We start from the raw sequence: 126,938 nt of genomic DNA, 5'->3' as shown, positions 1-126,938 counted from the left end.
CATATGAGGTTTGTGGTAAAGGAAGAACGACCACATCATGTTGTTCTTCTTGTGGATTAGTGTGGAACGGAAATATATGTTCATGAAAGACAACATCTCGGGAAGAAAAGAATTTATTAGTTTCAAGATCATAAAACCGATAACCCTTTTGACCAAGAGGATAACCAACAAATATGCAACAACGAGCTCTTTGATCAAATTTATGTGTGGGTAAGAAATTGGTGGCATAACAAAGACATCCAAAAGTTCATAGATGATGATATGAAGGTAGCTTATTATAGAGAAGTTGGTATGACGATTGGTGAGAAAGAAAGAGTGTAGGTAAGCGATTGATTAAATAGCAAGCCGTTTGAATACTTTCCCCCCAAAATTTTAACGGCAAGTTTGCTTGAAAACGAAAAGCTCTTCCCACATTTAAAAGATGACGATGTTTCCTCTCAACCACCCCATTTTGTTGGGGGGTGTAAGCACATGAATGATGGTAATTGATCCCCTTAGTATCCAAATACTGTTTCATAGAGGAAATTTCAGTCCCATTATCGGTTCAAAGGGTTTTAATGCAACGATTAAATTGGGCTTCCACCCAAGAAATGAATGATTGCAATATCCCTTGTGTTTCAGATTTAAAACTCATGAGATGTATCCAAGTATATCGAGTATGATCATCAACAATTGTTAGGAAATAACGAGCCCCAGAGTGAGAATTGATTCGATGTGGTCCCCAAATATCACAATATATCAAATCAAAAGGTGCGTGAGAAGAAATGAAACTAAATGGAAAGGAAAAACGAGTTTGTTTGGCTAAAGGGCAAATATCACAAACATGCTTGGAATCAAAATAAATTTCAGGATTAACTTTAGCAAGAACTTGAAGAGGACCGGATGATGGGTGCCCAAGACGTTGATGCCAAAGATCAGAATGTTTGTGAATGGCGTAAGCCAAGGCTGGATTTTGGTCTTGTGCGAGGTAGTAGAGGCCATTATGTTGCTTGCCCAGACCAATCGTCTTTCTCGTAGTAGCGTCCTGCACAACACAAAAATCGGAAAAGAAAATCACTATACATTGTAATGCCTGCGTTAGTTTACTAACTGATAGTAAATTAACTTGAAATTGTGGAACTTTGAGTACGTCATCAAGTTTAATGTGGGGGGTAACATGCAATGAACCAATTGACTCAATATGTGCTTGACCACCATCTGGCAAACTAATGGTAGTGGTTTTGGGCAAATTTTTCGGATCTAATAATTCAGCTGAGGAAGTCACATGATCCGTGGCTCCACTATCAATAATCCAACACATATTTGAGTGTGGGCAATTCGGAATAATTTTGGATGATGGCATATTTATACCTGTGGCATTTGCAAAATGTTGTGAATTACCACCATTGTTTTTCCGAATCATAGCCATTAATTGGTTATATTCCTCAGTTGTGAGCCTTGGTCCATCATTTGTTGGAAGAAGTTTTGCTTCTGTCTCCACAGCCTTATTTGTTTCCACTTTCACATTGTTTGCATTTGAGTGATGTTGATTGGGAGGCTTCACGTTCTTCCCATGGAGCTTGTGGCCAATCGGAAAGCCATGTAGGTAGTAACACTTCTCAATGCTGTGATAATCACGGTCACAATAAGAGCAGTGCAGTAGAGTCTTTTGCTTTTGAACCTAGTGTGCTGAAGTCGCCTTATTGTCCCGATCTACAAGCATGGCATAATGGTTCTTGTTCCCATTATTGAGAGAAACTTCAACCTGTTTTTCTTGTTGAAGGACAAGTGAGTAAACTCGGCGTGTATCGGGTAGAGGTTGCATCAATAAGATTTGTCCACGAATGGCAGCATAACTATCATTCAATCCCATGAGAAATTGCATAACTCTCTCTTTTTCATCCATTTCCTTAAGTTTCTCTAATCCTCCACAAGAGCAGGATAACACTTCATGATAGGATGAAAGTTCATCCCAAAAAGCTTTAAGCTTTGTGTAATAAACCGAAATTGATTGTTGCCCTTGCCTATGCTCCACAATGTCTCGCTTGATTTGATAAATTCTTGAATCGTTTCCTTGCGAAAAACGTTCTCGCAGATCTGCCCAGATTTCTGATGTTGTTTCGGCATAAATCACACTGCTGGCTATGTCTGGATGAATGGAATTCAATAGCCATGAGATCACCATATCATTGCAACGTTGCCAAGAAGGAAAACTATCATCAGTCGAAGAGGGTGGCTTAATGGAACCTGTGACGAATCCAATTTTGTCTTTAGCACTCAAACTGATCCTCATAGCCTGACTCCATGTGCTGTAGTTATCTCCTTCAAGTACTTTGGAGACAAGTACCATACCCGGGTGGTATAGAGAGAAGGGATCTAAAGCTTCTGTGGTAGCCTTAGATGATGTCAATCCCGTTTTGTTGATGTCCATGGCAGCAGCTGTAACGAGGAAATAAGTTGTGGAAGCGCTTGGAAGAATTCAGAGTCACCAGGTTTGGTGCTCTAATACCATGTAAGAAAACAGAGTGTTTTGGAAATCTAGAAATCTGGTGTATATTCCATTCATCAACTTAAAAGGAAGAAGATGCATATATACAAAGTATTGGTTAGCCTATTCTAGGAATCTATGAGCAAACGTATCAGTTACAATCAATCAAAATAATCTTCTATATGCAATCAAATATCATCCTCAAATTACGGGATCCTTGATTCCTTTCCCATAATAGTAGAGGTGGTGCTTTTTGGGTGCTAGCTGGAGATATTTTGAGAGAGGGGGGGTTTGGTTTGAGGGGAGAAAGTTTTGACAGAGGAAAGTGTGGGTATCTTTTCTAAGGGAGAAAAACAAATGAAAGACAGAGGAAATGAGGAGAGGTGAGGAGATTCTTTTTGGGAGGGATTCTTTTGCTGGAGCAAGGAAGGACCTAGAGAGCAGGGGAACGTATTATGTAGAGGGTTATATAGAGGTTTTGAGAGTGAAGCTTGGAGAAGGAGATAACAGAGAAAGAGAGTGGTTGCAGGCGAACTTGAGGTGAATTTCTTGCTTACTTTGATACTTATACTTCTCATCTCCTTCCCATTTGTTTGTCGATTTGGGTGTGGATGATAAGGGTTACACGCTTAACTTCGTTGATTTCTGGATCATGCTCCTACTTTGTTGCTGTTGACCTCATTTCCATTCTTGTGGTTTAATTTGGGGTTCGTATGACTCTGCTTTATATACACTGTGCTAACCCAGTTTCAGGAATCCCACCTGTTTTGAGCCTCCTAAAATGAGGCCCTATACATTTGTGTGTTGTATGTTATCCTACTAGTTCTATCCTCAGCATTCACTCTAACTTATGTTCTTGCTTTCATCCCTATATTCTCACTGTGATGGGTGGATTATTTGATCTGGGGTTTGAATAAAACAAGTCGAGCCGTACTTGTGGTTTTGGCTTTCCTGTTGATAGTTTGTGGCTCAAAAGGAAGAGGAGGAGCAAGATGTAAGCAGATGGGGGTTTTTGGAGCGTTAATGACATTGCCGTGATTGAAAAAATGGAGAATATTGGCTCATTAAAGAAGTTGAAGGAGATCATGGATTTGTGCCTTGACATGATTAGAAAGCTTGCTGACAATTGTATTGGGGTTCCAAGGGTTCCTTGTCTTTCATGATGTCGATAATGGAACTGGCTCAGTTTTTAGACCTTTGCTTCTGGAGTGTTTTCATGTGGCTTATGGGTAGAATTTGAGACTAGGTTTCACTGTTTTCCCATTCCACCACCTCATCTATTTAAACCCATTTCCTACGCCAGGCAAAAGCCACCATAAGCCCTTCTTAAATCCATACATCACAGTTCCCTTTCCATCATATCTGAATCCCAAACCGAGTCATTATACTATTCATTTCAACCACACGCTGAACATACTCATCATGCGTGCACCTATGGCCATATTTCAATGGCCATTCAACCTCACGCCACCATGCCCATGACCCAACACATAACCATATCCATTCATACCCTTTCTCCCTCACTTGCCCTACTTCCACTACTTTTCAATCCCTCATGTTTCCCCGACCTCTGTGGCTACGTGAAGTTGAAATGGAGGATCAAGATCTCTGAATAAAAAAGGTAGTTATTGGAATCTTTATACTTCCAATGAGCATGTGGTTGAAGCACCTTTATCAAAATGACATAACATACCCTTAACAATATCTCTATGAATGGAGTTTGTGTTCTGAATGCGACCGTGGGTCCGAATGAGCCACTGGCAGCTTTGCTTTGCTTTACTTACCTCAAGTCGTGCTTGTTTCGCTGAGAAAGTCCTGAGGAAACAAGAACCCCATGAGACATCAACTTCAGCATCCACTCGACGTGGCCTCAATCCCCATTTTGGGATCAGAGCAGTAAAAGAATAAATGAACCATATTGTTAAGTCTTGATGCTGCCTTATAGAAAAATTGCCACATATTGAGCCCAGAAAGGCTTTGTGTTGTTGACTACCCCACTGTGACTTGGATTGGGTTCGGAGCCTCCAAGACCCAGCGTCCCCTGATGTCATGGAGTATAGCAAGCCATGTTTGTTGGTGGGATTGGAATGGATAGAGAGTTTGATTGCATGCCTGGCAAAAATCTTTTACGAAAATCCAATTGCACGGGAATGACTGTGCATAATGTTGAGCCATTGACCAAATGGATTTCAATGGAGGCATGCAATCTCAGAATACAAGAAATGGTTTTCTACTTTGTGGCTCTTTAAGATATAGTGTACCTAGCATAGGTAGGGGCCACCTAACAGATACATGAGTCCAGGGAACTCTCCAACGCTGTCAACCTAGAAAGCGTTACAGCCTTTTGATGCTTGCAGTTTTGAGATAGCATTGCCGAAGCTCCTCATCTGCAAGTTCTCTGTCCACGCTAACGGCGGTGGTGAGGTTACCTATTTGGTTAGGCCATTATGCAGAGTCTATATTTGGGCAGCAGTAGTGACGAAACCTTTTATCTGAGCTCTCAACCTTTTTCGGTCATGATGACGTCCATCGGAGAGGCGAACGCCGCCATTTTCAGGGATCCCGGGTTTCAAACTCAAATACAAAATTTGATTCATAGTTTTGAAGCGTTCTAGCCTTGGACTATTCTTCCTGCAACAGCCTCATGCTCAGTACCCCCTGCTTCCGTGGATATGGAAGACGTAATGGAGAAGGAAGGTGGAAGACCGTTCGTGGGTACATTGTCATGCTAAGACCTTTTTTGTTATGAACTTGGTTATAGTGAGGAAGGGTTAGAACGATCTTCCTAGGTTGACCGACATAGAGAAACCTAGGGTGAGGGGTAATGATGAGGATGACTTTCATGGCAGAGGTTATGATGTAGCAGCTCTGTCCAATAATCTAAGCCAGGTTTTTAGTTACAAAATGTATGGGAATAAAGATGATGAAGATGATCATGGAACTCTTAATTGAGATGATGAGGATGTTTTGATGAAGAATCTGCTGAAGTAATGATCTTATCCATGAGACTTGGTGATGACCAAGGGAGCTTGTTCACAAATTCCAACTGGTCTGCATTCTAAGATAACGAAATTGATGAAACACCCATAAGCACCTTGCCCGTAGAGATGATGGATGCAGTTAACTTGAATGGGATTACAAATGGTGGTAATGGAAATAGTGATGATGAGGTATTGGTTGGAAATGATGAGGAGTTGGCTGAAAGCAAAGATTTAATCAATGGCACCACATGTCGCTGCATTACTGCTAGGTGCCGCTGTCCCAGGAGAACTGCCAGGTGTTCCTTAGACGGTGCCAGGAAGGATTCAAAGCATGTTTCCTTTTGGGGCAACACAATTGGGTTCTTTTCCTCCTATTCCTAAAAACAATACAATTGTTGTTCATGCTTAGTGGAGGTCTGTTTTTGTGGCTGCTGGAGATTCTTGTGCATATTTATGCTACGTAAAGTGGAATAAAATAAAAATGGTCTTTAAGAGACCTTTAAACTGTTTGCCTCGTGTCTTTGCTAGTAACACCAATACTCATATCATAACTAGTTCGGAGGGAGACCCTTTCACGTAACAGATATTGTAATTGGTTGGGACGGAAAACAAGTTATATTCGAATCATGTTCATGCACAACCTATGCATCCGATTCACATTTGAAGAATTGGAACATGGCAGTGGTCTTCCCAACACCCAATACGCCAAAGAAATGAAGAAGGTTTTATTCAGTGTAATGCATCATCTCATGCCTAGACGTCAAATCTTTTCCATGCATTCTAACTGCAACGCGTACTAAGGATGGAAATGTTGCCCTTTTGGTGGAGTTGTCAGGCATTGAAGATGGTAGGGTTTAGTCTCGATCGTCTCAGTATTGTATTTGGCGTGTTCACTGGTCCCGCTGTGGTGATGTTTCAGTCTAATTGGTCAGAATACCAATATCGTTGTTGGGGATGCCAATATGTCTCTATGGGCTTGAGGTTCTCTCCGATGAAGATTTAAAGATAGCGAAGAATGTTGGAATTATATTGCTTTAGCGAGTGTATTTTCAAATCCGTTCCTGGACCTATCAGAGGACAGCAAAATTGATGTTATCGACGCGGATCTAGGACACAACAACTATAGTGTTGCATCAGACGGTGCTATTGGTAGCAGCTGTATGGGAGGTGTATATTTTAATATCCAAATCATTGGTGATGATCAGCAGCAGTTCGCTAATGGTGGTGAGGCTTTCCAGGATATGGAAGAAGGTGTAGCATAGCCATTCCACTGTATCTAGGTGAAAGGATATTATAATAAAGCGTTCCGTGAGGCTCCACGTTGGAAGGATGGGTAACAGGAATCATTCTATGTCTCATTCCTTTGCTTGTGAGAGACTTTGGGCTAATGTTCACGAAGAGATGTTTGAAAGGAGTGAGTGACAAAGTGGCTAAGATGTTGTTGCTCAACTTGGAAGCGCAAGGTTGGATATTGTGCATGTTGCTTTCATCCAGATGTTTAGTATCCCCATCAAGATCAATAAGGGTGTCGTGGTGGCAATTGTCTCTATATAGTTTGTTTAGAAGGGTGACAAAGTTGAGACCCAGTTTACAACCTCAAGGTACTTGACCCTGCATGAGAGGATCTCATTAAGAAGTTTGCAGTTGACTTCTATGTTTACCTCATTTGCACTGATCATCTCATGCCCAACTTCGGTACTCACACCCTGGACCCACTCTGCAAGTTTCTTGTTTACATGGTGTGCCATGCGCTTGGTCACCTTTTGAACCACGTGTCATCTTCTATTTCTTTCCTTGATTTTGAAAATGTTTTTCTCTACCTCCATTTTGTAAATATTTTTCTGATCTTGGTTTTGCAAACAATTCATTTCTTTGTTCTTTTCACTCCTTATAGTTTTAGGTTTCAAAAACCCGTTTTTCAATAAAATTTTGTTGTCATCTTCCTTTATGGCGAGCAATTCTCACATCTTCTATGTTTTTAAAATATTTTTAAAATAAGCATGAACTTAATCCCATAATTTCAAATAATGGAGTTACTGGATTGATTCATGCAAAATAAAATGGGCTTTAGTGGGGGCCCAATATTAAATGAATTTTCTTTTAAATAAAATTGAAATTGAATGAAACGCCATGCATGCTATTGGTACTTCTTTATCTTGTTTAGTGATATGAGTGACATATTTTATGTTCATTACTGTGCTCTAACCTCATTTCTTGATAACGCATTATGGATCGTTATCCAGGTACGTATCTATTCGCATCCTGATCATTCTCTCTGCATGTTCTGATTCCTATATGTGCATGATCGATTTGAGTATCCATTAATTTTCTTATTGACTGCCACGTCAACTTCATCTCATTAGTAGAGACCCGACTTTAGGGACTTAGAGGGGTGCTACGGTTTTTATCGTACTTTCCCTATAGGTAACCTGACCCCCGAACCTGATTCGATTTTTCACAGACCACCTTTTCCAAAATAAGGAGTCATACTTAGGGTTTTCTTTATTATTTTGTTTACCTTTTAAAAATAAAACAAAAATAAGTGGCGACTCCAAGTTATTTTTCAAACAATAAATCATTTTTCAAATAAAAATCGAGCTTGCCATCGAGTGGAAGCGCATGAGCACGAAATGCGGGGTCCATAAAATGGCAACTCCGCTGGGGATCGTTTAGAGGGTCAAACTTGAACTTAAGATGAAACAAACATGACATTTGATTGGTCGATTAGTGGATGTCCATCTCTTTATTGCACATTGAGAGTTTTGATGCATGCTTGGATATTGTATTCATTTGGGACATTGATATGTTGATTATCTTGATTTGGGCTTCGAATGTTGATTTTTATGTGCTTCATTGTTATATTAGTTTGGTACACTGACATGCCGATTATCATCGATTGCTCATATTGTTTTGCTTGGCATAGCGATTCTGATTTTTCCATTATTATTCTGCTTACTTCACATGCATAGACTCACTATTGTACATTGTTGGACTTGCTGTGTTGTTTTCTCTGGCTTGTATATTATCCTGATTGCCTTTGAGTATGATGTTTGTATCACTATTCATCCTGATCGTCATAGCTTGTGTGTGTGCATGAGTGATATATTCTGTCCACTGCTTGACCGCATGTCGCATGACTGCCATTTTTCTACTTGATTACATGTCGTTTGTCCGTGTGGGCCACACATCTATCCCCTTACCTCCAACTCTCTTGGTCTCGGTCATTCCCTTCATTCTGGTCCTCACTATTGCAAGTGTGAGGCCTTTTATGTGCTTGTTCTTTGACTGAGCCAAAGATTAGGAGTAGGGTCTAGCGACGACTATATCGATGTACGGGAGCATTCTGGAGGAGAACGACACTTTGATGTCGATTGGAGTTAGATCATTGAAGACCTGTATAACCCGGAGCTAGGTTTCATGGATATTTGTGTGGCCAGAGTGTTTCCTCTTCTGTTTTAGCTTTCTAAGGTTTTCGGTTGCACCCACACCATTCACTATGCACTCTAGTCGACCATGGAGCGTTGAAATTTTTGAGAGGTTTCACCATAGGAAACCCCCTAGGATGTCAAGGTAGTGCATGTGTGAAGGTGATGACCACCTTGCATGGAAGCGTCCCGTCTCTTCGGAGGCGTGTAGAGGGTTGCATACCTTCGGAGGGTATGATCGCTTCTGCTAGGGATCTTTTAAAGTCCACCCATATCCATTTAGAGCCACCTTGACCTCGTAGGTCGAGTCGTAGATCCTTTGATTAGGACTCCCTCCCTACACGTGGGTGCAACTGAGGGCTTTCAGAGCCTCTATGGTCATAGTTCAGATTCGACATTCCCCATTTTAGTCTCCAGTTAAGAGTGCATAGAGATCAATGCAAGTTTGAGTATGGTCGGACAGTCCGTCTTCGTCTTGGATGCCTTGCTCGTTTTAGTTCAGATTATCATTTCTTCCGTATTTTCCCTGTATCATATCCTCATTCCGTTTCTCATCTTCTTAGGATCGGATCTTCGTTCACAGTTTGGATACGCCTTCTTGGGTCAGAGTAGAGAGGAGATTAGTCTAGTATTCAGAGATAGAGTATGGATCAACAGGTTGTTACAGTGGATCAGTTTACGACCGCCATGGCTTCTATCCAAGAGGCTTTGGCTAGCCTTAGACAAGAGATTAGTGGTCAGCAGAGTAGACCACCAACAATTCAGGATGAGACGTCGTATGACTCGCATCCACCTTCACCACCACCACCCGTTCCTTCAATGCCTCAGGCCTCACCCTATATGTTACATGGACATTCTGAGATTGTTCCACCCGCTGTAGTTCAGACCACAGTCATTGATGACGCTCATGCGTGTAGTTTTATCCCCAAATTCCTTTTCACTTAATTATTCTTCGTCCTCTACACTAAACTCTCCAACTTTGTGTCCTATTCCACAAGTTTCTCCCTTACGATTAACACAAACAACAACAATACCTAGTTATTTCCACATGTATCATGTTGGTATTCTTCTTCCTATAAGAAACATTCCTTCATTTAACTTGGCATTGGTAAAAATAATAGGTATTAGTTATCTTTTATTTGATGTACTTTTATATGATAAATCGTCACCCAAACATCATGCCTTCACCATTTCTCTTTCAATTGAAAGAAAACCAACATCCTTTACACAAGCAATTTGTGATCCTAAATGGTGTCTTATTACGCAACAAGAGTTGTTACTTTAAAGGCTAATGGCACACGGTCTTTTCAGGCACTACCTTTAAGAAAGAAATCATCTGGATGCAAATGGATATACAAAATCAAATTCAAACCTAATAGCACCATCAAACGTTATATAAAGTCATATTGATAGCAAAAGGGTACAATCAAGTCGAACGATTATATTATTGTGAAACTTCTACTCTCATTACAAAGCTTGTGATTGTTCACTTCCTTCTTGCTATTGCCTTGATTGTAATATTGACACCTTCATCAACTCAATGTCAATAATGTTTTCTTACATGGTGATCTTAATGAAGATGTCTACGTGTCGTTTCTTCATAGTTTCAAACGAAGGGGAAAGCACAAGTTTGCAAGTTTCACAAAATCGTTGTATGGTCTCAAACAAGCATTTTATCAATGGTTTATTAAACTTTCCATTGTTCTCAAATGAACCAACTACAAGCAATCAAATGACGACTAATTCTTGTTCATCTAATCCCAAGATGGCAGATTCATTTCTCTTCTCATTTATGTAGATGATGTCATTTTGGCATAAAACAATCTACAAGACAATGGAGACACCAAGTCATTTCTAAAATATCAATTTAAATTGAAGGACCTTCTAGGTATTGAGACTACTTGATCCAACAAAGACATTACCCTTTCATAAAGAAAATATGCTATTGAAATTCTTAAAGATATTGGATGTCTAAGTGCAAAACCAACCTCATTTCCTATGGAAATGAACTTGTCTCTCAATAAGTTTGATGGTAATCATATTAGTGATCCCTCTTCATATTGAAGACTTGTTGGGAAACTAATTTATTTGACTATCACATGATCCGACTTGGTGTATGTAGTCCATGTTCTTAGCCAATTTATGGGCAAACCATGAGTTCCACATTTAGAAGCAACTCATCATGTATTACGTTATGTAAAAAAACACCTGATCAATGAATTTTTCTCCCTACAACTATTTTAATTCAATTAAATGCTTTCTATATCGCAAATTGGGCTAGTGTCATAATACTCGACGATCTATTACTAGGTACTGCATATTTCTTAGGAATTCATTAATTTCCTAAAAACCCAAGAAGCAAACTAAAGTATCATGATCAAGTGTAGAAGCAAAATACTGATCTATAGTTGCAAATTAATGTGAAATTACTTCGTTGAAAATATAATCGACAAGATTTGGGCATGAACCATTCACATCTTGCTAATCTATATTGTGACAATCAAGCATCATGCCTTCTTGCTTAAAATCCAGTTTTCATAAGCAAACAAAGTATAAAGAAATTGATTGACATCTTATATGCGAAAAGGTCCAAGAAGAAATGATAAAAATGGCTCACATATCAACATTGCAATAGTTAGGTGATATTTTCACAAAGCCATTAGCTACTCACAATTCTCAAAATTGCTTGGCAAGCTAAGTAATGTCATCATACCTTCCAAACTCAAGAAGAAGTGTTAAGAATTGTGAAGGTTGTCAAGTGCCCATGATATACGAGATCTTAGTTTTAAATATGGATAGTCAACCAATTTCCGTAATTCTCATTGATTTGTTTTCTACATATATAGAAATTTAAATAGGAAATAGCATATTTATTTTCTATGTATATATGACTATTCCCTCTTTACTTTCCTATATACATAAAAAGTAAATATGTTATTTTGTATTTACTTTCTTACATACATAGAAAACAAATGCAGGAATGTAAATAGGAAATAACATATTTATTTTTTATGTATATAGGAAAGTAAATAGGGAATAGTTATATATATATATATATTTCATTTTCATTGAATAGATACATGGAAGAAATATTTTCAAGTGTAAAGAAATAAATGACAAATAAGAGTGTAAAAAAGAAAAGAGTGATTCTCAAAGAGAAATTTAATTCAACTGCAATAATTGAAATAAATGAAATTTGTTTAAATTTACTATGATTTTGTATAAATGATAAGTTGAATGTAAGTTGATTTAATTATTAAATTCAGTTTTCTTTATATAAATAATTAAGGGAGAATTACTCAATAGGGTAGGTTGGAAAGAATAATTACTGGGAAGACTCACCCATCTCAAGGATTGTTAGAAGACAATTTTACCCTTTAATATGTTTTCTATATTATTTATAAATAAATTTGAAATTATCAATTATGTGGGGCTTATACATGATGATAAGTACAGGTAATCAATTGTACATTTCTCAGGCTCGAAAAAATTGTTATTCACTTTTGAACAATCAAGTGATTTTTTAAAATTTGCTATTTTTTTTTTTCAAAAAAATTGAGATTTTTTAAAGAACCTTGTAAAAAAAATAATTTTCAATATCTCATAAATAAAAACCATATCCTAATGTTATTATATCGTTTTATATATGGAACATACAATTAAAAACTTTGTTACCATAATAGAAAGAATAATTATTTTTTACAAGCACTCATCAATTTAATAATATATAAATATTCAATTGATTAACATACACCTATTAAGTGAAATAATTCACAATTATTCATTGGGTAATATAGCACGTAAAAAAATTAAACAAAAATAAATTAAATTATGTTGTAGTATATTGTAATGATGATATGTTTATATTGTAAGTATAATGCATTTATGTCGTACCTATATTTCATTATAAAAGTGATAATTCTAAAAATGTTTATTCATACCCTATTGGCATTAACACATCGTATCAATATATTAACAATATTCATTTAATGCATTAAAATTATTTAATAATTTTTGTATATATAAAAAAAAACTACGAGTATCGTGAATTCAAATTAGTATTTCATTTGGTTTCAGATATTATTTATGATATAGGCATGTTGTGAAATATGGTATGATCATACAAAATTATCATTTTTATAAAAAATTTCAAAATTTTCCTAATTAGGTTTTATTGTAATGTAAGTGTATTTATATTATAATTATAACATATTTTTGTTGTAGGTGTATTTTATAATAAAAGTAATAATCTTGAATATCACTTTTTATACTTTATTAATATTCAACATATCAAATATATTAACATCATTCACTCGATGCATTGAAAAAAAAGTTTATATATGAAAATTAAAAAAAAAAAACACTATGCAAAGGAAAAAAATTATATATATTTTTTAAAATTATTTTATTATAAAAATAAAAAAATGATTAAACATTCTCCATCATTTTCTTATTATTTTTAAATAATTTGAATGAAAAATCAAACATTTTATCTTCTTTGAATTTAATACAAAAACATAATTTATCAATTTAAAATTAATATATATATATATATATATATATATATATATATATATGAAAAAATCATCATTTTTATTATATAATTATAAAACTTATTTTTTTCTTAATAAAATTAAAAATTAGAATAAAAAAAATGTAAAAAAAAAAAAACAATAAATGATATTTTGAAAATATTTTTTTGTTTTAAATAGTAAATTTAAATAAAAAATTATATATAATTGTAAAGGTTAAATCAAAATTTTGATTTAAAATTTGAATATCAATAATTACAATAAATGTGAGACCCACGCATCATAAATGTCTTTACAAATCAAGTGAAATGTTTTAAATGTTTTAAATTTTAAAAATTTTAGTTGAATGATGATTTTGGTATTTAAGTAGTCATCTCTAAGAATTATTAGAAGAGATCAGCATTTTCAGTAATTATTCCAGTCTAGCCCATCCTATTGGGTAATTCTCCCAATAATTAAAAATAGCTTTGATTTAAAGTTTTTAGTGCAACAAGGAATATAATTAAAAATTCTCAAATTGAAAGAGGCCTTTATAATTATTAAAAATCAAACCAATTTGATTATTTATTTATTTATTTATTAATTTGAATCGAGTTTATGGATTTTTTGGTTTTCGCTTGCATAGATAAAACGTTCATGATTTGAGAGGTCAAATTTCAAAATGGGCCAAACTCAACTTCCCTATGTGTTGGACGTAAGCATGACCCAAAAGCAGGCCCACTGAAACGAAATGGACCCAAAAGCAGGACAAACTCGGAGATCACTCTATCCATACGATTCATCGGAATGCGTGAAACTTGGGAAGTATCGCCCACCTCACAACCTCATCCACTTCTTCAAAGACAAAATTACTCTACGCTCACCTTCAGCTTCGTGCGATGCTGATGCACTATCAACCTCATCCACTTTTCGACATGCACATTGTATGAAGTCCATGGACAACGTCCGCTCCTCTGATTGGCCCTTGAGTGCAGGGACACACCAACACCACGCAGAGCACAGGATTGCTGTGCTTTCCTTCTAGAATGTCATGGAAGGCCCCTAATGTTCCGACGGGTATGCGACTGCTGTGAGATTGAAAATTTCGAACATAAATATGAACAAATGTGAAAATAATCCGTCACGCTCCGAATTGTGCCGATTTACGGATAAATTATAAACATCACTCTTATATTATAATTTATACTCAACTATCAATGTGTAAAAAAAATTAATGAAAAAACTATACATATTTTTTTGAAAAAACCTATATATATTTACATGAGTTTTTATATGATGTGTTTGATTGTATTTATGGATCATAAAAATATAAAAACCTCTCCATAATTTTTTTAATATTTCATTAACCTATTGTTTTTAAAAAAATTTAAAGAGTAAATTAAGATATGGATGATATGCGCATTATTATTGTTCAAACTATGAGGAGGTGAAATATCTCGAGTCTTTATTATGGGTTAGCTTCCAAATGCATCCAACGTCACATTGATCAGTCGGACACGACTCCCCATTCCTTCAATTAATAAATATACCCTACAATCCCATCTCCCTATACTCCATTTTCACAAGCTCTTGCAGCAGAAAGAGGCTCACAGAGATTTGAGGAATTGAGAAAGAAGAGCAATGGGTAGGACTCCCAAGGGAAGAACAGTGATGGAGGTTGGAGCTGATGGGGTTGCTCTCATCACCCTTATCAACCCTCCTGTCAATTCCCTCTCTTTTGATGGTACTCCTCTTTAATCCCTCGCCCTTATCAGATCTCATTCATCTCTTCAATTTTTCCACCTCCACTTCACATCACACCTCAATTTTATGCTTGCCTGTTCGTCACACAGGCTTTGATTTTGCCCAAATTGTTGCAAGTTTTTGAATTGTAACTGTGGAACGCTAGAATTGTGGGTAATTGTGAACTGGGTTTGGGTGTAATATTAACTTCATCAATTGGCAAAGCAAGTATTAAATGCTAAAAGTGCCTAGAAGCTTTCTATTGGGGGACTCTGATCTGCATACGATTTTGTGTATGGGGATGGGGTTTTTCTTCAAAGTGGGATTTATTCATGGTTTGACTTGTAGTGACTTGAAGATCAATCCATAATTGGTATTTTCACAGACTTGATCGATGTATTCTTTTCTTCGCGTATCTAAATTTGTTTTTGCACATTCATGCTAAGAAAATAATAGACTGGTTGGTGTTTTCGGTGAATTGGGTTGTTATCCCACCCTGATCAGAAAGGTCAATGCTATTGGATGTTTTGCTTTCGATGGGAAGAGTGTTCCCTAAGGTTAAGATTTGAAGTGCTGCTGTCTTTTAGCAGGAAATGGGAAGAGTTCATATTTTTATTGGATGCTCTAAAGCGGTTCAAATGACATTTGTACAAAGATAACTTTGCGCTTTCTTCCACAAGAAATCTATCACTTTCCCAAATATTTTGGGCAAAACTTGTTGGAAAAAAATTTTCTGATTAAATTTTTATTACCATTTTGTTTGTTTTGGGAAAAAAAAATTACGGGGCAAAATATTTTGTGGATTTGGTAAAATTCCAAACTAAATAAACTGACTCTTTAGAATTGTCTGTTTAACAAAATTCATCAGAAGAGTTGACTTCTAGAAAAAAAGGACTTCCGGTAAAATTACATCTGCCAGGTAAACTCAAAGGGAAAGTTTCAATTTGTGATCATCTTTTGGAGTAAGTTTGCCATCTTATTTACCGGTTCATATTGTCCGGGATGGCATCATCTGTTGAACTCAGGCCACCGGGTTTTCTTTCACTATCTCTAACACATCCCATTTTCATTATCATCATCTAGCTTTCAATTTACATCATGTAATTCCTTCTCATTGTTCTTTGTTGGACATGATCAATTTGTGTGTTCTTTAACCAACTCAGTAGCCAATAGACATTCTTTTGTCTCGCTATGTATTCGTACAGCCTCCTGTATTCGTGGTGGCATCCTTGTGTATCTCTATTTTCCTCTTCTCCTCATTCACGTCTAACTGAGAATTGCGATCTATAACCAAATTTTGAGAACTTGCAGACAGTTCAAATCTGTTTTAATGAACAGAAATGTCATATTATTATGAATAAATAATATAATATATATATATATATATATATATATATTTCTTTTTTCAGTGCTAAACAGCTTAAAAGAGAGTTATGAGGAAGCCTTACGTAGAGATGATGTTAAGGCAATTGTTATTACAGGTAAATATGAAGAGCTTAGGTCTTATCCATTTTTTTGAGCAGTGGTTACCATTGAGGTATCAAGCTAATATCTGAGTTATTGGAGCAGGTGCAAAAGGAAAGTTTTCTGGTGGTTTTGATATCACAGCTTTTGGTGGAATCCAAGCTGGAGGTATGTGTACTGCTTTATAGGTCTTATATTCTAGTGAAATCACATCAAATCTTTGCTAAGTCAGTTGTATTTTTCACAGGTGAAGTTTCAAAGCCTGGTTTTGTATCAGTAGAAATTCTCACCGACACTGTAGAAGGTACATGCTTGAGTTTTATCTTCTTCCTTCACGATTTAAAGCTTCCCACAGAAATGTGTTATTTTACATGATCTAATGATTAGTTTGTTTATTAGCTGCAAGGAAACCTTCAGTTGCTGCTATTGATGGCCTTGCCTTGGGTGGAGGATTAGAGGTTGCAATGGTATGTATTTCTATTTCTTTTCGACAAAAAGATTTCCTATCAAATTTGGTAAAGATGACCATTAAATTGGCTCTGCCAGGGCTGCCATGCACGAATATCTACTCCTAATGCTCAACTAGGCCTTCCTGAACTTCAGCTTGGAATAATTCCAGGATTTGGAGGTACGTATGTATCTTGACATGCACAAATACTATTAGACTACCCATAACTCTGGTAAATTTAGAAATCATGTGCACTAAATTTACCTAGCTTAATTGAGATTTTTGAAATTGATCTCTACCAAGAGACTAAATGAAAGAATTGAAGATGCATGCATTTTGGAGATTGTACTGGCAAAGAGTGATTTGGTTTAGGTGGAAGGCACCATTAGTTATTGATACTTGTAACAGTACAAATTATTCCAGATTGGTTAATTTCTTTGAAGCTTTTACTCACAATTGGAGAGCAGAGATTTTCTGGAACTAAGGCTTATTGGATGACAGAAAAATAACTGACATAAGATTTGACGAATTATTGCTCTGTAAATGATCTAATTGGATGATCTTGGACTGTGGTTAGAACCCTTGTATGGGCATAATAGTTTGGAGAAATGGAAAATATGAATTTCAAATCCAACTGCTTGTGTTTTGTCAAAAAGTAGAATATGCTTATATCAGATTGGTATTTAGTAATGAACTTATATGCTGTTTTATTATCAAAGATAACTAAGGGTTCTATTTCCTTTACCTTTTGTGAAACTCACACGCAACTTGCTCAGGAACCCAGCGACTTCCACGCCTTGTTGGCCTCTCAAAAGCCCTTGAAATGATGTTGGTATGTAATGGCTTCTTTTTCACATATAGTTTCAACAAGATACTTTAACCTCTCTCTCTCACACACACTCCCTTCGCAAATAGATGTCAAAGCCAGTTAAAGGAGTGGACGCTCATAGTTTGGGCCTTGTGGATGCTGTAGTTGCTCCAGATCAGTTAGTAAAGACTGCTCGCCAATGGGCCCTAGATATTTTAGAGTGTAGAAGACCATGGGTTCATAGTCTTTACAAGACCGACAAGTTGGAGCCCCTAGGGGAAGCAAGGGAGATACTCAAGTTTGCAAGAACTCAGGCACAGAAACAGGCTCCGAATTTGAAGCACCCATTACTTTGCATTGATGTTATTGAAGCGGGTATAGTTTCTGGTCCTGTTGCTGGACTTTGGAAGGTCAGTATCTGCTACTCTCTTTTGCTTTCTTTACAGATTACTGCTAACATGTGACTGGGTAATGGATGTTTGGTATTTGCAGGAGGCTGAGGCTTTTCAAGAACTTCTACACTCTGACATTTGCAAGTCCTTGGTCCACATCTTCTTCGCTCAACGAGGAACCTCAAAGGTTCAGATGAAACTGAAATTGCTACATATGTTGGTTATTCTTCTCTAGTTTAAGAATAAAATAACCCACTATATTAGCAGGAAAATAAACTTCCTAGTCCTTCCATCAATTTTTTTTTTCAAGGTTTAATTGTTCAGTTTTTCCCTGAAATTTGGATACACAAATTCATGGACATGTGTTGAATTTAAGGAATCTTGACTCCTAAAAACATATAGTTTTGCTATAGAAGGTTTTCTAAACCCTGGCTCAAGTCAATTTTTGTCACCCTGGAAGTAGAATTGACATTGTAGTTCATGGGAGTTAAAAATATAAAATCATGCATTGGCATTTAAGTAAAATTCCAGCCTTGGTGCTACACTGACCTGCTTATGGTTGATTATCAGTAGTCGAATTTGATTGAAATTGAGAATATGAACTTTTAACTTCAGTTTGCATTCTGTAACATTGCTGACAACTGAATCAAAAGTCCGAGGCTGAATTAGGCTGTCGGAATAAACCTAATCATCTTGGTCAGTCATTAGTTTTTTTCATGAAACCTTAGTGTAAGATTTGTTCTGATGGAGAAAGTGACAAAAGAGCAGCATTTTTTTTTTCTTTGTTTTCACATTTTTTATCAAGTTCAGGCCCATGTCCTAGTAAAAATGAAGTGTCAACTACAATGTTGAAGATGCGATCTTGATTCAGCCCTACCCGTCTTGACTAGATTATATTTTTTCCATTTAACTCCACTGATGCTTTATACTTTTACAGGTTCCTGGGATCGCTGATCTGGGTTTGGTACCAAGACGAATAAACAAAGTTGCTATTCTTGGTGGAGGATTGATGGGATCTGGAATTGCAACAGCATTGATGCTTAGTAATTATCCTGTGATCCTGAAGGAAGTAAATGAAAAGTTCTTACAGGCTGGGATTGGTAGAGTCCGAGGTGAGGCTAAAATCCTATTTTAAGATTAGAGCTTGTATCTTAGTATCTTTTATATTTCATATCTCTTTCTGTTATGAGGTATGGTTGATTATCTGGTATTCCTTTTATTCAGCTAATTTGCAAAGCCGTGTCAAGAAAGGGGCAATGACTCAAGAGAAATTCGAAAAAACCTTCTCTCTTCTCAAGGGTGTCCTTGATTACGAGAGCTTTAAAGATGTAGACATGGTCATAGAGGTAGTTTAAAAACAAGTTAATTCATTTTACTATTATGTTTTGTTTGTTCTAAAATTTTGGAGAAAAGTGAGTTTGATTAGTTTTGGCTTTCTTGCACCAGGCGGTCATTGAGAATGTCTCTCTAAAGCAACAAATTTTTGCGGATCTTGAAAAATTTTGCCCACCACATTGCATTCTTGCAAGTAACACTTCGACAATTGACTTAAACCTGATTGGTGAAAAGACCAGGTCCCATGACCGGATTGTTGGAGCCCATTTCTTTAGGTAATGTCTGGGGTATATATGTCTGTTATTATTATTAGTTTTTTTAATGTGTCATTCAACAGTCGTCCTATGCTTCTGATGCAGTCCTGCTCATGTGATGCCACTGTTGGAAATTGTTCGCACTCAGAGAACATCTCCCCAAGTAATTGTTGATTTACTAGATATCGGAAAGAAGATAAAGAAAACCCCTGTTGTGGTTGGCAATTGCACCGGTTTTGCTGTCAACAGGATGTTTTCTCCTTACACACAGGCTGCTCTTTTGCTCGTTGAACATGGTGCAGATGTCTATCAGATTGATAGGGCAATTACCAAATTTGGAATGCCAATGGGCCCATTCAGGTACTTAAAGGAACTAGAATATTGCTGGTTAGCATCTTGATCTCTCTGTTGCTTCTTAAAAATTAAGATAGTCCAAACTGAACTACTTTCAACATTTTATCCATTCATGCAGATTGGTTGACTTAGTTGGTTTTGGTGTGGCAATTGCAACTGGCGGACAGTTTGTTCAGAATTTTCCTGAGCGAACCTATAAATCAATGCTAATCCCAATCATGCAAGAGGATAAGAGAGCAGGTGGAGTTTGTTGTTCAAAACTTTATTGGGCTATTCACTAACCCTATTACTAACATATATTAGAACTTAGGTGCAGATCTTTATAATTTCTTTAATCCACTGTGGCACTTTTTTCAGGTGAAACTACTCGCAAAGGGTTCTATGTATATGATGATAAACGTAAAGCAAGCCCAGATCCTGAACTGAAGAAGTATGTTGAAAAGGCAAGGGGCATTTCTGGTGTTGCCATTGACCCTAAGGTCTCTCTCTCTATCCGTGTGTGGCTTTAATGCCATCTAATTCTGACCACAGTATATTATAGCTGTGGACAACAAAAATTTGTTTTTGTTCTCAGAGCTCTCTTTAATTCTAGTTGAAACACACACTCTCTCTCTCTCTCTCTCTCTCTCTCTCTCTCTCTCTTTCCTGAATTTTGTGAGATTGAACTTGGTCACAGCTAATGAAATTATCTGATAAAGACATTGTGGAGATGATATTCTTCCCTGTGGTGAATGAGGCATGCCGAGTCTATGCTGAGGGTATTGCAGTCAAAGCAGCAGACCTTGACATTGCTGGTGTTATGGGCATGGGTTTCCCTCCTTACAGGTTCGTAGTTTAATTCATTGAAGAGTACTTCCAAATTAGTACTCACACTAATCTCACACTAATCTTTGGTGCACTTGTTGCTTAGGGGAGGAATCATGTTCTGGGCCGATTCTCTTGGATCCAAGTACATCTATTCAAGGTTGGAGGCATGGTCAAATCTGTATGGTGGCTTCTTCAAGCCTTGTGCATACTTGGCCGAAAGAGCTGCCAAGGGAGCTCCTCTGGTGAGAAATCTGAAACTGGTGTTTGTGCATCATATAAACACGTGATCTATGAAAAATAGGTGATACATCATAAGACCTGATGCATCATAAGTCCCAGATTACCAAAAGCATCATCATCCCTGTGGCATCATTCATGCCTGTGGAACGTATTTTCCAAAACAGTTTTTGAGAATTGTTTTTGAAAATAATTGTTTTTTTGATCTTTTGTAGAATAAAAATCTATTTGAGGACTTGAAATGTTTTTAACACCTTCATTATGTTTTTAAATATGTTTTATTTTTAATCATTTGTGATATTTGTATAATTATTTGTTAAAACAGTAAAAAAAAACAAAGTGAAAAGGACTAAAAGCAAATACCCTTTTTTTTTTAGTTTGATTGTCAAAATATATTTTTCTCTGTTTCTGTTCTGAAAATTAAAAAAACTGTTTTCGATCCGAGCTAGTGTTTGATGTAAATTCATCATGTTTCTGGCACCTTACTTAAAAAGGTTCTGCATGACACATCCATAAAGGTGACTGTTGAATGCCAATGTATGGATCCTGACCCCAAGGGTAGATCAGTGCATTAGCTGTAGCTTGCTTGATCCCTATGACTGATGCCTTGCTATAATTGCTTCTCTAATAATGTTTTGGCCTGCTCCTTGCAGAGTTCCCCACTGGAGCGAGCAAAACCTCGACTGTAAGATGAATTTGCACCCACTTGTTTCTTCTTCCCTGGTGTTAGAAAAAAGCTGGATTTGAGCTAAATAATGTACTTGGATGGAGAGTTGATTAAGGCAGGATGATTATTAACAAGTGAGAACTCAGGAAATAATAATTAATAATATCTTCTTAAACGAAGTTGGTTACGGGTTCTCTCTTTGCAATGCCTATTATTTGTAATTTTTCTAATTTTGGATTGACTGCAATCGAAATTCATGCATCATCGTCCCAAAGCTCCTCCACGGACTTGTAAGGCCCATTAGGATGGACAAACCAATGTCCTGAAAAACCCCTGCGCTGCGGAATATTCTCAATCTTGGTCAGCTCATCATCATTGAGTTCCCAATCGAAGATTTGAAGATTTTCTTTCATCCTCTCCTTGCTGAAGCTTTTAACTAGAATGCTAACCCTTTGCTGGTGCAACCATCTCAAAGCAACCTGCATATGTCCAAAGGTTGATTTATTGGGCAATCTTCAACTTTTTGGACTAAGAAAATAGCTGATAAGGGCTTAGGTTAGACATCGCTTCAAAACTCCTTTTGAGGAGCAATAATTCACTCCCACACAATAAGTGGCGTGCCCAAGTAGATTTTTTCTTCTTTTTGGATTAGACATTAGGCACATGTTTCACGTCAGGCTACTGAAACAAAACATGTGGACGAGTATTTCTCTTAATTTTTGGTAAGCTTCTTAGGAGAGAGTTAAGAGGTACGAAAACACACGTCTGAATTTTTAAATTTTTACGAAAATTTTTATGATTTTGCCATCATGATTTTAGAAAGAGATTGTAAGTACCTGCGCCAAGCTTCTCCCTTTTGCAGCAGAGATTTCTTTCAAGATTGGACTCTCCACCACTGCAAGGGAGCCCCAGAAAGCTCCGTTTGCTCCCAGGGGAGACCATGCACTCACATGAATCCCCTTCTCCCTGCAAAACTCTCTCAGTTTCGCCTGTTGCCATGCTGCGTTCATTTCCACCTGAAACACGCGTTCAATTTCATCATCAACTCATGAACTAGCTCTGCCTATTATGCCTCGGCACACCCCCTGTTTTAATACCTGATTAACGGCAGGAGGGATGGCAGCATACTGGAGAAGCTGGGAGAGCTTCTTGCAACTGAAGTTGCTGACTCCAATAGATTTGGCTAAGCCCAATCTGCAGCACTCTTCCATGGCCTCCCATGTCCCTTTCATGTCCCATGGAAGAACTTCCTCCCCCCTGAAATCCTTGTCTGGAGCTTCCTTCTTCAACCTCACCGGCCAATGCACCAGATAAAATTCCACATACTCCATTCCCAGCTTCCTTCATTTATAAATTATATATTCAGAAAACAAAAAGCAATACATATAAGTGAATAACAAACTCGAATTCAACTACTAATTTCAATAAATTCAGCTGAAATGTTAATAGTGGATTACTGGAGTGTTTTGTTGATGGCTGGAAGAACGAGGTCAGGGTGGTTGTCCTTTCACCATAGCTTTGAAGTGATGAACACTTCACTTCGACCCTTGATGAGACCTCTCGCCACAGCCTCTGCCACAGCTCGGCCTAGAGGCTCTTCGGAAGCATAGTGAGCAGCAGTGTCAAAATGGCGGTAGCCCACCTCAATGGCATCCACAAGGATGGAGGTGAGGTGGTGAGGTTGTGGCCAGGGAGAAGTTGCTGTTCCCATGCCTACCAAAGGCATTTCCTGGCCGGAGCTCAGCAACACTCCTGGGATTTGGTTTCTCGGCTCCATCCTTGTGGGCCAAAGATATAGATAGAAGAAGAGCAGAGGGTGGGTCTTTGACTCTCTGTTACTGATTTTCCCAGTATAAATAACTTACGAGTTACGATGATGCTTTTTCTGTACGGCACTGAGTGGATAAGCCAATGCTATACTGCCATGTGTATACGAAATCAGAAAGAATCACCCCTGGGGCTTCATGCATGGAGGGCCTAAGACCCACAGTTGATCTGGTGTTCCATCATCCATGAGGAACTCCGATCAAAGGTACTAGTGTTCCACTGTTGGGCCAATGTACTGGTTAATGAGCTAGGTGATGGGATAAACGCAAACGATGCACAACCAGATTTTATCCCCTCTTGTGAGAACCTAATAGGAATCAATTTAATAGAGTAACAACAATTCACCAAAAGCAACAAGAATATGAACATCAACAATTTTTAGCGTGGAAAACCTTACCAAATGTGAGAAGTAAAAACCACGAGACCCTTAGGTCACTTAAACCCTCCACTAATATAATCAATGGGTTACACAATTCTCTCTAGATGAAATTAGAGGTTTACATCAGTCATATCTCAAGACAATTAGTCTTGGCAAAAACAAAACAACTTGCATAAAATAATGGAGAGATCTCACCAAAACAGAGTGACTGTTCCTAGACACAAATCACCACTATTCCAAACTCCAAATCCAATCTCCACCGTTCAAAATGAAGATCAATGAGTTAAGAACATGCTAACAAAAAATAATCTCGATCAGACCATGGATTAATCTCGATCAAAGCTGAAGATTAGAACTGCCCAGGTGAGAAGAAATTCAACAACAAAGACGCACTGTTCACGGACTAAAACAACAACCTTCTGGAACTCCAAATCCGATCTCTACCGTCCAGCTTAGAGATCAATGAGTTGAAAATCTCTCCTTCAAATTTCAGGTCGATCGGACCACACACGAAGCGGGATCGGCCATTTGATGAAATCTGGACAGTAAAGAGAAGAAAAGAAATCAACGTTTTTCTTCTCTCTAACTTCAAAAATTCAGTGGCTCTTTTTCTTTTTCTCTCTAACTTTCTCTTCCTTTTTCTTCTTACTCTCCTCCTAGAGCTGCAAAGATGAAGAAGAAGAAGAGAAAACGATTTCTTCTTCCCTTTTATACATTAAGGCCTAAGAAGCCTTAAATGTTTGGGCTTTGGGCTTTGGGCTTTCCTCCACAAGAAGGAAATAACCCAACCCAACCCAACACTAGGCCATACTTTATGGAGTTAGGAAAGCATGGGGTTGATGTAGGGACATTCAACATCCGTCTGCCACCTTTATTCAAAGCTTGAGCATGTTAGTTAGCATTATGGCATATGGAAAAAAGTAGCTCTGCTGATGTTATTCATGCATTGACTCTGGCCTACCTGACCCTGTAAGGCTGTAACTGATGCCTTGCTATTATTGCTTCTCTACTCATGTTTCTGACCTCTCCCTTGCAGACTTCTCCAATTCCACCAAAATGATTTGAGGATGGAGAGTTAATGGAGGGAAGGCACAAGTACTGAGAGCTATGAAGACAATACTTGGGTTAATAACATCAATTCAGATGTACTTGATTATGGGTTGTGGTAGGAAGAGTGTAAATAATTTTTATTTTTATTTTATTTTTGGGAAGAATCCTATTGGGAATTATTTTATTTTATTTTATTTTGTTTTATTCTATTAGTCTTATATTTTTTTGGAAGAGTCCTATTAGGATTGTGTTAGTGGAGTCTCATTCCTTTTATAAGTAGAATCTCCTTTTGTTTTGAGTCATATTCTGATTACGAGTAAAGTCCCATTAGGACTGTATTAATGGCCTATAAAAACAGGTCATCCCTCATTTTTTAAAGACGAATACCAATTTTTCAGATAAATTTTCAGGGAGTTTTTCAAAGAGTCTTTTCATACATTTATTTGGAGGAATTTTTTTTAAACCCAAGTTGTACACATCTTGCTTATAGAGTGCATCTAATATGAGATATGACTGTTGAATCCTGGAGGTAGACCATTGGTATCCTAGTGCACCTAGTTCGTCTTCAAGGAGAATGAATCTATTTCAAGGACAGTATTTATCACATCTTAGCCGATAAGTTTTTCTTTTTATTAATTATGTTCTTTGTTTGTCTTTTGGGCTAGTCAATTGTTTCCATACCCTTAAAACCAACAATCTTGAAATATATTCCAATGAAAGCTTCCCTAGTTTACACCCGTCCTGACACCTCTAAATTTGATGCCTTCAATGGGACATTCTTTAAGAGATGACAGGAAAGGGTTTTCTTTGCAATTGATGTAGTGAACTTGGAACACATTTTGACTAACCCAAAACCAAAAAATGGTTCTCATATGTTACCAACCTGTGAAACTGGAAATAAACAAGTTAGGCATGCTATTTTGAGTATCATTTCTAATGAACTTTTTGATATTTATTGTCAATTAAAAGTTGCAAAAGAAATTTGGGATGCAATAAATAAAAAATATATTTTGGAAGATGCAGGAACTCAGAAATATGCCATAGGGAATTTTAGAAATTTCCAAATGACCAAGGATGGAGATGTATCATCTCAAATCCATGATTACCACTTGTTGATTAATGACTTAGCTATTAAAGACATTAAATTACTCGAAACTTTTGTAGCTGGTTATTTAGTAGAGACTCTTCTAGAGTCTTGGAAAAAAATACAAAAATAACATGAAATATAAAAGGAAACAAATGTCCCAAGAGGATGTCATAATCCATATTAGGATTGAAGAACAAAACCGAAATAGGGACAATGTTGAGAAAACTAAGGAATTGTTTTCTAAGGCTAATGTAATAGAAGAAAAACCTAAACCCAAAAATAATAAGTCCAAGAAACAAAACTCTAGGACCAAGCCCAATGCATCAAACGAGGTCCAGAACTCAACTATTAAAAAATAGGATAATTACTTTGTTTGTGGCAAGTCTGGACACCATGCAGCTCAATGTCGCCACAGGAAGAGAACTAATAAGTCCAATTCAAAGGCAAATATGACAGAGGCAAAGGTAATCACAGTAGTAATCTTCTCTGAGGTGAGCATGGTCACCAATATGAAAGAATGGGTGGTAGACTCTAGGGCTACCAGACACATATGTGGGAATAGAAGTGCATTTACTTCCCATACCATTGTAAAGGAAGGAGATAAACAAGTGTTTATGGGTGATTCTAGATCTACTCCAGTGATTGGCAAAGGGAAAGTTCTCTTCAAGCTAACCTCTGAAAAAGTGCTTGCCCTCAGTGATGTTCTTCATGTGCCAGATATCCGCTAGAACTTGGTGTCGATATCTTTGCTTGGAAAAGCAGGAGTGAGGATCTTGTTTGACTCTGATAAAATAGTTTTAACAAAGAATCATGCATTTATGGGAAAAAGTTATTGTAATCAGGGTTTATTTATGTTGAATGTTCATGATATTATCAATAATAATGCATCTTCTTCTTCTGCTTACATAGTTTATTCTTATGATATTTGACATGGTAGACTAGGACAAGCAAACTTTTCATATATGAAGAAAATGGTTGAATTGAGTTTCATCCCTAAACTGTCCTTAGAAAATGTGAATCTTGTGTAGAATCTAAAATTATAAAGAAATCTTGCAAATAAGTTAAAAGAGAATCAAATCTACTAAGTTTAATACACAGTGACTTAGGAGACCTAAAAAATACAATGACTAGAGGTGGTAAACGATTCTACATAACTTTCATAGATGAATACTCAAGGTATAAGGGTATATCTTTTGAGAAACAAAGATGAAGCAAGAGATGCTTTCATCAAGTACAAAAATGAAGTGAAAAATCAACTAAGTAAGAAAATTAAAAGACTTAGAATTGATAAGGGAGGAGAGTATGAGTCCAACCCCTTTAATTCTTTTTGTGAAGATCATGAGATCATTTAGAAAACTACTCCTCCTTATTCCCCTGAGTCTAATGGAGTAGTAGAAAAGAAAAATAGGACCTTAAAAGAAATAATGAATGCAATGTTGGTAAGTTCAGGAACACCCTTAAACTTGTGGGGGGAAGCTATCTTATCTGCATGTCATATTCAAAATAGAATACCTTACAAGAAAATTGGTAAAACTCCTTATGAGTTGTGGAAGGGTTATGCACCTAATATAGCATACCTGGAAGTGTGAGGGTGTTTAGCTAAAGTTTTTCTCCCTGAACCTAAAAAACGAAAACTAGGTCCTAAAACCTTTGATGTAATGTTATACTGAGAATGGTGCGGCATATAGGTTTCTTGTTACTAAGTCATAAAATAGTCCTATAGATGTCAATACTATAATAGAAACAAAGAATGCAGATTTCTTTGAAAACATATTTCCTATGAAACTAAATGGTGAACAACAAGTTCAAAAAACAAGTAAAGACAAGTCTATTGAACCTTCTGAATTTGAACCTAGAAGGAGTAAAAAAGATAGGAAATAAACAAACTTTGGAGATGGTTTCTACACATTCCTAATAGATGAGGACCCTAGATCCTACAAAGAAGCTATAACTTCTCCTGATGCACCATTATGAATGAGAGTTGGTAGATTTACCTCCTGGTGCAAAGACTATTGGTTGTAAGTGGATATTTAAAAGAAAGTTAAAACAAGATGGGTCCATAGAGAAGTATAAAGCTCGCTTAGTTGCCAAATGCTTTAAACAAATGAATGATGTAGATTACTTTGACATCTTTGCCCCTGTGACTAGAATAACATCAATTAAAGTATTGATCGCTCTAGCTTCCATTCATAATTTGGTGATACACCAAATGGATGTCAAGACTACATTCTTGAATGGGGATTTGGAAGAAGAAATTTATATGGATCAACTTGAGGGTTGTGTAGCTCCAAATAAGGAGAAAAAAGTGTATAAGTTAGTTAAATCACTATATGGGTTAAAACAAGTTCCCAAGTAGTGGCACAACAAGCTTGATCATGTGTTAGTAACTAATGGATATTCCATTAATGATGCCGATAAGTGTATCTACAACAAGTATGAGGATAACACATGTGTAGTCATCTACCTTTATGTTGATGACATGTTGATCTTTGGAACTAGCCTAGAGGTTGTGTGTGAGACTAAAAGATTCCTAGGTTCTAAGTTTGATATGAAAGACCTAGGAGAGACAAAGGTGATTCTAGGAATTAAAATAACTAGAACACCTAATGGGCTTAAACTCTCTCAAGAGCACTATGTTGAAAAAATCCTAAGGAAGTTTGAACACTTTGAATATAAACCGGCGTCAACTCCTTATGATCCTAGCTCACAATTGAAGAAAAATAGAGAATATAGTGTTGCCCAAATAGAATATGCTCAGATCATAGGAAGCCTGATGTACTTAATGAACCACACCAGACCTGCCATTGCTTATGTAGTAAGTAGATTGAGTCGGTACACCCAAAGTCCTAATTAGGACCATTGGATTGTTGTTCGTAAAGTCCTTAAGTATTTGAGAGGCACCATTAACTATGGTTTGTGCTTTAGTGGATTTCCAAATGTCCTTGAAGGATTTAGTGATGCAAATTGGATCTTAGATTCAGATGAGATGGAATCCACTAGTGGATATGTTTTCATCCTTTGTGGAAGTGCAGTTTCTTGGAAGTCTGCCAAGCAAACTAGCATTACTTAGTCTACTATGGAGGCTAAGTTTATTGCCTTAGAAAAGACAAGTTCTGAGGCTGAGTAACTTAGAAACCTCTTAACATGTATCCTTTTATGGACAAGACTAGCCCCGTCTATGTCTATGTGTTGTGATAGCCAAATTGCAATTGCTAAGACTAAGAGTAAAATATTTAATGGGAAGAACAGACGTATAAGCCTAAGGCACAATATTGCGCGACAGCTTCTTGAATCAGGGGTTATATCCCTAGAATTTGTGAGATTAGAGTTGAATTTGGTCGATCATTTGACCAAACCACTAAATAAGAAACTAGTGGAAGAAACATCGAATGGGATGGGGCTTATGCCTATTACAAAAGTCAAGAGTGGTGGTAATCCAACATATTAGAATGGAAATTCCATGAAGTAGGTTGATATGGGTAATAACAAATCACTTCTTGACTTGAGGTGCTCTATCAACTCTAATTGTATGAGAGTCTATCCTTATAGTGTGGATAGAGCGTATTCTGCATTGATTAAGGTTGAGTGTTTACTCTTAATGAATACCATATTCCTTATGGACGGTATGTTTAATGCAAAACATACTTGATGGATTCACCTATATGAAAGTGGAGGTGGGGTCGCTTCCTATGAGAACTTAGGCAGGTTTTCTAGAGCTCTCATGAATATCTAGGTAAAGTGCATGACTTATTTGTGTCAACCCGTTTTGTACAACTCGTAGTGTAGTTGAGAAAACCAATATGGATAAAAGTCCTTTGAGTTACATCAAGAAAAACTGGTTCATATTGGGAATTATTTTTATTTTATTTTATTCTATTAGTCTTATATTTTTGGGAAGAATCCTATTGGGATTGTGCTAGTGGAGTCCCATTTTTTTTGTAAGTAGAATCCCCTTCCACTTTGAGTCATATTCTAATTACAAGTAAAGTCCCATTGGGACTGTATTAGTGACCTATAAAAACAGGTCACCCCTCACTCTCTAAACGAATACCAATTTTTCAGAGAGTTTTTCAGATAGTCTTTTCATACATCTTGTAGAACCTCAAGCATTACCAACTCTTCTAAAAGCAATTGCTTGTAGGAAAGGCATATACCCTAACCTTATAGTGCATTCACCCAAGCGCCCACGACGAACACAAGGGGAGTTGATGGATGCGACCCCTAATGACACCCCTGGGGTTCGAACCCGTGACCTCGGCTCTAATACCACTTATAGGACCTCAGACGCTACCAACTCTCCTATAAGCAATTGCTTGTAGGAAAGACGCATACCCTAGCCTTATAGTGCATTTACCCAAGCGCCCACGACGAACACAAGGGGAGTTGATGGACGTGGCCAACCCTCCAATCTGCCAACACATCTATCTGGAGGAATTTTTTTTAAACCCGAGTTGTACACATCTCGCTTACAGAGTGCACCCAAGGCGAGATCTGACTATTGAATCCTGGAGATAGACCATTGGTACCTAGTGCACCAAGTTTGTCTTTGAGAATGGTGGATTTATTTCAAAAACAATGTTTGTCATGCCTCAGCCGATAAGTTTTTCTTCTTATTAATTATGTTCTTTATTTGTGTCTTTTAAGCTAGTCAATTGTTTCCATACCCTTAAAACCAATAGTTCTATCAAGGATGCCCAAAAAATCAATTGAATTCCCAATGATCAAATTTTTAAATTTCTTTTCATAATTTCGAATTTTTGAAATACCTAACATAAAACCGAAATAAATGGTTTGGTTTTACGATTTCTTATATTATCCATTTAGGAGATATTTTTTTTCACAATTGAATACATTTATATGATTGGACCACTTAGAGCCCGTTTGGTAGTAATTCTAAAAAACGCTTTTAATATTTTTAATACTTGAAAAAATTTATTATTCAAGTGTTAGAAATACTAAAAACATTTTCTAAAATTACTCTCAAATGCACTCTTAGTATCATTAATAGAAACAATAAGAGTCCATTTGACAGTGATCTTAGGAAACGCTTTTAATATTTCTAATACTTGAAATTTTTTATTATTCAAGTATTAGAAATGTTAAAAACAATTTTTAAAATCACTCTTAAATGAGCTCTAACAATAACTATTTATTTAATTGGATTATAGTAATATAATTTGAAATGGGGTTTAATATTTAAAGTTTTTTAATCTACAATATCCAATTATACTCCTTTTGTTTCGATTTTTGTTAAACTGAATTAAACTAAATCCATCAATTTCTTGTTTAACATCTATTAATTCAATTCTTAATGCATGAAAATTGATTAAATTGGTTCAATTTCATTTTAATATTCAAACCCAAACTGACCCAACCGTCAAACCTGTGGTTTTCGTTGTAACTTGTAAGATGGTGGTAGAAATCACAGGTCGGGTTTCTAGTTTCTATAACTTTCTACAAAAGATCATGATGATCTCCAAATAGACGAACGGATGACGAGAGTGCGTGGATAACCTGTTCTCATTTTCAGCACGTCATGCATCATCATTCCAAAGCTCCTCCAAGGATTTATAAGGGCCATCATGATGAACAAAAGATTGCCCAGAAAAACCCCTGCGCTGTGGGATCTGCCCAATCTTTGCGAGTTCATCATCACCGAGTTCCCAGTCAAAGATTTGAAGATTTTCCTTCATTCTCTCCTTATTGAAGCTCCTAACTACGATACTCACCCCTTGCTGGTGCAACCTTCATTTCTCCAACATTTGTTTGTGTAGAGATTGCCAACTATCAAGTGACAAGTGGCAAGGCTGTTGACTAAGCTCAACTAGCAAACAATAAAGCTGGCTGAGAAAATAACAGATAGGAGCATTTGTTAGTTAGTTAGAGGCTTGTGATTGATATAAAAGGGTGCAGTCTTGGAAAAACCAAAAAGGGGGTATTCAGTTGTATAGAACAGAGAGCAAGAAACAGAAAGAGAGAGCTTTGCAAATCCATAACCATAGGTCTGTTTAGGTTATCTTGAGATAGAAAGAAACAGAGGTGAGGAGGGTTCTTGGGAAAAGCTTGTAATTTCTTTGTTTTGATTCTTGTGTAATCTCTGGTTGGCACACTTGAATAAAAGCTTCAGGAAATCAGAGGTGGATGTAGATCAAGTTGATCGAACCACAATAAGTCTCTTGTGTTCTTGATCTTGGTTGATTACGTACCAGCTGTTTGATTTTAGTCCTAAGAGAAGTTCTTGCAAATTGGTTGTTTTTCCTTTTAGTTTCTGCTCTAACAGTCCCTAGTTCAAGGCTGGTTCTTCTTCAACAATTGGTATCAGAGCCTTTGGGTTATAATGGGGACTGCAAAGTTTGATGTAGAAAAGTTTACGGGCAAAAATGATTTCGGGTTATGGAGACTAAAGATGAGGGCATTGCTGGTTCAACAAGGGCTCCATGATGCCCTACTTGGAGAGAAAAACCTACCCAGTACCATGCAAGAAAAACAGAAAATAAAGCTATTGGAGAAAGCTCACAGTGCTATCATTCTTTCTTTAGGTGATACTGTGCTGAGAGAGGTGGCCAAAGCAAAGTCTACAGCTGAGGTGTGGCTCAAGCTTGAGAGCCTATACATGACCAAGTCATTAGCAAACCGATTACATAAGAAGATCAAGTTATATACTTTCAAGATGACCCCAGGTATGTCAATTGAAGAGCATCTTGATCACTTCAATAAGATAATCCTGGATTTGGAAAATATTGATATCACAATATCAGATGAAGATAAAACAATTCTATTACTGACTTCTTTAGATGCATTATACACTAACATGAAAAATGCCATAATGTATGGGAAAGACAACCTGACCTTTGATGAGGTGCAGTCCATTTTGCATGCTAGAGAATTACAGAGACAAGAAGAATCCAAGGAGGAATCGGGTGAGGGTTTAAACATCAGGGGCAGATCTGAAAAACGAGAAAAGAAGGGCAAGAATTCAAAGTCCAGATCAAAATCCAAGACCAAGAAGTTCAAGTGTTTTATCTGTCACAAGGAAGGGCACTTCAAGAAGGATTGCTCGGATAGGAGACAAAACACAGTCAAGAAAACCGTGAATGAAGGTGATGTTGCTGTGATTTTGGATGGATATGACAGTGCTGAGGTGCTGAATGTGGCAGAGGTGGACTCGGGTAAGGAGTGGATACTTGATTCAGGGTGTTCTTTTCACATGTGTCCTATCAAAGCTTGGTTTGAAGACTTTAAAGAAGTTGATGGAGGTTATGTTCTGCTAGGCAACAATAAACATTGCAAGATTCTAGGTACTGGTACTGTCAGGATCAAGCACTATGATGGCATTGAAAGAGTTCTTGAAGATGTTAGGTATATACCCAAGTTAAAAAGGAACCTTATCTCACTTGGAATGTTGGACAAGTCAGGATATACATTCAAGTCAGAACCTAACTCTTTGAGAGTGGCTAGAGGTTCACTTACTGTCATGAAACGGACAATAAAAAATGGGTTGTACACTCTTATAGGCCAAACTGTGACAGACAAAGCTTCTACTGTGCTGAAGGAGGATGTGGGGGCAACCAAGCTATGGCATCAGAGGCTTGGTCACATCAGCCACAAGGGACTACAAGAGCTGGAAAAGCAAGGAGTGTTGGGAAACTACAAGCTGACAGATTTGCCCTTTTGTGAACATTGTGTGTTTGGCAAGGCTACAAGGATGAAGTTTGCCAAAGCAATACATGAAACACAAAACCAGCTGGACTACATACACTCTGACTTGTGGGGACCATCACGGGTACCATCAATAGGTGGAGCAAGGTACTTCTTAACTCTTATTGATGATTACTCTAGGAAAGTGTGGATTTATTTTCTTAAAAATAAAAGTGAGACCTTCCTAGAGTTCAAAGAGTGGAAAATTCTGGTTGAAACTTAGACAAGTAGAAAAGTGAAGAAGTTGAGAACAGATAATGGGCTTGAATTCCTATCAAATGATTTTAATTCATTTTGTCAAAAGGAAGGCATAGCTACACATAGAACTGTTAGATATACACCTCAACAAAATGGCCTAGCTGAGCGCATGAATAGGACCATTTTGGAGAGGATGAGATGCATGCTGTCAAGTTCAGGGTTGTCAAAGGTTTTTTGGGAAGAGGCTGCAGACACAGCTGTCCATTTGATCAACAGGAGCCCATCATTAGCATTACAATTCAAAACCCCTCAAGAAAAGTGGACTGGGAAAGCTGCAAATTATCAACATCTCAAAGTTTTTGGATGCACAACTTATGTACACACCAAAACAGATAAGTTAGAACCACGGGCTATAAAGTATATTTTCTTGGGGTATCCGAAAGGAGTTAAAGGTTACAAGTTGTGGATAGAAACACAAGGCAAAGGGAAGTGTATAATTAGCAGAGATGTAACTTTTAATGAGCAAGATATGTCAAAACAAACTCCAGCCAAAGATGTGGAAGGGTCAGATCAGTTACAATTTGAGGTGGAGCATGAGACTTTGCAACCTGAAAAGTCTAAAGAGACTTCATCAAAGACAGCTCAAGAAGAAATTGTACATGAAAGACAAAATGAACTAACTCAAGGGCTGAAATCCTATAATCTGGTAAGAGACAGGCAGAAAAGACAAGTCAAACCTCCCAAGAGATATGACCAAGCTGAAATGACAACATTTGCATTGAGTGTAGCTGAAGAAATAGTGGATATGGAACCAAAAACATACCAAGAAGCCATCAATAGCAATGAGGTTGATCAGTGGGTAAAAGCTATACAAGAGGAGATGGATTCCTTAAGGAAAAATGAGACTTGGGAATTGGTCACTAAACCCAAGGACCGAAAGGTAGTAGGCTCCAAGTGGGTTTTCAAAAGAAAGCAAGGGACATTAGGGAATGAGGCTCCAAGGTACAAGGCAAGGCTGGTGGCCAAGGGGTTTTCACAAAAGGAGGGAGTTGACTACAATGAGATATTCTCTCCTGTAGTCAAACACAACTCAATCCGATTGCTGTTGGCTTTTGTAGCTCATGAAGACTTGGAGCTGGATCAACTAGATGTGAAAACAACATTCTTGCATGGAGAACTTGATGAGCTGATTTATATGCAACCACCTGAAGGCTTTGGGGAAGGAATCAAGGATGGTCAGGTATGTTTACTTAAGAAATCTCTTTATTACCTAAAGCAATCACCTAGGCAATGGTATAAGAGATTTGATAAGTAAATGCTGGATATTGGATTCAATCGGAGCAGCCATGATGGATGTGTATATTTTAAGCTAACTGAAGATAGCATGGTATATCTTTTACTATATGTAGATGACTGCTGGTGGCATGTAAGGAGAAAAGACACTTGGAGCAAGTCAAAGAGATGCTTAAGGCTGAATTTGAAATGAAAGATCTTGGTTCAGCCAAGAGGATTTTGGGAATGGAGATAGAAAGAGACAGGAGCAAGAAGGTACTTAGGCCTTCTCAAAATTCATACATCTCAAAGGTACTAAGCAGATTTGAGATGAATAATGTAAAGACAGTAAGTACTCCTCTAGGACAACATTTTAGACTTTCCATAACACAAGCACCTGAGACTCATGAAGAGAAAAGGTTTATGGAAAGGATACCTTATGCTAGCATGGTGGGTAGTGTGATGTACACTATGGTGTGTTCTCGGCCTGATCTTGCATATGTGGTTAGCATGATAAGTAGATACATGAGCTGCCCTAGAAAGCCACATTGGCAAGCAGTAAAGTGACTTTTTCAATACTTAGCTGGTACTAGAAGCTTGGGCCTGGTTTATGAAGGTAATAGTTAGTTGGGAACTCAGTTACAAGGGTTTGTAGATGCTGATTATGTTGGAAACATTGACACCAGAAAGTCTCTTACTGGATATGTATTCATAGTGTTTGGAGGAGCTGTGAGTTGGAAGGCCAACCTTCAATCAATGGTAGCTCTCTCAACCACTGAAGCTGAATACATGGCAATGACAGAGGCTGTGAAGGAGGCAATTTGGCTGAAGGATATTACAGAAGAATTGGCTATGAACAGAGGTAAAGTTGTTGTATATTGTGATAACCAAAGTGCAATCCATTTAGCCAAGAATCAATCCTTCCACGAAAGGTCCAAACACATTGATGTAAGATTGCACTTTGTGAGAGATATCATTGCTGCAGGAGAGATTGGAGTTGGAAAAGTTCCTACTAAAGACAATCCATTCGACATGTTGACTAAGTCTCTAAATGTGACTAAGTTCAAACACTGTTTGAATTTGATCAACATGGGAGATTGCTGAAGACTTCCCATTAGGGAAGGTACTGAGACCTGAAGGTAGTTCAGACACTTGTCAACTTAATAGGTTGTCAAGGTGGAGTTTTGTAGAGATTGCCAACTATCAAGTGATAAGTGGCAAGGTTGTTGACTAAGCTCAACTAGCAAATAATAAAGCTGGCTGAGAAAATAACAGATGAGAGCATTTGTTAGTCAGTTAGAGGCTTGTGATTGATATAAAAGGGCGCAGTCTCGAGAAAACCAAAAAGGGGGCATTCAGTTGTATAGAACAGAAAGCAAGAAACAGAAAGAGAGAGCTTTGCAAATCCATAACCATAGATCTGTTTAGGTTATCTTGAGATAGAAAGAAACAGAGGTGAGGAGGGTTCTTGGGAAAAGCTTGTAATTTCTTTGTTTTGATTCTTGTGTAATCTTTGGTTGGCACACTTGAATAAAAGCTTCAGGAAATCAGAGGTGGATGTAGATCAAGTTGATCGAACCACAATAAGTCTCTTGTGTTCTTGATCTTGGTTGATTGCGTACCAGCTGTTTGATTTTAGTCCTAAGAGAAGTTCTTGCAAACTGGTTGTTTTTCCTTTTAGTTTCTGCTCTAACAGTCCCTAGTTCAAGGCTGGTTCTTCTTCAACAGATTGTGTCAACAAATCCGAAAATAGGTTATTTTAAATAATAAATTTAAGGCATCATGGATGATTGCTATGAAAAATAATTAAAAGTTTTAGGTTTTGGAATGTATGTAATTAAATATATAATACTTTTTAAAAAACTACTTTTTAACATTTGAATTCACTATCACTTGGGATAAGGAAACTCACACACAACATGTGGACATCACAAAAAGCCATGGAATTCTCTAGTAGCATGTTTTTGCTCCGTGGACGTCATTCGGATCACTTGGGATAAGGAAACAGAATATGTGGATATCACAAAAGGTTCCATTGTTGGATGGAAGTGATACATCTATCTTCAGTCAAGTTTGATATAGACCTTTGGTCCTTTACTAAAAGAAATTGTAGTTATGCTATTTTAAAGGTTGAAAATCATTTTTTAATTTTTAAGATTTTTATTTGTACAAAAAAGGAGATGAAAATTCTTAGGAAATTAAGGTACTATGTACTTGTATATACTGAAAAAGTTTTTAACGAAGCTACTTCCACAGAAAACGAAAAAGCAATCAAAGTATTGCCTCCAGTACCGGTTCATGGTTTTAGAAAGAGGTGTATGTGTAGATTTGTAAGTACCTGTGCCAAGCTCTTCCCTTTTGCAGCAGAGATTTCTTTGAGAAGTGGATTCTCGACCACTGCAAGTGAGCCCCAGATGGCTCCATTTGCTCCCAATGGAGACCATGCACTCACATGAATCCCCTTCTCTCTGCAAAACTCTCTCAGTTTCACCTGTTGCCATGCTGCGTTCATTTCCACCTGAAACAACATTCAATTTCATCATCATCAAGCCATGGACTACCTCTCCCAATTATGCTACAGAACATGCCTGTTCGTAACCTGATTAACAGCAGGAGGGATAGTAGCATATTGGAGAAGCTGAGAGAGCTTTTTGCAACTGAAGTTGCTTACGCCAATAGACTTGGCTAGGCCCAATCTGCAGCACTCTTCCATGGCTTCCCATGTCCCTTTCATGTCCCAGCTGGGGAGGATATCCTCCTTTGCAAACTCAAAGCTTGCAACTTCTTTTTTCAACCTCAACGAAAAATGCATCAGATAAAGATCCACATACTCCATTCCCAGCTTCCTTCATATCCACAAAACAACAACCGATACGTGTAACAAACCTCATTTAACACTATCAATTTCAATATAATGCAACTGAAATGTCAGCAGTAATTACTGGAGTGCGTTGTTGAGGGCTGGGAGAACCAGGTCGTGGTGGTTGCAGTTGCACCATAGTTTTGAAGTGATGAACACTTCATCACGACTCTTGATAAGGCCTCTCTCTGAGCCATAGGCGGCAGCAGTGTCAAAACAACTGTATGTATTTATAGTGCCTATATTAGTTGAGCAATAAGAAAGCCATCAGCGAACCATACCACTTTGATTAAAAACTTTAATTAATTAATCAGTGAATCAGATGATAATGAGAATGAGACTAATAAAATAATTGAATCAAGCGTCATCTATGTAAATTTCACCATGTTTGGAGTTCAAAACTTTTTCAACAGAAAAGAGTTTAATTAAAGAAAAAATATTTATGAGACCTGAAATGAACCATATGTCTGGTTCAGTTTCTGTGGACAAAGACTTGTTGGGGCCATGGCAATCTCAATTTGCTCCTCTCACTGAAGTAGGTGCATTTCTGGCCTTACAATAGCACCATGTACCTGGGTTTTTGGATAACATGATGATCCACTTGGCTAAATTCAATATGTTCTATAGGATAAAAGAGAGTGAACAGAAAAAGTGAATTTTGGGGGGTGATTGGAGAGAGAATTAGTGGAACAGATAGAGAAAAGAATACGAAGAGATAATTTTGAAATGACAATGATAACCTTCGAAATGGTATTCACAAAGATCATTCAAATCTTTTAAAGCTATAAAGGACAATGATGGCCTCCAAATAGTATATGGCCAATTATGAATTACACAATATAAGAGCGTCCCCTTTGTTTATAGCCAGCACTTGATGAACAAGGTCTATTTATTGTCACCGTGCTATTGACTGCACTTGAAATTTTCAGGCATCATCGTCCCAAAGCTCCTCCAATGACTTATAAGGTCCATCATGATGAACGAAACTCTGTCCTGGGCAACCCCTGTGTTGCAGGATCTGCTTGATCTTGGCTAGTTCATTGTCCGTGAGTTCCCAATCAAAGATTTTAAGATTTTCCTTCATCCTCTCCTTATTGAAGCTCTTAACTACAATGCTAACTCCTTGCTGGTGCAACCATCTCAACGCAACCTGCACACATCCAGCATATATCTTATTCATAATTCCTTTTTAAGTTTTTGATAAGCTTCTTTGGAGGGACTTTTTAGTAACCATGTCTGAATATCTTTCATTTTAATAGAACTTGAACCCTGTTTGATTCATGTAAGAAAGAGAAACTCCTGTTAAAAGTTGAAGAAGCATCATGAGTTGGCCGGCCTCCTGGGAGGAATGGACATTGAGAATTGTTTGTCTTTGAGTTTTCTTGTGTTAAAACCAAACAACACTAGGACAAATTTATCTTAAATTAAGACATTCGACAGAAACACATTAATTTTAAAGACTAATCTCCAAGGGAATGAAACATTTGTATGGTAGGGCCTGCCATTTTGAAGTCATTCTTCCATACATAACCAAAAGCAATCAAAGTATTATGGTTTAACGAAGAGTAACATTCTACCTGTGCCAAGCTCTTCCCTTTTGCAGTAGAGATTTCTTTCAAAATTGGATTATCCACCACAGCAAGGGAACCCCAAAAGGCTCCATTTGCTCCCAGTGGAGACCATGCAGTCACATGAATCCCCTTCTCCTTGCAGAACCCCCTCAATTTCACATGATGCCATGCTGGGTTCATCTCCACCTGAGACATATATTCAGTTTCATCACCAACTGTAAGTGACCCAACTGTGGCAATGCATATATGCCATAGAACATCCCTGTTTGTGTACCTGATTAACAGCAGGAGGAATGGTAGCATGTTGGAGAAGCTGGGAGAGCTTTTTGGAACTGAAGTTGCTTACACCAATAGATCTGGCTAGGCCCAATCTGCAGCACTCTTCCATGGCTGCCCATGTTCCTTTCATGTCCCAGGGAATAACATCCTCCCCTGAAAACTCAAAGATTGGAGCTTCTTTCCTCAACCTCACAGGCCAATGCACCAGATAAAGATCTACATATTCCATTCCCAGCTTCCTTCATATGCAGAAAACAACCAATACAAATAACAAAAACTCAACACTATTAAAATTTCAATGAATTCAGCTGATAAATATGTATATATACACAAACACACAAGTGATGGATATCATAGTTAATTACTGGAGTGTGTTCTTGAGGGCTGGAAGAACGAGGTCAGGGTGGTTGTCAGTGCACCATAGCTTTGAAGTGATGAACAATTCACTTCGGCTCTTGATGAGACCTCGCTCTATAGCTTCAGTCACTGCTCGGCCAAGAGGCTCTTCAGAAGCATAGACAGCAGCACTGTCAAAGTGGCGGTAACCCACCTCGATGGCATCCACAAGGATGGAGGTGACTTGGTGAGGCGGTGGGAGGGGAAAGGTTGCTGTTCCCATGCCTAGCAGTGGCATTTTTTGGCCAGAGCTCAGTAATACTTCTGGGATTTCCATCTTTGTGAGGAGAACTTGGCGCAGAAATGTGAACACTACAAAGGGTCTCTCCATATATACTGCCTGCAGACTTGATTTTGCAATAAAAGAATTTATTGCATCACCAATCTAATATGATGTAAAAATTCCTTTTATAAATTTCCTTAATATACCCTTAGTTAGACCTTTAGTTTTATAACAATATATATACCTGATTAACTAAAGTTTCCTACAGGAATAGACTTACAACATAGGAAACTCCTTCTGTTCCCGTTAGGGTTCGAAGAAGCATCATGAGTTCCTTTTGCCGGCCCAAGTGGGCATGCAGCGAGAAATGGACATGATAATTGTTTTTATCGACGTCATAGGCGAATGCACCAGATAAAGATCCACGTACTCCATTCCCAGCTTCCTTCATATTCAGAAAACAACAAACCACACATATAACAAAAGCTTGGCACTATTAATTTCAGTCAATTCAGATGATAAATATGTACATATATACACAAGTGAAAGTTTTATAGTTAATTATTGGAGTGTGTTCTTGCGGGCTGAAAGAACGAGGTCAGGGTGGTTGTCTTTCCTCCATTCACATTTCATCGCATGAGGCCTCTCTCTCTGTAGCTTATGCCACAGCTTGGCCAAGAGGCTCTTCCGAACCATCGGGAGAAGCAGTGTCAAAATGGCTAAAAAGATGGAGGTAAGATGGTGAGGTTGTGGGAGTGGTCATGCCTATTAATGGCATCCTTTGGCCAGAACTCAGAGACACTTCTGGGATTTGTTCTCTTCCCACCTTTGTTGAGCTCCAACTTAGGGAAGACAAGTGATAATTGAGGATCAACCCCATTATACAGGGCCTACAATCAGAGAATTATTCCACATATATTAAAATTTTCAATTTGGTAACCAGTTTATCAAATCATTTTGCTCTTGCATTTCCATCATCTCATTTTCTAAAACAAGTTTAACATGTATTGGAAATTGAACAGGAAATTAACTTCTGAGTAATCGATCCCCTTGTACTATTTCTTTCAAATCTTAAAGCCAAGAATTGCTAGGTTTGCAACAAAACGATTGCTGAGAAATGATCGGGATGGTAAAAACTAAAATCAATGGAATAGGTGAAATCTCTTTCCATGTCAGGATCAGTAGTTCTGTACAAACATGATCAGAGTTTGGTGATGATTATTTACCTATGAGAGTTTCATTCTTATCGATAGGAAGTTATTTTGCAAGAAGAAAAAACTTGATTCCCAAACACTAGGATCTCGTAGATCGCAAGATTTTAGCGAGCCCCGAGAGGCTGACATTAGTGTTTGTAAGGGTCAAAATCAGGAAACAAAAGAAAAAGATAATTGGAGTATTGGCATAAATGAAAATTTGAGCAAAAGCCCCCCACAAATGGGATGGGTGTATGTTCCAGATATAAATCCAGGATAGTAAAACCCCAAAAAAGGTGTATGTTCAATGGTTAAAACCTATGGTAAGCCTTAATCAAATGAAACAGCCAAGCGCTAAAAAGATTAATTGAACATTTAAGTCTACTTCAAACTGGAGTTTGTGTGAAATTGTCTTAGAGCAACTTCTAAGAACCGTGCAGCTCCGCAGTGTGGTTCCTGGGCAAAATTCATTAACTCAGTAGATGCAGGAACTGGATTCTCAACTGTGAAAGTTGTGCACCAATAACTCTCTATGACATACATCCTTCAAATTTTTTCCCGAGCAGAAAGCCAAACAGCCAAATCTTAATATGTGACTTTGAAAGCTTTATAAAATAAAATAAAATAAAAAAATAAAAAAATAAAAAATTGACTTTGATCTCATAACCTCTTCGTTGAATAGTAATCAACACAGAATTTAAAGTAATAGCTGTTATATTTTAAAATTTTTAATTCAGAATCTCTGCAAATCCCTCTGACCACCAGTGTAACATAGGCAAATTCTTATTGTTACAAAACAAATTGCATTTGGTAGCCAAAATTTCTTTTCTTCAGGCCTTAAGAGACTGCAGATAAGGAATTCAAGGTCTTTCACTGTTTTCCATCAATAAAGAATATGAAAGTAACCCTTTTAGCTTATTCATTGATGGAGAGGGAAGTCTTCAATCTTGCAACAACATGTGGCAGTGTCTTGATGCTTTCTTGAATTGACTGATCAACACATGACTCCATATCCTTCATGGCATCAGTTCTGATCTGTTGGAGCTTGGCTGACTCAAACTTGTCCTGGCAGACCATCAATGATCTGTTCAACCTTTCCTACATCCATCAAACAAAATGTTTGAACAATCTGTATCTGTACTTGAGATTAACTTGAAATTAACTTGGGATTTGCTCAAGAAAGAATTGGGGGATGACGATGATGTGATTTGGTAAGAATCTAGATGCTTATATACGTTGGTGCATGTGCGTGGGGCAGAGGGAGAGGGGTGTGGATAGAGGGAGGAAATGAATTGTCACGCAAGACCTCAGTATTGTGCCAATACCAATGCTAAAAACTCTGTATGTGTTTACCCTTTTGAGTGTTAGGTGGAGGAAAACAATGCACCAGGAACAATCCCTTGGACTTTGTAAATACCAATGTCAGAACTTTATGGCTACATGAGATTGTCTAGAGGAGTGCCTGGTTTCAATGCTGTTTCTTAAGTCTTAGATATGGGTGATTGGTTGTTACTTTTTTATGTTTGTAATAAAATGTTATTATCGTTATTATAACAAATGTTTCCCACTTCATTGGCATGGAAGTCAACCAAGATTGTTTTAAGGGGGAAGACTTGTTCAGTATGGAATTCTGTTAAGGAGAGGATTCAACAGAGGTCCTCTTCCTTTTTTGTTTTTTTGTTTTTTTTTTTTTTAATGGGTAAAGTAAGAGAATGTTATGAAAAGAAATGCCAACAGTGCGCCCCAAAAGTACACAGGAAGTGTACATTGGACACTTAAAAATGCCACCAAAAGAAAAGAGGGGCAACAAAAAACAACCACCCCCTCAAAAAGAGCCCAACCATTCAACAAAATCTACTACTATAGGAGGACCTAAACTATAAACAACTTAGACCAAGCCCAAATATTACAAAGAAACGAGTGTTTTAGCCCTTGAGAAGAATGCTCCTCATTTTCAACAATCTATTGTTTCTTTCCTTCTAAATTGTCCAAAATAAGCACAAGGGAGCAGCCCACCACGCCTTTTTCTGTTTTTACCCACGAAAGAGTCATGTCATCCTAATAGCATCTTTCTGACCAAAGAGAGAAGCACCCATGACACACCATATAGAGAAAACGGTAAATGCAATAAAATAGGGAAAACAGAGGTTCCCTTCTTGAAAGAGACAATATCTCCCAAAGGGTGGAAGATTTAATCTTATTAAGAGCACTCTCTCTATTCAGCTTGCCCATCTATTTCATGATTTATTTATTTTTTTTGCTATCCCCACAATGGTGTGCTTAAAGTTGGAAAGAATACAGCATAACTTCTTGCGGGAAGATGGTTCTTTGGAAAGGAAGTACCACTTGGTTAATTAGGATATTATTAGTTTGAGTGAAGAGAATGGAATATTGGGGTTAAGAGAGTTTTCAATTTTGAATCAGCCCTTTTAGGGAAGTGGCTATAAAGATTTACCAAAGAGAGGGCGAGCCTGAAGATGGATTATTGTAGGCAAATTTGGGGAGTGAGCAGGGGATTGGTGCTCACAAAAGGGTAGGGAAAGCTATGGAGTTGGAGTGGGTCTCTAGAAAGCTATTAGAAGAAAGTAGGAAGACTTATCTTCTAGGATCAAGATTCAAGAGGGGGAAATTTGGGGAGTCAAAGGGGAAGTATTAGGTGAATTCAAGTGGCTATTAATAAGATTTATCAAAGAGAGGGAGTGTCTTTGAAAGTAGATTATTGTAAGGAAATTTGGAGAGTTGGATGTGGGGTTCGGTGCTTGAGATTTGGAAAGCTATTAGTAAAAGGTGTGAAGGCTTCTCTCCTAGTATCAAATTTCAAGTGGGTATTGATCCAAGAACTAAATTTTGGTTAGATCATTGGTGTGGTTACTCTCCTCTTAAAGACTCTTTCTCTCATGATCATTTCTCAAAGGGATGCTTTGATAGTAGATGTGTGGGATGACAAAGGTGGTTTTGGTGGGTGGAGTCCTGTTTTTTAGGGAATTTCCATGATTGGGAGTGACAAATGTTGAGGCTTTCATATATATTATGGAATTGGTAAGGCTCAATGGGCAATTCTAAGAATGATGTGATAATGTGTAAATAACAAGCCTTTTTTATTAAGCCCTATTGTAAACTTTCTGCCAAGAGAGGTTCCTTGATGTTTCCCGCAGAGAAGGTGTAGGGTTCAAGAGCTTGCTTAAAGGTAGCATTTTTTACTTTATTTGTTCTGGAAGCACTATGAGAGAAAATTCAAACAATGAAGCAGTTGATGAAGAGGGATTGCTCTCTAGTGAATCGGTGTTGTTTGCATAAAGGCAATAAGGAAACAACAAATGACCTTTTCATCCACTGTCGGAAAACTTAACTTTTATAGATTCTATTGTTTTGCCTTTTGAGGATTGCCTAGATAATGGCTCAGTCAGTTAAAGAGTTTTCACTGTGTTAGCATGGTAGATTGTGGGACACAGGTGTCTAAACTTTGGAGGATGGCATCACTTTGCTTGTCCTAATGCATTAAGAACCAATGTAATAGAACTTTTGAAAATCTTGAAAGCTCAAATTAGTAATTGAAAATTTTTATCTTCAATTTTTTGTTTGGTTGGTCTAAATGTTACGCGGGTTGCCAGAATATTTACTTGTTAAATTTTGGTGATTATATGGGGAGGGGCTAAGTCAAGTATGGGTATTCATTTGTGTGTTTTTTTTTATTTTTTTGATAAATAAGAGAATGTATTAAAGAGCACAACTAGCACAAGGACACAGGATGTATACAATGAGCACCAAAAGGCAAAACAAAAAATACTCCCTCCCCATCAAGAACCCAATCAATCTATACAATCGACCAAAGGCATAGCATCTCCATCTATATACACCTAATCCACAGAGATAGATTGTTAAGGAAATCACTTTTGAGTCTTTGATTTGACATTTCCCTACTTTCAAAATCTCTTTGGTTTCTTTCCTTCCAAATAGTCCAAAAAATACATAAAGAAGTGACTCTTCAAGCCTTCTTTTGCCTTCACCTACAAAAGAATCGTGCCACCCTAGGAGAGTCTCCCCAATCAATGCAGAGAAAACCCACTAAATACAGAATATAGAAATGTTGTGTGGGATGTGAGAATATTTCCTTATTGGAGACCACCAAAGGAAACTAGATGATCACCTGTAAAAAGAAAACTCTCTCATTTGAGAGCCAAAAAAGTCTCTAGATTATCTCCAGCAAGACATCAATCAAGTAATCATAATTTACTATCAGTACCTGAAGAAAACATTTATTCATCCAAATTTCTGTCTAAAATAGAGGTCATTTTCTAAATTGACACAATTAACAACCAAAACACTCATCAAATGCTAGCTTCTAGAAAGAGTCAACTGAATGTCATGTGGTTAGGCAGTTTTTCTCTAATGGGGAAAGACAGGAAGAGATACATAACGATTATAGCTAAGGTTCTTACAGACCGTTGGTGAATAATGATAGGTAGAATCTTCACAACTAAACAATTAAAAATTCCATTGAAAGCTAAACTAAGCAAACATCCTGATCACTGATATCTTGACACCTCAAAAGTGGATCATCTTTGTGAGGTATATTCAGTGTAATCCAAAGGCTGATTCAATCAATCATCTCTATCTGTTGGTCCTCCACTTATTCAATTTAGTCTCAGTTTCTCCATAGATTAGAATATCAAGAGTCAAACCAGGAGACATTTGCAAAACAGAGTGTTCCTCACTTTCCAAGGCTAAGATTTGTAAAAAAACTCAGGCACCTTTAAAGATCTGGAGAGGTTATGGCTGGAAGTGAGTTCCCATATTTATTAATCATCAGAAGGCCCGGGTTGAAAGAAGGCTGGGAACACATGCATGGAATGGAGACCAAGTAACTAAAAACTGAAGTCAAAGCGGAATTGAAGGCATTCACTGATCAGTCCATTCTGAAGAATAAAATGTTAAGGCCAAAGAACAGGACAGATTACCACCTTTACTTGTATGAAAAGAAACTGAGTTCTCTAGACATTTTCTTTTTAAACCAAAAGAGAACCAAGCAATTAGAGTTTACTACCATAACTCAAGTAGATTTCACCAATCCCAAGGGGATGGTGTTTGCTTTAACATCTCACATAGTAGAGAAACCCCAATGATTGGATGATTACCAACCACATATAATCACAGAAAACCTAGCATGCTTTTTTCTTCTAACAGGCACACAGTAGACCTTGACATTACTGGGCAAACACAACAACAATGGGGCTGATAGCAATAATCAGATTTCATTCGACAAATTTTACCTGGGATAACTTTTTTCAGAGGGTTAGTTTTAATCAAGATATCTAAAACTGGCTCGTAGGGCAGCCATGCAAACCAAAAATCTTTGTTTGATAGCCTGAGACTAGCACCTTGCTTAACCACGCCAAGGTGAATATTTTATCTAAAACAACATTAAATATAAGAATTCAAAACTTTATTTCATTTTCCTTGGTTTTCTTTGCACCCAAGCAAAGAGTAAACAGAGAACTTATACAAAAAAACAAAACAAAACAAACAAACAAACAAACAAAAGGCAGCTTACTTGAAATTTAGCCATCTCATTCTCAACCAGAGCTTGAGCATTAACAACTGGAACACTGCAATGTTCAACACAGTTGCTTATTTCTTCTTGCTTTCTTTTCCTATCGAAGCACTCGTATGCGCATTTGAAGTATGCTTGCTGCAAGCAGTCTCATTCAGATTTCAGACAAACTTATACACATGAAGAACAATATGGAATCACAAGAGACAATAACAAGTGGTCAAATATTCAAAAAGTAAAAGGAAGTTAATATTTTGGATATCACATTTTTCATTGTTTAAGACCCGAGAGTCTGAAACAATTATTTAAATCAGTTGAGTTTCAGTTTTTCATTTTTTTGGTAGACCAACAACAGAATTCAAAACACTCAGTTTGGTTGCCCATAAAACAGAGGAAAAGGAAAAAATTTCTAAAAAACCAAATACCCACCTCAATGAACCCAATGGGGTGGATCAGCAGGTTTCGGTTTACTCAGTTCAATTATGACTCAAATTCCAATTTTTTTTTTTTTTTTTTTCATTTTTCTAGATCTTCTCGGCAGTCAAACAGAGCCCAAATATCAACAACTTTTACTTCTTTTGCTTGACATTGGATTTCTCAGCAACCAAACAGAGGGGGAAAATGGGAATCAAAGAAACAATATATAAAGATAGAGAGACACCTGTAGAGTGAAATTGACATGATCTTGAACACCAGAGAGTTGGGCTTGAGCGGCTAAGTTAATTTCATTCAATTTTCGCCTCAATCTCTCCGAAACAAGTTGCTCTTCGGCAGCAGCTATGTGATTCATTTCTCTCTTTTCCTGGACTTAGGGTTTTAGGGCTTTCCCGGACTTAGGGTTTAAGGGTTTTCGGTGACCCTTACGATGCAGGTACCATTCATATTTAAACTCAAAACAGAAGGAACGTAAGGGGGTTAAACCCAATCCATTCTGTACCCAACCCAATTTTGAGTGGGTTGGGGTAGCCTCTTTTGTCATTTGGGTTGGGCTTGCCCAGAAAAAGAGCTAAACTGAATTGAATTTGGGTTATATATATATATATAAACCGATGAGCTAACTTCTTATTTATGAAAATTAACTAATTTTTTTTTTATAAATTCTTCTTACATTAGATTGGTAGATCTATGTTGATGAAATTAACGGATATAATTTATTACTCCTAAAATATAATTTTTCCATAGACAAACTTTATTTTGATTTATTAATATGTGATAAACATTTTATTGTTTTTGCCCCCTTAGGGGAACCCTAACGATCCCAAGCAACCTCAGTAGGCTAACTTGATTTTAACTCAAATTGGGGAAAAATGTTTGGATTAAGTTTGGACTAAACAACTTGGATTATAAGTCAGGTTATGTTGGGCTTTGAGTAGATGTGAATTATGATTTCTTCTTAGGTTGAACTTGTATTGGATACAAACACAAGAATTTTATGCTAATTTTACGCAAATGAAAAAAATTTAATTATCTAGTTACAGTTTTTTGTCCAATTCAATTCAAATTGGGAACAACAAAATGGACTAATATTTAAATTTCAAAAAATAATTACGGCATAAAAAGTATTTATAAATTCTTAAAATTTATCTGTATCTTATAAATAGATTTTATGGTATTAAAAAAATCTTTCATTCAAAAAAATAACTTTCACTTTTTTTTAAATTTGAAATATGGCCTTTAAAGAAATCACAAATTAGAATAACTTTCTATTTTTTGCTTTAACTAAAAGTTAAAGTTAAAACCAAAACCATAAATTTTAAAGGGTAATAATAGTATTAAAAAATTTAAAATGAAATTCTTAGAAAAAAAAAAAAACATTTTCCTAACTTTCATATTAAGTTATCTTTAAAGTCATAAACTCTTTTAACTAAATTTGTCATCTAAATATAAAAGCTCTTATTGAGCTTAAAACTTTTGACTTCTATGAAGTGATTCAAAATGGGCGTGAAAATAATTTTTTAAAAATGAGGTTTCTCTTTCCAAGTAAAAATTATTTTTGTTATGAAAAATTATTTTTGTTACTTTTGAGTCTTGACACAAATATTTCTAGAATTTAATTATGTAAAAAAAATAAACAAAATGAGTTATAAAAAATACGAGATAATGATAAAAGGATAAGACAAGAAGAAAAAAAAAACATTATAATTAGTAAAAAGGAATAAAAAAGGTAGATACATGTGTGTGTCTGTGTGCATGTGTGTGCGCGCACGTGTATAAATGATTTATCTCGGTTTTTGTGGGTGTTTAAGAACAAAATGTAAATTATTAAAGAAAAATAAAAAGCTTGAATGATATTTTAAAGAAATAGTTAATTGTAGCATAAGAATTTGCTTATTATCTAGGTCTAGAGCAAAAGCTTCCTTCACTTTGTATTTTTCATGGTACTAATTCAAGAATTTTAAAAAAGATGATGTAGACATAAAAAAAATTAGTGGATTAAATTATCACTATTTTGGTCTTCAAAATGATTATATTTAATATATATATATATATATATATATATATATATATATCCTCTCATGGATAAGTTTCCTTAATCTCCAACTATAAAAAGGATAATAATAATAATAAGAAAATTTTCTAAAATCAAGGAACTAAATCCTTGAATTAAGCAACTAAAATTCGAGAATTTGAAATTCAAATTCTCTATCTTTACCTATAAATAGAGGTGTTATAAGAAGGGAGGAAATTTAAAAATAAAAAAAAAATCCAGAAATGAAAATCCTAAGGAGAAAATCCAAAGGTAACTTCATACAGGAAAAAAGACTTCACAACAAAAGAAAGAACTTCATCAAATTTCATCAAATCTCCTTACAAGTTCGATAAACGGCAAAAGAACTGTCACACACATTCTTCACTATTAACAAGGTCATTCGGGAATAAGCCACTTGTAGCCCTCGATTGATCTTCGAAATCAAGAAAACGTCATCGTCGTCTTCCAAAGTGTGATCAAGGCAAAAGAATTAGAGGGAAAATATTATTTTGAAAATAATATTATTTTTTTGAGATTATACCCAAAATATATTTTTAACTTCAATAAATATTTTGTTCACATTATTATCTTATTTTGTTTTGCTAATATTTGCAAGACCAAAATTTACGAAATTATTTAAAACAGTTTTAAACTCAAGTAGCTTTCAAAATTAATGGAGAAGTAGAGGTTTATATTTGCGAACTACTTGGGAACCTCAAAATGTTGTTTTTTGAAAGATGATGACTTTAGTAGTTGACTTGTTGCCAACGCTAAAATTCTCTAGAAAAATGATGTTTTAGCAATGGTTACATCATATAAATTGAGAGAAGATCTAGCAATCGATTGAATGACCAACAAATTAGTTTGTTTGTCTTCTAATGGTTATTTGTAGGAACATTTATTACTAACAATTAGGTAAAGATCGATTAGTTCAATTGCAATTTCTATTTGATGATCAATTCATGCCCAATTTTAATATAAAAACCTTTTAATATTCATTTAATGAAAATCAATAGTGATTAGTATTAAATTCAACTTAATGTATTGATTGAAATACTTTTTGCATGTGCTATAATGATGTAGATTATTCTAGGGATTGATTTGAAGCTTGAGGTTATGGATTTAGCTCAGACTCTCCCACGTCATGTTACATCATTGTTTGCAATTTTTTTTTCTCTCTTTCTTTTATTTACTTGCTATTTAATTGTGATATTATTTTTATTAAATCTTACAATTGTCACATAATCTAACTTTTGGTGTGTGACCTTCTTGAGATTGGATTTGGTGATATTGAGGTTCCACAATATCGAATGGTGACTACTATGAGCCCTTTTAAGTATCTATAGGTTTGAAGGTGAGGGCTAGGAGGATCAACCAAAACCATGACCATGGTTCTTCTTGCACTTGTTTTCTTAGTTTATAGGATAGAATGTTTTTTTCTTGAATATGAGGCCTACTTTCATAGTTTATTCCTATCAAACTTTGATTGGTGGAGAAATAGGTCAACTTTTTTCTTGGGAAGTGGCAAATCAATAGGAAAAACTAATCAAACTTTCGAAACCTCACTAAGTTTGTCATTGGTTAGTCTTGTTGGATATTTTAGTGATTATGGGCCTACATATTAACACATTGTACATTAAGATATCTTATATTGGGGCCTAATTAAATATGATCAATTAAGTTAATAATGAGCCTTTAAAGCATCTCTATATATATAAACTGTATGAGTTTTGCAATGTGTAGAGGCTAATTTTATTTTATTTATTAATGATGGACCAATAAATAAAATAAAATAATAAGGGGTATGGTCCCCAATCTAAACAAGAGGACATAAAAAAAAAATTGTTAATTATTCACATCCTATCAATGAGTAATTTCAAGGTTGCAATACTCATTTTAGACGTGGAAGACAAAACTCAAGTACATAATTTCAATGAATTCGAGAATGTCTTCCAATATTATTATCCTATGGATTTAATATGAGATTTTGGTGTATGATTTGTAATTTTCTAACAAATGGTATCAGAGTCACTCTTGTTAAATCTATTAGGTTTTAATTAAAGTTGTTTCATGGTGGGTGAAGTTTTCTTTAATCTAATTTCATTCATTCATCCACCATTTTTTTTTTTTTTTTTTTTTTTGTGTTTGGTTGTAAGAAAAACTTTCTATAATCTAGATTCCCCAAATTTTTTGTTGAAAATAATTTTTATAAATTATTTTTCCAATAAATATCAATATTTTTATCAGAAAATATTTTCTCTCAGATTTTTTGCACATTTTTCGAGATAAAATATAAGTGTTTTTTTTTTTTTTTTAATCATTTTGGGGATAAAAATGAAGTGGTTGGGTGATAATGACCTTTTTTTCGTCATTATCTTGTTACTTTTTTTATAAGTCTTTTAATAAGGTCACTTGAACATTGGGCTTAAATCTTTTAATTCATAAGGTCATTTGGACATTGGACATAGACATAAGTCTTTTAATAAGGTCATTTGGACATTGGGTCTGAGTCATTATATTGGGTCATTTGGATTATTGGACTCAAGTTTATTTAAGTTGGGTCAAGTAATGGATATGGTCGGACCTTTTACTAACCTGTTTGACTGATCTAGTTGGATATTTGATTGACCCATTTGATCGACCCAATTGGACCTTTGACCAACCTGTTTGACCGATCTAGTGGACCATTGACTTTGATTGTTGACCGAAAAAAATTGCACGTTTAAAATCCAATATTTCAATATAAATTAAATTGAAATTATATGTCACGAAAGTGACCTCTATTATGTAAATTTATTCATCTTGAAGTATGTGGATTTTATTTTGGAATTCTATGTGTAGTATCTAAATCTATGGATAAAATAATTGGCCCAAAGGAAGGTTATTCTTGGCTAGATTTTAGACACTTGTGGTAGTAAATATGTGATATTTTGGTGATGTTCACACATGCAATAAGTCAATCCAAAGATAGGCATATTATTGGCAAGATTTGTTATTAGTATTTATTAACTACTTTTTATTTTTTTTATTTTTATAATAGTACCATTTACAAATTGTTATTTTTGTCTAAAGACTAAATATCAATGTTGTGTTAGGTATATTATAAGAGTCCTTATTGCTTTTATGTCATATGTATACATGTAGTTAATTCTTACATGCTTGAAGCAAATGACATTGTTATTTATTGTGAGCTTATTATTTTATTTTGCATATAGTTAATGTTTCAGTTATATCTGCCAACACAAACAACATTCTAGTGCTTAATGGCACTAACTTCGAAAAGTGGAAAGAACATATTACTATTTTACTTAGATGTATAGATTTAGACTATGCGATCCAGACTGAACAACCCCCTTCCTTTACTAATGATAGTACTGCAAAACAAAGGGCTAACTTTGAATAGTGGGAGCATTCTAACCTCATGAGTCTTATAATCATGAAGCACTCTATTCCAAATACCATCAGGGGTGTAATGCCTGAGGAGGAAAATGCTAAGAGTTTCCTAAGCCAAATAATAGACTGATTCGTTGGATATGAAAATGTCGAAACAAGCACTATTTTTTCTAAGCTTGTTTCAATGCGGTTCAAAGGCAAAGGGAACATAAGAAAGTACATTATGGAAATGTCTAATCTTGTTACTCGACTAAGAACACTACAGTTGGAGTTGTCTGATGACATCCTTGTGCATTTAGTCTTGATATTTCTCCCTACACAATTTAGTCCTTTTAAGATAAGTTATAATACTCAAAAGGAAAAATGGACTCTTAATGAGCTCATTGCTCAATGTGTGCAAAAAGAAGAGATATTGAAACAAGAAAAGATAGAAAGTGCTCACTTAACTACTACCTATCATGACAATGTTGCCAATAGGGAAAAAAAAAATAACAATAGCAGTAAAAGAAAAAGAGTTGCAGACAATGAGACCTTACAACCTAAGGTGCAATAGAAATATGATAAAGTCATCACTTGTTTCTTTTGCAAGAAAAGTGGACATGTGAAGAATAATTGTCCTAAGTATGTAAAATGACTCGTCAAAAAGAGTAAACTTCATAACTTTGTTTGCTTTGAATTTAATTGGGCTTTAATACCGAGTCACACTTGTGGATAGATACTTGTGCAACTACTCACATAAGTGTGACAATGCAAGGTTGTTTAATGAGTCGACTATCAATTGATGCTGAAAAATTCATCTATATGAGAAATGAAAACAAAGCTCTTGTTGAGACAATTGGTTTATTTAGATTGCAATTAGAATATGGTTGTTATTTGGATTTAGATGAGGCCTTTTATGTACTGTCATTTAGATGGAATTTGGTATTTGTTTCTCGTTTGGACAAATCTAGCTACTCTTATTCATTTGGAAATGGAAAAATGAGTCTTTTTCAATATTCAAATATAATTGGTACAGGTTCTTTGGTTAATAATCTATATAAATTGGATATTAATGTCTCACATATTTATGAATCCTTGCATGCAAGTAATTGTGGTTCAAAACGTAAATTAACCGATGAAAATTCTTCCATGTTATGGCACAAACGTTTAAGAGATATTTCTAAACAAATGATTTAAAGACTTATGTCAGAAGGAATTATTAATTCCCTTAACTTTTCAAATTTGAAAATATGCATTAAATTCATTAAGGAAACGCAAACAAACATTAGAAAAATTGGTGCCAACAAGAGTTTAGGTGTTTTGGAATTAGTTCATATTGATATTTATGGTTCATTCCCTATGGCTTATTGGAATGGTCAACAATATTTTATTACTTTCATAGATGATTATTCTCATTATGGGTACTTATACTTGATTCATGAGAAGTCTCAATCGTTTGAGGTTTTCAAATCTTATAAAGCTGAAGTTGAAAATCAACTTGGAAAGAAAATTAAAGTCGTTCAATCTATCTGTGGTGGTGTAGATATGATGGATCAAGTGAATAACGTCCAGGCCCTTTTACAAGATACTTATAGGAATGTGACATTGTTCCTCAATATACCATGCCAAGGATTCCAAGTCAAAACGGTGTAACCGAGAGACGAAACTGAACCTTGAAGGATATAGTGAGAAGTATGATAAATCATTCTTCTTTGTCACAATCACTTTGGAGAGAAGCCATAAAAACTGTAGTTTATATCCTTAATCGAGTTCCAAGCAAAACAGTAACTCAAACCCCATATGAGCTATGGACTGTAAAGAAGCTTAGTATTATGCATCTTCATGTTTGGGGTTATCCAGCTGAGGTAAGGCCATAAAAGCCTAATGAAAGAAAACTGGACCTAAGAACAGTAAGCTACTACTTTATTAGGTACTCAAAAAGGTCAAAGTGTTTTAAGTTTTATGATCTCTCAAGCATGGTTGAAAATGTCGGGTTTTTTCATCGAAATTTCGGTGAAATTTCGTGTTTCAGGGGTCGGCGAAACGAAATAAGGGGGCGAAATGTCGACGAAAGAAATATCCGTAAATTTCGCCAAAAATCAGAGAAATTTTAGTAAAAAGAGAAATATTGGCGATTTTTTGAAAAAATTGCCTCCAATTGGAAAATTTCGAAGAAATTTCCTTTTGTTACGATTTATTTCGGCGATTTTTTGTCGATTTTTTTAAAAAATTGGCGCCTTGCACCTACTGCTGATCCAATGGCTCCCAACTTCCCCACGTTGATCTGACGGTCCAGATTTGGTCCGAGCTCCAAAGGTTAATTTCATGTGCATCTAATGGTCCAAATTGAAACTGGATATGATCCAACGACCAGAATTGAATCCCAACGGCTATGCGATGATCCAATGGTCAGATTTCGATCAAATGGCCAATTTTGTTTTCCAACGGTAAAATGAGATTCCAATAGCTATTTTGGCCCAATTTTTTTTTCTCTATAAATAGCTCATTTTCACCAATTTCATCCACATTTCATATTTGATCTCTCATTGCTCCCAAGGTTACTCATTTTGTTTTTAAGGTATGTTTGTTTTAAATTTTTATTATTTTGTATTGAAGTGTAATTAATTAGTATATTATTTAAATCTTCAATTTTATTTATTTTCCTTTCATTTGTCATGAATTAGTACATCAATGTTTTTTCTTTTCATTTGTAATTAATTAGTACATTTTTTAAATCTTGAATGAATTAGTAGATTTTCATAGAATTAATTTAGTTTAGTTAATTTATTAACTCAATTAACAATATTAGTAGCTTCCCATTTTTTTCATTTTTTTTTATTTTCAATCGTAATTAATTAGTACATTTTTTAAATCTTGAATGAATTAGTAGATTTTCATAGAATTAATTTATTTAGTTAATTTATTAACTTAATTAACAATATTAGTAGCTTCCCAATTTTTTCAATTTTTTTATATTTTCAATCGTAATTAATTAGTACATTTGAATTAATTAATACATTTTTTAACTCTTGAATGAATTAATAGATTTTCATATAATTAATTTAGCTTAGTTAATTTATTAACTTAATTAACAATATTAGTAGCTTTCCCATTTTTTCAATTTTTTTTTTATATTTTCAATCGTAATTAATTAGTATATTTGAATTAATTAATAATTTTTTAACTCTTGAATGAATTAATAGATTTTCTTATAATTAATTTAGCTTAGTTAATTTATTAACTTAATTAACAATATTAATAGCTTCCCAATTTCTTTATTTTTTTTCTTTTCAATTGTAATTAATTAGTACATTTGCAATAAGTTTGATTAACATGATTACTATATTTGCAATAAGTTTATTTTTAATTACTTTTTTTAATTTAAATTTTTATTCAATTGTAATGAAATAGTATATGTTCAATAGATTTGCAATGGCTAGTGGAAGTGGAAGTGGAGGTGGAGGTAGAGGTAGATGTGGAGATGGAGGTGGTGGGAGTGGCACATTCGGCCGGATTTAGATTATAAGTATTGTTCACCATTAGAGGGAAACCGAAATGAGACAATTTGTAATTTTTGTGGGCTAGTGATGAAGAGTGGAGGCATTAGTTGATTCAAGTATCATTTAGCGCATAGAGACCCGAATAACAACACCAAAAAGTGTCTTTCAGTGCCACCTGAAGTGAAAGAAGAGATACGGTCACAGATAATAGGTCAACATTCGTGAAAGCAAGGAAGTTGTTGATGAAAAAGTTTAACTTATATTGGACCCCATGTGCGACACACTGCATTGACTTGATGTTTGAAGACATTGGGAAAAGACCTAGTACTGAAAAGGTAATACGCAATGGCCGCAAAATAACTAACTTCATTTACAATCATTGTTGGTTACTTGCAGAAATGAGAAAGTACTGTGGTGGAGACATTGTTCAACCAGGAGCTACAAGGTTTGCTACAAACTATATTGCTCTTGAAAGTCTTCTTTTAAAAAAATGGTTGATTTGAAGAAATTGTTTATGAGTGATGAATGGGCACTACACAAGTTTAGTCGGACAAACATTGGACGAGATATAGAGAAACTAATGTTTGATTATCCGTATTGGGATAGAGTGAAACATGTTGTTTCATACTTTGAGCCACTATACGTGGTGCTTTGAATCATGGATTCAAAAGTTGTTCCAACAATGTCGTTTGTGTACGAGCTTATGCAAGTGATGAAAGAAAACCTCAATCGTCAACAAGTTGGCGATTGGATCTTCAAAATACTTAAAGATCGTTGGAAGAAAACACTAAAACATCCACTTCATGCAGCAAGTACTTAATTTTCATCAATTGTTACTTTGATTTTATTTCATTTTCTCTTACACAATACTAAATCTACCTAATTTTATTGTAGCATACTTCTTGAATCCAAGGTTTCAATATAGGCGTGGAGTTAGTAGTGATCCAGATTTAATTCAAGAAGTCCATGAAGTATTTGCTAAATTAGACCCAAATGCTAAATCGATTGGTCAATTTGGAAATGAGGTAAATAAGAAACTCTTATTTTACTCAAATCTTTTATTTCATTCATCATTTTATTTGAACATTTACTAACAAATATGATATTAACAATTTAAATTATGAATACATAGTTTGTGCTTTTTCGAGATGCAAAGAGAGGATTCAGTTATCGAGTGGCGGTTGCATCAAAGTCAACCATGGTGCCCGATAAGTACTATTTCTTAATAGAAAAAAAATTGATTATCATTATTGTAAATTCATCACATAAGTATTTATATAATTATGAATTCTCTTGCAGCTAAATGGTGGTTCATGTATGGGAACCAAACACCTACATTGAGAAATTTGGCCATTAAAGTTCTCTCACACACTATGTCATCTTCTGCTTGTGAGAGAAATTGGAGCACATTTGCTTTAATCCACACAAAGCAACGCAATCGTTTGGCTTACTCCAGACTACAATAATTAGTTTTCTGTTACTACAATATGAAGCTAAAGTTACGTGATATAGAGGCAGAAAATGATCGAGTTGCTGAGAAATATTACCTTGATCTTCTTGACATTTCAACCGAGGTGGGTGAAGAATAAGAGAATCAGTTATTCCAATGGGTCAAGCCTATACACTTAGATGATAAAATTGGTAATCCTGATCCACGAATTGCTGCTCATGCTCGAGAATTTGGAGTTGATGTTGAACGTGTGTTGTCCGAAGAAGTTCAGAGTGAAAGTTTTAGCAAAGATACTAAGGATTCATTTTAAGGGGCATTGAATTCCCACCAAGAGGTTGACTCCACAAGTATTGGCCAAAGTAATAGACCTGGTACTATTGGTATTTCAACTTCTGGTTATGATAGTTCAAGAGGTGGAACTAATGATGGAAGTGATCACACAGGAGGAGATATTGGGGAACGCCAACAAAGTCAATATCCAATGAGTCAATTCACCTACGAAAATGATTTCACGCATTGCAGACAAGATGAAAACCATAGCTCTAGAAAGGTTGGTCCAGGTATACGAGCTATTGGGAAGCCATACAGAGGAAGAGAATGGATGATGACTCCATATAACAAGGAGTTATTTTCAGGGAGTTTTGAATCTATGAGTATAGGAACTCAATTTAGTGACTCCTCAAATGAGGCTAACGTTTACCCTCCTTATGTGATGGGTTATGGTCAATCTTCAAGTTCAACTGATGAAGAGTATGGTATGTTGAGCTACCCCTCTACTGCACAGATGTCATACCAAGTTCCATATAAAATGCAAGGAGGATTTGACATGAACACATGGGTCAATCTCGAGTATCCTATCCATGTAGAGGCAGTGGGCAGGACTCAAGAGATATATGCATGGCATATTAGAATTTTTAACCAATATTATCGAGGCTCAATGAGTTGGTACCAATATTGTCTCCAACAGCAAGACGAGGTTCCTTCATCTACCAATTTCATTGAACCACATCGATCCTCATTTTGGTACTAAAGGGTCATTGCAATGTAATATGTACAAATTATTGATATTTAATTAAATCAAGTCTTTCATGAAGCTTCATAATGAGTGTACATTTACAAAATTCACATTTCTTATCGACCGACATGATATAATTACATTTAATATCGCAAATTATATCATACATATATCAAATTCTTCAACAAAACAACTTTTAATTGTCTATTATATTTCTAATTACATTACTATGAGGGCATACCAATTTTTTTTTCCAAAATATCCGCCAATATTTTTGCGATATATTCGATATATCCGTAAAATCAAGTTACCGATATATCCGTAATTACCGATATTTTCATCATTGCTCTCAAGCAAATCCTTTTTTGAGACAAGCAATGCTAAATTAATTGAGGATGTTGAATATGGTAGGAGTACTAGACCGAGGAGCTTTGTCTTTGAAGATGAATATGTTATTATTCCTATAGTTACAATTGAAATTGATCAAGTAAGTTTTCTTGATTTTATTCAGGATGCAAATTCAGAAAATCTAGACATTCCTGAGTTGCCTTCTACTCATAATGAAGAACCATCTCTTATTCATGAGGAAGAACACTAACAACCTCAATTGGAAGTGTCATTAAGGAAATCCATTAGGGAGAGGAGAACAGTGATTCTAGATGATCATATTATGCATCTCCAAGAACATGAGTTTAATATGGGACTAGAAGATGATCTAATATCTTTCAGTCAAGCCAAACAAAGTGTAAACTCCTAGAAATAGATAGAACCATGAAATATGAGATGAAATCAATGAAAAACAATGATGTTTGGGATCTTGTCGAATTGCCTAAATGAGCAAAACTTATTAGTTGTAAATGGATTTATAAAACCAAGCAGGATTGAAAAGGCAATGTCAAAATATATAAGACACGTCTAGTCGCCAAAGGTTTCACTCAAAAGAAAGACATTGATTATAAAGAGACTTTCTCTCTATTTTCAACGAAAAACTTTTTTAGAATCATTATGGCACTTGTAGCTTATTATGATTTGGAGTTACATCATATGGATATGAAAATTGCATTTCTCAATGGTGACATTGAAGAAACCATATACATGGTGCAACTAGAGAATTTTGAATCCAAAGAGTCAAAACATCTAGTATGCAAATTAAAGAAATCCATTATAATTTAAAGCAAACATCTCGTTAATGGTATCGAAAGTTTGATCAAGTGATTACCTCTTTTGGTTTTAAGAAAAAACATTGATGATCAATGTATTTATCAAAAGATCAGTGAGAGTAAATTTATTATTTTGGTGTTATATGTCAACGATATTTTGCTAGCAAGCAATGATATAGGCTTGTTGCATGAAACTAAGAGATTTCTTTCAAATAATTTTGAAATGAAAGATCATGGTAAAGCATCATTTGTGTTGGGCATGCAGATTTATCGAGATCGCTCTCATGGTATTCTTGGCTTATCACAAAAGGCATATATTGATAAAGTGCTTAGTAGATTTGACATGAAGGATTGTGCACCAGAAGATAACCCCATTGATAAGGGTGATAAATTCAATTTAATTCAATTCCTAAAGAACAAAATTGAGAAAAAAAGATATGGAAAATATATGTTATACATCAGTAGTAGGGAGTTTCATGTATGTTCAAGTTTGTACGCGTTTGAATATTGCATACGTAGTTGGTATACTTGGAAGATATTTAAGTAACCTATAAATGATCCATTGGAAGGCAACAAAACAGGTCATGTAGTATCTATAGAGAACAAAAGATTTCATGCTCACATATCAGAGATCTGATCATTTAGATATCATAAGGTATTTCGACTCCGACTTTGTTGGCTACATTAATCGCAGAAGATCCACTTCTGACTATGTTTTTATATTAGTGTAAGGAGTTGTCTCTTGGAAGAGTGTTAAGTAATCACTCATAGCTACTTCCACCATGGAAGTAGAACTTATAGCTTGTTATGAGTCATCGAACCAAGCAATATGGCTATGGAATTTTATCATTGGATTGTGCATTGTTGATGACATTGAGATACCATTAAGGATAAACTATAATAACAATGCTACAAAATTATATTCCAAGAACAACATAAACTCATCAAAATCAAAGCATATTGACTTGAAGTTTTTGGTTGTTAAGAAGAGAGTTCAGAGTTTTCAGATGTCTATTGAACATACTAGTACAAACTTCATGATTGTAGATCCGCTTACCAAAGGTGTACCACCTAAAGTGTTTCATGAGCATGTGGCTCGTATGAGTGTGGTTCATTTTGGTGATGTGCTTGTGTAGTGGGAGTTTGTTGATTGATGTTCATTAATTAATGACATGTCTTTCTAATCAGACTTAAGTCTTATTCCTGTTTTGCTTATTGAAAACTCTTAAATAAAGTTATATTATTTCAATTGTAGTTTTGCATAAAGTTTGAAAGTGTGTTGAACTTTTTTAAGTTATAAAGTTGGACCAATTGGAAACAGGCATGATATGGATCACATTACATGAAATTTTCATGCTACACATCCATACTTGATCTATGTCGTTGTTTGTATTAATGTGGTAGTCATTGATGGGTCTAGTTATGAAACATGTAAAGAAGATTGTTTTGGTTCTATATTGGTATAATTGATGGACCAGATTGTTTTGAGATGCTTATAGTTAAAATAGCAAATATTGAGCTCATTTTTGTAATGTTCAATTATTTAATGACATATGTGGCCCAAGTGAGAGATTGTTGTATATTTTGGTAATTATGGGTCTACATATTAACACATTGTATATTAAGTTATCTTATTATTTGGGTTTAATTAAATGTGATCAATTAACTTAATGATGAGTCTTTAAAGCATCTCTATATATATGGACTATATGGATTTTGCAATGTGTAGAGACCAATTTTATTTTATTTATTAATGATGGACCAATAAATAAAATAAAATAATAAGGGGTATAAATAGGATTATGGTCCCTAATCTAAACGAGAGGAGATAGAAAATTTGTTAATTATTCATATCCCATTAGTGAGTGATTTTAAAGTTGCAATACTCGTTTTAGACGTAGAAGACAAAACCTAAGTATATAATTTTAATGGATTCAAGTATGTCTTCCGATATTATTATCCTATAGATTTAACATGAGATTTTGGCGTATGTTTAGATGATAAGATTTTGTAATCATTTTGTATGATTTGTGATTTTCCAACAAGTCTAACCAATGTTAGATAGCACGTGATAAACTCATAAGGATGTTTTATGCTAATGAAACAATTTTCTATCTTGGGTTTTGTTTCTCATATGTGCTCACGAGCATAATGATATTCGATTTTTGTGCCCCATGAGTTTGGTATCTGCTTGAGCGGTCTTGTCAAATGACTCTTGTCAACTTGTCTTGCAGATTGATTAGCTTAGGACTTGTCATTCAAGGCGGTTCGGGACGGGTCGCCCCCATCCCAACCCCGCCCCGTTTATTAAAAACAATTCTCATCCCCGTCCCGTTTAAAATATTAAACGGGGCGGGGCGGGTATGGGAAATTCTCATACTCGTCCTGCCCCGCCCCGTTTTGTTTTTTTCAACATACATCATTGGGAATCATATTGATGGTACAAATCATATTGATGGTACACCACGGCAATCTGAGCTGAGATTGTAGTGATGGTGAGCGGCTCTGTTCTGTACCAAAAGAACTGGTTTAGAAACGAGAGGAGCATGCACGAGACCATCCCAAGAACCCATATTCGGAAGGTGAGCACTGGCAGAGAAGGGTCATCTGTGGTAGGCACGGTCAAAGCCACATGTTTGATTGATGAGTTCTCTTCGTCTGGATCAGGTTTCAATGAAGAAGACGATGGCTCCAAGCTCGAATCATCGCCCTTCGATACTACAGAAAATAGAGAGATAGAGAATGTTAATTATCTTTTGCAAAGATGTGAAGAAGAAGAAGAAGAACAGAGGACTTACTAAGAGGGGAGGTGATTTCGTTTAATATACTTTAATATACCCAAAAGGAAGAAGAAACTAGGATTCGCTTGAGGTGAAGGATTTGGAAGGTTTGGACCGTTCTTCATTCCCTTTCTCCAAAAAACACATATGAAAAATGTCATTTTCGTAATTACATGTGAAAATTGGTGCCAATTATTCCCCCCGACACTTACAATGCAACTTGTCAACTTCTAATCACAACCCACCAAAGACTCCCAAACCCCAACTCACAGTCACCAATCACTCTAAAAACCCTAACCCCATCACCACAAACCATGCCACACTGCCCAAGTCTGGTTCTTCTCTCAATCTTTCTGAGTATCTTTCTCATTTTCATTTTTGAGATTGAATCATGAGCTGAGAATTTGATGGAATTGTTATGGTTCTGGGGTGGACTTATGCATTTTTTTTATCCTGGATCCTCATGTTCTTGGCTTGAAAAGTAGTTTTGGTTTCTGGGGTTTTGGTTTTCTTTGTTCCTGATCTTGTTTCATTTTTCAATTTGGGTGTTTTTGTTGTTGGTCTTCACTCCAATCCCTGCTTTTGTCATTTTGATGAAGTCCTGTTTGAGTTCATTGCTCAATCTATTATCTTTATGTTTATTTTTAATTTTTTTTTTCTATAATTTGATTATGGGTTGCTCTGAAAGCAGATGTATAGTTGAAGAATGGTACAAATCATATTGATGGTACACCATTGGGAATTTTATATGTAAACGGGGCAGGACGGGGTGGGATGGGGTAATACCCGAACCCGCCCCGAGTTTTAAAAAAAAATCTCATACCCGTCCCAAACTGTTTATTAAATTTAAACCCCGTCCCATTAGGGGCAAAGCGGAGCGGGGCGGGGCGGGTACCCGAAAAAACCCGCCCCGTTGCCATCCCTAATCGATAATACTTGAGTCTTAACCAATCACTATTATTTATCCATATATAAAAGCATTTGGCTTTGTGGGCGCTATGGAAATGTTTGGATTTGTCTTCGTAGGCTTAGAAGCACTATTAATCGATAACATATACTTTTTGAGTCTAATTATTCTAATGCTTTTACATCCGAATTAGGTTGCCCGATAAGTCTTGACCCAGTAACCCATACCCTACTATTGTTGGTACCTCCACTAACATTTTGGGAAAATTCACCACAACCCATTTGTCACTGTTTTTAAATGTGTATTTAGATTGGATTAATTTAATTTTGTATTGCATGGTAAAAAAATTAATTTTATTCACCTTCATTACTTATTTGAATTACTAATTAAAAATAAGGATATGAATAAAAAAATTATTTTCATTAAAATCAAAATCCATTCTCATTAATATTTAAATTTCTCATTTCCATGTAGTGTTTGGTTTACTATCATTCTTATTTCTATTTTCATTTTAAATAATAATGATAGGAAAAAGATAGAAAGACATCATTTTTTTTAAGCTTTTATTTTAGAAACCTCTATTATTTTTTAATATATTGATAACTTTGATAAATTGTCTTCAAGTTCCTCAAATTTTCTTCACTATAATAATAGTAATAATTTTTTTTTATTTTTTTATTTTTAAGTTCAAACATTAGAACAAAGCACGTCAATCAAGGGTTTTATGCAAAAGGCCTCCAAGCATCCAACCAAACGCGACCTAGACATTTGCAAATGAGGAATAGGTAACGCGGGCATTCATAAATCATAAGGTGGAATGAAGCATTGAAGACATTCAAGACTCTGTCTGAGGGGGGAGAGAGAGAGCGAGAGAGAGCGAAGATGGAAGAGGAAATATGCCGAGACCTCCCTCTTGTTCTCTCCTCTTTCGTTGACACGTTCGTTGACTTCTCTGTAAGCGGCCTTTTCTTACCCCAATCCTCTAACCCGAACCCTAACCCTAACCCTAACCCTAATTCTTCTTCTGATACCGATCCTCTGCCCTCATCCCCAAAGTTAGCTACCAGGTACCCTGCTCCCGATCGTCTCATCGCGGTGGGCGATCTTCATGGAGATCTTCAGAAGTCGAAGGAAGCCCTAAGGCTTGCTGCCCTTATCGACGCTTCTGATCGATGGACAGGCCGGACCGCCACAGTGGTCCAGATCGGGGACGTGCTCGATCGCGGCGGGGACGAGCTGAAGATTCTGTATTTTCTCGAGAAATTGAAGCGGGAGGCCGAGAAAAGCGGCGGAACTATCATTACTATGAACGGAAATCATGAGATCATGAACGTGGATGGCGATTTTAGGTTTGTTACCCAAGCGGGTCTGGATGAGTTTAGGGTTTGGGCTGATTGGTTTTGTATTGGCAATGCAATGAAGAGTCTCTGTGATGGGTTGGAAAAACCCAAAGACCCATTTTTTGGTATTCCTTTGAAGTTTCTTGGTGTTAAGGAAGAATTATATCATAGCATTCGATGTAGAATTGCCGCATTACGCCCAGAAGGTCCCATTTCGGTTCGGTTTTTATCGCAAAATCAGACAGTTGTGGTTGTGGGTGATTCGGTTTTCGTTCATGGAGGTTTGCTGCCTAAACATGTTTTCTACGGGTTGGAACGAATCAATGAAGAGGTGAGGGATTGGATTAATGGGTTGAAGGGGAGATTTTCACCTGGTTATCTCAGAGGCAAGCATTCAATGGTTTGGTTGAGGAAGTTTTCTCATGAATTGGCACAAAATTGTGACTGTTCAACTCTTGAGCATGTTCTTGCTACGATTCCAGGTGCAAAGAGGATGATCATGGGTCATACCATTCAAGAAACTGGAATTAATGGTGCTTGTGGTAACCGAGCCATTCGGATTGATGTGGGTATGTCCAAGGGGTGTATTAACGGACTGCCTGAAGTTTTAGAGATTATTGGGAATTCGGAGTTGCGGGTCCTGACATCGAATCCATCATACAGGGACAGACTAGAAGCTGATAGAAAGGGCGGGCTTGGTCTTCTGCTTCCTGAGCATGGACCGCGACAAGTGGAAGTGAAGGCGTAACATTGAAGAGAATTTGAACTCAAGGGAGCTCCTTTTCAAGGAACCGTTTGAGAATTTTATAGCTTGTTCATAGGAACTGATAATTCAATATTCATGGTGGAGTGGGTTCCAGAATTGTAAATCATTGCCAATCAAAATTTTTTTTTTTTATCAGTAAGTAATATGTGTTTTGCAAAAGAGGCACTAAAGAAGCGACTCAAATAGATAGAGTGTAGAACAACTCCCCCCCCCCTTACAAAAGAACCCAAGCCATTAAGAAAGCACAAAAAACCCTCTCCCTTAACGCATACACATCCATTCAATAAAATCTATTAAGGTCGAAGGACCATCTTTTATCCACAATTTCGTTTCCTACCAAAGTAAATAAACAAAAGAAATTTTCAGCTTTTGAATGGACAACACACCGTCCTCAAAAGCAATTGAATTCCTAGCCTTTCAAATAACCCAAAACAAGCATGACGGCCCCAAAAGTCATGCCACCTTCCTCTTCTTGCCCACAAAGGAGCATCTCCAACCTATGAGAGTTTCCTTAATCGAATGCGGAAATACCTAAGATACTCCAAAAAAAAAAGAGGAGCAAAGTTCACATCTCCCTTGTTCTTTCACAATGAAGAAGCAGGTGGTCAATCGACTTCCCACACTTTTGGCAAAGAAAACACCTATTTGCCAAAACCCAACCCTTTTTTTGTAAACGATCCAAAGTCAAAATTCTACCCCCACGAAGCCTCCCACACAAAGAAGCTAATCTTGGGCTGAGCACATGACCTCCAAATAATCTTTGAAGGGAACAAAGCAGAAGATACCGGCTGCAGTGGCTTATACAAGGACTTAACAGAAAAAACACCATCCTTTGATTTCACCCATCTCACCCTATCCTCCTCATCCACCCTCACCATCTTCCCTTCCAAATAACAAAGTAACCTTCTCACTTCTTCCATCTCACAATCATTAAACAGCCTATTGAAAGTAGGAGTCCAACTTCCCCTCCTATCCCCCTCGGTTGTCCAAACTTCATTTACCCAAGCCTCTTTTGACGTTGCTAAGGCAAATAGTGAAAGGAAAGCCTCGCTTAAAGGTTTGGTACCACACCACTTATCTTTCCAAAACCTCACATTCTTACCATCCCCCCCAACTCAAAGCCAAAAAAACATTAAACAAGAAAAGGTTTGGAAATGACACTCAGCTACTTACATTTATGGCTTGGAAATCTCCATCCTAACACGGGAGCTTCACATGGCATCCATTACTTCAAGAAACTAAAAGGTTTTAGCCTCTCATCCTTGGGGATTTCATCCTCCAAGGTTGTTTGGCTACTAAGAAAATGAGAAAGAAAAGAGAAAAGAAGCGTATGAACAAAAGTGCTCTTATAACTTATAAAGTTACAGGTTACAAGATGATCGTGTCTGAAGCTCTTCACCTCTATTTAAAGACAATAAAATACTAAATTACAAGAGCTATTACAAAAGCAACATTTTCATTGGTTGATTACAAGGGTAAAATAAGTATTTACAAAGCTAAAAGTCAAGCAAAATATCTTGGAGAACCGGCAGTGGAATATCATCAACAGCGTCTCAAAACAGGGGATTTTAAAGGCATTTCGCAAAGGGGGGAGATGAAAGGTCCAAATTTCGCAAGGTGAAAAGCCACCTTGCGAAATTTCGCAAGGTGTTTCTTCATGGTGCGAAATGGCCAAATTTCGCACCATGAGGAAAATCCCCTTGCGAAATTGGTCATTTGGCAAGGTGAATTGCCTCCCCTTGCAAAATGGTGTTCCCATTGCTTGTGCTCGTGTTTCCACTTGAAATTCAAGCTTGTAAACGTCCAAAATCCTTACTTAACTCGCCCAAGTAGCTCCTCCATCAATTGGCATGCTTGAATTGGTTCATAAGCTGATGAAAAACATGTAAACTTGCCACTAAAAATGGTTAGAACTAATTACTAAGGAGCTTAATGAATTAATTGGGTTAAATGAATATGATTACTACTCAAAGGTGCTTAAAACCCTTATAATTAGGTCTACAAAATAGCACTTTTCGGTAGTAATCACTTATTTATAGCTTTCCACAAACCAACTCCATATGCCTCCCTAATCTCTCAAGATCTCCATCCTCTAGTTTCCTCCCCGTACTTTCTTCTGATCACCTGATTCCAAAGGGCCCTTTTTTCGTTTGCAAAACGCCATGCCCATTTGCCCAAGAGAGCCTTATTGAACAAACCAAAGCTCTTAACCCCCAAACCTCCGTTACTTTTGTCTTCACACACAATCGGCCAGCTTACTAAGTGAGGTTTTTGCTCAAGAGAGCCACCTCCCCACAGAAAATCCTTTTGTATCTTTTCCAACCTCATCCTAACCACCTTAGGTAAATGGAAAATGGAGATAAAATAGATCGGTAGGTTGGACAGAGTACTCCGAATTAAAGTAATCCTTTCTCCTTTTGAGATGTATTATTGTTTCCACATTGCCAATCTCTTTCTGAATCTTTCCTCTATTCCATCCCATACACCAATAGATTTGAAAGGGACACCCAAAGGCATTCCTAGAACCCTGACAAAGCCTCAAACCACATTAACAGCTAGTACAAGTGTGTCAACTGATCCCTTTAGCTTCACAAAACACCAACGTGTCATCAGTAAACAATAAATGTGTAATCTGGACCCCTTCTTCCCCGAACCACACAAGGCGTCAAAAAACCTCCAGCAATTGCTCTTTTCATCAAAACACTAAAAGTCTCCATCACTATTACAAATAAATAGGGCGAGAGAGGGTCTCATTGTCTTAAGCCCCTTGAGCCCTGGAAAAAACCCGTTAGACTACCATTCACCAAGACTGAAAAACTGACAGTGGATAAACACCACTTTATCCAACTACACCACCTTCCTCCAAATCTCATTTTCCCCAATACCGATAATAGAAATGACCAATCCACATGGTCATAGGCTTTCTCGATATCTAATTTGCACAAAATTGCCCCTCTATTACTTTTTAGAATGGAATCTATTGCCTTATTTACAATCAAAATTGTGTCCATAATCTGCCGCCCCTCCACAAAAGCATTTTGAGACAAAGATATCACTTTGGCTAACATTCTTTTTAACCTGTTAGCCAACACCTTAGCTAACCATTTGTAAAGCCCTCCCACCAAACTTATTGGCCTAAAGTCCTTCAAGTCCTCAACCCCACCTTTCTTAGGAATCAAAACTAAGAAAGTTGCATTCAGACTTTTGACAAATCTCCTCGTCTCATGAAACTGTCTGAACAAATTCATAACTTCCTCCTTCACAAAATCCCACGCAAACTGCCAAAAAGCCATTGAGAAGTCATCCGGCCCTAGTGCTTTTTCTCCACAACAATCATTCAACGCTTCAAAAACAAAGGATTGAAAGTGTTGAGTATAGGAGGACCTCTCATGATGCTGGAGTTCAAAGATGAAGAAGAGGAAGAGAAAACACTAAAGAAGAGGACGCGATGATTTAAAAACAAAGTGTTGCATTTAAAGAGATAGAGCATGAAAGTAGGATGCTTAAAGGCATGAAACCAAACAAAAGATGTCTGGGTAAGAGTGGTAGGACTCCCTGATTGGAGCCAAAATATATGCTCTAATGGCACATATTCGATATGATTTGTGCACCAAAGGACATTCAAATCACCCAACTTGACCTAAATCAATGTTAAGGCCCTAGCCATGAGTTTAATCTATACTTTGGAGATTTATCTCAAGTTCAAGGGAAGAAAATTGTGCAAATTGAATAACTTTAGATTTTGAAAGATCAAGAAAGGGCTAAATGAGGAAATAAGTGAGTCAAGATTCATTGAATGTAAGGAAAGGCAAAACAAGGACATCATGAGGTTGGAGGATGATAAATGACCATTATGGAGTAAGAAAGAAGGCAAGGAAGCATGGGAAATGAGGCATGAAGCAAGATTTAGCTGCATGGAAATTTAGAACTCAAAAATCTGATGGCATTATATACTCTGACTTTGAGGACAAACTTGGAGCACTTTCTGGAGTCCATTATATACATACTATATATTGTTTTGAAGCTCGGGAAGTCAGGAGTCCAACACTGCAAACGGTTTGCAAATCAAAGCTGAAATGAAGAAGTTATGGCCATTTGAAGACAACTGCACCAAGTTGGAGGGTCATTTCGAAATGATTTCGAAATTCAACTTATGAATTCGAAATCCACTTCGAAATGACACCAATTTCGAATTCACCCACTGCCACTTTGATGTTCCGCCTCTTCTACCTCGGGAATTGCATCTAAAGCACTTCATCCGCCCTAGGTGGACCCCACACGACTAGAAATCACCATTTTATTATTTTTTAATCATTTTTAGGAAATTATTTTGTAATAAGTGGCCAATGAGAGTGTGCCACATGTTAGGTAATTGAGGATATTATATAAACTCTCTTAATTCTAGGTTTTAGGGATCTTGGATTTTTTTCTGGAGTTTTTGACATTGAAAGAGGAAGAAGACGAGAACTTTGGTTTGTTTTCTTTTTCTTCTTTATTGAATATATTGTTTTTAGTTTCTTTTGATTCAAATTATGGATTTTTACCCTACTATGGATTGTGTATGTGACATCACCCCCATGAGAGGCTAAGATCCAACTTGGGGCTTGAAGCATGAAAACCTAAGGTCTAGGAAACCTATAGGGACAATGGGTGAATTATTATAACAATGAGATTAATTATTGGTTAAGTGACAATTTATCAATTTTTTTTATCCTATCCTTGTGAGTTCGTTTAGGGAATGATACGGTAGGTTATTACTTGATACTAGTGATTCTTGGTAATTCTTGATCATTAGTTATCCTCATCTTACCTACCGTTATTTGCCCCTAAACAAAGCTATAAGGAGTAGGAATAGTTAAAAAGCCAAATCTTAAATTGATAATCAATCTCATTCATTCGATGGTTTTAGGAATCTGTTTTAAAAAGGAAAAATTAGGTTTCAGATGCAATTTTGAGTTATAGAACTCAACTTGATCGCGAGTGGTCAAGGATCCCAAAACCCTAAGATCATATTACTTAAAATACCCTTGTTTTCTATAATTTCTATACCCTAGGTTGGATTGTGGAAACCCCCAAACTTGAATCAATTGAATTTAAAATCAATATTCATTTTCTCTTATTAATTTAATCTCTTTTACTTAGTTTCACATTATTCACATATTGTTTTTCACTTAAGGATTTAAACAAAAACAATTCATTTATTCTAGTATTGACAATTTTCATAAGCCAATCCTTGAGAACGATACCCGGAATACTACAAAAGCCGTGGTGACTCTTTCTCTAGTTTTTCTTGACCAGAGTTACTACGTAAAAAGGCTAAGTATTTTGGTACAATAGAGAAATTTCGGTCAAGAAAATGGCGTCGCTGTCGGGGATTGGCAATCGTCATAACTAGGATATAGTACATTGCTTTGTTTTAGTTATTTTATTTTTTTTATCTTTATACATATTTTTCTTCTATTTTATGCTTGGTTGGGAAAGAGATATTTCAGGTAGACTTCAAAGAACAACTGAGGAATCTCAACCAAATATGGAGGACACTGAAGAATTCAACAGTAATAACAATAGGCCACGACCACCTGTGCAAGGCCAAAGAACTATGAGAGAGCTTCTAAATCCTCCCAGGTTGAGCACACCATCGTGTTTTATGCGACCTCTAAATCATGTTACCATTCGGCCTCAAGTGGTGTCTCAACTACCCATTTTTAGGGGGACAAAAAATGAAAATCCATACTCCCACATCAAGGAATTTGAGGACATCGTTTCAATTTTTCGAGAAACCAACACTCCTTTGGAGATCTTTCGCATGAAACTATTCCTCTTGTCATTGAAAGATAAAGCTAAGACTTGGTTAAATAGTCTTAGACCTTATAGTATCAGAAATTGGGGTGATCTACAATCAATGTTTTTGCATAAATTCTTTCCAACACATAGAACCAGTGCATTGAAAAAGGAGATCTCGAATTTCAAGGCTATGGAGGATGAGAAGTTTTTTGCATGTTGGGAAAGATTCAGGGAGATTGTTGCAGCTTGCCCCCATCACGGATTTGACAACTGGATGCTAGTTTCGTATTTCTATGAAGGTATGGCACCACCAATGAAACAACTTCTCGAGACTATGTGTGGAAGAGATTTCATGAATAAAAACCCTGATGAAGCATTTCAATTCCTTGATTATGTTGCTGAGGTATCTAGAAGTTGGGATGAACCAATTGCCAAGGAACCATCTAGAAATAGAACAATGAACAGGGCAAGAGCTAGTGGAGTGTATACCTTACCAGAGGGTTTAGATGTCCAAGCAAAGTTAGCAACTGTTATGAGAAGGTTGGATGATTTGGAAGCCAAGGGAGTTCAAGAGGTACAAATAGCCAATGATGGGGTAACTCAATTGTGCTTGATATGTAAGTCTACAGAACATAGTGTGCAATCTTGTCCCACTCTACCTGCAATGCAAGATATGTTTACGGAGCAAGCCAATGCCTTAGGGACATACAAGCAATATTCTAGCAATTCTCCATATTCCAACACTTATAATCCGGGTTGGAGGAATCATCCAAATCTATCATGGAGGGGAGGTAACAATGGCCAGTTTCAACAGCAAGGAAACCGATTTCAGGGTAATCAAACTAATGGGCAGCAAGGTTTTCAACCACAAGGTATGCCATCTCAGAATTTTCAACAGCAACATCAAGCCTCATCATCTAACTCAAGCCTGGAAGACATGATGAGAAAGTTTATACAGAAGCAAGACAAACGTAATGAAGATCAAAATAGGATAAATGCTAAAACATCTCAAGAACTAGTAGATATTCGAACCACTTTGAGCCAACTTGCTGCAAGTTTATCTCAAGAGAAAGGAAAATTCCCAGCTCAACCACAGAAAAATCCGAGAGGAGTAAATGAAGTTTCTAAAGTGCAAAAGGAAGATTGCAATGCCGTTATCACACTCAGAAATGGGAAAGAATACGAAGGGCCCAAGTTACCTGTAAGTGAAGATATTCCTGCTAGAGATGAACCAACCATGGAGAAAAATGTTAGAAATGAGAAAGCGTCTGAAAAATATGAGAAAGTCATTGTGAGCAAAAATAAAATGACTGTTTCCAATCATTTGCCTTTCCCTTTAGCTATGTAGAGACACAAAGTGGGGGATAAGACTTTAGAGATTTTAGAAGTTTTGAAGCAAGTGAAGATCAACATTCCACTCCTTGATATGATCAAGCAAGTTCCTGCTTATGCAAAGTTCCTCAAAGACTTATGCACTGTGAAGAGAATGATTAAATTAAGCAAGAAAGCATTCCTCACCGAGCAAGTCAGTGCCATCATTGAGAATAAAGCAATGGTGAAGTACAAAGATCCAGGTTGTCCTACCATCTCAGTCCAGATTGGAGATTCATTCGTGGAAAGGGCTTTGTTAGATTTGGGAACTAGTGTGAATTTGCTTCCATATTCAATCTATAAGCAATTGGGATTGGGAGAGCTTAAGGCTACTACCATTACACTCTCTTTAGCAGATCGTTCGATTAAAGTACCCAGAGGAGTAGTCGAAGATGTTTTGGTGCAAGTTGAAAAGTTCTACTACCCAGTGGACTTTGTGGTGTTAGATACAGAACCATTGAAAAAGGGTATGAATTCTGTTCCAATTATTCTTGGGAGACCCTTCCTTACTATAGCCAATGCTCTCATTAACTGTCGAAATGGATTGATGCAATTATCTTTTGGGAACATGACAGTGGAAATGAATGTCTTCAATTTATGCAAGCAACCAATGGACCATGATGATGTGGAAAATGAGGAAGCATGCCTTATAGAGGCTTTGGTGCAAGAACACACAGAAAAGTTAATGGAAGAAAATATAGATGAATTTTTCTCTACAGTCATTAAGGAAGAATGTGTTCAAGTTGCTACAGAATGGAAAGAAAAATATACGATTCAATCTTTGAACAGTGTTGAGAATGATGAAGAAAGCAAAAAGGAAGAGGTTGAGATTAGCAAACCAGAGTTAAAGCCCCTGCCACATGGTTTAAAGTATGTTTATTTAGAAAAAAAATGAAGAAAAACCTGTGGTAATTTCAGCTACATTAACTGAAGAGCAAGAAATGAAACTTTTGAAGGTGCTTAAAGAGAATAAAAGAGCGATTGGTTGGTCCATTTCCGATTTAAAAGGGATAAATCCCTTGATTTGCACGCATCATATTTATTTGGAAGAGAATGCCAAACCAGTAAGGCAGCCACAAAGAAGGCTAAATCCCCTTATGCAAGATGTAGTCAGAAATGAGGTATTGAAGCTTTTAGATGCAGGTATTATTTATCTTATCTCTGATAGTAGTTGGGTGAGCCCCACTCAAGTAGTACCTAAGAAAAGCGGGATAACTGTGATGAAAAATGATGAAGGAGAGCTCATTCCTACAAGATTGACTACAGGTTGGCGAGTATGCATTGATTTTAGGAAGTTGAATGCAGTCACCAAGAAATATCACTTTCCATTACCTTTCTTAGATCAGGTTTTGGAGAGGGTAGCTGGTCATGACTATTATTGCTTCTTAGATGGCTATTTAGGCTATTTTCAAATTGTCATTGCATTGGAGGATCAGGAGAAAACCACATTCACATGCCCATATGGCACCTATGCTTATAGGCGCATGCCTTTTGGTCTTTGTAATGCACCGGCCACATTTCAAAGGTGTATGCTTAGTATTTTCAATGACATGGTAGAGAGAATCATCGAAGTTTTCATGGATGATCTAACTGTTTATGGGAAGACCTTTGATGATTGTCTTTTAAATTTGAAAAAAGTTTTGAAAAGGTGCATTGAGAAGGATTTGGTTCTAAATTGGGAGAAATGTCACTTCATGGCAACCTCAGGGATAGTACTTGGTCATATCATCTCTAAAGAGGGCATTCAGGTAGATCCAGCAAAAATTGAGCTCATCTCAAAGCTACCTTCGCCTACTACTATTAAAGAGGTGAGACAATTTTTGGGACATGCAGGTTTTTATAGAAGGTTCATACAAGACTTCTCAAAAATCGCTCAACCTCTTTGTGCTTTACTACTTAAGGATGGAGAATTCATATGGACTAAAGCATGCCAAGAAGCTTTCAAGAGGCTAAAGTCACTCCTCACTACTGCACCAATTGTGAGATCTCCAAATTGGTCTCTCCCATTTGAGTTGATGTGTGATGCTAGTGACTATGCAGTGGGAGCCAAACTAGGTCAAAGAGAGGATGGAAAACCATATGTGGTGTACTATGCTAGTAAAACCCTCAATGATGCTCAGAAAAATTACACAACTACTGAAAAGGAGCTCCTTGTAGTGGTGTTCGCACTTGATAAATTCAGGAACTACCTTTTGGGAACTTCAATAGTATTTTTTACTGATCATTCGGCCTTGAAATATCTACTCAACAAAAAGGATGCCAAAGAAGGACTTATCAGATGGATCCTTCTCCTTCAAGAATTTAACATTCAAATCAAGGATAAGCAAGGGGTATAGAATGTGGTTGCTGATCATCTTTCTTGAGTTAAAGTAGAGTCACATTTCGAGGAAGCACAAATTAATGACGAGTTTCCAGATGATGCACTTTGTGCAGTGGAGAAGTTGTCTTGGTTCACAAATATAGTCAATTACTTGGCAACCGGAGAGCTTCCATCAGAATGGAACATGGAAACAAAGAAGTATTTTCTTTCGCGGGCAAAACACTATGCTTGGGATGATCCATATTTGTATAAGTTTTGCCCGGATCAAATTATGCGGAGATGTGTTTCAGAGGATGAACAACAAGACATATTGCGAATGTGCCATGAAGGAGCGTGTGGAGGTCATTTTGCTTCAAGGAAGACTTCAGCAAAAATTCTACAGAGTGGATTCTATTGGCCAACTATGTTCAAGGATTGTAACACTCACTGCAAAAGTTGTCCACAATGTCAACAACTGGGGAAAATCAACACAAGGTATCAAATGCCTCAAAATCATATTTGTGTTGTTGAGGTTTTTGATTGTTGGGGCCTAGACTTTATGGGACCATTCCCTCCTTCTTTTGGCAATCTCTACATTTTGGTGGGAATGGATTATGTCTCTAAATGGGTAGAAGCAGTGGCATGCAAGAGCAATGATCACAAAGTGGTGCTCAAATTTTTAAAGGAGAATATTTTCTCTAGGTTTGGCATTCCGAGAGCAATCATTAGTGATGGAGGTTCACACTTTTGTAATAAGCCCTTTTCCACTCTTTGCAGAAATATGGAGTGAGGCATAAAGTGTCCACCCCATATCACCCTCAAACGAATGGGCAAGCTGAGCTAGCAAATCAGGAAATTAAAAGAATCCTCACCAAAGTAGTCAATACTACAAAAAAAGATTGGTCTACCAAGTTGAGTGATGCACTTTGGGCATATAGGACAGCCTATAAGACTGTCCTTGGCATGTCACCGTACCGAATTATTTATGGTAAAGCATGTCATTTGCCTGTAAAACTCGAACATTGTGCATATTGGGTTGTAAAGAAGATGAACTTTGATTCGGATCAAGCTGGAGCTAAAAGGAAATATGATTTGAATGAACTTGAGGCATATCGAAATGAGAGCTATAAATACTTACGTAATGCAAGGGAAAAACACAAATTCTACCATGACAAGCTTATTTTACGAAGGGAGTTCAAGCAAGGTGAAAAGGTGTTGTTGTACGACTCCAAGCTTCACATTTTTCTAGGAAAGCTTAGGTCAAGGTGGAATGGCCCTTATGTGGTAAAGGAAGTCTTCCCTTATGGCACCGTGACCATTCAAAATCCAAGGACAGGTAATGAATTCAAAGTTAATGGTCAGCGCCTAAAGCATTTCATTGAAAGATTTGAGACACAAGAGGAGAATCTCCATTTTCTTGATGGGGATGTTCAAAAGGGTTTGAGCATTTTCTGAAAATCCAGTAGGTAAACTTTTATTTTGTTTTATTTTATTTATTTATTTTTCTTTATTTAGTTTTGCATTTTAAATTAGTCATTAGCAATATGGTTAGCATTTTTTATTTTATTTTTTATTTATTTTTAGTTTTTTTAACTTACTAATGAGTTTATGAGTTGTAGCAACTTAGCTTGCAAACATCCGAGTGATATAGGTAAATGCAAACTTCAAGGGAGTGAAAAGGTAAGCCTCACATGTGTTCAAGGTTGCAAAGCTCCTACAGGTATGTTGATCTATATTTAAGACCATTGGTGAACTTTGAATACAAAGAATGAAATACAAAACTGAGTAGCTCTTGGGAGAGAAATCCTAAATTTTTATGATGAAGGGTTAAATTCCTTTGTCTTTAAATTTGAAATCTTAAATGGAGATGACACTTTTGGAGACTAGTAATGGGTGATTTCAATATTATGATCTTTTCGAATTCAAATTTTTTGTTTTGGAATTGCAATTTTAAATCTACAGAAAGTGAATTCGAATTGAGATTGATTTCGAAATCACTAGTAAATGGAAAAATTGGTGTTTTCAACTCACAAACAATGAGTTCGAAATACAATGAATTTTGAGATGGATTTTGAATTTTGAAATGAGCAATTTTGATGCTTTACTATGGACTTCAACACTCACAGTGTGTTATTTCGAAATGAAGACAAATTCGAAATCCAACAAAGTTGCTATTTCGAAATAAAAGTGGGAATCAACAGTGAGTCAATTCGAAATGGAACTATTTTCGAAATCATTAAAGAAATTTCGAAATGTTTTTTTTTACACTGCATTGAGGCTACAGTTAGCAAATTCGAAATGGTGGGCTTTTCGAAATAGAAACTTTTGCTTTAGAATTGAGATTTTGTTGAATTTCAGAAGGTGACTTCGAAATTTACCCGATTTAGAAACGATTTTTATTCATTTCGAAATGAGGTGTTTGAATTTTTTTTTTTTTTTTTTTTTTTACAGTGAGTCGTTTCGAAATAAGATAGTTTTCGAATTCAATGGTCAGATTTTAAAATAGGCATTTTTTTACCATCAGTTAATGAATTCGAAATCAGGTTATTTTCGATTTCAAAAGTTAAATTTCGAAATGACTCTTCTTAACTGAAATCCAATTCAAAATACCTAATTTCTATTTCGAGCTCATTCCGAAATCATCCAAACGGTCGGTTCCACTTCCAAACCACTTCATCTCCTCTTCCCATTTTCTCCTTTTCCCTTGTTCGTCGTCCTAGCTTCCATTGAAGGCAATTTTAGGGTTTCATCGTGGGTTTGTCGCACTCCAGGCAAGGAGGAAAATGTCGCGATATTTCGGCGATATATCGCCGAAATATCGTGTGTCGGAGGGTATCGACACGATATTTCTTGGAGAAATATCGGTCCAGGGATATTTCGGCATTTATCGCGAGAAATCGGCGGTTTCTCGCGATATTTAGGTCATTTTGCGATAAATCGGCGATTTTTCTCCGATATATCGCGTGGTCAACGCGGGTCAACGAAGTCAGACCCGCTACAGTGCCCCGTCAACGTGCTACAGTGCTGCTACAGTGCCTCCCATTTTGCTTGCTGCTGAGAGGATTTGAACCCCAAACCAAAAGGTTTGGGGTTCACCCGCTTACCACCTAGGCTAAGTAGCCCTTTGATAAATAATATGCAACACTTATATATATACTTAAATTCATTATATAAAGAAAATATAAGAATATTTTAAAGAGCAAATTAATTATAATTATTTTATAATTAAATACAAAGTCTTTTAATTAATTACCAAAAATATAAAAATTATATAATTTTCTTCATAATGTTTTTAATATCATTAATAATTAATTAAATATTAAAAAATTATATATATATATATATATATATCATTATTTATTTTACATTGTTTAATACAATTGAATTAAATGGATCATATTTTAATACTAATATATATTTTAAAATTAGACATATTATAATCAAATATCATAATATTAGGTATAATTTAATAATAAATGTACACTTATAAAATTCATATTTTTATCGATGCATACAATATTATTATCAAATATGATAAATCATGTTATACATATATCAAAAATTTTAATAAAATAACTTTAAAATGTCTATTATACTTCTAATTATATTATTATGAGGTTTTCTTTACATTTTCATGAGTTTTTAACAATTTTAAGCACCAATATTTTTTTCCAAAATATCCGCCGATATATCTCCGATATATCCAAAAATATCTCCGATATATCCGATATATCCGTAAAATCGAAGTACCGATATATCCGTGATTACCGATATTTTCATCCTTGACTCCAGGTACGCATCACACTCATACTCGTTTCTTGTTTATTTTTCATGGATTTTTCTTGATTTTTTCGGTTTCATTGTGCGGTGGTTCTCCATATAAAATGTGGTGTTACCCAACTTTCATCAACATTATTTAGGGTTTCTATTGTTTCGGGTGGATAGATAAATCAAAGAGATTAAATATAATGAAAAAAAAAAATTTCCAGGGGGCGCTGCCCCCAACCCCCGCGAGCTGACCAGGCAGCTTGATCCTCGCGAGCTCAGCGAGGAGCTCAACCCTCGAAACCCCAAGCGGAGCGCAACAAGATTGATTTTGGTTTCATACAGTCCGTTTGGTTTGCTTGGAAATTCAGGGTGTTAGGATTTTTGGTTTATACTTGGAGAAAATGTTTGATTCTTTTTACATGACCCTTAGTGCTTGTTGAACATCCTAGAATACTTTGAGAGCCAAGTTCTTATTTTTTCCATGAGTTTTGCATAATTGTTGCCTAATCTATGTTTTATATGCTTTGGACCATTTTTAACTCTCTAGTTAGGTATTGTTTGGATTATATCTAAGGCTTCAAAGATTCATGTTTTCATCATTGTTGGACATCTTGAATGTTTTCCCGCATTTTAGGAATGGTCTACCACCGATTCACATGAATCCATAGATTTCATGAACATCTAATTTTTTTTAGATTGTTTTCTTAAACCTTATGAGTTTTTTTATTTTTTTATTTCCCTTCATTAAGTTTGGTTTGTTTTTTCAACATTTATTTCAGATGGCTAGAGATAAAAGGAAAGTTGTTATTCAAAGTGACAATGAGGCTAGGCATTCCCCAAGGCAAAAGTGTGTCCGACCTCTTATGCAAAGTCGAAGTGGTGTAGTGATTAGTGAGCCTACCAAGAGGCATGTCACTAGTCAAGCCAAGCATGTAGAGGCCAGGACAAAGGCCCGTTTTGATCACTCAACCACTCCTAAAACCACTAAGCTTACTACCACTCCTCCACATCCACGGACAGCTCCTCCTACTACGAGCCCAACATGTCCTCCATCTTTAGGAGTTTGTGATGATGCCCCTGGGGTGGACCTATCTCGTCGGGAGTTTGGTCAAGAGTTCTCTTATGACATACAGGCTTTTAGTACTTATGAGCCCACTACACAATCCATGCGTCTCCTTGATCGATACTATTTTCTCGCATTGATGGATCTTCCCCCATATTTTTATGCCGCTAGTGTACGAGAGTTCTTCTCTACCCTTGAGGATTGGAGAGGGAGGTATCGAGAGCTACATTTTTCTATTAGAGGACGAGCTGATATTATCTCCAGTGACACCATTGTTACAGCTTTTGGTTTACCATCATCTGCTCCTCCTGAAGCACGCTTTGCACCTCAATCACGACCAGTCTTTCCGAGGATTGCACGTATACTAGCACCTCAGGGTACTCATTGTCGTTCAGCCATCACTCGCCTTGAGATGTCACAGATCTTATGGTTTGTAGATCAGGTCATTAAGACCAATATTTTTTCATTTGGACACTCTACAGAGTGCTTTGGTTCAGTCTTATGGGGGTTATATCACATGTACACAGGCGAGTGGTGGAGTCCTGCTCAACTCATCATAGATACCATCATTTATTTTTTTCAGAAGGTGAAGGAGAAACAGTTAGCTTCAGCTCAAAGCTATCTCATTCCTTTGCCTCGGTTGCTCTCATACTACTTGCTCCGTCGTGGACACCAGTTACCCGAGTCTGATCGTCGTATGGCTTCTCACACTTATGTTATTAATCAGTGGGTTCGGGTGATTCATTCTGAGTCACAGCTGACTACCCATGGCACTAGACGAAAGAGAGATTTGCACGTTGTTCCACTCCCATCTACTACAGAGAGCCCACTCCCGTCTGCGCCTACTTTTGATACGAGCTTACCAGTGCTTCCTATTTCTCTTCCACCACCTCTTTCGGGTGCCCCCGAGCCTGCTGTTCCTATTTCTACACCAACAGTACCAGTCTTCGATCTTCCTAGACCTTCACAACCTCAGGTTGCTAATGCTACCTCGAGTACCTTATCGATCATGGCTCGTCTAGACACACTTCAGGAGTTATTTGTGTCTATGGACTCCCGCATTGATGCTCGCCTAAGTAAGCTGGAGACTCGGATGGATGACCTCACTTTTTTTGTACAGCAGCTCACTTCCTTGGTTATTCCATCTAGACAGAGAGAAGATTTTGTTACACCAGCTGATACCAGCCTAGAGGTTGATGGCGGCACAGAGGTGATTGGTTCTGGCTCTAACACTAGAGCACCGACAGTAGCCCATGAGACCATGCCTATTTTACAGACATCGGGTACTGCAGGACAGGTTGATGGTGAGATCTTCATTCGTGCGACTGACACTGGTATGGACATCATTATTCAGGATGACCCCCCTATGGTATGGGATCTTGGCGCGGCCATTACACCTATCGTGGAGATTACTGATCAGGCTACTACACCTATGTTAGAGGAGATAGCTGGCGTTGTCACTCCTATCATTGGCGCCTGATGATCATTTTTATATATACCTTATTCGATATGGTTGTATACACTATGGTATTTTTGGAGCATACTGATACCCTTATACTCTCTTTTAGATTCTCACCACTTATGTTTTTCTCTATGCATACTTTTGCTACTAATCTTGTTGCTTTTGTACAAGACTAGTTTATATGAAGTCCTCATAACAAACTTCTCATTCAATGATCTTAAGGTAATATCTTCCTTTTTCCTTTCTTTTGACCCATTATCCTACACATTGGGGACAATGTGTAATTTAGGTTGAGGAGGGAAGGCTTATTAGCCTATTAGCCCTAATTTTTTTTTTTCAAAAGTTTGCATGTCATCTTTGGTTAGCTAATGAGATTCTTGATTTGTCTTGGTAACTCATGGTTTATTTGGCATGAGAATGCTTTAAGTAGTATTATTTCTTTAGAATTTGAGAAAAAATGCAATTAGAGCAAGAGTATTAGTTCACTTACCTTATCTTTATATACCTTTAAGTGCAAAAATAGTTAGGTTGAATTCTTGGAATACCTTCAATTTTTCTTTGATGGTTATTTTCTATTTAAGACTCAAAGCACACACAAAGCACGTGTACCCTTATGGTATCTTGATTAAGATAATTTCTTTAGCTTAAAAAGAGTTATTCTTAAGCAATAAAATGAGGAAATGAAAAAAAAAAAATTGAAAATGACTGATTTAAGCTTGAGCAATTATCTGAGGGGGTAATGGCCTTGTGTCTTCAAGCCCTGGTGCCCAAAACCAACTGGTTAGGAGTCATCGGTATCTTGCTCGTTACATAAGCTAAACTCAGTTTAAGAAAAAAAAAAAAAGATAAATGAAAAATGAAAAAAAAAAAAAAAGTTTGGGAAATTTGACCTTGTTCTACCTTGAGCTAGGGTGATACCTTGGGTGAAAACTTGGGAGTTGCCGGTGGATCCCTATTAAGCCATATAAAAGGAGATTTCCTAAACTAAGAAAGAAAAATCAAAATAAATTTTCTTCCTCTTTAACTTAAAGAATGATGAAATTTGAATTTAAGAAAAAGTCTTAAGAAAAATACTATGAGGGGACACCAAAATTAAGCACATGAGGTTTAGGTGGAAAGAACCAATCAAGGAAAAATCAAGAGACACTAAGAGGAATGCTAAACATGGATGCACATTTATGTATACGAAGATAAGGTGAAAAAACTAAGAAATTACATATCTTGTGTCATCTTGCTCAATTCTAGGAAATTTGTCTACTTGGGTATGTTGTGTGTGAAATATGTTATGTTGAGTTAATATGGTTTCATGAATCTCATTACATATTTTTCATTCTTCTTTATTCTTTTCATTTGCTAGGGACTAGCAAAGTTTAGGTTAAGGGGGATGATTGGAGCCAAAATATGTGCTCTAATGGCACATATTCGATATGATTTGTGCACCAAAGGACATTTAAATCACCCAACTTGACCTAAATCAATGCTAAGGCCCTAGCCATGAGTTTAATCTATACTTTGGAGATTTATCTCAGGTTCAAGGGAAGAAAATTGTGCAAATTGAATTACTTTAGATTTTGAAAGATCAAGAAAGGGCTAAATGAGGAAATAAGTGAGTCAAGATTCATTGAATGTAAGGAAAGGCAAAACAAGGACATCGTGAGGTTGGAGGATGATAAATGACCATTATGGAGTAAGAAAGAAGGCAAGGAAGCATGGAAAATGAGGCATGAAGCAAGATTTAGCTGCATGGAAATTTAGAACTCAAAAATCTAATGGCATTATATACTCTGACTTTGAGGACAAACTTGGAGCACATTCTGGAGTCCATTATATACATACTATATATCGTTTCGAAGCTTGGGAAGTCAGGAGTCCAACACTACAAACGGTTTGCAAATCGAAGCTGAAATGAAGAAGTTATAGCCATTTGAAGACAACTGCACCAAGCTGGAGGGTCATTTCGAAATGATTTCGAAATTCAACTTATGAATTCGAAATGACACCAATTTCGAATTCACCCACTGCCACTTTGATGTTCCGCCTCTTCTACCTCGGGAATTGCATCTAAAGCACTCCATCCGCCCTAGGTGGACCCCACACGACTAGAAATCACCATTTTATTATTTTTTAATCATTTTTAGGAAATTATTTTGTAATAAGTGGCCAATGAGAGTGTGCCACATGTTAGGTAATTGAGGATATTATATAAACTCTCTCAATTCTAGGTTTTAGGGATCTTGGATTTTTTTCTGGAGTTTTTGACATTGAAGGAGGAAGAAGACGAGAACTTTGGTTTGTTTTCTTTTTCTTATTTATTGAATATATTGTTTTTAGTTTCTTTTGATTCAAATTATGGATTTTTACCCTACTATGGATTGTGAATGTGACATCACCCCCATGAGAGGCTAAGATCCAACTTGGGGCTTGAAGCATGAAAACCTAAGGTCTAGGAAACCTATAGGGACAATGGGTGAATTATTATAACAATGAGATTAATTATTGGTTAAGTGACAATTTATCAATTTTTTTTATCCTATCCTTGTGAGTTCGTTTAGGGAATGATACGGTAGGTTATTACTTGATACTAGTGATTCTTGGTAATTCTTGATCATTAGTTATCCTCATCTTACCTACCGTTATTTGCCCCTAAACAAAGCTATAAGGAGTAGGAATAGTTAAAAAGCCAAATCTTAAATTGATAATCAATCTCATTCATTTGATGGTTTTAGGAATCTGTTTTAAAAAGGAAAAATTAGGTTTCAGATGCAATTTTGAGTTATAAAACCCAACTTGATCGCGAGTGGCCAAGGATCCCAAAACCCTAAGATCATATTACTTAAAATACCCTTGTTTTCTATAATTTCTATACCCTAGGTTGGATTGTGGAAAACCCCAAACTTGAATCAATTGAATTTAAAATCAATATTCATTTTCTCTTATTAATTTAATTTCTTTTACTTAGTTTCACATTATTCACATATTGTTTTTCACTTAAGGATTTAAACAAAAACAATTCATTTATTCTAGTATTGACAATTTTCATAAGCCAATCCTTGAGAACGATACCCGGAATACTACAAAAGTCGTGGTGACTCTTTCTCTAGTTTTTCTTTACCAGAGTTACTACGTAAAAAGGCTAAGTATTTTGGTACAATAGAGAAATTTCGGTCACTCCCGCTTCATTGTTGAAGTGAAGAAATTTTTAAGAGAATAAGAGACTATTGTAGAGGCTTTGTTGAGGTGGATGGAGAAACAAAGAAATGTTCTTAGCTCCAGTGGGCCAGAATTTTGGTGAAGAACAAATGGAATTTTTTTCCGGGAACTATGCATTTAGTGGTTAATGATTATTGTTATGCATTACAGCTATGGTGGAAGAGGCTGCCATGGTTATCTAAGGTGGTGTCGATGAAGAAGAAGAAGGGGAGAGAGAAGGAGAAAACAAGGGAAGAAAGGGAAGTGGGCTCATGCGTGGAGAGTAGCAGTAGCAAAAGAAATAAAATATGGCGTGTTGTAGAGGTTGTGAGGGAAGATTCAATCAGAAAAACTGGGGGGGGGGGGGGGGAAAGAAAAGCTTGATGAAGACAGGACGTCTGGTACAGATGAACAGATGAAGCTTTTTCAGCTTTGGGGAAGAAGAATGGTGGTAAAAGGAGACGAGAGGTGGGCTTAAGTGAAAGGGTTAATAGGCTTGATCAGTGTAAGCTCACTATTGAAGTCTCTCAAGTCCATTTGGATTGGGCTTTAAAAGAGAAGGAGAAACTAAGTGGGCCGCGGGACTACTAGGAAGAGAGACAGTCCAACGGAGGGTCGGGGCGAGCCTATAGTTATGGCCATTCAAGCCCTCTTTGTTTTGGGCTGGACGGAGTGGAATGCAAGCCCAACTTGGGTTTTTTAGAGGGACAACCCATTGAAGCTTGGTGAGCTTGCCCTTCTTTTAAGCCCACAAAGGAAAGACATTTAAAAGAAGCTAGGGTTTCTTTTGGTCGGTCGCCCTCAGTGAACTGGTTCAAAGAACAGCTCCTGCCTGGCGAGAGTTTTGTTGCAGCGGAGAGAAGTGAGAATGGAAGGGCTTCCTTTGCAGACGAGTGGCTGATGGAGGAAAATGTCAAGTATTCTACTTTTAAGCCTTTAGCGGTTTGATTTTGGGGGGAAGGGGGTTGTGAATGCGTTGGAGGAGAGGTGTGGTATTGACGCTATGGTGAAGGAAAGTGAAGAGAAGTTAAAGTTTACTCCATTGAGAGTGTGTCTGGCGAAAGAAATGGACGATATGATGAGAGCGGGTATTTCTTTTTTGTTGGAAAAAGGGAGAGACAACAAGGCTGAGAAAGATGATGATGATGACGAGTCTTGGAGATATAGTTGTCTGGCAAGATTTTGCTAGTGCTTGGGAATGCCTACAGAGGGCTTTGAAAGAGAAATCTTGAAACTCCTCAACAGAATAAGGGAAAAAAATGATTGTTCTAAGATGGTCACCGATAAAAAGAAGAAAACTCAAGGACTTTTGAAATTTGATTGGGAGTTAAAGAAACTTGAGTGGTCGGTGAATTATGGTGGAATAGAAAGGGATCGGGGCCATCAAGAGGCTGTTAGATGAAGCTAAGAATTCTGTCGTGGAATGTAAGGGGGACAAACGATAGGGAAAAGAGAAAATTAATAAAGGATGTGATTAAATCACAGAAGGTCGACTTAGTGTGTCTCTAGGAAACAAAAATCCAGTAGATGTCGAATGGTTTGGTCAAAAGCCTTGGGGTTGGAAGATGCTTAGAATGGGGGGTTTCAAATTCTAGGAAGGCAATTGGGAGAGTTTTGCTGTTTTGGGATAACAGGGTATTGCAATTAGAGGAGATGGAGGTGGGAAAATTTACTATTTCTTACCGATTTAAGAATTGTGATGATGGTTTATGTTGGTGTTTCTGAGGAGTTTATGGGCCCACAGTGAAAGTTGAGAGAGAAGAATTTTGGAGTGAGTTGGGGGCAATTAGAGGGTTATGGAATGAACCATGGTGCGTAGCAGGAGATTTCAACATGATTAGATTCCCCTCTGAGGGGAACAGAAGAAGTCAATTGTCCTAGGCAATGAGGAGATTTTCAGAGGTGGTCGAGGAGTTAGATTTAAGGGACTTGCCTCTTCAAGGGGGGAGGGGGAGAGTGTTCACGTGGTGTGGAGGTCTCAATAATTGATCAAAGTCAAGAATTGATTGATTCCTTATTTATGAGGAATGGGAAGCTCATTTCCAGGGAGCGGTCCAAACTGTTTTGGCTAGGCCGGTTTCTAATCATGCCCTGATTCTTCTAGATGGGGGAGGAATGAGGAGAGGACCCATGCCTTTTAGATTTGAGAATATGTGGCTGAAAAGTAAGGGCTTTAAAGATATGCTAAAACAGTGGTGGGAAGGGATTCAAGTGAGCGGATTTGCTAGTTTCATCTTGATTGAAAAATTGAAGGCTTTAAAACCGTTGTTAAGAAGCTGGAATAAAGAGGTTTTTGGTCAAATTGACTACGAGAAGCAGAAAACGTGGATTTTAATAGAAAACTGGGATAAGGAAGAGATGGGTTGTTCTCTGTCAAGGAAAGAAGAAGAGGCTAGGAAGGATGCCTTATTGGAAGAAGTGTCATGAAAACAAAAGTCTATGGAAATATGGTTGAAAGAGGGGAACATAAACACCAAGTTTTTTCATAAAATGGCAAATGCTCACATAAAGAGGAATCAACTGAATAGAATAAAGGTAAATGAAAGGTGTTTAACTGAGGAAAGTGAAATCAAATAGGAGGTTGACAGAAATTTTCAAGAACTATTGACAGATCCTGGTGACTGGAAGCCTAGTATAGATGGCTTAAATTTTGAAAGGTTGGAAGTGGAGGATGTGGAGAGGCTGGAGAAGCTCTTTTCAGATGAGGAGTCTTATTTTCCAACTGTGCTCCCCCCATTTTCTAACCGACTGCAACTCCAACTCCCTCACTGACCCAGTATCTCATCTTCCAACAAGGCACCTGCCTAGTCCCTTCTCCCTATTCCTCAATCCTCTCCTTCCAACTTGAAGCCATAAAGCATCTCATTGCCTTCCAACCGGCTCCTTGGTCACATCCACAAAAGACTTCTTCTCACCCTCCATCTTCTTTCCATGGCAGCTTTCTTCCTTTTTTTCTATTATCACCATTTCAACTTTGACGCACCTCGTAGAGCTTCTTCCAACTTTACTTTCTCTTGCATTACTATCCCTAAATCCCTAAGTTTCTTAGCAAACAAGACCCAACCTCCTAGCAAACCCTTACCTTCGGGGACCACTAAACAAAACCTCTTTGACTCCACATCAATAATAGAACAGAGAATGTATCTTCCCGCCTCATTTTCGCGTATTTCCACTTTAAACTTTCTACCATCTTCCTCCCACACTTTAGCTAAACTTCATTTCCTTTCATCCCTACAACATTCTTCAAGACCTTCTAGAAACTTTCTCAAACTTATCACCCCAAATATGATCCAAGAAGATAAACCTCTACTCCTTTCCACAATGGTACCTCGTATCTTCCCTCTGACTTCCTCTACTGAAACCTCAAACGTCTTCGACTCAACCGCAAACCACTTCTTTCCCCCTCTCATCTCATCCTCTAGTCCACAAAAATATCTTCCTATCAACCATTGCCAATCAAATATTGATGGATTGGTCCTTGAGGCCTGGTTCAAGTGGTATAAAGGGATGGGAAGGGTTTGTGGGAGATTCTAGATTCAAGTCTCAATGGCGACAAAGAAATTACTCATCAAAAAGAAAAACAAAAATCAATACAAGGATTTCTCCAGCAATGTGAGTATTTACAGTTTCTATGGTTGTTTTCGTACTTATGCTGTTAAAGTTTATCCACAACAAACACCTAAAAACCTGGGTGCTTCCTCTTTTGCAGTTATGCTTGATCCATTTTGGTATATTATGCTAAATGATAAAAGCAAACCCCAATCCATGTACCGTTTATGTCTTTTCATTGTTGTCTATCTTGGTGCCTTCCTTTTGAACAATGTTTCTCCTTAGAGGAAGAAAATAATGCATGTTGCTGGTATAAACTGCTTCTATGTCAACTCTTATAATTGTCTGATATCTTATTTAATAATTAAGGTTCTGGAACTGCAATATAAACATTTCTTGGTAATGGGGCATAGGTTTTAGTATATGAAGAAGATTCCTTAAAGGTGTTCTACTGGTGATGAAGAGATTAATGGGAATTAAGAGTTGCAGTCTTGACCTTTAATCCATCATATATGAACAGATTTGGAGAAGCCTTGGTTTATCAGTCATGAACATGGATCAAAACCCGTTGAAATGAAGGTTTAGATTGGACAGAATTTGAAGGAACCCCTCGTGAATATTGTAGTTTTTTTCTCTAAGAATCCATAATTGAATCATCATTGTGGAGTGGTTCCATATGGTAATTAAGTCCATATTACTGTTAAATCTGATTCGTGCCTAATTGGTGTCTCAGCTGATTCGTGTCCAGCTAGTGCTCCTTGATTGAGGGAGTAATCAACAAAATTTATAACCTATTACACCATATACTAGGGTAGCAAAGACAAAGCTACTATAGCATAGTGGCTCTAGGATCGTTCACTGGGATGGGTTTTCACTTCACAAATGATATTAATTCAAAGCTGAATTAGTGCCTTTTCATTTCAAGGTTAGTTTTAAAAGAAAACATAAAGATGTTTGAATGAAAAAAGGTTTGGTTTTAAACTAACCAAAAATAGTAACTGATTTTACTTACAAAGAAAAGTGTTTCTTGGAGTTTCAAATCACTAGGCTCAAATTCCTCATATAAAAAGGGAGTTCCGGTCACTTGTTTCTTTTCCTCGCATTAGAGAATTAACATATAGTTCCTTCTCCAACCGGTGTGGTACAGATGCTTCCCTTTAATGGGTTCAAACATTAAATCTCTCTCACTGATGCATCTTGCAATGGCTCATACCTCTCACCTAGCACTTGCCATTCAAGGTGATCTTTAACCTTGGATTACCCGTCAAAAGCTCGTAAGAGATAACTAATGAATGTCTCCTTGGAGTCCAAAAGCTTACCAAGTGTTGGCTATTCTAGAAAATCCTACCTTCAAACCACCTCCCAAAGGCTCGCAAGGGGTAAACTAGTGCATCTCCATGGACGGAGATCACTTGCCTTACCAAGCGTTGGCCCAAGTGATTTAAAGGCGTTTTAAGTTAACTAAAAAGATAAAAACCATTAACAGGTTACATTTTCTCTTCATTAAAAACTAAAACAACAAAATTTCCAAATTATGCATGTAGAAACTTACCCGGCTTTCCTCACTCCAAGAGACAAAAAGCCTAGCCCCTCATCCTCTAAGGAAAAATCCTCAGAGTTTGATTGGCTAACGAGAAAACAAGAATATATATGAAAAACAGAGCAAGTGCTCTGTTCGTTGATTCTATATATGATATATCTATCTCCTTTTATATGATGGATCTCCTGGAACAAGCTCCTCCGAGAGTCCCCCAAGAGTCCCCTTTTTTAGTGTTTACAAGAGAGTTTATATAGGAAGGTAATTTACCCTTCCTTGGATACTTCCTAGCTAAGGAATTACATGAGTGGTTGAATACAAGGAGAAAATGAAAATTTAGACACAAAAATCTGAAGAAAAATATCTCAAAGTGTCGGTCTCAAATATCGGGAAGCACTAAGGACCATTTCGCAGGTGAAAACGAGGTCTGCGAAATTTCGCAGACGCACAAAAAGGGCTGCGAAATCACTTCGCAACAAAAGGTTATTCTCGCAAGGCTGCGAAGTTGGCTTTCATCTTGAGATTCTCAGCTTCCAACTTGTCACATATATCGGGCAACTTCAGGAGGAAATCCACCACACTGTACAAAAAGGCTGCGAAATCACTTCGCAAACAAAAGGGTGATTTCGCAACACTTTTGCAAAATGTTTTCTTCAGCTTAGAGTGATTGACTTGAAGTGGTTGTAACTTCTTCATTTCAACTCTAAATCACATACCGTTTGAAGCATTGAATTCTTGACTTCCTGAGCTTTGAAATGGTATATAGAATGTAGAAAATGGACTTCGGGAAGTGCTCCAAAAGTGCAAAAGAAGACTGCAGCTGCTGTCCTCTATTTTCTTCACTCTGTTTTTCCTCTCTCCTTTGTTCTTTCCTTGCATACTTTGAACGACTTTGGCAAAGGGCTATGGAGATCCAAACCTTGGTTCTTCATGAATTTGAGCTTCCAAAAGCTTTGCCATGAACTATATACAGCTCTCCCTCAATCTTGGATTGCTTTGGTGATCAAAAAGCTATCAAAACACCAAAACTTAACACAATTTGATTAGAATTGATTGCAAGGGTCCTTAACATGTTAATTGGGTTAAAAGACAATAACTACTACTCAAAAGTGTTTAAAAGAGTTAATTACAAGCTATCAAATAGCACTTTTTGAGTAGTAATCAAAATCAATAGGCTTTTTTTTTATATATATAGCTAAGTAAAGATGATATTATAAAGAAAAAACAAGAGAATATTCACGATGTATATAAAACAACCAGAAGACCTAAACAAATGGCGCAAAAGCATAAAAACCAACCACCACAACCTACATTGAGCCTAACCAATTCACAAAGTCTATCAAAGATTAGGACAATCCCAATAGGCACTCTGACTTAATCCTAAAAGACTGTTTAAATGTTTGGTCCATGATTTCACAATTAAAAACACTTTCCTATTTCTCTCTCTCCAAATGGTCTAAAACAAACATAGTGGAACAACCTTCCTAGCCTTTTTTTCTCTTCTTTTCTACAAAAAAACCCATGCGAACTCAAAAGAACATCCTTAACTGAAGAATGCATCACCCATTGCACACCAAAAAGAGTATAAATCAACTACAACAAAAAAACTTGCTTTCGAACGATAAATGAGAATATGGTAAATTATTTCTTCTACTTCTTTGCAAATGTAGTATTTGTGAGAAGTCTTGTAACCCCTCCTTTTGAGCTGATCTAGAGTTATAATCATGCTCTAAGTTGCTTCTGAAGCAAAGAAGCTAATTCTCGATAACACCCAAGTATTACATGCTATGCCATAAGAAAACAACTATGTCTTTCTATTTGACAAAAAAAGAATAGAAATACTTAACTGAGAAGCTACCATTCTTTGTAACCAATAACACCAAATTATCTTTAGTGTTTATACTAATGGAATGCTTATTCAACCTCTCACAAAAGGCTTTTACCTTCTCTAATTCATAGTCATGCAACTATCTTATAAACCTAAACCTAAGGCTCCAACTATCGTTATCCCATACATCAACCACCTAAGCATTTTTTGAAAAGGCTATAGAATAAAGTTATAGGAAAGACCCCCTCAAAGGCATGTCCCCAAGCCACTTATCCCACTAAAACTTCATACTGTTTTCGAGAAACCCACCTTAAAACCTGTTCTATCCTTGAAATCCTACTAACCACCCTTGATTGCCTACCACACCCCCACTCCATAACCCTACCTCGCCTCTCTAGTACACCATTCTCCTTCTTGTTGTACTTACCTATAGTTACTCATTTCGAAAGAGGATTCCTTTTAATTACAAATCTCTAACACTATTTTCCCATAAAAGCCTTATTAAGGATGGATAAATTTTTTATGCCTAAGTCATTTTTTTACTTTTTCATGCAAACAGTAAACCAATTCACCAAATGTGGCCTATGTTCCTAAGTTCTCCTTTAGAGAAAATCTCTTTGAATATTTTCTAGTCTAATAGTTATCCTCTCCGAGGTGATAAAAAGAGACATTAAATTAACCGACAAGTTGGCAAAGTGTTTTTTATCAAAGTTTACGTCTTGTCTCTTCCACAAAGGAAGCTTTTTCTAAAATCTTTCTTTCATCCTATCCTAAACCATAGAGGGCCTGAAAAGGGCTCTCAAAGGAAGGCCTAAAGAGGTGGTTGGGAGAAAGCTCACTTTACAACTTAAAATCCTAGTAAGATCCTCCATGTTTGGGACCACCCCAATAGGAATCAACTCATTTTTCTTTAGATTGATCTTTAGCCCTAATATTGCCTTAAACCACATAAAAACCCAATTCAAATACTCTAGGTCCTCCTTACTAGTATTGTAAAGAATGAAGGTATCATCCACGAATAACAAATGGAAGACCTCCACCCCCACACCATCTCTTCCCCTAATTGAGAAGTCGTCATTAAACCCCTTCCTCTTTTGCCTTGATGAGAATGTGGAAAAAAACCTTCATTGTCATGATCAATAAATAAGAAGACTGAAGCTGGAGTAGAACAAAAAATAGAAAGCATTGAAATCTTATTATTTTTTTAATACGAAATACAACTAGATTTATAAATTGACTCTAAGATTCAAGAATCCTTAAAATTGAGAAAACCAAAAACCTTATCCTAAAAACCCGGTGGATATCCAACACCGCTAATCTAATAAGATTTAAAAACAAATAAATTAACATTTAATTTTAACAAACTTAGGTGACTAATTCAAATCAACAAATATTTGAATAATTCAAACTTCAAGCTCTCCAACAAGGACAACGAATCTCCTTGTTGCAAACCTCTAGAGCTTTGAAAGAAACTTGATAGGAACCCATTGACTAAGATAGAGAAATACAATGTAGAGATGTGTACCATCTAATCCACTTGGAAACAAATCTCATTTTTTCCAATAGTGCAAAAATAAAACTCTAATTTACGAACATATGCCTTTTCAATATCAAGCTTTGAATGATCCCTCTTGAATAGTCTTTAATTAAGTCCAGAATTAATGGCCTCATTCAAAATGGCGTCCAAAATTAGTCTCCTTAGCACGAAGGCATGTTGGAAATTTGAGATTATATTACCCACCGTTTTCTTAAGTCCATTATTTAGGACGGACCTTTGCTAGAAGTGTGTATAAACCTCTTACTAAGCTAATTAGTCTAAAGTCCTTCAAGTTGTCTACACCATCTTTCTTTGGAACTAGACTATGAATGTGGTGTTTAACTCTTCTTAAAGGACCTTAAATCATGAACTTTGCAAAAAAAAAAAAAAAACCTATCATCTTCCTTTCCACGAAATCCCAACAAAATTTCCAAAAAGCTATGGAGAAGCCATTCAAACCAAGGGTTTTATCTCAACATAAACGGGATGAAGTAGCAAGAACCACCTCATTGGGGAAAGAGATCTCCAGAGCCTTTGAATCATCACTAGATAAGGATTCAAAGGACAAAACATTAATGCTCGGTCTCCACTCTCCCAACTCAAGTAGATTTATGCAAAAAGCATTTGTCACTCTTTCTTTAATGTCAACTTCCTAGGTTAGTGTTTTGCCATTCATTCATTTCTTAGCCAAAAAAAATTCTTCTTTTTTGCGCAATGGTTATTTTGTGAAAGAAAAAAAAATTAATGTTCTTATCTCTCTTTTAGCCAATGTTCTTTCTCCACCATCTAGTAGGATAGGCGCATGGTCTAACACTAGTTTTGGTGAAATGCTTTGGAACAAGTTGCTAAAAGTCTTAAATAAGCTTTCATAATCTTTAGAAACAAGAAATTGGTCCAACCTAGAAGTTAGCCTATTATTTACCTCGCTACACTAAGTAAATGAAGCACCAATTAAAGGAAAATCTTTTAGTTCCAGGTCCTCTATAACCTCTGAAATATTCTTTGGCAATTCCTTCTTTCCCTTGAGAATCTCATAATGTTGAAATCTCCTCCCACACACCATGGATCATTCCCAAGACCTCTAATATCACTCAATTTTGCTTAAAAATTTTCCCTCTCCTCATTTAGATTGGACCATAAACCCTCGTGAACATCCCAATAAAGCTATCCTCATAGTTTTTGAAATCAATAGGAAACTGAAAGAGTTTCTACTTCCATTTCAATAAGCTATAGCACTTGGTTATCCTAGAAAACAAATATTCCCCCTACTTGACTTCATGCTTCTATTACGGGGATTCGAGGCACCTACCACACCTAAACTCCTCACCAATTGAATTGACATTTGCTAAACTTTTGTTTCTTGAAGACAAACAAGGTTTGTCGAATGCAATTGAAGTAGAGCCTTGATAAATTTTACGTTTATTTGCTTCATTAATCTCTCTAACATTCTATGAAAGAATGTGGAGTTTCATTAACACACTAGCTAATTCCTAATTACTTTTTCCTCTCTCCTCTCATTAACTGAGTTAAGACTTGTAATTAACAGAACATTCCAACTTACGAAGTTGTCTCTCAAACTTAGACCCAACAGAAATATTCTTTTGAAACCCCTAGCCCAACAGTCTTTCCATTCTTTCTAAGCTCCAATCTACTCAAAAGCACCAAAATTTCAAACCATCTATTGGTAGCCCCATAAATTTATTGAAAGAGGCCAAATTACTAAAGCAAGCCTTAGAAATAGCGGAAACCCCGTAATGGACTCTTTGAAGAACACCCCTTGACCGGATCAAGCTTGCTAAATCATGAGCTTTATGTTTGTTTCTCATGGAATCACTTCAGATGTTCCTTTGGCTTACCCATATATAAGGCCAAACCTTTCATTTGAGCTAAATCGCTCCTTGCATGTGAACTTTCTTCCCCTTCATAAATTATTCGATATCATTTCTAACCATTGATTTATTTGTTTTAATGCAACGGAGAGAGGCATGGTTAAAGTTGATATTTTCTTTTATTTATGGTCAGATTCCGTATGCTGCCTCTGCCAAAACAGCCAAAGTTGGGATAGACTAGGACGATAGTATCCAATGGTCTAATTGGGCTCCATTATTATTATTATGATAATGATTATAATTATTATTTTCTTTATTTCTGTAGGTTAGAGTGAATGAACATGTATCAGTAAAAAAATGAGCAATCCCCAAGTTGCTTAGGTGTTGCTGCTTGTATTGGTAAAGAATGTGCCATAGGTTTTAAGAGAGTGGGGTACAGAGCAGACAAGGAGTGTAACATTAACGAGAATGATTTCCCATAGGCGTTTGATGGATCTGCTGGTGAGCGGTGACACAGGACAGCGGGAGAGTCCTGCAGAACCCTACACCTATCCACCCAAAAGATGAAAATATCTAACAATTTTTTAAAATTTTCATCATAACATTCATAATTTAGGGGTGCCATGACCTTATTTATTTTAGGGAAATGATATTAATATCAATGTATATATATATGTTTTTTTTTAATAACTACTGTTATTTTATTATTCTATTTATCAAAGTTCATTTATGATTGTGACATGGATAGACTTTTTTTTCCGAAAGTTTCGGCCAGATGTGTCGGCCATTTCTGATTCATACCCAAAAGTAGCTACCATTAAGCTAACGAATTTTCACGCTGCCCTTGGACTTATAATTTAATTTTTTTCAGAGGTGACATGTTACTTGTGCAGCTGTACTTTACTCTTGACTTTTGTTTTTTTGTTTTTTTTGGGAGATGTTCCTCTAATTGAAGGTTCAGTTTTTACCTTTTAGTCTCTCATCCTCAGAGCTTTCACATATGCAATCTCTCTCGTCACACGTTCTCGCAGTTCAAGACATTCATGTGTACAAATATGCCTAATTATAGATTTTCGTATATGTACATCAAACCTCAAAGGCTCAAACATAAATATTGATATTTGTGGAGAATGGATCCAAGACACCCACGAAAAAAAAAAAAAAGAAAGAAAGAAGTGTTTTTAGGGTTATTTTTAAAAAATATTTGTATATATATTAAAGCTTCATTTTTTAATCTTAGTATATTAGCATGTCAACACATGCATGTGCACAAATATGTCTAATTATATACTTTGGAGCATGTACCTCAAACCTCTAATTACATATAGTTACGTTTTGATTCAAATATTGATATTTGTGGAGAATGGATCTAACAAGCCCACGCGATGTTGGCTTACCTTACAAGTACAATCTAAATAAAATAAAATAAAATAATGTTTTCAATTGTTTTAAAAAGATAACTATACAAATATGAACAACAAATTAAAACTAAAATATTAAACATAAAAGTTATTTTTAAATTATATCTCAAAAATATAAAGAATAGATTAACAATATTTTATATTTTTAAATAAATTTTTATTCTACAAAACATTTGAAATAATTTTTAAAAATTGTTTTGGGAACTTAAAATCCTATTTGATAATTATTTTTAAAACTAGTTTTTTATTCTTTGCAATAAAAAATATAAAAAAAAATATATATGTTTGATAATAAAATAATAATAATAATTTTATATTTTAAACAAAATGTTTTCAAAAAGTATTTTTAATTGTTTTCATGAATCTTTTAAGGGTTAATTTAAAAATAAGTATACAAAATACGATTAAAAGTAAATCATTATATATACCAATTATTTTTAAAATATGTCTAAAAATATTTTTAAACAAAAATAAAAACATTTTATATTTTAGGTTCTTAAAAACTGTTGTTGAAAACATTCTCAAACAGAACTTAAATGCTCCATTTTTCTTTTTTGGTTTTTCAAAAAATATGATTTGAATTTAGAATTAGTAAAAGAAATTAATATGTGAATTATCTTAAATAAATTTTTAAAATCATTATAATAGTTTTTAAATAGCTCTTACAAAAATATATTAGAAACACATCTAAAATGTTGAAATTTTATTTTGATTTTGATGGAAATCGGAAGGGTTTTGGATTTATTGAAATATGAAAGAAAAATTGCATATAAATTTTTTGTAAACATAAAAAGTTGGATTAAAAGAAATAAAAATTTTGGATAAATTTTCTATAAATAATAAAATATATTAAATTGAAATATTTAAGAAAATAATAATAATATATTATAATAACATTAAATGATAGAAGAATATATATATAAAGTTTATACAATCATATTCATACCTAAGTATTTAAATTTTTATGTAATATATATAAAGGAGAATATTCAAATATGAGTGGTCCTTCTTGCCATATTATTATTTTAAATTAGAAATATTTTAATAGAATATTAAAAATATCTTACATTTTTTTCTAATAAAAATGTTAAAAATATGTGGAATATTTTGAGACGACCCCATAAGTCCCATAACACCGACAGTGAATGTGTCCCTTTGGATGAGTTGAGCCGTTGAGGTAACCACATGAAGGGTACAAACACTGAATCTGTGCAGGGTCTTTTACATATATATTAAAATTATTTTTTAAAAATAATTTTATTATAGGTTTATAGATTCTATTTATATTAAGGCATAATGTCGAATTTCGAAAAGGATTTTTTTTTGGGAAAACTGTGTTTTGGCTCGCCCATTTGGGCCTAATAGCTTTTTGGTAACCCAACTTTCCATAACCCAAAAAATGTCCACTGTTGCCCAAAAAAATATCCCTTTCATGCACTATCCACTGTTTATAATTTCATTTCCAAAATTACCCCTCCAGCCTACCATGTCAGCAGCCATCTCCTTATCCGTGTCAGCACGGGAAGTTGTGTTTTTAATAATTGAACACAAAAATATTAAGCTTTAGAGTTAGGATTTGCAAAACCCACGACCCGACTCAAAAATTTGGGGAAACGCTGACTTCCTCGCTTTTTGCCCTATTCTCTCCTTTTGCCTGCATTTTCATGGGTGGTTTCTGGAATCGGCGGTGGAGCTTCGTCTTCCTTTTGGAGTAATCGCAGGTGAGTTTCCATTTAACAATTTGTTTGGCTGTTGAGAAAAAATTTGAGCTAAATGTTGTTTTGCATTGTTCACGAGCTGTCCAAGCTTTTGATTTTTTTTTTTTTTTTTAAAACATAAGATGCTATTTCGTAATCTGATTACGATTTGCAAGCAAAGGTGGTATTTTTCTGGCTGGCTCAAAAATCGTGGGTTTAGGGTTTTTGAAATTTAATTCCAATGGCACAATAAGATGCTATTTGGTAATCTGACAACGATTTCCAGGCAAATGTGGTATTTTTGAGCCTGGTTCAAAAATCGTGGGTTAGGGTTTGTGAAATTTAATTCCAATGGCACAATAAGATGCTATTTGGTAATCTGATCACGATTTGCAGGCAAAGGTGGTATTTTTCAGCCTGGCTCAAAAATCGTGGGTTTAGGGTTTGTGAAATTTAATTCAAATGGCACAAAAGCAAAGAGACCCCTAGATCCAGAAAACAGAGGGGGGGGAAAAAACACAACTTTCCCTATATATTAGATGAGTGTCTCCCAACTCCCATCCCACTCTAAGAGAGAACTTATCGCCAAACAGGTCCCTTTTCTTTTATTTTCCTTTATTTTCTGGTTATTTTCGACTGTCTGTGACCTTTTAACTTTCTCTTTTTAGTGTAAGTTTTGTAGAATGTGAAACTTATTTCTGATTCTGGTGTTTTGCACCTTGTATTATAACCTTTCGATTGATAAGATTATGCGAGTATTTGTGTGACTTTTTCAATGTTTTTATGGTACTCGGATTGCATAGTTAAGTTTCAATTAGGTTTTAAATTTTCTATTTCAGAATGGGCATTTGAATTTCTGATAGAGCTCTTAAATTGGCCTGAAATACCTCTTTTACCTAGAGCTTTACTAGATTCCAATGTTTTTCATGGTGTATTTTATATGGAGGTGAAAATGGATTTCCATTCTCTGAATTTTATTTTTTCCAATTTTTTCTAATAATTTGTTGGAGTAGTTTGCCTTTATTGTTATTATTGTAGAGAGCATGCGTATTATTTTTTAATTTTTTATTTTTCTTCATGATTTCCTTTTATGCTATGGTGGAAAATTTTGCATGATGATGCTGAGAAAAGAATGCTTGATTATTTTTTTGTTCTAATTTTTCCTACGTCCAAGTTGCATTGGACTTAAGTGAAGATGAAAAACAACATCTTCAGAATTTGGAAGATGAAGAAGGCAGGTATTAATAGATGTTATCTTCACTTTTGGCTTATTCTGTAATTTACTATAAGTATTTGTGAAATTCGTCTTTCACTGTTAGAAGTACCTTGAGCCGTCTATTAATGGTTGTGTTAGAAAGGGTGTCATAAACTTACCTTATGTTTGGTTCTTGGAAAGTAATAAGAAAAGGAAAGGAAAAAATGCTAGTGAAAATGGTTTTCTCATGTTTGGGTACCATGCGAAAGATGAAGAAAAAAAAAACGAAAGAAAAGGGTTGGGGTGGTGGTGGTGTCCATTTTCCTTAACAAAAAATGAGGAAAGTTAGTGGAAATTACATTCTTTAGCAATTTAATTTTCTTTCCTTCAACTTTTCAATGGACAATCAAATAAAAGAAAACTTTTATAATTTTTTCTTATATTTCTCTGCTCTATTTTTTCTCCTTAAAACTTTCTAGAAACAAAACATAGGCTTAGCTTATATGGTTAGAAGTCGAATATAGCTGTAACAGTTATGATATTGAGAAGCTACAGATTGCTGATCTAGTGTGGTGGTTCCAAACATTTATTCATGTTATGGATTTGTTAAAGTTTGTGTTCAAAAATATTTCATGCTTCATAGGTGTTCTATCCTGTTTGTATTTCTCGAATCTAGCCACCTTTCATAAATTTCATTTTCATGTTAGTGAAACATATTTCTTGTGCTTGTATATCTATTATTCCATCCATTGTTAGACAAAAGTATATGGCATCCAGTATTTTGGTACTGTATTAATGGAATACTATAATTAAAATACCAACACTAACTTGTTTAAGTATTTAACTCTTCTATCATGCTTTGATATTTTTTTCTCCCGTTTAATGTCATTGCCTTTATTAGTTCTGGTCTCCTGTATCCCCTTGACATTTATGCTATTTTGGGATAAATTGAATGGTGGAAAGTGGTATAGGACTTGTTAGAATGTACCAAGATATTTGTGGATACCTGAGCTCTCAAAACTTTCCTGAGGTTAGAAGGGAGTAAGATTTTAGAATCTTTCGAGTTTAAGCTTGATTCCTAAGGGCCTAAAGGCTAGTGAAAGAGAGGAACTCTGTTAATGGAATTTAAATTACTCAATCTTATCCCTGGAGGTGTCTTCCAAAAAGTCTCATGAGCAACAAACTGTGGCTGCTCAAGATGTAGACAGGTGGGCTTATCAAGCAACATGTCTCCTCTTCAATGTTCTTAATCGCTTAAGTCATGTGAACTAATGACCTCAATATTTGTATATGCAGTTTCACTATATTGTGTCAACAATTCTTAAATTCTCCAAAAAAAAAAAAAAAATTCAAATATCCATCTTTGGGTAATTTTGCATTATTAATAATAGGTCACTGACCCTTTTCCTAATGGGTAATGAGGTCTCTAAGTAAAAACTGGGGGCTTTACACAGGCTACCCTATTGTTTACAACATAGCCCCCCACCTCTCCCCCTCCCCCTCCACTCTTTTTTTTTCCTTTCTTTTTCTTATGATACAATATAGGGAAAACTGTGTTTTGGCCCGCCCATTTGGGCCTAATAGCTTTTTCATAACCCAACTTTCCATAACCCAAAATATGTCTACTGTTGCCCAAAAAATTATCCTTTTCATGCACTATGTACTGTTTTATAATTTCATTTCCAAAATTACCCCTCCACATCCATGTCAGCAGCCATCTCCCTCTCCATGTCACGGGTTGTGCTTTTAATAAATAAACACAAAAATCTTAAACAAGTTAGCAAAACCCACGCAACACCCGACTGTGAAATTTGGGGAAACCAGGTTAGGGCAAAAGGAGAGAGTCAGAGAGAGTCCTTAGCTTCTTTCTCTTCTCTCTCTTTTCTCTCTGTTGGGTGAATTTCTCAGTGAAAAATCGAAAGCTTGTAAGCTGTAATCGATTCACGCGTGTCTCCATACTACTGATCCGCAAATTTCTTCAGATAAAGCCCACGCGACACTCGACTCTGAAATTTGGGGAACCCAGGTTAGGGCAAAAGGAGAGAAAGTCACAGAGAGTCCTTAGCTTCGCTCTCTTCTCTCTCTGTTGTGTGAATTTCTCAATGAAAAATCGAAAGCTTGTAAGCTGTAATCGATTCACGCGTGTCACCGTACTACTGATCCGCAAATTTCTTCAGATAAAGCGATTTCATCTCCAGGTTCTCGCCTTCATTTAGAGATTTCCACTCTGTTATGAGCTCTCTTACACTACTCAAGTTAGATTCGCTTTCTAGTCCATCTTTTAGCTTTTGTTTGGTTGCTCAGAAAACTGAGGTAAATGAGGAAAATATGAGGCGAAACTTATATGATTATTTTTTTTTCTATTGTTGTTGGTTTCTTTGCAATGAAAGAGAGCAAATGTTTAGGCGCAGCTGTAAATCTCGAGCTTTGTTCTTTATTCCCGTTTTTTTTCTTCCGGCGACCACACAAATGAACGATAAATATGTACATTTTTGTGTATTCTTTACTTGGTCTTTCCTGATTACTATTTTTGTTTGGTAATTTTTTTCATTGATTTCATGCATCTGGAACTATTCGGTGCATGTAATTTAGGTTTCTGGCCTAATTTTTGGGATTTAGGTTCTCTTGAGATTGACAATTAATTAGTGTTTTTATTTTTAATTGCAATTTAGCACCCGAGGAAAGCTGAATTTCTAAACTTCTGTTCTGTGATTAGATGCTTAGTTTGTGACATGACTGATTTTTTCGAATACCTATGTAATTTCTGCTCTGTGGGATGGTTGATTTTGTTTGACCTTGATTGAATTTTTAAACTCTTTTTTTGCTCTTGGATTTGGTTCTTGAGGTAAGATAAAGTTGTGGGTATGTTTTTATTTTATTTGTTTTTGTGTTCTTTTAATAAAAGCTTGCTGTTTTTATGTTGGGTGTTTGTTTATTAATGTTTTTTTAGCACTTTGTGTGGATTGATTGATTGTAATCCTAATTTTCTGTGCTTCTTCTTTTTTTTTTTAGCACTGGTTACTTTGGTCTAATGTTGCTTCATATTGAACTTATTGACGTTTGAATTGTAGGAAGAAGACTGTTGTGGTCTCTTTGTGGAATGATCATGCTACTAATGTAGGGCAGGAATTGTTGGATAATGCTGATAAATTTCCAATTGTTGCAATTAAATCTCTCAAAGTTGGAGACTTCCAAGGTAATTCCCCTTGTTTTCTTGAATTTTGGTATTATTATGGCAATTCTAAAAAACATGAGAATGATAAGAAGTCCTCTTTGTAATGTTCTCTTCATATCTTGTTTTAGTTGTATCACTGTCAACATTGAGTGAAAGTATTGTACTGGTAAATCCAGATACACGCAAATAAACTCTTGACAATATTGAAATATCTATGAGTTTGTCCAAATCTTAGTTAACTTGAAAGAGTTGCTCATTGATGCATTAATTCATATGTAGTTGGTTACTTATTTGGTAGCCTAGTTGGGTTGTATTTTTTTTTAAAAAAAAGGATGAACTTCTGCCATTCAAAATCTGATGTTTAAAAAACCCAATCTTCTCTGCAGGAGGGAGAAGAGAACCTATTCCAACAGAAATTGAAGGAAGCTATTTGGGTCCCTCAGCTTTTCCGGATTAGTGTTGCACAACATGAGTACATGAACGAGAAAAGGCAGAGGATAACATCCAGGGCTGTTGTTCCAGTTGATTTTGCAGCTGAATCCAGATTACTGTTGGAGGAGATATCAAAGATGAAGACTTCACAATAGGCTCCTTAGTTTATTTTGTTCTTTGGATAATGATATTTAGTCAGTATGCCTTCAGTTCCCTCTATATCTTAAGACACATCCCATTGAATATAGAGGAAGCTTAATCCTAACTTGGAATGCACATACCATTATTGTAATATATGTTTTGCAGACATACATGGCGTTTTGTTGCATTGTAGAAAAATCACTTAAAAAGCAGTTTCACGAGTTGGGTTTCCATGTGATCGACTTTTGGGCTATCTGGTTAATCACTAACGGTTATTTACCCCTATTTGCAATCCTGCACCTTAATGCTTCAATTTGATATGGGATTGAATTCTTCATGTTTAATGGCTAAGTCCACAATGGTTTGTAGTTCTGCAGTTTATTAAAATTATGATGTTTGAGAAAAGGTTTAGGGCAGCTTCTCAATTGTGGTGATAAAAAGTAGAGTTCAGTTCTTGGTCAACAAATTCTTCTTCATTTGAGATGGGAGAATACTTCCAAAAGTGGAGAAGAGTGTAGAAAGTGGGCATTGCTTTCATGTTTTGGGTGGAAAAAGTCATATAGGGTTTGTTTGGCAAATGCTTTTAAGAATATTTTTTATGTTTTAGAACAAAAAAAAAAAAACATTTGACAATCATAAATTTGCTTTTTGTTTTTTATTCTTAAAAATAAAAAACATAGTGTTTTTGAGAAAATATTTTTTAATTGTTTTTTGATGGTTGTTTAAAACAATAATTATATGAACATGTAGAATGATAAAAAAAAAAAAATATTAGATATAAAAATTATTTTTAAAACATATTAAAAAAGATTAAAAATAAATTTAAAATTAGGTATACAATTCTATAAAACATTAGTGATTAGTTTTAAAAAAATATTGTTAAAAAACCAAAATTTAAAATTATTTTTTAAAAATAATTACCAAATAGAGTTATAATTTCCCAAGAAATGGAAAATTAACGGAAACAAAGAAATGCATTCCTTATCAATATCTTGGTATTTTTGCTACAACATATAGTTGTGATTTCAAATAAATGAGGTGGTGTTTGTTTTTATAGGTAAATGGAAAAAGCTCAACCGAAAAACAAACACCACTTCAGCAAGTATAGATCATGGCAAATCCAGCTATATTGCAAAAAGCAATGTTAGAAAATGAGTTGCATCAAAGAAGATCAAGCTTCTAACGAAGACCGGAAACTTAGTTTCAAAGAACAAGCTGCATTTGATTAGATTGGATAGTTTTGAGTACTTGGGTAGTGACCAACATACAGCTAGCTAGGCAGAATGTGTGAAATCTATAATTTTATTGGAGAGATTTCTACCCTAAGCTACAGTCTTGAGAAGTTGCATTTTACACTATCATCCCTTCTTGTAGGGAGAGACTAAAGTTGCAATCTTATGAAACAATTTAGCAGCATTGCCATCATCATCACCATCATCTTGAGAGAGAGGAGAGGTCCATTCCTGAAAGTCATGGAGGCTGCCAGTGAAATATGTGAAGAGTCCATCAACTCCTATCTTGTTTATCCAATAATCATATTCTGCATATGGGTCTTGATGGAAGTTGAAGTGTAAGAACTGGTTCTCATTCCGATAAGTGTATGGGTGTACCTGCCATCACAATTCACAAGTTGAGTTTCTGATGACTTTTGCTCAATGCTTATGAAATACTTGCACATGAAAAAGAGAAATTTGAGATTTCCTAACAAGAAAATTTTGAAAGAAAACTAAAATCAGTAAACCAAAATTTGCACATGATCATGATCAGGACAAATCGAATCCTATAATTCTTCTAGAGTACACATATCTAGATCTTCAAATTTCTACATAAAATAATTACCGAAAAGCACACAAGAAAAATGAAATCCTCAGATGCAATCTTAGACAAACAGAACCATGAATTTTTTTCTTTTTCCTTTCAAGGAAATTGAGCACCATGAATCAACGTGTTCATAGAGACCTAAAACCATGTTTAACAATTGTGAAAATTAAATAATTAGTGAAAATTAGTGCATCATGGATGTTTCTTAGCTCAACACCTTCAAACCCGTTCCCCCTCATATGAAGTTTAAGTTCATTCATAGAGATAACAAGTTTAATCTTTAATGGAGGAATGAAGAGAACCACATTATTGGATGGTCTAAGGGTCACCAAGGAAGACTTGATGCTTGGGAGAGGTTGAGTTCAAGTTTACCTTAAGGTAGTACCTAGGGTCCCTTAAGGTAGTACCTCAAGGCCACTAAGGTATTACCTAAGGGCCCTTAAGGTAGTACCTAAGGTAGTACCTAAGCTAGAGTCCGAAGAAACCATTGGTGGAGCACTTGAGGAATGAAGAGTACCACATAATTGGATGGTCTAAGGGTCACCAAGGAAGACTCGAGGCTTTGGAGTGGTTGAGTTTATGTTTACCTTAAGGTAGTACCTAGGGTCCCTTAAGGTAGTACCTCAAGGCCACTAAGGTAGCACCTAAGGGCCCTTAAGGTAGCACCTAAGCTACAGTCCGAAGAAACCGTTGGTGGAGCACTTGAGGAATGAAGAGAACAACATTATGGGATGGTCTAAGGGTGACCAAGGAAGACCCGAGGCTTGGGAGAGGTTGAGTTGAAATTTACCTTAAGGTAGTACCTAGGGTCCCTTAAGGTAGTACCTTAAGGCCACTAAGGTAGTACCTTAAGGCCACTAAGGTAGTACCTAAGGAACAGTAGCAAAAAACCATTGGTGGACCACTTGAGGACTCAAGAGAAGCATATAATGGCATGGTTTAAGGGTGACAAAGGAAAACCCGAGGCTTGGGAGATGTTGAGTTGAAGTTTGCTAAGGTAGTACCTAGGGTCCCTTAAGGTAGTACCTGAAGGCCACTAAGGTACTACCTTAAGGCCACTAAGGTAGTACCTAAGGAATAGTAGCAAAAAACCATTGGTGGACCACTTGAAAACTCAAGAGAAGCATATAATGGCATGGTCTAAGGGTGACAAAGGAAGACCCGAGGCTTGGGAGATGTTGGGTTGAAGTTTAGCTAAGGTAGTACCTAGGGTCCCTTAAGGTAGTACCTCAAGGCCACTAAGGTAGTACCTAAGGAATAGTAGCAAAAAACCATTGGTGGACCACTTGAGGACTCAAGAGAAGCATATAATGGCATGGTCTAAGGGTGACAAAGGAAGACCCGAGGCTTGGGAGATGTTGGGTTGAAGTTTAGCTAAGGTAGTACCTAGGGTCCCTTAAGGTAGTACCTCAAGGCCACTAAGGTAGTACCTAAAGGCCATTAAGGTAGTACCTAAGCAACAGTAGCAAAAAACCATTGGTGGACCACTCTAGGACTCAAGAGAAGCATATAATGGCATGGTCTAAGGGTCACAAATGAAGACCCGAGGCTTGGAAGAGGTTGAGTTGAAGTTTAGCTAGGGTAGTACCTAGGGTCCTTTAAGGTAGTACCTGAAGGCCACTAAGGTAGTACCTAAAGGCCATTAAGGTAGTACCTAAGCAACAGTAGCAAAAAACCATTGGTGGACCACTTGAGGACTCAAGAGAAGCATATAATGGCATGGTCTAAGGGTGACAAAGGAAGACCCGAGGCTTGGGAGATGTTGAGTTGAAGTTTAGCGAAGGTAGTACCTAGGGTCCCTTAAGGTAGTACCTGAAGGCCACTAAGGTAGTACCTTAAGGCTACTAAGGTAGTACCTAAGGAACAGTAGCAAAAAACCATTGGTGGACCACTTGAGGACTCAAGAGAAGCATATAATGGCATGGTTTAAGGGTGACAAAGGAAAACCCGAGGCTTGGGAGATGTTGAGTTGAAGTTTGCTAAGATAGTACCTAGGGTCCCTTAAGGTAGTACCTGAAGGCCACTAAGGTACTACCTTAAGGCCACTAAGGTACTACCTTAAGGCCACTAAGGTAGTACTTAAGGAATAGTAGCAAAAAACCATTGGTGGACCACTTGAGGACTCAAGAGAAGCATATAATGGCATGGTCTAAGGGTGACAAAGGAAGACCCGAGGCTTGGGAGATGTTGAGTTGAAGTTTAGCTAAGGTAGTACCTAGGGTCCTTTAAGGTAGTACCTGAAGGCCACTAAGGTAGTACCTAAGGAATAGTAGCAAAAAACCATTGGTGGACCACTTGAGGACTCAAGAGAAGCATATAATGGCATGGTCTAAGGGTGACAAAGGAAGACCCGAGGCTTGGGAGATGTTGAGTTGAAGTTTAGCTAAGGTAGTACCTAGGGTCCCTTAAGGTAGTACCTGAAGGCTACTAAGGTAGTACCTTAAGGCCATTAAGGTAGTACCTAAGGAACATTAGCAAAAAACCATTAGTGGACCACTTGAGGACTCAAGAGAAGCATATAATGGCATGGTCTAAGGGTCACAAATGAAGAACAGAGGCTTGGGAGATGTTGGGTTGAAGTTTAGCTAAGGTAGTACCTAGGGTCCCTTAAGGTAGTACCTCAAGGCCACTAAGGTAGTACCTAAAGGCCATTAAGGTAGTACCTAAGCAACAGTAGCAAAAAACCATTGGTGGACCACTCTAGGACTCAAGAGAAGCATATAATGGCATGGTCTAAGGGTCACAAATGAAGACCCGAGGCTTGGAAGAGGTTGAGTTGAAGTTTAGCTAGGGTAGTACCTAGGGTCCTTTAAGGTAGTACCTGAAGGCCACTAAGGTAGTACCTAAAGGCCATTAAGGTAGTACCTAAGCAACAGTAGCAAAAAACCATTGGTGGACCACTTGAGGACTCAAGAGAAGCATATAATGGCATGGTCTAAGGGTGACAAAGGAAGACCCGAGGCTTGGGAGATGTTGAGTTGAAGTTTAGCTAAGGTAGTACCTAGGGTCCCTTAAGGTAGTACCTGAAGGCCACTAAGGTAGTACCTTAAAGCCACTAAGGTAATACCTAGGGAACAGTAGCAAAAAACCATTGGTGGACCACTTGAGGACTCAAGAGAAGCATATAATGGCATGGTATAAGGGTGACAAAGGAAGACCCGAGGCTTGGGAGATGTTGGGTTGAAGTTTAGCTAAGGTAGTACCTAGGGTCCCTTAAGGTAGTACCTCAAGGCCACTAAGGTAGTACCTAAGGAATAGTAGCAAAAAACCATTGGTGGACCACTTGAGAACTCAAGAGAAGCATATAATGGCATGGTCTAAGGGTGACAAAGGAAGACCCGAGGCTTGGGAGATGTTGGGTTGAAGTTTAGCTAAGGTAGTACCTAGGGTCCCTTAAGGTAGTACCTCAAGGCCACTAAGGTAGTACCTAAAGGCCATTAAGGTAGTACCTAAGCAACAGTAGCAAAAAACCATTGGTGGACCACTCTAGGACTCAAGAGAAGCATATAATGGCATGGTCTAAGGGTCACAAATGAAGACCCGAGGCTTGGAAGAGGTTGAGTTGAAGTTTAGCTAGGGTAGTACCTAGGGTCCTTTAAGGTAGTACCTGAAGGCCACTAAGGTAGTACCTAAAGGCCATTAAGGTAGTACCTAAGCAACAGTAGCAAAAAACCATTGGTGGACCACTTGAGGACTCAAGAGAAGCATATAATGGCATGGTCTAAGGGTGACAAAGGAAGACCCGAGGCTTGGGAGATGTTGAGTTGAAGTTTAGCGAAGGTAGTACCTAGGGTCCCTTAAGGTAGTACCTGAAGGCCACTAAGGTAGTACCTTAAGGCTACTAAGGTAGTACCTAAGGAACAGTAGCAAAAAACCATTGGTGGACCACTTGAGGACTCAAGAGAAGCATATAATGGCATGGTTTAAGGGTGACAAAGGAAAACCCGAGGCTTGGGAGATGTTGAGTTGAAGTTTGCTAAGATAGTACCTAGGGTCCCTTAAGGTAGTACCTGAAGGCCACTAAGGTACTACCTTAAGGCCACTAAGGTACTACCTTAAGGCCACTAAGGTAGTACTTAAGGAATAGTAGCAAAAAACCATTGGTGGACCACTTGAGGACTCAAGAGAAGCATATAATGGCATGGTCTAAGGGTGACAAAGGAAGACCCGAGGCTTGGGAGATGTTGAGTTGAAGTTTAGCTAAGGTAGTACCTAGGGTCCTTTAAGGTAGTACCTGAAGGCCACTAAGGTAGTACCTAAGGAATAGTAGCAAAAAACCATTGGTGGACCACTTGAGGACTCAAGAGAAGCATATAATGGCATGGTCTAAGGGTGACAAAGGAAGACCCGAGGCTTGGGAGATGTTGAGTTGAAGTTTAGCTAAGGTAGTACCTAGGGTCCCTTAAGGTAGTACCTGAAGGCTACTAAGGTAGTACCTTAAGGCCATTAAGGTAGTACCTAAGGAACATTAGCAAAAAACCATTAGTGGACCACTTGAGGACTCAAGAGAAGCATATAATGGCATGGTCTAAGGGTCACAAATGAAGAACAGAGGCTTGGGAGATGTTGGGTTGAAGTTTAGCTAAGGTAGTACCTAGGGTCCCTTAAGGTAGTACCTCAAGGCCACTAAGGTAGTACCTAAAGGCCATTAAGGTAGTACCTAAGCAACAGTAGCAAAAAACCATTGGTGGACCACTCTAGGACTCAAGAGAAGCATATAATGGCATGGTCTAAGGGTCACAAATGAAGACCCGAGGCTTGGAAGAGGTTGAGTTGAAGTTTAGCTAGGGTAGTACCTAGGGTCCTTTAAGGTAGTACCTGAAGGCCACTAAGGTAGTACCTAAAGGCCATTAAGGTAGTACCTAAGCAACAGTAGCAAAAAACCATTGGTGGACCACTTGAGGACTCAAGAGAAGCATATAATGGCATGGTCTAAGGGTGACAAAGGAAGACCCGAGGCTTGGGAGATGTTGAGTTGAAGTTTAGCTAAGGTAGTACCTAGGGTCCCTTAAGGTAGTACCTGAAGGCCACTAAGGTAGTACCTTAAAGCCACTAAGGTAGTACCTAGGGAACAGTAGCAAAAAACCATTGGTGGACCACTTGAGGACTCAAGAGAAGCATATAATGGCATGGTATAAGGGTGACAAAGGAAGACCCGAGGCTTGGGAGATGTTGAGTTGAAGTTTAGCTAAGGTAGTACCTAAGGTCCCTTAAGGTAGTACCTGAAGGCCATTAAGGTAGTACCTAAAGGCCATTAGGGTAGTACCTAAGCAACAGTAGCAAAAAACCATTGGTGGACCACTTGAGGACTCAAGAGAAGCATATAATGGCATGGTCTAAGGGTCACAAATGAAGACCCAAGGCTTGGGAGAGGTTGAGTTGAAGTTTAGCTAAGGTAGTACCTAAGGTCCCTTAAGGTAGTACCTGAAGGCCATTAAGGTAGTACCTTAAGGCCACTAAGGTAGTACCTAAGGAACAGTAGCAAAAAACCATTGGTGGACCACTTGAGGACTCAAGAGAAGCATATAATTGCATGGTCTAAGGGTCACAAATGAAGAACAAAGGCTTGGGAGAGGTTGGGTTGAAGTTTAGCTAAGGTAGTACCTAGGGTCCCTTAAGGTAGTACCTGAAGGCCATTAAGGTAGTACCTAAAGGTCATTAAGGTAGTACCTAAGCAACTTAAAAGCAAAACCACTGTATTTGATAATCTCTGCCATAATGCTTCCTACCTTACAGAAATGCTAAATTTAGCTGAACAATGGGGATGGACTGGCAATGACACTGAAACTCATCTGGGAAAACTTCTGAAGCAAATGATCGATGAGAGTGACCCTAAATTACCATTTGGATACATCAAATTGGATGAGGTTTACTTGCAAATAACATAATTTTGTTTTTTAGATTCTTGATTTGGTTGTGAATTAATTCTCAGGCTCTGTTGCATGGCTTGGAAATTGAATGCAATTTCATTATTGATTTTCCTCTTATGTTCCTAGGTAGCAAGCCGTGCAAAAATAAACTCTCCTCCCCTCATGACCATGATGAGCGCCCTGAACAAGGTATCCTCCTAGTGTTCTCTTTTAGAGGCTTTTCAATTGTCATTAGCCAAGAAACAGAGTCAGGTAATTTTTTTTTTTTGTTGCCTGATCCAGATGATGTTTACTTGCACAAGTCTTTTGGTCTAAAAACTCATCAAGCCCCAACTTAGGAGAATGGGAAAAATATAAGGGGAAATTATAATATGGTATGGCATTTTATTGTTCTATAGAAGCTGATCACTCCCAATTGAAGTTGGAGATATTTGCTATGGTCTGGAGCTCCAACAAATGGTTTACAGAAACTGATGCAGTCCATCTGTTGGATTTGGTTGTTGCAGGAGGGATATGCTGTTAGCAGGTCACACATTGCCTCCAACGCAATTAAGACAAACTGCCCAATGGCAGTCTCCATTAGGATTGCAAAGGAACTTCAGCAATGTTGAGCGACTTGAGACCAAAATGGACATTCTGCTACCTCGAGCCTTCTGGGGAAAGCTGCATCTAGCTACCTTGCCCAGCAATAGATGGTTTTATCCTTGTGCCCATCAAAGGAGGGATAAACTAAACCAACTTCGTCTATTACTGCAATCCACCATACACCATCTGCTTTTGTACTTGAGGAATTGATTGATGAAAATTGTTGGAATCAATTTTCATTCAGTGTTAGCATCTTAACTTAACCGAGTCCCTAGCCAGGCTGTGGCAGAGGAGGGGGAATTCGATCAATGGAAAATGAATGTGAATCTCACCTCGCAAAGATGAAACCGGAGGCTGAAAATTCAGTGAAGAAGATGCAATTCATTTGTATTTAACTGAAAATTTCTGACACTGAAGGTCACAATTCTTTTAAATGGTACGGGACTCACCCCTTGATTTGAGATTGTAGGCTACAGCCACTTTCAACGCCGGGCCATATGCTATTTAGAGCCAGTTGTCTTAAGTTAGACTTTTAACGAGGATTTTGCTTACACCGTACAGCTCGTAAGCACCTAAGCCCCAAAAATATCAAACCAGTAACAGATTCATTTCCTCTTTCCTCTGCTCAGCTGCGTGATCCAGATGCATTAAAACCAAATGGACCTTGAAGATGACAGCTAATGTATGAGCATTCAAGTAAAACCCAAGCATAAAATTTGAGTATCTGCTACTGGCTGCTTGGGCCATCCGACAAAGTACCAAAAAAGCACTGAACCTAAATTTTGATTACAGCTTACAAGCTTTCGATTTTTCACTGAGAAATTCACACAACAGAGAGAAAAGAGAGAGAAGAGAAAGAAGCTAAGGACTCTCTGTGACTTTCTCTCCTTTTGCCCTAACCTGGTTTCCCCAAATTTCAGAGTCGGGTCTTGCGTGGGTTTTGCTAACTTGTTTAAGATTTTTGTGTTTATTTAAAAGCACAACCCGTGACATGGAGAGGGAGATGGCTGCTGATATGGAAGGCTGGAGGGGTAATTTTGGAAATGAAATTATAAAACAGTGGATAGTGCATGAAAGGGATATTCTTTTGGGCAACAGTGGACATTTTTTGGGTTATGGAAAGTTGGGTTACCAAAAAGCTATTAGGCCCAAATGGGCGAGCCAAAACACAGTTTTCCCTTTTTTTTTTTTTATAAAAAAAAATAGTTTATTTTTCTTTCAAATATGTTTAGAAATACTATTATTTAAATAAAAAATCCATCTTTCTTGGGGGGTGATGGAAACACGTGGAATGGTGGTCATTTCAGACATGACCATTGAACTTCCAATTATATGAACAAGTGCAGAAAGAAGGAGGGGCCGGGACAGGTAGGCCTTCACTGTCTTTAAGTTTTAACAGCCCACTTGTGGGACCTCCTCACCTCGAAATCGCAAAAAATAAAGTAAAATAAATGGAAAAGGTACCCCACCAGTGGGTGTGGTCAAGGATTCATACATATATTTGAGGGGATTTTTATTTTTTTGGGCCAGTTCTTGTCGAATCAATAATTAAGCGGAATTTGTCTCTGTCAAAGTCACAGACTCACAGCACTAGTAAAAGCGAAACATAAATGCTATAACTTTTTTTTTTTTTTTAATTCCCCATTAAGATTTAAGTTTTTTACGTTATATACTTTTAAAATTTTGGCATGCCTCCCATTCCCATTCGCTTTCATTTGTTTTTGTCACGTTCCCTCCACTTGATTGGACATTATTGGGGGTGGAACCTACATCATTGTTTTTATCAACTTGACAGAAAAATTGATTTTTTTTTTCTTCTTTAAGAAGAGTTCAACTTTAAAAAAGACAGGGATGGCAGCATGTGGGTCCAAACGTGATTCACACCCCCGTTTATTTTGTTGAGTAGGTGAGAATAGGGCGATCCAGCCCAACTCATCATGTCCATTTCGTACCATTGGTTCTCCGTTTTTCCAGACCCCAAATTTCCAATTCCTCCACTCTACTCGTTTTTTTTTTTCTTTTTAAAATTAAATTATTTTTCAATCCACTTCTATGACATGCTTGATTGCCTCTGCAACGGATTTATTTTATTTTATTTTGAAACTTAAACTAAGAAAATATAACCCAAATGATTTAGCCATGTCAGTGCAGTCGGAATAATTCAGTCATTAATCTTCGTCATTTATTTGTGGAAAAGAATCAACTATCAAGATATCCAACGCCATAAAGGAGGTCTCATCATAAAAAATCCAACCCATTTGCTGTAGAGGGTTATGAGCTACTTCATTAAATTAAAAGGCAACAATACAGGGAAACCTCGCACAAAGAAATAAGAATTCTTCCCACCTTCTCTTTCTTTCCCTCCCTCACAAAGGCACCAAACCACAACTTCCCACTAACTGCATCTTCATTTCGGACATGGAAAGCTTGAGTTTCTTCGCTGGAGTAATAGGTGAGGGACCGTTGTAGATCTGTACACAGCAATGCATTCATGCAAAGAAATGGATAGGGAACTGATCATAGGGTTTTCCTTGTTGCAGGTAACATCATCTCAGTGCTGGTGTTTCTAGCTCCCATGTAAGTTCTTTCATGCTTTGACACAGCTTGATTCTTCTCGTTCTGTACTAAACATTAAACATCAGTTGATGATCAACTCCTATCTTATGATGAAATTGCAGTGGAACGTTTTGGCGAATAGTAAAGCACCGATCGACCCAGGACTTTGAGAGCCTTCCCTACGTTTGCACTTTGTTGAACTCATCCTTGTGGACTTACTATGGAATTATCAAGCCCGGGGAAATACTTGTAGCTACTGTTAATGGTTTTGGTGTGGTTGTTGAAGCTGCCTATGTTACCTTATTCCTCATATACGCACCGGCAAAAATGAGGGTAACTTCATCTGAATTTTCACCATCACACTTTGTGGCTTACCGCCTTCTTCCATGGCTGATTTGTTACGAATTACAGGCCAAAACCGTCGCTCTGGTCAGCCTCTTGGATGTGGGGTTTCTAGCTGCAGCAATTCTAGTGACTCGCTTGGCATTGCAAGGAGATACGCGGATTGATGCACTAGGGTTCATATGTTCCGGCCTCAACATTGTAATGTACGGCTCGCCTCTAGCTGCCATGGTGAGAATTACTGCTTGCTCATCATCTATATTTGCAGTCACTGAGATTTTTCTTTGGTAATTGGGAATTAACGACACAGTGATTTCGATGGGGTGATCCAGTTTTGATTTGGGAGCATTGAACTGGATGATCTTCTGATCCAATTAAAACGAAACCTTAGTCTTCAACCAAAACTTAACAAATAATTAGCTAACATGAATCATTTCCTCTGAAAAGTAGTCTCAGTTTGTCATTATAATTTTTATTTACTCGTAGACTTTCATCCTCCTCTTCATTCCAACAAGGCAGGTTACTGTGCAGTGGGACACTTCAACTTGGTGTAAGGATGGTTGTAGGGATTTGGAAGTGGCTCTTGGTATATGCCAGGAGATAACCTATCCAGATTTGTGTGGTCCGCAATCTATAGTAATAGAATAGTGTTTTCGGACGTGGAGGGAGGGCGGCCACATGCCATTAATGTACTTTAATACAGTAGTTGCATAGGGAAATGAGGGAGAGAGGGGGTTGAAGCCAAAGTTACATCTGCTCACTTGCAATGGATGGCCTTTTGTCAATCCAAAACCCTCAGCATGCATCTTACCTTTGATTCAAAATAAATTTCTTTATTTACTCAGATTTGGACAAAAGATGATGAATAGGATTGTAGCAGATGCAGCTTGTATATGGTGAGGGATTAATGCTAAATATATATGCTTGTCCAAATCATGTTCAGAAAACAGTGGTGACAACCAAGAGCGTGGAGTTCATGCCATTCTTTCTCTCATTTTTCCTTTTCTTGAATGGAGGGATTTGGACCATCTACGCTGTGCTTGTCCGGGATTACTTCCTCGCTGTAAGTTATTACTTGTTACATTAATTTGATCATGATCACCATCACCACCACCACCACCCACCTCAATAATGATCACTTCATCGTTTAATTTCCTCAAAATTAACATAGCTTTCACCATAAACCATGTTAATTTTAGTCGTTCTGATTTGTTTCAATTTAATTTATAGAAAAATAGTGCCCTAGTCATGCCCAGGGCCCAGGGCCCAGGGGTATACCGTGTACGTTATATAAGCCCTATTGATAAGTACGCTCCCTGCCATCATAATGGACATTGACTCGAAAATAATAAAACAATATATGCGCGTACACCCACGATGAGCAATACTTAGATATTGCAAATCTTCCATCGAAAATTATGACTTTGAAGAGTAGTACTGCAATACGTATGATTTTCCTAACAACATGTGATCATCTTTCAATTTTTCTAAAAGGACATTGAAAAGTAAATATATTTCACACTTGTGATATATTACTACTCTGGTTTAATTTAGGTACCGAACGGGACGGGGCTTGTGCTTGGAACTGCCCAGTTAGTGCTGTATGCAATTTACAGAAACTCAAAACCATCCAACAAATTTTCCATAGAAGATGGGTCGCAAGAAGAGCACCTCATCGCATCTTCCAGCTGAGCACTTAGGATAGAGTACTCTCTGATAACATTTTCACAAGTATTAGGAAGAAGAACAAACAAAAGAAAAAAGAAGGGAAAATGATTTCATCACACTCCATATGTTATATTTTGTTGTGGTAAGGTGTTTGTAAAAACTCACCATTGACTTCTCCAGAGACTTCAATTTTCTGAGTTCTCCGGTTTTGTCATGGATGACATGTATTGTGGATTTTAGATATGAGAAGTGGGTTTTGATTCAGCCCAATGGACTAAATTTGAAAAGGGTTGGGGGTATCCTAATGGGCCTTTGGGCTTTGTCATTTTAATATGTACATACTATCCCACTTTTATCTATTTTCAGCTCGTAATTTCTTTTATGTTTTTGTAAACATTGAAAAGCATTTGAAATTTGATCCCTGGATTTAGTCCCATTTGCCTTTCATCTCTATTTTCTCATATTTACCTTCTTCAGCTTTAGTTCTTTCTAAGGGGCATCATCATGGCTATGTCCTGTGAAAAATAAAAATAATTATTTATGGCTATGTTTGGTTCCCGGAAAGTACAAAGGAGAGAAAAAAAATGCTAAGAAAAATTATTTTCTCATATTTGGTTGTCCTATGAAAAATATCAAAGAAAATCAAATATAATTAAAATTAATTAAAAACTTATGTATTTTTAAATTATTTAATCTTTATATTGATGAGTTAAAATAAATAAAATGAGTTTGAAGTAACAAAAAAAATAATTTATCAACTTTTAATCTATTTTTTTATTTTCCTTCACTTTTTCTTTCCTTCTTCTTTTCCTTTGTATTTTCTTTCCCTCGCATTTTCCCTCAAATTTTCCGGGAACCAAACATAGCCTATATATTTGAGTCAAAATCAAACCAACCTTTTAATCATATAAAAATCAAATCAAACCAAAAGTTTTACTTTGAGTTCATTTTTCCATCATTAGTTGGATATAAGTCAATTCAAGTACGAAATTAATTTTAAAAAATGTAAAATTAATTCGATCAAAACCTGTAAAAAAAATGTATAAATATAAAAATACTCATCTAATATCAAGTTCTTAAAATGTTAGTTTCATTAGATTTTTATTGATTCACAAGAACTGAACTAACTAAATCAATTTTCATATTTTCTAAATCAAACCAATTTTCATGATTGTTAAAAATTGAATCAATTCAATTGAATTAAATTGTTTTTTTTCAAAATTTCAGTTTTCACTCCCTCATCGTCCCTTCGTAACCAAAACAATGGAGATGGATGAGAATTGATAAAAGAGAAAAAAAAAAGACCTTTATGATATATTAAAAAAAAAAAAAACAAGTGTCTCATCAAATATAGACATACTTTGAAACTTACTACCAAAATAGTGGGCTACTCATATATCATGCCATATATAGGTCATATAAGATGTATATATTAAAATCTGGTTTGTGGTTTCATAAAAAGGAAGAATAGACCTTAAGATTAAAAACCACATTTAGAAGATGAGGTTCAATTTAAAATAGAAACGATAGGAGATGAGATTTTGGTTAAAAAATCACATTCAAAAGAAACTATATTTAGAAGATGAGCTTTAAATTCAAATTTAGAAGATAGGATTTTAATTCAAAATTTAGAGGTTGCGGTTTTAATTCAAATTGACAACATTTTATTATTTTGTTTTGTTTTGTTTTAATTTTTTGTTGATTTGAAATTTTATTAAATATTTTTTTTATATTTATTTTTATTTGTTAATTTTATCCCTATCATCTCTCACTTAAAATAAGAAAAATATTTGATAAAATTTTAAATTAATAAAAATAAAAATACATTTAATCAAACATAAAAAAGGAGGTGAATGAAATTAATTTTTTTTTTAATTTAAAGTATATAACTTTTGTATATTTATTATATAATTTTAAATAGAAATAAGTTAGTGATATAAATAATACGTGTGCCTTGTAATTATATAAATGTAGTTTGTAAATTTGAATTGCAACCACATCTTTAAGACGTGGTTTTGTTTTAAATTAAAAGAAACCACCATCTTTCAAATATATAGGACTTTACCTTTTGAATATGATTTCCTATGTATACTGCATGCCATCAGAAGATTATTTTCATAATTAGTTTGGACTTTGGAGGGGCGTGTAGGGTTGATTGTTATTATCATTTTTAATCTTAGATTCTGGGAATACTAAAGGCTAGGATGGTACGGTCTAGTGGGCTAACTACTAAGTCGATTGTACCCCAGGGCCCAAGATCATATGGTTCCAGAACACGAACCAAATCGCACCCAGCGCAAGTTAGATTCAACAAGGAGCAATCCAACTAAAATGTACCAGGCTTACCAGGTGGCAAAATCATTTTAAAAAGGACACAAACAAGAGTGCGGGTCCCACGATCCAACGGCTGATGTGACAGTACCTCGCTCCAGGGGGCAGGATAAGATCTGAATCTACCCTTTTCTTTCTTAAGAAAAAGGAAAAGAAAATAGGAACGACCCGATCGAGATCGGACGGCAGGGGAGGAGTTGATGGTGCGTGAACTTTTGTGCTGCAAAATTCAAGGAAAGAAATAATTGGGAGATGGACCAAACTTAAAAGTCCTAACTGGACATGCAGATAGGCTTTATATTAAAGGATTGAAGTTGAGATGCTATCACATGTAGGTTTGAAATTAAAATAAGCTGGGCCCTACTAATTTAATTTCACTACACTACTTAGTGTCACTTCCCCTCAGCCCTCACTTTATATTTCTAAGATTTTGATCAGCTTGGGTCGTCTTATCTATTCGGTAGCATCAATCATGATATGTGTGATTTGTACTCCTTTTATACATTGGTATATTTTGGCCTCATATTTCTACCCTTCTTCAATGAATGAGAGATCATACATTTTTATTCATTTTTTTTAAAAAAAAATGCCTGTTAGACAGTGTGGGGGGATCAAATCTCATGTTACACTTTTAATGATCTAAATTTAAATTTATAACTTAATTTTTAGAAGAGGTTATTTAATCTTTTAACTGCATTTGTTCAAGGATATATGTGTCATGGAAAGACGTATGGTGAATCATATTATTATTTTATTGTGATGGAGTGATTATGAAGTTTTGGTAAAAGGAATTATGGGATGGGGGGCTTCGATCCTTGACATTAAAAACATCAATTCAAATCTCAATCAAGGAGCACAGTCTTTCACAGAGGGCTTAAAAGAAAACAGAAATAATTATTAAAGTAGCAAGATGGGAAAACCTCACCAAGGAGAGCCACACACACACTCGTTGATACAATAATATAGAAAACAAATAATGATACTTGGTATAATTTTTCTTGATGAAGACAACAAACCCCATCATCAAAACCTAACCGGGTGTAAGGTTGGACACTGAAACATCGTCGGATTTGAGAAGATTAATGGTGGTCGTAGATATATATATATACATATGAGGTCCATGTGCTTTTTATTCAAATCACAGCATCATTACAGTCATTAGGTGGGTGGGTGGGGGCATTTGAGAGTTGAGAGGGAGTTTAGGGGGACTAGTGGGCTATTAGGCAGTAGGGGATTGTCTTATTCTACAATAAAATATATAAGAAAGTCAGGGTTGCACGTGCTCCTGGGGACTCTCCCCCCCAAGACCCCCACCTTGACACTCTTTTACTTGAATGCCACATTTCTCCATTCAATTACTCCCGCTCCGCTCTGACCATCTGCACCAGCGCTCTTTTTTTGAGCTTTTCTTTGTTTGCTTGTGTTCATTTACCTCCTCCTCCTCCTTCTTCTTCCCTTTGTGAATTCTGGGTTTGGATTCGGATTTGGAGTTTTGGGTGTTTGTGGGATGAATGTTGTGTGAGGTTGTGAAGGAGGGGTGAGGCTTGTGAAGTGGGGTGGGTGATGGAGGGTGTGAGGGGAGGGGGGGAGGATGATGTGGGGGAGGGAATGCAGTGCAGTGACCATCCGTACAGGAACAACCCAGGTGGGATCTGTGCTTTTTGCCTGCAGGAGAAGCTAGGGAAGCTGGTTTCTTCCTCTTTTCCTAATGCTATTTTCCCTTCTTCGTCTTCTTCGTCGCCTTCTTTTAGATCTGAGATTGGTGGTGGTGCTGGGGTTGGGGTTGGGGTTGGAGGTGGAGGTGGTGGTGCATCGTCAACTTCACTCTCTGTGCGGCCTACGTCTTCGTCATCATCTTATAGCGCCTCTAAAGATTGTCATTATCATGGAAATTATTCGAGGCGGGCCCGGATCCCTTTTCTGTTAGCTCAAAAGAAGAAGAAAAAGAAGGAGGTGATGGGTTCGGATGCTGTTGGGATCGTTCTCAAGAGGAGCAAGTCCACTACAACTCCTAGGCGTGGCCACTTTTTGGTTGAGTCTGAGGATGCCAACGACTACAGCCCGCAAAAGAGAGGGTTTTGGTCTTTTCTTTACCTCCCCAAATCAACTGCCACTCGGAAAATGGACAAGGCTGTTGGGAGTGCTGTCACTCCAAGGGAGTCCAAGCTCGCAGCGGCAATAACACAAACACATGCCTCGCTCTCCCACAAACCCAAAGATAAGGGTCTGGGATCATCGTCTTTGGCGAAGAAGGAAGAGTTTGTGGACGAATCTGAGAGCCCCAACAGCCATGCAACCGCGTCATCGTCATCGTTCGGACGCAAGGTCTCGAGATCCAGATCTGTGGGGTGTGGAAGCAGGAGCTTCTCGGGTGACTTCTTTGAGAGAATCTCTACTGGGTTCGGCGACTGCACTCTCAGAAGAGTCGAGTCCCAGAGGGAAGGCAAGCCGAAGTCCTCCGGCGCCCACCGTGGCGGCGCTCCAGGTGGCCCTGACCACCAATGCATCAAGGAGAGGGTAAAATGCGGTGGCATCTTTGGTGGGTTCATCATGACTTCATCCTCCTCTTCCTCATCCTCATCGTCATACTGGATGTCATCCACGGTTGAAGACAACGTGAACGGCAAATCCACCGCAGCGGCGGCGCCGGGACCTCTGTCTCACGGCCGAAGCAAAAGCTGGGGCTGGGCATTCGCCAGTCCCATGAGAGCCCTGAGCAAGCCATCATCGTCCAAAGTTGAATACAAAGATGCAGGGAAGAGAGACATTACACCCAATAAACCCAACTTGGCTGCTATTCCTTCTTTGCTGGCTGTGAGAGGCTAATACATGTTATTACACTTTTTACTCAATATCACTCTTTTTCCTCCACGTTTCATCAGTGATGGCACACATTTTCTGGTTCCTTTTCCTTCATTTTAGATTTAGAATTCCGTGGTCTGGTCTTCACCTTTAGATGGGGTGTGGACTGCAGCCTGCAGGTTAGAGATGAAGAAAATAGAAATAATCTTGACCTATTACTGTTATCATCATCATCTTCTTTGTGAATTTCTGGGTTCTTTAATTTTTCTATTGGATCCACAGTGTGCTAGGCTGCCATCTCTCATTCTATTTCTCTGTATTCTTTGTAATGCTTATTATTTATTGTAAGTTTGTATGTTGGTGTTTATGACAAATGGTAAAGAGGTGTTTGATTTCAATATGTTTGGAGGAGCTCGGGTCACATGTCTGCACATGTTTGTTGGTACACAACACACTGGATCATCTGAAGCAAGCAGTGTATTGTCCATGTCCAATTCCCTGTGGACAATTTGGTCTTGGACTTATTTGACTAAATAATTTTCTCTTCTTTTTCATAACTTCAATCCTGGCTCAGTGTATACACGTGGACAAAGTATAAGGTGTGAAGAAGAAAAAATAAATATATTATAAGATCGTCGTCATCTTCTTCTTATTAGTACAATTTGATAACAAATCATATCACAACTAATTTTGAGTTTATCCTAATTTTTCCTATTGATTTTAATTATTTAATAACCTAAAAAAGGTTTCTTGCAATCTAAACTAATTCAAATAACTAAGGTCATTTTTACAAGGGTATCGGAAGTAATAAATAATAATCAACATCACCAGGTTCATGTACTTTTTCGTCCAACTTGCGTTTAAGGGTCGTGGTGCCACTTGCAGTTGCACTGCAACGCTTCTGTGATTATCACATGGAGGCTGGAGCTTTATTCTTTAACAAAAAATTCATTTTAATTATTAAATAGCCATACAGTAGGCAAAGTGGCATTTAAAGAGGCAGAGAGTTTGAGGCAGGTGGTTGAGACTTGACAGGAGGTGAGTCCATTGGGACCAATTCTTACGTGCAGAGGAAGTAGGGTGAAGTCCCTTATGAGTCAAGTCAATTTGGAATCAACAAACGAAATTTTGCGAGAAAGGTTTGAGAAACGAAATTGTTTGTGGCTCGCCCTCCACACCAAACCCCAATGGGAAGTAGGAAGATGAGGGAATTGGCGTGTGAGAGACGAACATGCCATTCTTCTATTGGGGATTGGATGTTTTTATGCAGTCTTTATCGTCTTAACCACGGTTGGGCCAACAATTACCTTATTAGCATATATCCGCGTCGAGTTGGGGTGGCACTGGTTACACAATTTCGACTTTTCAAGCGACGTGAGAACTTTTGCGCTAGGACTGCCACTGGTTATGAGTTGGGGGTCGTCTCAGGTGTTAGTCAATAGGCCATGGTCGGGGATGTGTCCCACAGCCACAGGTAGGGTTGGCAGTTTTTGGATCAGACTTACTTAATTCGACGGATCTAGACAGCCTATTGACATGACCTCCCTTTCTTTCATTTTGTATTTTTTGGGCATAGCACTTCTTTTTATTGGGTTGGATTGAAGACCCTAATCAAACTATGATATCCGATCCGAAGGGTTCAAACACCAGTCATGGAGCTCTTCTCAAGTCGAGCCCGCCTAGCCTTATGCCAAGCTACAGTAGAAAGGCCAACGAACGACCTTAGAATTATCCTTTTGAATTCAAACACGTCTATAGAGGCCTGAGCCTTTTATGTATTAACTATTAAGAAAAGCTATGGTTTTGTATGAAACATTTATACTTCACTTTTATCATTCTGGTTAAAATGGAAGAAAATCATTTTATGGTATTTTTCATCTAGACTAGGATGAGCTCCCAACGGCTGAAGAAATTTTTTTTAAAAAGCTTTAAGCTTGTGAATGATGCCATGGGGCCGGAAAAATACGAAAACACGACAAGTGACGATAGAGGCAGAAGGTGACAAAAGCTTGGATGGGATGACCCAAAAACGCAAATAATAGACATGAAAAGGCTGTTTGGGGTGACATGCATTGTTATTGGCCCAATGTCTGTGCACGTATGCTTTTGGACCTACCAGTCATAAATAAGTGTGGACAACCACTTGTTTACATGTGGGTGACACCCTACACTGAGATTCAAACACATCCCCTCTCATCAAATCAGGTTTTTAACCCATAATGTATATCCTCTTATTCAATTAATAATTGAATTTTTTTAATAATAATATATAACATTATCTTTAAATCTTAAAAAAAAAAGAATTGAATTTTAATATAAGACATTTTCTAGATTTTATATAATATTTTTAATTATACTTTCTCAATTTTAGACATACAAAAATAAAATCAAACGATAAGATTTGATATAATATGAAAAAATGTGAATTAAAATTACAAGTTTTGATTTCCTGGATACTTAGGGCTAGAGACTAAACATAACATACCCGGGAAGTGTTGAGGTGTGCAATAATTTTTAGAGATTGGTGACTAAAGAAACTTGTAATTATACAATCTGAACTTTTCACTCCCAAACCATGTTGTATCATGCCACTTGGCTTAAGTACTCCCATCATAGTCTTCTGCAAGATAACTGAGCACAAATATTTAAATTTCATAAAATTGTATAACATCTCATTATCCTATATATATTACAAAAGCAATTCAATAAAATATCACACGTCTTTGACTATGTTTGGGGGATGAAAATAGCCTAACCACGTTTGTGAACATAGTCTCATATAAATGTAATACATAAGGTAAGGTTGGATGAACATATATATATATATATATATATAAGGTAGAAAAATACGTGTAATTATTTGCTTCTAGAATTATATCTGCTCGCTTTGTTGCTTGTCATCTTTTGGAAATGTTCCAAGATTTGGCTATCCAGTCTGTCACTCTTCTAAGATATTAAGCCAGCCATGGCCACAGTGGTCAAACTTCTATTATATTTTTTCTTTTTTATGTTTTTAAGGAGTGAATAGCCAGCGGCAACCTTTTTTGGCGAAGCTCTTCCACTCATGCACATGTGGTGGCAATTGCTTTGACTAGTTCTTAAGCAAAAATACAATTCTGCTAGGAGAACATTCATTCGTGAATCATTTTAATTTTTAGTTTGGTCATGAATTATGGGATTATACAATAGGGGAGACCATACCTTGTATAAATTAATCATTGTAATCTAGTTAATTGATGATGGCTGAAAAGGAAATTTTGGTTATTAATAAGTAGAGTAATTAACTCATTAGTTTGACTGAACATAAAGATATTAAAAGAGACCGTACTGATCGCTTAATAAACATACTATAATTAGTGGAACTTCTGATGGAAGTTAACATAGAAAGTGGTGGTAATGAAAACTTACTTTAATGCCATGTGTTAATATATCTTATCGATTAATTATTTTTATTACAAGAAACATATTCTCTACAGAAGAAATATGTGTTGTAAATAAGAATTTAAGTATGATTGAGGAAGGTGGTGTCAATGCATCTGATCAGGGCCATGAAGAAGAGCCCCCCTGGACCTTTTTAGCTAACATATTCTTTCATCCATACCATGCTGGTCACTGCCAGGAGCACGAATCTTATATGACTACATTTGTCAAACATCTCTCATATGTTAATTTAATGCAAAATATTATTGCCTTCTAATTAAGCTTAGAAAAAAATGCCTGTCACTCGACTCTTTTGGTCCTTTGATATAATTAAACCTTCAAATGAGGCACTTGGTTGCATAGGCTCCTTAAGAAAGAGAGGCAGAGATACTTTGGTCATACAAGTAGCTAGAATTATAGCAAACAGGATTAGATAATTGTTTATTACTTGCCAACACTGCTTGAAGAGAGCTTACATAAGAGAAATACTGATCTACACAGATGGAATTTAAAAGATAAACCCCTAGGACTTGGTAGTTCTATTAACCTTATTCATATATAGAGGGTGTATATTGGTAGTAGATCAGTGAGAGTGACCCCTTCAATGCTTTACTTAGAACCTAGAGGTGGGGAAGGAATACAAAGTTAGCAGGGATGATGTTGGTGATATGCAAGGGCCCCTGGAGAGTGTTGCCTATGAGTCGTAAGGGCGATAGCAGAGCCCCAGAGGAAGGCAGCCCGGAATTGCAAGTGGACAGTGGCGTGTTAACCACTAGGTTGCAGTTGGTCAATAGTGAAGAAAGAAGGAACTGTAATGGGTCCAAGAGTATAGAAAATAGTCCGGCCGAGTTGGTTGTTGCACTGGAAATCACATTTCCAGCTCCACATTGCAACTGCACCGGAGCATCTGCAAACAATATATACAGTGAATGTATTATGGGCCATGCCACAATGTGATCAGAAGTGAAAAAAAATACATGATATGATATTGTAACACATTTTGCAAATACATATATATATAAGTAGCTACAGAAGCTCAAAAAACCATGGGTAAATACATGCATTAGAACAATATGTAGCCAGTTCAATGGGCTCATCAAGCAGCTTATTTGGAATGTTGATTATATGATTTTGGATAACTTACTGGGGAAAACTGGGGTTGCGGTGCCATTAACACCCATGTTGCCGTTGGCTGTGCAAAACAGATTCCCTTGAATACGGATCAAATCTAAGATGGAGCCGATAATGTTGCCGAGTTGGGCCTCAGCCACTGGGGCTGCAGCCACAGCAACTAAGAGGGAAAAAAAGAGAAGAGATTTTAAGGCCATCGCTAGCTCTTTTGATAGGATAAAAGAGATTATTGCAACTGCAGCTATAATTTGGTGATAAGTTGGAAGCCAATTTATAGGGATGCGGAGGCCATGGGGCTGCAGTTATTTTTGACTCTTCGGGATAAAGCCTACTGATCTCCCACTCTCTGGATGCATGGTCTGCATATGAAGTCAAGAAAGAGCACACCTCTCTTTGTCCCATCAAAATCATGAAGCTGGCCATGAATGCACGCCTTATTGGTGGGCTTCACCCTACAAGCTAGCAAACTCCCTGCCTATCCCCCCAACCTTCATAAGCTTCCACTCAGTCCCCTCATTTGAAAGCTTCCACAACCAACGGGAGGGCTCTGCAGTGATGCAAGTTGTTGCAACTAGCTTAAGATTCACCCACTTCCCAATTTTTTTGTTCACTCCATTTCAAAAGGTTGAGCATTGGTGTGGTCCATAGCTCATCATCAATTGAAGTAGCCTTTTTCATCATTTCAATGATCCCTGCAGCCTCTTCATACTGCAAAGTTTTTGTGGATGGGAGGTTATTCTAGCTTGAATTTGCTTCTTAATGGGGGCATTCTGGGTTGGAATATACCAACAAACAAATGTAATGATTGGCTGTGATATTTCTTGTAACATTTTCCTTTAATTCATATTGATTGGATCTGAGCTGAGTCAACTTAATTAATGATGAAAAGAGTACAAAA

The 126,938-nt window shown here is 36.7% G+C and overlaps 8 protein-coding genes, 1 long non-coding RNA gene and 1 pseudogene across 15 annotated transcripts; 5 read left to right on the top strand and 5 right to left on the bottom strand.

Moving 5' to 3' along the window:
• Positions 1-14,685: 14,685 nt before the first annotated feature.
• Positions 14,686-22,080, top strand: LOC100244762 (glyoxysomal fatty acid beta-oxidation multifunctional protein MFP-a). 2 transcript variants are annotated; one of them, XM_002270031.5, is made up of 18 exons: positions 14,831-15,128; positions 16,537-16,608; positions 16,697-16,759; positions 16,839-16,895; positions 16,991-17,058; positions 17,138-17,219; positions 17,816-17,871; positions 17,955-18,257; positions 18,340-18,426; positions 19,177-19,351; positions 19,464-19,585; positions 19,686-19,849; positions 19,934-20,188; positions 20,301-20,422; positions 20,540-20,661; positions 20,859-21,007; positions 21,093-21,231; positions 21,880-22,080. In XM_002270031.5, the coding sequence occupies exons 1-18, from the start codon at positions 15,026-15,028 to the stop codon at positions 21,913-21,915; spliced, it is 2,175 nt and encodes a 724-aa protein (XP_002270067.1). In that variant the 5' UTR covers positions 14,831-15,025; the 3' UTR covers positions 21,916-22,080. The 2 variants fall into 2 exon arrangements, with proteins under 2 accessions (XP_059592664.1, XP_002270067.1); XM_059736681.1 differs by having other exon boundaries at positions 14,686-15,128; positions 21,093-22,080.
• On the bottom strand, positions 22,000-23,670 carry LOC100258594 (methylecgonone reductase-like; annotated as a pseudogene).
• LOC109121530 (methylecgonone reductase-like) lies at positions 23,240-38,451 on the bottom strand. Of its 5 annotated transcripts, XM_059736684.1 has the most exons (4): positions 38,004-38,451; positions 37,743-37,922; positions 26,910-27,019; positions 24,586-24,637 (listed from the first exon to the last, which is right to left on the bottom strand). In XM_059736684.1, exons 1-3 carry the CDS (start codon positions 38,238-38,240, stop codon positions 26,930-26,932), a joined length of 507 nt encoding a protein of 168 aa, XP_059592667.1. In that variant the 5' UTR covers positions 38,241-38,451; the 3' UTR covers positions 24,586-24,637; positions 26,910-26,929. The 5 variants fall into 5 exon arrangements, with proteins under 5 accessions (XP_059592665.1, XP_059592667.1, XP_059592666.1 ...); XM_059736682.1 differs by lacking the exon at positions 26,910-27,019 and having other exon boundaries at positions 23,240-24,637; XM_059736683.1 differs by lacking the exon at positions 24,586-24,637 and having other exon boundaries at positions 25,326-27,019.
• Positions 38,452-38,980: 529 nt separating this feature from the next.
• LOC100241482 (methylecgonone reductase) lies at positions 38,981-41,725 on the bottom strand. Its single transcript, XM_010651280.3, has 5 exons — positions 41,014-41,725; positions 40,480-40,857; positions 40,110-40,353; positions 39,842-40,021; positions 38,981-39,414 (listed from the first exon to the last, which is right to left on the bottom strand). The coding sequence occupies exons 1-5, from the start codon at positions 41,016-41,018 to the stop codon at positions 39,190-39,192; spliced, it is 1,032 nt and encodes a 343-aa protein (XP_010649582.1). The 5' UTR covers positions 41,019-41,725; the 3' UTR covers positions 38,981-39,189.
• Positions 41,726-42,622: 897 nt separating this feature from the next.
• Positions 42,623-48,359, bottom strand: LOC100249888 (uncharacterized). The gene is made up of 3 exons (XM_002269769.4): positions 48,139-48,359; positions 47,478-47,615; positions 42,623-43,024 (listed from the first exon to the last, which is right to left on the bottom strand). The coding sequence occupies exons 1-3, from the start codon at positions 48,265-48,267 to the stop codon at positions 42,842-42,844; spliced, it is 450 nt and encodes a 149-aa protein (XP_002269805.1). The 5' UTR covers positions 48,268-48,359; the 3' UTR covers positions 42,623-42,841.
• Positions 48,360-64,912: 16,553 nt separating this feature from the next.
• LOC100251746 (shewanella-like protein phosphatase 2) lies at positions 64,913-66,376 on the top strand. Its single transcript, XM_002269724.5, has one exon. The coding sequence runs from the start codon at positions 65,014-65,016 to the stop codon at positions 66,217-66,219; it is 1,206 nt and encodes a 401-aa protein (XP_002269760.1). The 5' UTR covers positions 64,913-65,013; the 3' UTR covers positions 66,220-66,376.
• A 31,830-nt stretch (positions 66,377-98,206) lies between these two features.
• On the top strand, positions 98,207-103,126 carry LOC132253752 (uncharacterized). Its single transcript, XR_009465608.1, has 3 exons — positions 98,207-98,595; positions 102,838-102,962; positions 103,070-103,126. It is a non-coding gene; the product is annotated as an uncharacterized LOC132253752 (long non-coding RNA).
• A 10,634-nt stretch (positions 103,127-113,760) lies between these two features.
• LOC100255033 (bidirectional sugar transporter SWEET17) lies at positions 113,761-116,408 on the top strand. 2 transcript variants are annotated; one of them, XM_002269198.5, is made up of 6 exons: positions 113,779-114,242; positions 114,331-114,367; positions 114,469-114,679; positions 114,758-114,919; positions 115,632-115,751; positions 116,243-116,408. In XM_002269198.5, the coding sequence occupies exons 1-6, from the start codon at positions 114,209-114,211 to the stop codon at positions 116,378-116,380; spliced, it is 702 nt and encodes a 233-aa protein (XP_002269234.1). In that variant the 5' UTR covers positions 113,779-114,208; the 3' UTR covers positions 116,381-116,408. The 2 variants fall into 2 exon arrangements, with proteins under 2 accessions (XP_010649584.1, XP_002269234.1); XM_010651282.3 differs by lacking the exons at positions 115,632-115,751; positions 116,243-116,408 and adding an exon at positions 115,175-115,532 and having other exon boundaries at positions 113,761-114,242.
• Positions 116,409-119,891: 3,483 nt separating this feature from the next.
• On the top strand, positions 119,892-121,887 carry LOC100244834 (uncharacterized). Its single transcript, XM_002269990.5, has one exon. It carries the CDS (start codon positions 120,251-120,253, stop codon positions 121,511-121,513), a length of 1,263 nt encoding a protein of 420 aa, XP_002270026.1. The 5' UTR covers positions 119,892-120,250; the 3' UTR covers positions 121,514-121,887.
• A 3,436-nt stretch (positions 121,888-125,323) lies between these two features.
• LOC100249967 (phylloplanin) lies at positions 125,324-126,291 on the bottom strand. Its single transcript, XM_002269043.4, has 2 exons — positions 126,054-126,291; positions 125,324-125,816 (listed from the first exon to the last, which is right to left on the bottom strand). The coding sequence occupies exons 1-2, from the start codon at positions 126,235-126,237 to the stop codon at positions 125,530-125,532; spliced, it is 471 nt and encodes a 156-aa protein (XP_002269079.1). The 5' UTR covers positions 126,238-126,291; the 3' UTR covers positions 125,324-125,529.
• Positions 126,292-126,938: the final 647 nt, after the last annotated feature.

The sequence above is a fragment of the Vitis vinifera genome, chromosome 5, assembly GCF_030704535.1.
Source record: "Vitis vinifera cultivar Pinot Noir 40024 chromosome 5, ASM3070453v1".
NCBI lineage: Eukaryota > Viridiplantae > Streptophyta > Magnoliopsida > Vitales > Vitaceae > Vitis > Vitis vinifera.
Note: the sequence above shows the minus strand (reverse complement) of the source record. Positions and strands in the feature narration are given on the sequence as shown.

Bases quoted from the DNA above. Each gene is read 5' to 3' on its own strand.
- LOC100244762 (XM_059736681.1), top strand. From the start codon at position 15,026: ATGGGTAGGACTCCCAAGGGAAGAACAGTGATGGAGGTTGGAGCTGAT. The intron at 19,352-19,463 runs GTGAGGCTAAAA...CCTTTTATTCAG, and splicing joins TGGGATTGGTAGAGTCCGAG to CTAATTTGCAAAGCCGTGTC. The intron at 21,008-21,092 runs GTTCGTAGTTTA...CTTGTTGCTTAG, and splicing joins ATGGGTTTCCCTCCTTACAG to GGGAGGAATCATGTTCTGGG.
- LOC109121530 (XM_059736682.1), bottom strand. From the start codon at position 38,240: ATGGAGTATGTGGATCTTTATCTGATGCATTTTTCGTTGAGGTTGAAA. The intron at 37,923-38,003 runs GTTACGAACAGG...ATGTTGTTTCAG, and splicing joins TCCCTCCTGCTGTTAATCAG to GTGGAAATGAACGCAGCATG. The intron at 24,638-37,742 runs GTACTTACAAAT...TTTACTGTCCAG, and splicing joins AAGGGAAGAGCTTGGCACAG to ATTTCATCAAATGGCCGATC.
- LOC100241482 (XM_010651280.3), bottom strand. The intron at 40,022-40,109 runs GTACACAAACAG...TATATGTCTCAG, and splicing joins TTCCTCCTGCTGTTAATCAG to GTGGAGATGAACCCAGCATG. The intron at 39,415-39,841 runs GTAGAATGTTAC...GGATGTGTGCAG, and splicing joins AAGGGAAGAGCTTGGCACAG to GTTGCGTTGAGATGGTTGCA.
- LOC100249888 (XM_002269769.4), bottom strand. From the start codon at position 48,267: ATGAATCACATAGCTGCTGCCGAAGAGCAACTTGTTTCGGAGAGATTG. The intron at 47,616-48,138 runs GTGTCTCTCTAT...GACTGCTTGCAG, and splicing joins ATGTCAATTTCACTCTACAG to CAAGCATACTTCAAATGCGC. The intron at 43,025-47,477 runs GTAAGCTGCCTT...TGATGGATGTAG, and splicing joins ATGAGATGGCTAAATTTCAA to GAAAGGTTGAACAGATCATT.
- LOC100251746 (XM_002269724.5), top strand. From the start codon at position 65,014: ATGGAAGAGGAAATATGCCGAGACCTCCCTCTTGTTCTCTCCTCTTTC.
- LOC100255033 (XM_002269198.5), top strand. From the start codon at position 114,209: ATGGAAAGCTTGAGTTTCTTCGCTGGAGTAATAG. The intron at 114,243-114,330 runs GTGAGGGACCGT...TCCTTGTTGCAG, and splicing joins TTTCTTCGCTGGAGTAATAG to GTAACATCATCTCAGTGCTG. The intron at 114,920-115,631 runs GTGAGAATTACT...AATCATGTTCAG, and splicing joins GCTCGCCTCTAGCTGCCATG to AAAACAGTGGTGACAACCAA.
- LOC100244834 (XM_002269990.5), top strand. From the start codon at position 120,251: ATGGAGGGTGTGAGGGGAGGGGGGGAGGATGATGTGGGGGAGGGAATG.
- LOC100249967 (XM_002269043.4), bottom strand. From the start codon at position 126,237: ATGGCCTTAAAATCTCTTCTCTTTTTTTCCCTCTTAGTTGCTGTGGCT. The intron at 125,817-126,053 runs GTAAGTTATCCA...TATTGTTTGCAG, and splicing joins CGCAACCCCAGTTTTCCCCA to ATGCTCCGGTGCAGTTGCAA.